The sequence below is a fragment of the Pleurodeles waltl genome, chromosome 8 (genome assembly GCF_031143425.1).
Source record: "Pleurodeles waltl isolate 20211129_DDA chromosome 8, aPleWal1.hap1.20221129, whole genome shotgun sequence".
Lineage (NCBI taxonomy): Eukaryota > Metazoa > Chordata > Amphibia > Caudata > Salamandridae > Pleurodeles > Pleurodeles waltl.
The window spans coordinates 507,279,151-507,423,329 of record NC_090447.1 but is presented as its reverse complement, the minus strand read 5'-3'; positions in this window follow the sequence as shown (position 1 = coordinate 507,423,329).

Sequence of the window (144,179 nt, the reverse complement as noted above, 5' to 3'; positions counted from 1 at the left end):
CAGAGACCATAGGTAGATGTTTTCCAAATTTGTGTTACAAAATTGTTTTGCATGAAGCCCAACATGCCAATGCCAATTCAAGGTTAGTTGAGGGGTTCACTAATCGGACGCAAATAGACAAATGAGTGGATCAATGCTTTGCTGAATAACACACTGATGATACTCTGCTAAAGGATAACCTAAGTTGACGTCGTGTTATTTTCTAATGTTTGTGATCTTTGTTTTGATGAAATCTTATTCGATTTGCCATATTATGACTATGCTGATGTGTTTCATGGTTTTGAGACTAATAAACTTGCTAGCAGAATTGTAATCAATACGGAATAAACATCATAAAATCGTACTAAACTGGTGTGGTTATTCATGACTAAAAAGTCATGGTGGTTTTTTAGTCTAATTGATTACATTATTGACTTGTTGATTGACATGTTGATTAGTTATCTCGTCCTAAGGTGTCTTCAATCAGGGTCAAAAGATTAATTGGCCTAAAACGAGTCCCAGAGTGAATAAATTAACTAGATTGGAACACGTTAACATTATCCACAACCTTTCGGAGGAAACAATTTTACAGGATAAAAATTGATCATTGAGAAGGATTAGGCCTACCCTAGAATACAGAGGTTAAAATAGACCCTAAAATGTGGACACCAAGGCACAATAGTTAAGGTACAGAAACTACATATCATGTACCAGCCCGTAAGTTTTGGTGACAAAAGCTTGATGCAGGACAAACCTGGAAAATGTGGCCACACCATAACGTTAGCACACTAATCACTTTCCTACCTTTTTTACTCTGTCAGATTCTACTTTGCACCTTTAGACTTAGAGGTTTAAATTCAGAACCCTCCAGTGAGATGAGCTGTAGCCAGACAGGACTCCAGGAAGTCAGATATCTTCACCACAATGTCTGCTGAAGCTCTTTTTCTTTCAACAAAAAACAAGATCTGGACAAACTGGATGTATTGGTCTCAGAGGATGTGCGTTTCTCAAGTAAGCTTGTCTCTTTTTCTGGTTCTCCAGAAACCATAATTTTCCTAGATCACAGGTTTCCCAACAATATGAATAAAGCGAGCAGGCAGGTTGATTCCTTGCCTGGTCAATAAAGAAGCAATCTAGTAATAACATGATAAAAGCCATTTTTGATGAACAGCAGGCCAGAATGGTCACACACCCTAAAGAGATCGAAAAGAGTGTTCCTTTCACATTATCGCAAATTATATATAGAAAAGACGCAAGTAGATAACTCACAAATAACACAATACTTGGATACAGTAACTTTACCAAGATTAGACCAAACAACTCAGAGTATATTAATATCACCAATTACAATTCAAGAAGTTATTAAAATAATAAGGGGCGCTCCCAATGGTAAAGCTCCAGGCGAAGACGGCCTCCTGGCAGAAATTTATAAAATTCTAGAAGAACAAATTGTCAAAATATTACTAGACTTATTTAATGCAATACTAGGAGGAGAGGACATTTCTTCTGAATTTTTGGGAGCAATAGTGATTAGCTTTATCAAAAAAGATAAGCCGCTAGAATATCCTGGTTCATATCGTCCAATCAGCCTATTAGACCAGGACTATAAATTATTTACCAACATTTTGGCAGTTCGCACAGCTCAGGTGGCACAAGCATTGGTACATGAGGACCAGTGTGGATTCATACTGAGTAAGCTATTGTCCACTAATACTAATTTTTTAGCACAGGCAATAGATTATTTATCACATAGTTCCCATCCAGCGGCAATCATAATGCTTGATGCCGAAAAGGCATTCGATTCAGTTCAATGGCAAGTGTTATTCTTGGTGCTCGCAAGGTTTGGCTTTCCAGCGAAATATATTCAGACAATACGGACACTTTATATCGGGCCCAAGCCAAAATTCCAGTCAATACTCAAATAGCAGGGTCAGTGCAAATTTCACGTGGTACGTGACAGGGCTGCCCCCTCTCGCTCAGTGTTGTTTCCACTCTTTATAGAGCCTCTGGCTGCTGCGATTCGACAAGACTCATACATCCAGGCGCCTCTGCCTTTGGCCCCCAAAGTAAAGCTATTTGCCGATGATATGATCTTGTATCTTCAAGCAGATCAGTACAATATCAATAGAACGTTCGCAAAAATCAAGGCCTTATTCAGAGCTAGCGGGGTATAAAATCAGCCAATCTAAATCAGAGGCCTTGTTGTATGATGTTGCGACATCGATCCTGCCGAAAGATATCCGGGTTGTAGCTCCTTTGTCTCACCCTATTAGATATTTAGGTATCTACGTGTCCGGGAGCCCGGCTGATCTGTTCCAGTTGAATCATATGAATGCTCTCAAAAAGATTCAAGGACTACATTTTAGGTGGCAGGAAACTATGATGACCATTATAGGAAGGATAGCAGAGGTTAAAATGATGATCCTGTCTCTATTACGTTTTGTGTTTTCAAGTGTAATCCTGAGATCACCTAAAACGTTTTTCGAGAAGTTAGACGCATTAATCGGACAATTCATATGGAATTGTAAGAAACCTCGTCTTCGGCTGGCTAAGTTAACCTTGGCAGTGGAAGATGGGGGACTAGCTCTTCCCAACATTACAACTTATTATGAAGCAGCTCTATTGGATTGGGCGTCAAGAGCAGCACAAAAAACAAAACTCAATTTCTATCTTAATCAGATGATGACAGAAACCAATATTCATCTTACACACTTCCTAAAATTCCCTCGCCTACCAAAAAGGGCTAGATATAAAATACCAAGTATGATTCAGTTCGTCATATTACAGATACGGGCTAAGTATCAAATTGATAAGACTTATTTGACACTGCGAGTAAGGGACGTTTGGATGTTAGGAGTAGAAATAAGCCAGAGAAACCTCCAGCAATGGGAAGGGTTTGGCTTTAAAACTTTAGCGGACTTTTACCTAGCAGATTACTTCAAAACTTGGGCGCAGTGTGTAATGTGCGCAAGCGATATTCCAGAACACTTAAAATTCTCATATTGCCAAATGCAGCATGCCCTATACGCAACGAGACAACCACTGAATAGCGTTAATGAAGCTATTGCTCAGGCTTTCTACAATAATCAAAAAGGTATCAGCAAATGGTATTAACTACTTCAGGATGCAGGGTCAACTACGGCAACTTCAGAACATTTGATCCGAATAGCAAATATGACAGGATGCAAGATAGTGGTACAACACTGGAGAAAGCATAACGAGATGTCATATAAAGCACTAAGAGGGGCAAACTTTAAGAGGATAGCTTTTTTCTCTAAATGGTTGCTTTATTATACTCCCGCTAGGCTAAGAGAAATGCACCCAGAGGCATCAGGTCAATGTCCACGTTGTCAAACATTTAAGGGGGACTGGCTACATATGTACTTCTCATGTCCATTTCTGGCAAATTACTGGGAGCAGATCTTCCAGAGGTTGAGCTCTTGGATTGCCTATGAAATTGCCCTAGCCCAGTGGTGGCACTTTGGGGCATTACGCAAATCACAAATCTTCCCACTTCTTCCAGGCAAATGATATTTGTGGGTACTGTAATAGCTTTATCACTTATTCTTTAGGCGTGGAAATCTCCACTATCTGCGACCTACGCACTATGGGAAGCGAAAATGGAGTCTACTAGGGTTAAAGAAAAGCTGTATGCCCAGTAGATAGGAGCAATGGAAAGATATCAAGGGATATGGGTAAAAATGAATATTTGTCGGTAGATCAGGTGGGGAGGGGGCAGACAAGGGAGTAGGTCTGAGTATTTATTCATGGACATTGTCCTCTAAAGCTCTGTTGTAAGGTTGGATGAATTTATGCAGTGTTAATACCACCTGCTGAATTAAAAAAAAAAAAAAAAGTTTCCCTGGCTATAAAAACCTTTCTTATCTTTCTTATGGTCATTATTCAAGCCCTGGTACCTAGAGGGTATACTTTAAGATACCAGGGCATTCTCTAAGATACCAGGATATTCTCCTCAACCACACTCCAGCATACCTTCCACCTGCCATTAGTCTGCTGGTTTTTGATAGGAAAGGTGCCTTCCTCATCCTTATCTATAGTGACGATTGGCACTTCTAAGTGTGCTGCAAAATGCAGCACACATAGAAGTACCAAAGAGTAATTTTGGAATTATTGTTTATGTGCAAGAAGGGACAATCATCCATGACATTTTGCTCTTTTTATGTGTGCCACAGAATGCAGTAGATATAGAAAAAGGCAAAAAACTATGGGGGGGGGCATTCCTCATCATTTTGCCTTGCTAACGCCACCGCAGGGGTGGCATTAGTTTTTGGTGCTGCAACAGATTTACGATTCCCCGTAAATCTAGGGCAGCATCAAATGCAATGGGTGTTGAGGTGGAAAACCCACTGCGACACCCATTGCATGCCCTTTTGGTGCACAAAACTGCATTAGAGGGGCCCATATTTACAAGGTAGCATATTGCTACAAAAAGTGGTGTTACACCTACTTGTAAATATGGAGCAGTGGTTAGCGCCACCGGAGCGTCATGAAAAGTGACACTCCGGTGGTGCTAGGGGCTCTTTAGTCTGCCCCTTAGATTACTGTGTCATAACAAGTGACATTGTAACATTGTATAAAAACGTCCGATATAAAACATCACAACATACAAAAAAGAATTATGCAAGCATTTGTATAATGAGGTAATCCTTCATTTGTTTAATAATTTAATACTTCATGAAAGGATTATAAAATTACATTGTTATATGAAGGCTTACACAATTGATGTGTTGTTTCGTTTTGTACGATCAAATAAAATGTAACACACTCACGTGTTATGTATGGCTCAGTAATCTTCATCTTGCTTTCCACTCCAGATGTGCAACAGGGACAGGCATTTCTATATAGGAGTGTAAGAGGACAGACTTTAGAGATACTAAGGGGCATTTTAATAATGCCCTAGCGCCACCTTGTGCCACATTATTGTCATTATTTTTTATGTTAATGTGGCACAACGAGGACAAAATCCTACACCATATTTACATGCATTGCACCACTCTGTAAACCTTTGCGCTACATTATGCCTCCACCAGGCATAATATATGCAAAGTGGGGGTTCCCCCGTTAGGGGAGCCGGAAAAATGGTGTAAGGAAATCTATGAGACTTCCTTGTGCCTCTTTCTACAGCACTTTTAACGCCTGCTCAAGAGCAGGCATTAAAAGGGGGCTTCCATTCTTTAAAATGGGGCCCTCTGTACTCTGCAGGAGTAGCGCCAATATTTTGGTGCTACTCCTGCAGAGTACATCAATAGCGTCATGAGAAATGATGATATTGCCCCCTACCCTGCACTATGGTGTGCCATATTTTAAGTATGGTGCACACATGGTGGCGGTAGGGGGTGCTAAGGGGTGAAGGGAAGTGGCGCTGCACTCGGTGTAGCGCCACTTTTCTTAAATCTGCCCCTCAGAATTGAAAATAATAATAATCTTTGTGTTAGGAACAGGTAAAGGACAAGTATATACAGTAAAAAGCAGACCTATGCTCAGAAAAGAGTGCAAAATCAACATAAAAACATGTATACATTCAATTTGCAACGCATCATTGAGTTTCAGCTGGAAAAACAATGACCAAGAGACCTTTGGATAGCGGCCATGACAACTCAGAAAATACATTTAAATTGGTCCAAAACACCTGTTAAGCTACGTGCAACTCAAAATATTGACATTTCAACACAGTTGAATAAATCTACGGGTCATCATCAGGACAGGTATATAATAAAAAACATGCTTGATCATAAAGATCCTTGTACTAGTAGACAGAAAAGCTTGCATGTAGGCAAAGTCACAGTGAAGAAAAATGAAATTGAATAAAATAAGATGTTCTGAGCATTGGTCCAATTTATGTATTGTAAATAAACTGGGCAAAAGTTAGAGTGCAAGGTAATAGCTGCTACGTTCATTCTCAAAACTGTATGGTGTACTTTCTAATACAAAGATGTAAGAAATTGGGTTATTGTTTGAGGAGGGTGGAAGCCTCACTCAGGCAACCACAGTCCTTGTTAGCGTTAACCACAGAAGTCACTAATTTAACCTGTGCCTAGCCCTCTGGTAGCTTTGCACAGAAGCAGTCATGCTTTTCCGCATACGGAAGATCTTGGCAGGAGGAAGATCCTTTGCCTACCTGGCAACAAAATGCTGGAACACCTTCCCTCTTCACCAGAGGCAGTCACCATCATTACCTCAATTCAGGAAGGACCTTAAGACCTGGCTCGTCGACTGAAGCATAGAGGAGCAACCCCCACAAGGCCTTGAGACCCTTACGGGTAAGTAGTGTGCTCTACAAATTTCTGATTGATTGATTGATTGATTGAGACTTGACCTAAAGGCAATGTGTTACGTATTTATGCAGTACACAAACAATAATAAAGTGAAAACACAACACAAGAAAAATCCTAAATCAATGTAGAAAAATTGAGCATATTTTAATTAAATAAAATTGTACCAGGTGACAAAATCCAATCAGTAGAACCAGAGATATTCCAGTAGTGAAAATAGCACTTAAAAGCACACAGCACAACTCGCAGTCATCTGGTCATTCGAGACTAGGGGAAAGCCACCAGTTGAGGCCAACTGTGATTGAGCGTGGGATGGATACAGGGGCCAGCTTAATTCAACTGAAAAATTACCTTCTCAAGTCTGGTGTGAAGAGTTCTGTTTGCCATGTGTTTTGCTTTACTGCATACTAAGAAGAAATACACTAATACTGAAAGGAATTTCTGGCATGCAATTCTCTCAGTCCGAGAAACACATTTATCAAGGCACTCTGTAAGGTTTAAATAGAAAGGTCAATGGTGTACAACCTGAGTGCACATTTGAAGAAAATCACCACAGTGAAATTAAAGTGTACTGCTTCACTTTAAACTGAGAGGAAACACGAATGAAAGGAATTCCAACAATGCAAAGTTCCGAGTCTGAGTAATAAATTTATTAAAGTACTGTTTAAGGTTGGAAAAGAGGAGTTATGTAGGTCCAATGCAGAAACACAAATACACCTCCAAAAATATTCACGGCAATAGAATAATAATGTTCATAAAACCAAACAATAAAAATACACTACTTTGATCATGGATTATATATCTGCATATACAGTGATTATATATTCATGCACAATGCAAAGATAGAAACAATAATTGTTCATGGTCACAAGGAGCTCAGACTTCAAGATTTTTGCCCTTTCTTTCAGGAGGAGCTCTGATGCTAGACAAGGATCAAAGTTCTGGGATCAGGACTCAGTTTACCAAAGGCCAGCAGCAGGGCTCAGGGAGATCCATTTGCCGCAGGTCAGCTGGGTAGTAGAAGGGATGCCTCTGCAGCTTGTTTTGTCCCTGTAGCTCACACAAGAGGTCACCACCTGTCCCTTTTAGTCACTCTGGGTACCAATGCATGGCCACTGCACATACCCACACACACCCTTAAACAATTATCACACAAGGTCCTACACAAGAATGCAAGCACTGGGGTAGGGGGTCACCCACCCATTGCACACCATGGCACACACAGATGCAATAATCATGCCTTTACACCCCTGCAGGACCCCTACCCAATGTCACCGGACAGGAGGGTCCACACATGTCCACTTCACCCACAGAAGAGGCCCACAGTGATGACAGCAGCTCTGTCCAACTGGATCTAGATGACCAGCCCGGCCCTTCTGGGACCTCGGGACAGTTGGTTCCCCTCACACTGGCACAAAACACAACAGAGCCTCCCCCCTCTGGAAACACCAGCACAGCACCCACCCAGCTGGCCCATACCTCTGTCCCCAGGACACGTCAAGCAGCAGTGTGTCCACCACTACAGGGAACCCAGGCTAATCCACCAACCCAACAACAGCAGGGAACTGGGTACAGTGGCAGTGGGCACAAGGTTCAGGGGACAGAGGCACAGGAACACAGGGGAACTGGGAGGGCTGCTGTGCGACAGGGGGAGGACAGGCCCAGGGAATCCACTCTCCACGAGGACCTCTCCAACATCATGGGAGCCTACCACCATTCCCAGGAGACGATGGCAACGGTACTGGCCAAGTTTCAGGAGACCCAGCAGCTGCAGGAGGAACAGTATTTGGGGTTCAGGGAGGAACTCAAAGCCATCAATTCCACCCTGGGCACCATTGGAGGGGTGCTGAAGGAACTCGTCAACACCAGGAGGGACACTGTGGCACAACAAGGGGCCCCTGACACTAGCCTGGATGATGAACTGCCCAACACCTCCGCCGGCGCTAGTGGACAGGAGGCCCCGCCACAGGACCACGACACCAGCATCACACCCCCTGCAGATGGAGAACCACCCCACAAGCGGTCCCTGAGATCCAGGACAAAGACAGAGAACAATGCCAAGACCCCCGCCAAGAAATGAGAGCACCCTGATTGTCATCCTTCTGTCCCACTTTGTCACACTGTCCATCCTTCAACTGCCCCAGCTCCACTTCCTATGCCCCTCTGGACAATGCACCTGTGAGACTAATAGACTGGACTCTGCCATGGACATTCCTCCACCATCACCCCTGACCATTTTACAACCCCCTCTGCTATTTAGCACTTAAATAAAGACCCTTAAATCACAAAACTATCTGGAGTCAGTCTGTGCTTTCGAAAATGTGCATTTGCAATAACTGAGCAAAAATGATATGTCCATTGTATTGTCAACATACCTATGTCACACAGCTCTAGTCCATGAGGAAACAAAGCAGATGTCACACAGTGGGACCCACATCTGTAAAAACGAAAGGGAAAGTGACAACTCAGGCTCCATACACTGGGTGAAAGTGACAGACAGATGAGAGGTAGAAAACAAGTGTATCAGATGTAGCAGGCAGTGATGTCTTCTTACCTGTGTCTCACTGGAAGTATTGATGAATCACTGTTTCTGTTTTTGATATCCTCTTCTTCTGCTTCCTCGTCTTCACTGCCCACAGGCTCCACAGCTGCCACAAGACCTCCATCTGGACCATCCTCCTGCAGAAAAGGCACCTGTTGTCGTGAAGCATACAGCAGGCCACGATGATCTGGAACACCTTCTTTGGTGAGTAGAATAGGGAACCACCTGTCATATGGAGGGACCTGAACCTGGCCTTCAGGAGGCCGAGGGTCCTCTCTATAACCCTCCTAGTTCACCCATGGGCCTCATTGTAGCGTTCCTCTGCCCTTGTCCTGGGATTTCTCACAGGGGTAAGTAGCCAAGACAGGTTGGGGTAGCCAGAGTCACCTGCAAATGTTGAGGGACAACTGTAAGACACACACTAACCCTTAGGGACAACCCCAGACCCAGACACCTAGTCGCACTGTATAGGGTCCATGTCCTCACCTAATAGCCTCACACGGTGCCTCTGGAGTTGCCCCATCACATAAGGGATGCTGCTATTCCTCAGAATGTAAGCGTCATGCACTGAGCCAGGAAACTTGGCGTTCACATGGGAGATGTACTTGTCGGCCAAACACACCATCTGCACATTCATAGAATGGTAACCCTTCCGGTTTCTGTACACTTGTTCACTCCTGAGGGGGGGACCAAGGCCACATGTGTCCCATCAATAGCACCTATGATGTTGGGGATATGTCGCAGGGCATAGAAGTCACCGTTCACTGTTGGCAAATCCTCCACCTGTGGGAAAACGATGTAGCTGCGCATGTCTTTCAACAGGACAGACAACACTCTGGACAACACGTTGGGAAACATAGGCTGGGACATCCCTGATGCTATGGCCACTGTCGTCTGAAAAGACCCACTTGCCAGGAAATGGAGTACTGACAGCACCTGCACTACAGGGGGGATACCTGTGGGATGGCGGATAGCTGACATCAGGTCCGGCTCCAACTAGGCACACAGTTCCAGGATTGTGGCACTGTCCAGTCTGTAGGTGACAATTACATGTCGCTCTTCCATTGTCAAGAGGTCCAACAGCGGTCTGTACACCGGAGGATGCCACCATCTCCTCACCTGCCCCAGCAGACGTGCCCTACGGACGAGAACAGCGAGCAGAGGGTCAGCCAACACTGAGGTACGAAAACACTACTTTATTGCAAAAATTTTTCAATCCGCTATGTTCCTGTCGTAATGTGTATTCAAGGCCTAGATATGTGTGACACATTTAAAATGAATGCCATGTGGCCCCCTGAAATGGCGGCTGCCTGACCTGTAATGTGGGACAAGGAGATATGAGGTAACTGCGCTGGCGTTGTACACCATCCCGGTAGGCGGTCGAAGACCGCAGCGCAATCCTGCATTGGTTAACATTGGACCCTATGGGTCCCAGGAGCCAATGACGATGTACGCCGGCGATGACGGTACGCACCACCGCGGACGGGACCGCCTTTTTCTGTCTGTTCACTCACTTGATACCTAATCTTCGACAGGAGAGGACCTACACTGCAAGTGCTGCTGTGACCTGTGTCTGGAAGAAACAATGGCTCCTGTGTCTGGGGAAAGGGCCCCTGCCTTCACAACGGAGGAGTTGGAGAAACTAGTGGATGGGGTCCTCCCCCAGTACACGCAACTCTACGGTACTCCAGACAAACAGGTAAGTACACTGTGAGCATGCTGTATGGGCAATGCCTGTGTGGAGTGGTGTGGATGGAAGATAGGGGGGGAGAATGAGGCGTGCATGAAACAACGGTGAGTGCATGTGCAGCATGGCAAGGGTAGTAATGCGGGCCAATGACTGTGATGGTCCGGATGGTTATATCTTCTCCTTTTCCCCTGTACCATTCCTCTAGGTCAGCACCCACAAGAAGAAGGATATTTGGCGTGCCATCGCCAGGAAGTCCGGTCCCCGGGGGTCCACCACAGACGGAGAACCCAGTGCTGGAAAAGATGGGAGGACATTCGCCGCTGGAGCAAGAAAACGGCGGAGGCCCAGCTGGGGATGGCCTCCCAACGTGGGAAGGGGGGCCCGTCGGACCATGACCCCCCTGATGTTCTGGATCCTGGCAGTGGCATATCCGGAGTTGGATGTGCGCTTGAGGGCATCACAGCAGCCACAAGGGGATGAGTACACTCTCATTAATCTGATTCAGCGCGCATTATGAGGTGTCTGGGTGGGGGAGGTGGGCTGTGGGTTCCCCTAGGCCAGGGTGAGTTTAGTTGGCAAGGTCCCTTCGTAAGACAGGCCATGTGGCACCCCACCCCACCAGTGTTCAGAGGCAACTACACCTAGTCAGGCTCGTGTGACTTCCATGTGTGCATCAACCGGGCATAGGCCTTGTACCCCATGCCCCTGTGATTAATTAGAGAACTTTAAGTGCACGGCGTAGTGCAGAGGTCTTCTGTGTCTGTAGTGTCCGCCAACGGTAGCAGTATTGCATGCACTGAACATGTCTTTCTTCTGTCTCCCCCCCACTTTTTTTGGTCTCCCTGTTCTTGTGTGCAATAGCATCATCAGGCAGAGGAGCAGTGGCACCGGAGCAGGAGGGAGCTGCATCCCATATGGCCCTGGAGGGCGAGACAACAGAGCCTGAAGCCACCAGTGGGACCGAGGGCGAGGGGAGCTCCACGGCATGGACAGGAGCTGAGACCAGCGACACGGACTGCTCCTCTGATGGGAGCTCCCTTGCGGTGGAGGGCCCCTCTGTGTCCCCCGCATCTACAGGTACAGCTGCCACCCCCCCTACCAGCACCACCCTCCCAGCAGCCCCTCAAAGTGTGCCCCGTGGCCGCTCACCCAGGAGAGTGGGCATCTCCTTCGCCTCAGGCACCTCAGCCCCTGCCCCTGTCAGCCCTGCTGCCCTCAGTGAGGAGGCCATTGACCTCCTCAGATCCCTCACTGTTGGGCAGTCTACCATTTTGAATGCCATCCAGGGTGTAGAGAGGCAGTTGCAACAGACAAATGCATACCTGGAGGGTATTCATTCTGGTCAGGCAGCCCAACAGCTAGCTTTTCAGACTCTGGCCTCAGCACTGATGGAAGCCATTGTCCCTGTGTCCAGCCTCCCCCCTCCAACTTCCTCCACCCAGACCCAACCCCCTGTACCTCAGCCTATCCCAAGCACACCATCAGACCAGCATGCACACACCTCAACACACAAGGGAAGCTCTGGCAAACATAAGCACCACACATCCCACAGGCACTCACACAACAATCATACCCATGCAGACATACCAACAGCCACTGCCTCCACTGTGTCCCCCTCCTCCTCGTCTCCCTTCTCCCTCCCTGTCACATCTCCACTCACACCTGCATGCACTACATCTTCATCCACTACGTCCATCACCAGCACACCCATCACCACACACCGCTCATGTGCAGTCACCACCCCCACTACCATTCACACATCTCCTGTGTCCTCTCCCAGTGTGTCTGTGAGCCCACCTCCCAAGGTACACAAATGCAGGCACACACCCACCCAACAGCCATCCACCTCATGACAGCCTCCAGCCCATGCACCTTCACACAAAGTCAGCAAACGTACACCTCCTACAACCACTACCTCTTCCTCCACTCCCAAACCCCCTCCATCTACCCGTCCCAGTGTGTCTAACAATCTTTTCCTGTCCAACCTTCACCTCTTCCCCTCACCTGCCCCACCCCTTCAGTCCCCTAGGGCCCGCCTTTCCAGGTCCCAACCCAGCACCTCAGCCACCACATCAGCGGGAACAGTGGTGCCAGCAGTAACCAGCTTCTGGAGTGCGCCAAGCAGCAGGGCAGCCAGTGTGCCAAGGAGCCAGACCACGGACAGTCCCCACCTCAGAAGCATAAAAAGTTGGCCACTGCCCGGAGGGAGAAGGGTCAAACACCTGCCACCAAGGACCCTCCCAGGACTACAGTTGGGAGTGGGAAGAAAGCTGCGGCAACATCCAAGGTGGGGAAGTGGCACAGAAAGAACAGGAAGTCGCCGCCAACCTGCACGGCGGACACCGCCACCACCAGCACCGCTGCCAAGGACACCGCCGCCACCAGCACCGCTGCCAAGGACACCACCGCCACCAGCACTGCTGCCCAGGACACCGCCGCCACCAGCACCGCTGCCAAGGACACTGCCGCCACCAGCACCGCTGCCCAGGACACCGCCGCCACCGGCACCTCTGTCAAGGACACCGCCGCCACCAGCACCGCTGCCAAGGACACCACCACCAGCACCTCTGCCAAGGACACCGCCGCCACCAGCGGCGGTGCCAACACCAGAACCGCTGCCAAGGACACCCCCGCCATCCTCACCGCTGCCCAGGACACCGCCGCCACCATTACCGCTGCCCAGGACACCGCCGCCACCAGCACCGCTGCCAAGGACACTGCCACCACCAGCACCACTGCCCAGGACACCTCTGCCACCAGCACGCTCACTGAGCCACCCACCAGCACCGCAGGCCAATGAGCGCCGCAAGCACCGCCGCTACTGAGGCCGCTCTGAGCAGGATGAAGCACTCTGGGCACCAAGCCCCCTCCAGAACCAGTGGAGTATCACATCCACTACCTCTGTCCTTGGCAGGATGAAGCACTCTGGGCACAAAGCCCCCTCCAGAACCAGTGGAGACTGTTATCCACTTGAGAGACTGGGGCTTTGCACTCCCCAGGATAAAGCAGTGGGCAAACCACCCACTTGAGAGACTTGAAAGACTGTGGCTTTACACTCCCCAGGATAAAGCAGTGGACAAACCACCCACTTGAGAGACTTGAGAGACTGTGGCTTTGCACTCCCCAGGATAAAGCAGTGGGCAAACCACACACTTGAGAGACTTGAGAGACTGTGGCTTTGCACTCCCCAGGATACAGCAGTAGGCATGGAGCCCCCTCGTGGATCTGGCATCGTGCACTCATCCGGCTGAGGTGCCCCCCCTTCCCTTCCCCCTGAGGTGCCTGTTGTATTTCTATCTGATGCCCCAGCAGTGTTCTTTCCATTTTGTTCAGGCATCGAGTGTGGGCCTCGCCCATGCATTTTGGGCCCAGTGGTCCATGGACTTTAATGGTGCAATACCTGGACTTGTATTATTGGTGTATATATTTGTTCATAGTGTATATATGTTTTTGAGTACTGGATTTTAATAGATTACAATCGTTCAAATCATTTCCATTTGTCTTTGCATTCTTCCGGGGGGATTGGGGGTTTTCAAACTAAAAAAAACCTGAAAGTCACCAGTTATTGTTAACTGAAGTAACTATGAGCCATTGCAATGCACTGCTTATACCCTCACATAGTACATCACCCATGACGTGTTCTTTGACATTATTGATAACATTACTGCTGACATCTCAAATAACATCATTGATGACAGCACTGTGCATGGTGGTAGCAGGAGTTATAGGTACTTCAGGGCTTGAGTTAAGGTTACTTCAGATGACTATAACTGGTGAATTTCAAAATGTGATGTTGCAACTGGCATTGAAACCACTATAAAGTCACTTTCACCTTGGTTTTTTCAGTGAAATAAAATAGATATATGTACATATATAGTCACTGAAAAAAAGAAAGGTTAAATTAACGTTATAGTTAGGTGAATTTGTCAATTACAACATTGAAGTTATGAACTAACAAAAACACAGAAATTCACAACTATAATTTGCACTCCTGCCATGCACTCCTTATGACCTCATATATGTCATCACTGCTAATTACCTCATATATGAGGTCACTCTTGACATGTTCTATGTCATCATATGTGGGGTCATAAGCAGTGTATGGTGGGGCGCAAGTTAGAGTTAGTGCCGCTGAATATAACTGGTGAATTTCTGAGTTTTTTTTTAGTTCAAAATATTAATGCTATAATCGACAAATACACATAACTATAATGTTACTTTAACCTTTGGTTTTTTTAGTGAATTGCAAAGATTTTTAAAAACCAAAACAGATTCCTTTATCACACCTAACTATAACGTTACTTTAACCTTTATTTTTTTAAATACATTTCTAGAATTTTTTAACTTTTGTGTGGGAGGAAGCACAAGTGCATCTCCTCCCAGGCTGTTTTTGGCCCCAGGGATCGCAATCTCTGAGTTCCAGTGTTCTTTTGAGGAAGCATGGATGGACCCCTGCCTGGGCCGATTTTTGCCTCGGGATCCATCCCCTGGGGCCCTGCATTATTTTTACATGGAGGGGAACGTGGTCCACAACCCAGGCCTATCTTGGCACTGGGGACCCCACCCCCAGAAGCTGGTGTAATTTTAATAGGTAGAGGGGCACACGGTCCCCTAACTGGAGCGATTTTGGCCCTGGGACCCCATCCCCCAGGGCCTGGAGTCATTATTAATGAGAGAGGGACACACCGCCCCGGGCTGCTTTTGGAACATGGAACCCTATCCTCAGGGACAGTTCTAAAGTCCGCTTCCAGAAGGGGAGAGAATTTTTTGAAGCTCCTGGCCGCTGGGAGCAGACTTAGGCCCTCATTATGACATTGGCGGTGAATCCCAGTTACTGCCACGCTGACTGCTGACAACATACCGTGGCGGCAGCGGATATCCGTTTACCATATTATGTCAAACACACACCAATCCATCACTTTTCAGCCACAGACACAAGTCCACCACACCAAAGGTCAGTGATAAACTGGCGGTATCCAAAACTACACCATTACGCCAACAGAACAACACCCACCACATTATGACCCACGAATCACCACAGCGGACATTTGATGGCGGTGTTCAAACAACACACACCTGACAACAATACACACACCACACCCACACCACCATAAAACACACACCCCATTACCCACAACCCTTTACGACTACAAACCATTGGCACGAGGCAGACACCACGAACACAGACAAGACCAGAGCCACACACCACCATCACCTATACACCACCCACACACACCCCACATCACACGCCCCAACACATCACCCTACACACCCTCACCCACACAACTCACACAACACCCATGGCACCACAAAGACACTCCCGATTCTCAGAGGAGGAGCTAAGGGTCAATGTGGAGGAAATCATCAGGGTAGAGCCACAGCTATTTGGAGCACAGGTGCAGCAGATAACCATTGCTAGGAAGATGGAGATATGGCGGAGGATTGTGGACAGTCTCAACGCTGTGGGACAGCACCCAAGAACAAGGGACGACATCAGGAAGAGGTGGAACGACCTACATGGAAGGTACGTTCCATAGCAGCAAGACACCAGCTCGCTATACAGAGGACTGGCGGTGGACCCCCAACCTCCTCCCCCACAACTAACATGGGAGGAGCACATCTTGGCAATCATGCATCCTGAGGGCCTGGCAGGAGTAGGAGGAGGACTGGACACTGGTAAATCAACTCTAAACTACTATCACCCCCACCTGCGTACCATCACATACCATCATCCTCACCCTCAGTCCCATCACTCCACCACCTCCCACACATCCCACCATCACATCCCACCCATCCCAATGGCAAGCCCTGCATGCCATACCAATGCATGGACATCACTCACAGCCCTGCATGGACACCTATCACCAAAGCATGCACACCAGAGAGAATCAGCTAGCCCACCACATACCAACCTACTCAAGTTAAAGCTGCCAGGGCAAATACAAACAAATAGGGCAACCCACTTATGCACAATATGTCACACACAGAAACAATAACACATAATTTACATCCCCACAGGTATCCCAGCCAATGTCAGCGGAGAAGAGGTACCAGCACTATCCAGTCCCCCAACTGAAGAGGCCCACAGTGATGACAGCAACTCTGGTCACCTGGATCTGGGTAACCAACCTGGCCCATCAGGGACCTCTGGACAGTTGGTTACCCAGACCCAGTCACACACCACCACAGAGCCTCCTCCCTTAGGAAACACCACCAGAGCACCCACCTAGCATACACACACACCTCTGTCCCCAGGAAACATCAATCAGCAGTGTGTCCAACACTACAGGGACCCCTGGGCACACCTCATACCCAAGGCAATCAGGGACCTGGGGTTAGTGGCAGTGGGCACACGGTTCAGGGGACAGAGGCACAGGACAACAGGGAAACTGGGAGGACTGCTGTACTCCAGAGGGAGGACTGGCCCAGGGAACCAACTCTCCAGGAGGCATTTGCAGAGATCCTGGGAGCCTACCAAGATTCCCAGGATGCGCTGGGCCAGATCCTGGACAACGTGCAGGAGAACAGGCGGTTGCAGGAGGGACAGTACCAGGGGATCAGGGAGGACTTGCAGGCCATCAACACCACCCTGGTCTCCATTGCAGGGGTGCAGGCAGACATGGCAAACATTATGAAGGAGGCAGCCTCACAACAGCGGGCCCCTGCCACTAGCCAGACATCTAAACTGCCTACCACCTCTGCTGCCGCTAGTGGACAGAAGGCCCCGCCACAGGACCAACAGGCCACCAGCAACCCTCACCCTGCAGAAGGTGAACCACCCCACAAACGTTCCCTGCGATCCAGGCAGAAGCCAGAGACACTTGCCAAGACCCCCTCCAGGAAATGGGCCTCTCCTGATTTTCACCTTTGTGTCCCAGTCAGTCACCCTGTCCACCTTGAACTGCCATTGCTCCCCTTCCTATGTCCCCTTGGGCAATGCACCTGTGCTACAAACAGACTGGAATAATACCCTGGACTTGTCTCCCTCATCACCCCATCCCAATACACTTGTCCCTCTTCTTCTTAGCTCTTCAATAAACGTCCTTTGAGAAAAATACAAATGTGGAGTATGTAAACATTTTTAAGTGTGTATTTGTCTAACAGGTACAAACATTGCATTTCAACTGTACATTAATGTTCACATAGGAAAGACCTGTAGTTTCCTGCAGTGATCACACCAGTAGCGATAGGGGGGGGCACCAACATCTGCAAAATGAAGTCCCAAAGGGTACAGTGAGTGGGCATAGAAGTGGGAAATAACAACATGCCAGTGCCAAAGATAATCCAAATAATGACAATGAAATGTGAAGCTACACTGTCTTACCTGTGTGTCATTGGAAGTATTGTCGTATCACTGCTGTTCTGTTGTCCTCATCCTTATCCTCTGCCTCCTCACTGTCCACAGGGTCCACTGCTGCCACACGGGCAACTCCAGCCTCCTCCTCCTGCAGAAAAGGCACATGGCATCTCAAGGCAAGGTTGTGCAACATGCAGCATGCCACGATTATCTGGCAGACCTTCTTGGGTGAGCAGCACAGGGATCCACCTGTTAGATGGAGGCACCTGAGCCTGGCCTTCAGGAGGCCAAAGGTTAGTTCGATTGTCCTTCTTCTTCGGCCATGTGCCTCACTGTAACGTTTTCTGCCCTTGTCCTGGCATTCCTCACAGGGGTCAGTAGCCATGATAGGTTGGGGTAACCAGAGTTACCTACAAATATTGCGGGACAACATTTAGCCACACACTATCCTATATGGCCCACACCACCAACATATACTGGGTGGGAACCAGGCCTCACCTATGAGCCATACCACCCTGTGCCTCTGTAGTCGGCCCATCACATTTGGGATGCTGCTATTCCTCAGGATAAAGGCATCATGCACAGACCCATGATACTTTGCATTGACATGGGAGATGTACTGGTCCGCCAAGCACACCATCTGGACATTCATGGAGTGGAAACCCTTTCGAATTTCTGAACACCTGTTCATTTCGACAGGGGAGGGGACAAATGCAGTATGAGTCCCAACAATTGCCCCAATGATGTTGGGGATGTGTCTCATTGCATAGAAGTCAGCCTTCACTGTGGCCAAATCCTCCACTTGGGGAAAACAATGTAGCTGCACATGTGTTTAATCAGGGCAGACAACACTCTGGTCAGCACTATTGATAACATTGGCTGTGACATTCCTGCTGCCAAGCCCACTGTCACTTGGAAAGAACCAGTTGCCAAGAAATGGAGCACAGATAGGACTTGCACAAGACGGGGGATCCCAGTGGGGTGACGGATAGCAGATATCAGGCCAGGCTCCAATTGTGCACACAGCTCTGTGATTGTGGCCCTGTCAAGTCTATAGGCGAGGATAATGTGCCTGTCCTCCAGTGTTGCCAAGTCCACCAGTGGTCTGTACACAGGAGTATGTCACCATCTCCTATTCATCCGCAGCGGTTGCAGTCTAAGGGACAAAAGAATGAGGAGCCGGTCACAAACTGAACATTGGAGCCATAATAGTACAATGCATGATGTTAAATTGTAATGGTTAAGTGGGATTGTCCTGTATGTCCAATTTTAACTGTGACACAGTTATTATCCAGGGCCTGCCCCCCCCCCCCGAAATGGCATCACCTGTCTTGTGTGAAGGGACAGGTGGAAGTGAGTTAATTCCGCTGATGTTGTGCGTCGTTGCGGTAGGCGGTCGGGAACCGCCGTGCAACTCCTCATTGGTTAACATTGGGCCCTATGGGGTACAGTGGCCAATGGTGATGTACGTCGGTGGTGACAGACGTGGCTGCCATTTTCTATCTGATCATTCACTTGCTACCTGACCTTCAACAGGAGAGGGCCTACACTGCATGTGCTGCTGTGACCTGTGTCTGGAACCTACCATGGCTCATGTGACTGGGGAAAGGGCCTCTGCCTTCACCTCAGCAGAGTTGGAGTGACTGGTGGATGGGGTCCTACCCCAGTACGGACTGCTGTATGGGCATCCAGACCAACAGGTGAGTACACTGTGGGCACGATGCATGTGGCATGAATGCATGAGGTGGTATGCATGAAGGCCTTGTGTAGGGGGGTGGGTGTATGTCCCCTGGGTGGCATACAGGTTGTGTGCTGGGCCCTGTGTGTGTAAATGGTGATGTGAAGGGCTATGGTGAGCCATATGTGTAACAGGCAAGACGTTCTGACTGATACTATTTCCTGCTTGTATTGCCTCTGCAGGTCAGCGCCCATCAAAAAAAGGGTATGTGGCGTGCCATCGCCAAGGAAGTGTGGACCTTGGGGGTCTACGGCAGGCAGAGCACCCACTGTTGGAAACGGTGGGAGGTCGGGAGACGCTGGGCACGGAAGACGGCAGAGGCCCAGCTGGAGATGGCCTCCCAATGAGGAAGGGCTGCCCATTGAACCCTGACCCCCCTGATGGCCCACATACTGGTGTAGGCCTATTCGGAGCTGGATGGGCGATTGAGGGCATCACAGCAGGCACAAGAGGGTGAGTACAGTGCTCATCATTACAACTTATGCATGGTAGGGTGGTATCTGGGTGGGGGATGTGTGTCAGTGGGTACCCCTAAGCCAGGCCTGACATTGCAGCATAGGTCCCCTGGTGGTAAGGGTCCTGAAGGGATTGTCCTGCTACCTAGCTCGTAGGCATCCAATACTGGTCAGGGCTGCGTGGGTCCCAGGTGTGCTGCATTTGGCGGTGTGTGCCCCTCCCCATGCCTTGGTGGCTAGCAATATCACTGGTAGTACAATGCATAATGCATAGGGCTGATCCCTGTGAGTGAGTGTGCTGTGAATGCCAACAGTGGTGTTGGTGCAGCCATTGACCAAGTGTATCCTTTGTCTCCCCCCCTTTTTGTTTTGTTACCCTGTCCTTATGTGCATTAGCATCATCTGGCGGAGAAGCAGAGGCACAGGGGAACGAGGGAGCTGCATCCCACAGGACCCAGGAGGCAGAGTCCACCGACGGTGAGGGCACCAGTGGGACGGAGGGGAGCACCACGGCGGAGACTGGAGGGGACAGTTCGGACACAGATACCTCCTCCGATGGAAGCTCCCTGGTGGTGACCACCCCAGCTACAGGTACAGCCACCACCCCCATATCAGCACCTCCCTCCCAGCAGCCCCTCTGCGATTTTCCAGTGCCCGCTAACCCAGGAGAGTGGGCATCTCCTTTGCCCCAGGCACCTCAGGCCCTGCCCTAGTAAGCCCTGATGCCCGGAGTGAGGAGGCTATTGACCTCCTGCGATCCATCTCTGTAGGGCAGTCAACCATTGTGAATGCCATCCAGGGGCTGGCAGCCCAGATGCAAAAGACTAATGCATTCTTGGAGGGCATTCACACTGACTTGGCGGCCCAACAGAGATCAACGAGGCTCTGGCTTCCTCTCTCATGGCAGCCATTGTCTCTGTTTCCCCCCTCCCCCCTCCAACATCCTCTACCCAATCCCATTCCCCTCAACCCCAATCTATCCCAAGCACACAGGCAGACGAGCATGCACACAAGACAACACACAAGAGTGGCACAGGCAAACACAAGCACCACACATCATTCCACAGGCACTCCACAAACACTATCCAGATTCAGACATACCAACATCCACAATTTCCACTGTCTCCCCCTCCTCCTCCTCCTCAACCTCCCTCCCAGTTCCATCTACCCTCACACCTGGATGCACTACATCCTCATCCACTACCAGCATCACCACCACACCCAGCAGAACACACATCTCACTGGCAGACACCTTCAATACAGCCATGCACACGTCCCCTGTGTCCTCTCCCACTGTGTCTCTCACCCCCCTCCCAAGGTACACAAACACAAGCACTCAGACACCCAATAGCCATCCACCTCACAACAGCATCCAGCCCATGCACCTGCACCCAAACACAGCAGACATCTCCTACAACCACTCCCTCTTGCTCCAGTCCCAAACCTTCTCCCTCTTTCCACCCCAATGTCCCTAAGAAGCTTTTCCTCTCCACCATTGACCTCTTCCCTACCCGCCCCATCCTTCACGTCTGGCCAGGGTGGCAAAAACCCAGGCAAGCACCTCACCCACCCAGTCCATGGGTCCAGTAGACTCCACACCCACTCATGGTGGGAAAGGATCCAGGGCACATGTCCAGAGGTTGAAGGAGCCTGCACAAGGCAGCCACAAGGAAAGGGTGTCTGCCCCAGCTGTGGGCCGGAAGACCAAGGAGCCAGCTCCAGCTGCTGCCAGGAAGGGCAAGGAACCAGTCCCTGCTGCTGCCAGAAAGGGCAAGGAGCAAGCCACAGCTGTTGCCAGGAAGGGCAAGGAGCCAGCCCCAGATGCTGCCAGGAAGGGTAAGGAGCCTGGGGCAGGGACTCAGACTGAACCCCCACCACCATCCATGGTTGTGCTGCGTCCAAGGCTGCAGGGGATGGGCTGGAGCCTCCCCCCACCACCACCAGCAGCAGCACCACCACCACCAGTGGGCAGCCATCCAAGGCTGCAGGGGATGGCCTTGAGCCTCCCCCCACCACCAGCAGCAGCACCACCACCAGTGGGCAGCCGTCGGAGGCTGCAGGGGATGGGCTGGAGCCTCCCCCCACCACCACCAGCAGTAGCAGCACCAATGGGCAGCCATCCAAGGCTGCAGGGGATGGGCAGGAGCCTTCCCCCACCACAACCAGCAGCACCACTACCACCACTGAGCAGCTGTCACTGCCGGCGGACGGTATGTAGTCCTGAGTCCATGGGCTGCTGTGCGGCCTGCCCCCTGCAAATCCAGTGGGTATGACAGCCACCTGAGAGACTGTGACCTTGCACTCCCCAGGATCAAGAGCACAGGGCACGATGCCCCCTCCAGAACCAGTGGGTAAGAAACCCACCAACCCCAGGCTCCCCAGGATCAAGAGCACAGGGCACGATGCCCCCTCCAGAACCAGTGGGTAAGACACCCACCAACCCCAGCCTCCCCAGGATCAAGAGCACAGGGCACAATGCCCTCTCCAGAACTAGTGGGTAAGACACCCACCAACCCCAGCCTCACCAGGATCAAGAGCACAGGGTATGTTGCCCCCTCCAGAGCATGTGGGCAAGTCACCCACTTGAGAGACTGTGGCCTTGCACTCCCAAGGACAGAGCAATGGGCATGGTGCCCCCTCCAGAACCAGTGGTCTTCTGTCATCTGCCGACTGAGGTGCCCCCTGTTCCCGTCCCCCTGAGGTGCCTGCCTATTTTCCAACTGATGCCCCTGCAGTGTTCTCTTTGTGTTGCTGCAGGTGACAGGTGGGCCTTCGACTTTGGCCTGTAGCCCTGTGGCCCATGCACAATGAGGACTGGGCAGTGTCCCTTGAACTGCACATATGTATATAACAGTTGCATTGCATTTTTGTATTTCTACTGTGTTGTTCTTATTGGTGTTCGTGGTGGAACAGGACATAGAAGATCATTGGAAATATTTGCAGCTTGGGCTCCATGGTGGCGTGGTTGTTCCCTGTGTCTCCAAAGGTGAGTCCTATCCTTTCTTAGTTCTGTTTCCACCAGGCTTTTGATGTTGTTGGTACCGCCCCAGAAAAGGTGCGGTTTCCTGGGTCGCAATATGGTGGATGTAACATTGACTTCCACCTGGCTGTAGGCGGCTACCACTGTGGTGCTGTTGTTGGTGGTGGTCAGTGTGGCAAAGTGGCTGTCTATCTGAGTTCTCACCACCATGGACATAATTTGGCTCTACTTACTGCCAGCCTGTTGGCGGTATTACCACCACTTCATCACCGTTCGTCAGGGTTGTAATGAGGGCCTTAGTGTTTGTTCCTGCATGTCGGGAGCATTGAAAATGCTTCTGCCGAGCAAGAGTAATCACAAGTTTCACTGCCCACGCCAGTGTGTGTTGGAAACAGCTATGTTCCGGGGTGGATATAGCTTTTCAGCTGGCTCCAAGGGTGGGGGACACGGGGAAATTAATGGCTCAGGGAGGGGGCTGCATGGGCTCTTCCCTTAAAGTAATTTTCCCCAGGTTGGGATTCCCGGAGTCTATTGAGACTCGAGAAAAGGGGCCATTTGGCCCCCCTTTTTTCACATTTTGGCCCTAGGGTGTGCTGTACAAGGCCTTAAGAGTCTCAGGGAGGAGAGCTGCATAGCCCTCTCCCCATAGAAAGACATTGCAGCCCTGGCTTGGGATTCCGAGGGCCTTGGGAGACACAGGAGGGAGGCAGCGTGGTCACCCTCTTCATATAAAGACATTTCAGCCCCAGTGGTGGGGTTCCGGAGGCTCCGGAGGGCCGAGCACCCCACTCCCCATATAAACTACTTTTGGTCTCGGGGATGGGCCTCTGCAGGCTTAGGGAGGGGGGTCACGAAATGAGCCACAGGAGTAATTAGCCCTGGGTGTAGGCTGTCTGAGGCATAAAGTATTTAAATGCAGCCCAGACACCATTTTCATTTTTTTTATCCTGCAACAGTCTTGATCCATCTTGGCCTTTTTTGCCTTTTTGAGGTCCCTCTGGGTCCCTCAATGGGGCCTTGCACATCAGCATATCCCTACCTTCCCTCCATATATCTTTACTTTTTTCTAACTTCAGGACAGGGGACTAAGTTCCTGAGTCATGTCATGGCTGCCAGCAACATTTTTCTCATCTTGCTGGCAGCTAATCAGCTTACTTGCTCTCACAGGAATATGACTCCCACAGGAGCGAGATGGCCCAAGGGAAATAAAGCTCCCTAGGCCAATCAGAAAGCTCTAGTTCGCTTGAGACTATTGCGAGCCCAACTGCCAACGGATACAATTATTTCTTACCCTTAATTTCTCAAGGACTACTGAACGGATTAACGTTAAGGCCCTCATTATGACCCTGGCGGTCGGCGGAGAAGTGGCGGTATTACCGCCAACAGGCTGGCGGAAAAAAATATGGAATTATGACCATGGCGGTTACCGCCATGATCATCCGCCACTTCTCCGTTCCGACCGCCTGGGCGGAGACAACTGCTGGGCTGGAGACGTGGGTCTCCAGCCCGGCGGCCGTCACAAGACCGCCGGCGGTATCACGACCCGGCTGACCGCCATGGATTTCATGGGGTTGGGAACCGCCATGAAATCCATGGCGGTAAGCACTATCAGTGCCAGGGAATTCCCTCCCTGGCACTGATAGGGGTCTCCCACATCCCCCACCCCGAGTCCTCCCCCCACACCCTCACCCCCTGCCACCCCCCAAAGGTGGCAGGACCCCCCTCCCCACCTCTACCCCCAACATTGCTACACAGACACACACCGTACACGCATGCATACACCACCAACATACATACCCGCACTGTGAGAAAGTAGCCTCTTTCTAGCCTTGTTCACCCCACTTTTGGCCTGTTTGTGAGTGTATGTCAGGGTGTTTTCACTGTCTCACTGGGATCCTGCTAGCCAGGGCCCAGTGCTCATAGGGAAAACCCTATGTTTTCAGTATGTTTGTTATGTGTCACTGGGACCCTGCTAGCCAGAACCCCAGTGCTCATAAGTTTGTGGCCTATATGTATGTGTTCCCTGTGTGATGCCTAACTGTCTCACTGAGGCTCTGCTAACTAGAACCTCAGTGGTTATGCTCTCTCTGTACAAATTGTCACTAACAGGCTAGTGCCCAATTTCACCAATTTACATTGGCATACTGGAACACCCTTATAATTCCCTAGTATATGGTACTAAGGTACCCAGGGTATTGGGGCTCCAGGAGATCCCTATGGGCTGCAGCATTTCTTTTGCCACCCATAGGGAGCTCTGACAATTCTTACACAGGCCTGCCACTGCAGCCTGAGTGAAATAACGTCCACGTTATTTCACAGCCATTTACCACTGCACTTAAGTAACTTATAAGTCACCTATATGTCTAACCTTTACCTGGTAAAGGTTGGGTGCTAAGTTACTTAGTGTGTGGGCACCCTGGCACTAGCCAAGGTGCCCCCACATTGTTCAGGGCCAATTCCCTGGACTTTGTGAGTGCGGGGACACCATTACACACGTGCACTACACATAGGTCACTACCTATGTGTAACTTCACAATGGTAACTCCGAATATGGCCATGTAACATGTCTAAGATCATGGAATTGACCCCCCAATGCCATCCTGGTATTGGGGAGACAATCCCATGATTCCCCGGGTCTCTAGCACAGACCCGGGTACTGCCAAACTGCCTTTTCAGGGGTTTCACTGCAGCTGCTGCTGCTGCCAACCCCTCAGACAGGTTTCTGCCCTCCTGGGGTCCTGCCAGGCTTGGCCCAGGAAGGCAGAACAAAGGACTTCCTCAGAGAGAGGGTGTTACACCCTCTCCCTTTGGAAAAAGGTGTTAAGGCAGGAGAGGAGTAGCCTCCCCCAGCCTCTGGAAATGCTTTCATGGGCACAGATGGTGCCCATTTCTGCATAAGCCAGTCTACACCGGTTCAGGGATCCCCCAGCCCTGCTCTGGTGCGAAACTGGACAAAGGAAAGGGGAGTGACCACTCCCCTGACCTGCACCTCCCCTGGGAGGTGCCCAGAGCTCCTCCAGTGTGCTCCAGACCTCTGCCATCTTGGAAACAGAGGTGCTGCTGGCACACTGGACTGCTCTGAGTGGCCAGGGCCAGCAGGTGACGTCAGAGACTCCTTCTGATAGGCTCTTACCTGTGTTGCTAGCCTATCCTCTCACCTAGGTAGCCAAACCTCCTTTTCTGGCTATTTAGGGTCTCTGCTTTGGGGAATTCTTTAGATAACGAATGCAAGAGCTCATCAGAGTTCCTCTGCATCTCTCTCTTCACCTTCTGCCAAGGAATCGACTGCTGACCGCGCTGGAAGCCTGCAAAACTGCAACAAAGTAGCAACAACGACTACTGCGACCTTGTAACGCTGATCCTGCCGCCTTCTCAACTGTTTTCCTGGTGGTGCATGCTGTGGGGGTAGTCTGCCTCCTCTCTGCACTAGAAGCTCCGAAGAAATCTCCCGTGGGTCGACGGAATCTTCCCCCTGCAACCACAGGCACCAAAGAACTGCATCACCGGTCCTCTGGGCCTCCTCTCAGCACAACGAGCGAGGTCCCTTGAACTCAGCAACTCTGTCCAAGTGACTCCCACAGTCCAGTGACTCTTCAGTCCAAGTTTGGTGGCGGTAAGTCCTTGCCTCCCCACGCTAGACTGCATTGCTGGGAACCACGTGTTTTGCAGCTACTCCGGCTCCTGTGCACTCTTTGAGGATTTCCTTTGTGCAAAGCCAAGCCTGGGTCCCCGGCACTCTAACCTGCATTGCACGACCTCCTGAGTTGTCCTCCGGCTTCGTGGGACCCTCTTGTGCAACTTCGGGTGAGCTCCAGTTCACTCCACTTCGTAGTGCCTGTTCTGGCACTTCTGCGGGTGCTGCTTGCTTCGGAGTGGGCTCTTTGTCTTGCTGGATGCCCCCTGTGTCCCCTCACGCAATTGGCGACATCCTGGTCCCTCCTGGGCCACAGCAGCATCCAAAAACCCTAACCGCAACCCTTGCAGCTAGCAAGGCTTGTTTGCTGTCTTTCTGCACCGAAACACTTCTGCATGACTCTTCACGACGTGTGACATCCATCCTCCAAAGGGGAAGTTTCTAGCCCTCTTCGTTCTTGCAGAATCCACAGCTTCTACGATCCGGTGGCAGCTTCTTTGCACCCACAGCTGGCATTTCCTGGGCATCTGCCCACTCCCGACTTGATCGTGACTCTTGGACTTGGTCCCCTTGTTCCACAGGTGCTCTCGTCAGGAAATCCATCATTGTTGCATTGCTGGTGTTGTTGTTTCTGGCAGAAATCCCCTATCACGACTTCTGTGCTCTTTGGGGAACTTAAGTGCACTTTGCACCCACTTTTCAGGGTCTTGGGGTGGGCTATTTTTCTAACCCTCACTGTTTTCTTACAGTCCCAGCGACCCTCTACGAGCTCACATAGGTTTGGGGTCCATTCGTGGTTCGCATTCCACTTCTAGAGTATATGGTTTGTGTTGCCCCTATCCCTATGTGCTCCCATTGCATTCTATTGTGACTATACATTGTTTGCACTGTTTTCTATTTGCTATTACTGCATATTTTGGTATTGTGTACATATATCTTGTGTATATTTGCTATCCTCATACTGAGGGTACTCACTGAGATACTTTGGCATATTGTCATAAAAATAAAGTACCTTTATTTTTAGTATATCTGTGTATTGTGTTTTCTTATGATATTGTGCATATGACACTACTGGTACTGTAGGAGCTTCACTCGTCTCCTAGTTCAGCCTAAGCTGCTCTGCTAAGCTACATTTTTCTAGAAGCCTAAGCTGCTAGACACCCCTCTACGCTAATAAGGGATAACTGGACCTGGTGCAAGGTGTAAGTACCCCTTGGTACTCACTACAAGCCAGGCCAGCCTCCTACACGCACACATACCAACAAACATGCCTACAGACACGTCATACACGCACACCCACATACAGACATACATGCACACATCCATACAAAGATACATACAGACAGACATGCACACATTTCCGAACACACTACACCCCCGCATGCATTCACGCACTCACACCCCCTCTCCATACTCACACGCACACCTCCATGCACGCAAACAACACCCCCCCACCCCCCTCCCCTAACGGATGATCAACTTACCTGGTCCGTTGATCCTCCGGAGGGGGATGGGATCCATGGGGGCTGCTCCGCCACCAGGCCCCCCCTGCACCAGAACACCGCTACGCCGAATCACTGAACGTGATTTGTGGGCGGTGGAGTTGGAGCAACCTCCACTTCCCCGCCGACCACCAGTATGGCTGCTGGGGGCTCTCCGTCCGAAAAAGGTAACTATAACATGTGCCCTATCATAATTATAACTCGCACCCCCGCAATGCACAGTTTTTTCATCAAAAATTTGACTGCAAATATTACATTGACATTATCAATGATGTTATCAAAGATGTCACCAATGCCATAATTTGTTTGGGTAATAAGCAGTGCATGGCGAGGGCGCAAGGTATAGTTACCTTTGGGCACAAGTTATAGTTACTTGAACAGGTGAATTTCTATGGTTTGCTATGTTTAAAATGTGAACCTAACTATAACATCCCATTTTCCAGCAATGTTTTTTTTAACGTAAATTAATTTTCATTACTGTACATTAATTGAACAACCACCGCACATGGCCTTTGGCCGTGCATGGCCGTTGTTGGCCACAGGGCCTGGCCTGTGGCTAGACCTTGCAGCCAACCCCCCTAACCACCCAACATCACACTGCACATGGCCCTTTGACCGTGCTCAGCGGGAGTTGGCCATGACCTGTCTCTCTGGGTGTGAGAATAGGTGTGAGGGGGTGTATCTGGGGAATGTCTGTCTGGGTGTGATAGTGGGTACATCAGTGTCTTACTGGGTGTGTGAGAAAACAGGGCTGATTGCAGAGGCCCCCTATTTTTTTCCCCATTTTTCACTTTTTGCTGGTGTTTCCCTAACCCTAAAGGTGCCCTGAGTACTGCTAACAAGTCCAGGGCCTGTGCTCTGTGTAAAATGAGCATGCAAATTAGGTTAATTATAATTGGTTATGTCAACCTACCTATAAGTCCCTAGTATATGGTAGGAATGTAGGCTTAGGGACCCCAGCATAGGTAGTGCACTCATAGGTTCACTGCTGAGGTGCCCAGTGTTTTTAAAGGCAGGCCTGTCTTGCTGGCTGCTTTTAAACTAAAGTTATATGAAAATCCAACTTTGGAATTAATAGTACTTCCAAAGTCTTAAACTACAATATTTTTACATACAAGTCACCCCTAAGGTGTGCCCTATCTGCCCCTAGGATTGTGTGCCATGTGACTATGAGTAGGGACTCTATTTACGTTGTTTTATAAGCCATGGTGAGGTAAAATAGCACAATTCGTTTTTCCCTCACTGTAGTGAATGGCCTCCATAGGCTAAAATGTGGAGACTTTATTTTAATTAACAAAGTCCTGTTAAGTGTCAGATACATTGAGCTTGGTATCTAATTAATTGTTATAAAAAATCCCACAACTTACAATTGTTGGATTTAATATAACTAGTTCAGGTAAAGAGTTTTAAAACTTTACCTGGAAGTTGCCAACTTCAGCTCTGTAGTGCCCTTCTCTGATTGGCCAGCCTCTGGAAGCCTGGCCAGGTTGCCTTGATGAGGTGTGAAGTGGCCTGGGCTGAACACAATGGATGTGCTGCGGGAGGCGATCTGCCTCAGCAGAAGGGGAAACAGGATGGGGGGAAGAGCAGCAAAACTGGTCTTCAAAGGCAGTGAAGGATATTTGAAGCTACTCAGCCCCTTCCTCACATCCTGCAACCCCAAACAATTCGGTTCCCTCTTGATTAGATAAGGATAGGGCAGTAGAGGGGTATGTTTAGGATTTTTAGCCACACCAGAGGGTAGGCTCAGACAGATCTAACCTTCAAAAATCACTTTCAGCCATGTTGGATTTTTGGAGAATGTTGCTCCCAGGGATTGATTTTGCCACACTTTCTGGGAAGTGGTCATCAAAGGGGGAGGGAGCCTGCCTGTAAGTGGATACCCAGGACCCCCCTGCTTTCCACCCAGGAACAAGGATAAATATGGCAGAGCTGCACCTACACCTCCGAGCCCTACAAGGAACAACATCAGAAGAAGATCCATGACCTGCACCTGGACACTTCACTCTGAAGGACTGTACCAGCTGCACACTTGGGCTTCATCACAAGAAGGACTTTGCCTGTCTTCAAATGGTTCAAGGAGGGACTCCCTGTTTGCTACAGGTGACAAATAGCTAGCCAGAGTCCCCTGCATAAAATCCTGAAGAAACTGTCCAGCTGACCACTGTCCAGTGGCCTTTTTGGAGTTTGAGTCAGGTGCATTCTGGGAGTTGGAGTCCGCACCCCCAAGGAGCAACTCAGAGCTTCTGGAACCTTGTGGTGAGTTGTGGACTCCTAAAGGACCTTCAAAGACCTTCTGGAAGAAGATCCAGAAGTTTGGAGAAGATTGGTGAACTTTTTGGAAAAAGTGCCATAGAGGGACCGACCCGCCTTGGTGAGTCTAGCCGGCTTGCCTCAACCGTGACCTGGCGTGACCTGCAGGTACGTCCCGCTGAAGAAAACCTTCAAAAAAGTGACCAAACATAGAAAGTTGACCAGGACTTCTAGCGCAATGTCTCCAAAGAGGGCTCCAGGGACGTTGGATCAAGATTCAGGTTTGGCCCAGTCAAAGGATTTTCGCCTCCAAAAGTGGTCTATGTCTGAATGTAGAAATCTTCACCGGGTCTCCTCTGAGGTGTATCTGAGGAAGGGGTCCAGGGAGATCGGATTGGACTGGTGACTTCTTCCCACTGAAGAAAATCTTCAAGAAAACCACTAAGTCCGAAGGTAAACTTTAGACCGAGGCCTACCACTTGCTGTAGCTGAGCAGGGCTCCATCGCGGACAGCCTTAAACTTTGTCTTTGACCCGGTCAAGGTGTGAACAGATGACCAGATTGGTGCTATTTAGTTCAATGAGCTAAAAAACACGAATTCTTCAAAAATTCATATCTCTGGTTCCCCATTATCCGATTGTATTCGTTTTGGTGTCATTTTAAGGATAGAGATATAATCTATTTTTTTAAATTGGTGTTGGATTTTTATTGTGTTCTGTGTTTTATTTACTTACTGTTTTGTGATTTTTAAATGCTTTTCACACTTGTCTCTTAAGTTAAGCCTTGTTGCTCGTTACCAAGTTATCAAGGGTTAAGCTGGGTTTAATTTATTGAGGCCTAACTGGACCTAAGTGGAGGTTATTGGCCTATTGCTAAGTGCAGGTTCCTACCTGCCCTTACCAATAATCCACTTTCCATAAGAGTGCGTCAGTTTCTGGGTGGGACTGTGAGTGGGTGGGTGAGGGTTTCAGTGAGGCTGTGAATGGATGTCTGAGAGTCTGAGTGGGTCTGTGAGTGGGTGTGTGAATGTCTGAGTGGGTCCTTGAGTAGATGTGTAAGGGTCTGAGTAGGTGTGTGAGTGGGTAACTGAGTGCCTTACTGGGTCTTTGAGTGGGTGTATGAGGGAGAGTGCATCTCTCTGTGGGTGCATTAATGTCTGAGTGGGTCTGTGAGTGGGTGTGTGAGAGTGTAAGTGGGTTCGTGAGAGGGTGTATTAACCCCTTCGCTGCCAGGCCTTTTCCCCCTCAGGTGCCAAGTCTTTTTTTGGCTATTTGGGGCAGTTCGCGCTTAGGCCCTCATAACTTTTTGTCCACATAAGCTAGCCGAGCCAAATTTGCGTCCTTTTTTTCCAACATCCTAGGGATTCTAGAGGTACCCAGACTTTGTGGGTTCCCCAGAAGGAGGCCAAGAAATTAGCCAAAATACAGTGAAGATTTCGTTTTTTTCAAAACAATGGGAAAAAGGGGCTGCAGAAGAAGGCTTGTGATTTTTTCCCTGAAAAGGGCATCAACAAAGGGTTTGCAGTGCTAAAATCACCAGCTTCCCAGCTTTCAGGAACAGGCAGACTTGAATCAGAAAACCCAATTTTTCAACACAAGTTTGGCATTTTACTGGGACATACCCCATTTTTACGATTTTCTGTGCTTTCAGCCTCCTTCCAGTCAGTGACAGAAATGGGCATGAAACCAATGCTGGATCCCAGAAACCGCAACATTTCTGAAAAGTAAACAAAAATCTGAATTCAGCAAGGGGTAATTTGTGTAGATCCTACAAGGGTTTCCTACAGAAAATAACAACTGAAAAAGAAAAATATTGAAATTGAGGTGAAAAAAACATCAATTTTTCTCTACGTTTTACTCTGTAACTTTTTCCTGCAATGTCAGATTTTCGAAAGCAATATACCGTTACGTCTGCTGGACTCTTCTGGTTGAGGGGATATATAGGGCTTGTAGGTTCATCAAGAACTCTAGGTACCCAAAGCCAATAAATGACCTGCACCCTGCAGTGGGTTTTCATTCTATACCGGGTATACAGCAATTCATTTGCTGAAATATAATGAGTAAAAAATAGCTATCAAGAAAACCTTTGTATTTCCAAAATGGGCACAAGATAAGGTGTTGAGAAGCAGTTGTTATTTGCACATCTCTGAATTCCGGGGTGCCCATACTAGCATGTGAATTACAGGGCATTTCTCAAATAGACGTCTTTTTTACACACTGTCTTACATTTGGAAGGGAAAAATGTAGAGAAAGACAAGGGGCAATAACACTTGTTTTGCTATTCTATGTTCCCCCAAGACTCCCGATAAAAATGATACCTCACTTGTGTGGGTAGACCTAGCGCCCGCGACAGGATATGCCCCAAAACACAACGTGGACACATTACAGAAAACAGAGGTGTTTTTTGCAAAGTGCCTACCTGTAGATTTTGGCCTCTAGCTCAGCCGGCACCTAGGGAAACCTACCAAACCTGTGCATTTCTGAAAACTAGAGACCTAGGGGAATCCAAGATGGGGTGACTTGTGGGGCTCGGACCAGGTTCTGTTACCCAGAATCCTTTGCAAACCTCAAAATTTGGCTAAAAAAACACATGTTCCTCACATTTCTGTGGCAGAAAGTTCTGGAATCTGAGAGGAGCCACAAATTTCCTTCCACTCAGCATTCCCCCAAGTCTCCGGATAAAAATTATACCTCACTTGTGTGGGTAGGCCTAGCGCCCGCGACAGGAAACGCCCCAAAGCGCAACGTGGACACATCCAATTTTTTGAAAGAAAACAGAGGTGTTTTTTGCAAAGACCCTACCTGTAGATTTTGGCCTCTAGCTCAGCCGGCACCTGGGGAAACCTACCGAACCTGTGCATTTCTGAAAACTAGAGACCTAGGGGAATCCAAGATGGGGTGACTTGTGGGGCTAGGACCAGGTTCTGTTACCCAGAATCCTTTGCAAACCTCAAAATTTGGCTAAAAAAACACATGTTCCTCACATTTCTGTGGCAGAGAGTTCTGGAATCTGAGAGGAGCCACAAATTTCCTTCCACCCAGCGTTCCCCCAAGTCTCCCGATAAAAATGATACCTCACTTGTGTGCGTAGGCCTAGCGCCCGTGACAGGAAACGCCCCAAAGCGCAACGTGGACACATCCAATTTTTTGAAAGAAAACAGAGGTGTTTTTTACGAAGTGCCTACCTGTAGATTTTGGCCTCTAGCTCAGCCGGCACCTAGGGAAACCTACCAAACCTGTGCATTTCTGAAAACTAGAGACCTAGGGGAATCAAAGATGGAGTGACTTGTGGGGCTCGGACCAGGTTCTGTTACCCAGAATCCTTTGTAAACCTCAAAATGTGGCTAAAAAAACACATGTTCCTCACATTTCTGTGGCAGAAAGTTCTGGAATCTGAGAGGAGCCACAAATTTCCTTCCACCCAGCGTTCCCCCAAGTCTCTCGATAAAAATGATACCTCACTTGTGTGGGTAGGCCTAGCGCCCGCGACAGGAAACGCCCCAAAGTGCAACGTGGACACATCCAATTTTTTAAAAGAAAACAGAGGTGTTTTTGCGAAGTGCCTACCTGTAGATTTTGGCCTCAAGCTCAGCCGGCACCTAGGGAAACCTACCAAACCTGTGCATTTTTTAAAACTAGAGACCTAGGGGAATCCAAGATGGGGTGACTTGTGGGGCTCTGACCAGGTTCTGTTACTCAGAATCCTTTGCAAACCTCACAATTTGGCTAAAAAAACACATGTTCCTCACATTTCTGTGGCAGAAAGTTCTGGAATCTGGGAGGAGCCACAAATTTCCTTCCACCCAGCGTTCCCCCAAGTCTCCCGATAAAAATGATACCTCACTTGTGTGGGTAGGCCTAGCGCCCGTGACAGGAAACGCCCCAAAACACAACGTGGACACATCAAATTTCTTCATAGAAAACAGTGCCTACCTGTAGATTTTGGCCTCTAGCTCAGCCGGCCCCAGGGGGGGCAGAAATGGCCTAAAATAAATGTGTCCCCCAAACCCCAACCCCGCCGCCACCCCCCCCCGGGAGCGACCCTTGCCTATCGGGTTGCTCCCCCTGCGTGACACTGGCACCCAAAAAAAATCCCCGGTGCCTAGTGGTTTCTGATTGACCTAAAATCGGCCAATCTGCCCCCAAGGGGGGCAGAAATGGTCTAAATACAATTTGCCCCTCAGGGGAGTGACCCTTGCCTAATGGGTCACTCCCCATCTCTAAAAAAACAAACAAACAAAAAAAAATCCACAAAAAAACTATTTGCCCTGGCGCCTAGAGGTTTGTGCCCCCCCTGGGAGCAGATCGGCCTAATACCAATAGGCCGATCCGCCCCCAGGGGGGGCAGAAATGGGCTGAAATAAATTTGCCCCCCCAACCCCCCTGGGGAGCGACCCTTGCGTACAAGGTCACTCCCCTTGCGTGAAGGCGCAAAAAAAAATCCCTGGTGCCTAGTGGTTTCTGCCCCCCTTGGGGGCAGATTGACCTACAATCGGCCGATCTTCCCCCAAAGTGGGCAGAAATGGCCTAAATACAATTTGCCCCTCCAGGGGAGCGACCCTGGCCTAAGGGGACGCTCCCCATCTGTAAAACACAACAACAAAAATCCCTGGTGCCTAGTGGTTTCTGCCCCCATGGGGGGCAGAAATGGCCTAAAATAAATTTGCCCCCCAGGGGAACGACCCTTGCCTAAGGGGTCGCTCCCCTTACGTGAAAAACAAACAAACAAAAAAAACTCCCTGGTGTCTAGTGGTTTCTGCCCCCCTTGGGGGAAGATTGGCCTCATAAAAATAGGCCAATCTGCCCCCAAGGAGGGCAGAAATGGCCTAAATATAATTTGCCCCATATGGGAGCGACCTCTGCCTAAGGTGTTGCTCCCCTCACCTAAAACACTAAAGAAAACAACAACAAAAAAGTATCCCTGGTGTCTAGAGGTTTCTGCCCCCTCCAGGGGCAGATCGGCCTAATAATAGGCCGATCTGCCCCCAGGGGGACAGAAAAGGCCTTAAAAAAAATGCCCCCCTGGGTGCCACCCTTGCCCAAGGGGTCGCTCCCTTTTTGTCACTTTCCCCCCCAAAAAAATATCCCTAGTGTCTAGTGGGCGTTTCAAAAGCCGGATTGCAAGCAATCCGGCTTTTGAAACGCTTGGAGAGACTTCAAAGGGAAGGAAATACATTTCCTTCCCTCTGAAGCCTCTCCTTGCCTCCCCCACGTGATCGAAAGAGAAATGCTGAGCATTTCTCTTTCGATCGCGCTGGAAGCTCTGCTTCCAGCGCGATGGGGGAGGTTGTGTGATTGTCGCGCGCGCTGACGTCACGGGGGGGTGGGAGGGGTCAGAGGTTGAAGGGAAAGGGATTCCCCTTTCAGCCCTGACCTGGGGGGGTGGGGGGGCGGCCCTCGGGGGAGCGCTAGCGCTTCTCCCGAGGGCAGCATTCAGGACGTAATGGTTACGTCCGTGGCGGGGAAGGGGTTAATGACTAAGTGGTGCTCTGAGTGGGTGTATAATTGTTGGAGTGGGGCTGTGAATGGGTGTCTGAGTGTCTGAAAGGGCCACACAGTCCATGTATTAATGTGTGAGTGAGTGTATGAATCTATATTTTTTTCTGCAGGGTTTGCGACTCCGTCTGGCCGTTACATGGGGGCCACACTGAATGCCACAACAGAGTCGAGACGCCCCGATTGTGACCAAAAAAAAGGTTTTCAAACCTTTTTAAAGTCGTAAGGGATCTTCAAATACTCATTAATGAACCTCATGGGGTCAGAGTACCTCTACCCTGACCAATTTTATTATTTTAAGCCCCTATTTTAAATCCCTGGGACAGTTTTCCAGTTCATAAAATGGCAGCCGCAACTTTCTGCACGAGTTAAAGCCAGCAAATCACACTGCTCCTTCTGACATGGAGAGTCGCAAAGCTTTGTGCAGGAGTCACAACGGATCCACGTCCCTAAATACACAAATTTGTTTTCCACTTAATAACTAATCAAAAAATGAAGGGATACTGTTCCTAACAGAAAAGATTCTAGAAGGCTACACACTCACTCAGGTCAAGGACTTAAGGGAAGTCATTTATTTAAATGACTTTTTGATAACACCTAGATGGTTTTAGTTATTCACTTCTCCCTTCACTTAAATTTAGTTCTGCATATTTGACCTCATATTTTAGGACACTCTTACACTTATAGGCTTCACAATACAGCACCTAATAAGAGGATCTCCGCCAAAGTGACCCTTCGTGGGGCCTGTAGGACATTGCAGCACCGGTACTACGAGGAGCAGACCGATGATGAAGCATGACATCCTTTTTGGGATGCTGATTACTCCACATATTATATAATTGATGACATATTCTATGTCATCTTTCATACTGTCACTGCAACATTTGCAATAACATTATTGATGAGACAGCTGTGCATGGTGAGGGCACGAGTTATAGTTACCTTAAGGTGCAAGTTTTAGTTACTTGAAAGAACTATAACTATTTCTATGCTATGATTTTGTACGAGTAAATTCAGAACCTAACTATAACTCTGTCAGCGAGACCGGATCCTCGGGGTTTGCGCCTGTTCCCAATATGTCCACCTCTTGGCAGCTCCAAACTCTACTAGCCGTTATAGCACAGAGTTAAAGAATGGCCAAGCGGGGATGGGGTTTAGGTTGGGAACAGTGGGAAAGAGACCTGTGGAAGCAAGAGTTAAGAACACAATAGCAAGGTTATTCACATCAATCTTCATGAACTTTGTTTTAACTCTTTATGCTCTAATAACATGAGAGATTAAGAACTTTTCAATACCATGACCTTTTTATAATCATATACTCTGAACATTGAACTTTCTCAAGTTAATCCTTTAAATAGCAATTACATCACAACAAGAGTCAATGAATACATTTGTTCCCAAAGAATTAACTGCTATATGAATGATACTGTAGAATTGGCAAACTGACTCAACTTGCTCTGTCTAGAAAGATCACACTCTGTTTGATCTAAATTACAAGATTCAATTGCCCGGAAGTGATTGCGCTCCTTATTGCCAGACCGCGCATCAAGACTCAAGTACCTGAAATGATCGCGCACTCTGCCGCTCTGAACTGCAAGGGTTAATTGCCAAGAATGAATCGCGCACACTGTTGGCGATTCAACCATCAAGATTCAAATGCCTGGAAATGATTGTGCACTCTGTCGATCTGAGCTACAAGGGTTAATTGCCAAGAATGAATCGCGCACACTGTTGCCGATTCAACCATCAAGATTCAAATGTCTGGAAATGATTGCGCACTTTTCCGATCTGAACTACAAGGTTTAATTGCCAAGAATGAATCGCCCACACTGTTGCTGATTCAACCATCAAGATTCAAATGTCTGGAAATGATCGCGCACTGTGCAGATCCAAACTACAAGCGTTAATTGCCAAGAATGAATGGCGCACTCTGTTGCCGATTCAACCATCAAGATTCAAATGCCTGAAAATGACCGCGCACACTGCCGATCTGAACTGCAAGAGTTAATTGCCAAGAATGAATTGCGCACACTGTTGCCGATTCAACCATCAAAATTCAAATGCCTGGAAATGATTGCGCACTCTGCCTATCCGAACTGCAAGGGTTAATTGCCAAGAATGAATCGCGCACACTGTTGCCGATTCAACCATCAAGATTCAAATGCCTGAAAATGATTGCACACTCTGCTGATCCAAACTACATGGGTTAATTGCCAAGAATGAATCGCGCACACTGTTGCCGATTCAACTATCAAGATTCAAATGCCTGGAATTTATCGTGCACTCTGCCGATCCGAACTGCAAGGGTTAATTGCCAAGAGTAAATCGAACACGCGGTAAATCACAAAGCCAAAAACTCAAATGTTTCTAGAAAACGGAGTCGAGGTGTATCCCGAACTCCACCTTACCGCCCTGCTTGAAGATCAGCAAGCAAATGAGGACAGGGCCAAGAAATGTCCAAGTAGGCCTCTGGAACAGGAGCCCTGGAAAATGCTGCTGCTCTGCACCGGGACCTCTGAATAGTGTGCACGTGGACCTGGGCTGGGTTCCTTAAATAGACCCAAACCCCGCCCACATGCCACACCCTAGCCAGGCTGCAAGAAAGGCTTTGCAAATGAAGAAGCTTGAAAATGAACAATACATTACAAACATCATTAATGACATTTCAAGATAAATACCTGTATTGCAAAAAGTTAGTATGCAATATCAGCACAAAATGCATGAATTATTACATTGCACAAGGTTTGCCATTCTGCATTATGCTGCCCATAGAGCACGTACTGTCCTGGTGTTGACAAACATCCCTGTAACCTATGTTTTTTTTAGTGAATATATACACTCTACCTATTGGCAATTGGAAGTAGGTAGTTATAGTTAGGACAATGTTTCCATTGAAAAAGCATATTTTGACTTTCTATATCTTTGTCGCCGTTTGACAAATCTTCACGCAATTTTCTAAATAAAAAGTGTTCCCAAGAATCCTGTTGTTAATGGGAAGTTTCAGAGTGAACTGTCAAGCGAGGGCTGAAAAAAATGGGGGTCAAAATAATTCCCATAAGGATTTTAGACAAAATTGCAGCCCGAACCGCTGGACAGAATTACACCAAATTTGTCAGAAAGATAGCTCTTGGTCCAGAAAGAGTGCTTTTTGTTATTTGGTGTAAATCAGTTCAGTACTGTTTGAAATATTAAAAGAAACCTAAATACAGATATCCAGAGGCACAAAGGGTTCGTGAATAATAATGAGCTTGTGCAGGGAATCACAGAGCTCTGATTGGCTGCCAACACTTCAACCAGGAAGGGATTCGGCTTCAGCCGAGTCCCACAAAAAATTATTTTTAAAAAGGGGGCAGTTTAGGGTCAACCTGACCCCTTAGCTCTGGTGCTGGGGTCCCAGAGGGCCCCCCGGGGCAAAAAAAGCATTTTAAAAACATCTTTGCAGCAAATTTGTGGTGGATCCGCAAATTTGCAGCAAACATTTACGAAAAAGACAAGCATGGGCTCCTATGCTTGTTTTTAAGAAGCCACCGGGTGGGCCAGGACCCAGGTGAATCTTTAAATAAAGGAAGGGGAAGCACAGGGCCCCACTCCTACGGTTGATGCCCCAGGGAATGCCACCTCCCCGGAGCTTATTTATAATGAATGCGGGGGCTCGTGCAGCCTTCCCACAGCCCCTGTGACTGCCATCTCCCCAGGGCTTTGATGACATATAATGCAGGGGGTGTGGCCCCCAGTAGCCCAGGGAGCACCACCTCCCTGGACCTTTGATGAAATACAATGCAGGGTGCTGTGTCTCCCCCCCACCCAAGCCCCAAGGACTGCCCCCTCCCAAGGGCTGTAATAAAATTTAATGCATGGGCCCGTGTTGTCCACCCACAGCCCCAAGGACCACGACCTCCCTGTGCCTATAATCAAATGCAATACAGAGGGTGCGCAGCCGCTCTGCGGCCCGAGACCTGCCACCTCCCTGGGGCTGTAATCAAATACAATGTGGGGGGGCTGCTTGGCCCCCTAGCAGCCCTGCGGACAGCCTGTTCCCCTGGACTGTAATCAAATACAATGCGGGGTCCCATGCGGCCCAACACACAGCCCCAGGGGCCACTACCTCCCTGGTGCTGTAATCAAATACATGCAGGGGAAGCATGCTGCCCACACAGCCACAGGAACCACCACTTCCCCGGGACTATTTTAGTTTGGAGGGGGCCATGCAGCCCCTTCGTGGAGCCAATGATGGCCCTGGGAAGCACCACCCCAAGGGCAGGCTCCTGCTATGTCCTGGGGTGCCCATCCCTTTGACAGCTCCCACCAAGTCAGAGCAAACACTTCACTGTCAAACAGCTCTCACTTCTAGAAAGTGATGTTTTTATCTGTTTACCCACACACAAAAATGCTTGCAAGGAAACAGATTAAAACATTGCTCCTGAAGGACGTCGGGAGCTGGCTAGGACTGCAGGGGCCTTCAGGCTCCCCCACGGAGGTGTCACTCTCTATCTCGTTTCGATCCCATCAAGGGATGAAAAAGAGAGAGAGAGATAGTTAGTGCAATGGTCTCTCTATAAAATGACTTCAAAGAGTGCACAGTGAGGAGTCACCTCTGGCATAGTGGTTAATGTTTCAAAAATGCACACTAAAGGTTGATGGTTCTAATCTAGACAGGTCTGTGGTCATTTCATGCTTCAGTTTTTTTCAACTATAAATATTTAAGTTACATAGGGGGTCATTCTGACCCTGGCGGCCGGTGGCCGCCAGGGCCACCGACCACGGGAGCACCGCCAACAGGCTGGCGGTGCTCCCGAGGGCATTTGCGCGGTCAGAAAGGGTAAACCGGCGGTCTCCCGCCGGTTTACCACTGCCCGTTGGAATCCTCCAAGGCGGCGCAGCTTGCTGCGCCGCCGAGGGGATTCTGACACCCCCTACCGCCATCCTGTTCCTGGCGGTTCGCCCGCCAGGAACAGGATGGCGGTAGGGGGTGTCGCGGGGCCCCTGGGGGCCCCTGCAGTGCCCATGCCAATGGCATGGGCACTGCAGGGGCCCCTGTAAGAGGGCCCTGCTTGTATTTCACTGTCTGCTTAGCAGACAGTGAAATATGCGACGGGTGCAGTAGCACCCGTCGCACCTTCCTACTCCGCCGGCTCGATTACGAGCCGGCTTCATCGTGGGAAGGACGGTTTCCCCTGGGCTGGCGGGCGGCCTTTTGGAGGCCGCCCGCCAGCCCAGGGGAAACCTCAAAATACCCACTGCGGTCTTCCGACCGCGGTACGGTATTTTGGCGGCTTCCGCCGGGCGCGCGGTGACCGCGCCCGGCGGGAGTCAGAATGACCCCCATAGTGTAAGGTGATCTCACTCTTTTTAATTGGAAAAAAATATTTTTCTTTTCAATTTGTCCAGAAGTACCTCACTCTAGATACATCTTCATCAAAGCCTAAATCGCTCTCTCTCTCAATCTCTCACTTTCTCTCTCCCTCAGAGTTGGGTGGTTAGGGTGGTTGGTTGCAGGCCCGGAAGCCAACTACACTGTGCACAACCTTCAGCCATGTGCGGCGCAAGATTGGGTGGTTATAAGGGATTGACCACAGAGCCTGACCACAGGCCAGACCCTGTGGCCAACCAGCGCCGGCCATGCGTGACGGTGGTTGGATTAACATAGAGTAATGAAAATTACTATGGGCCTGATTCTAAGGCCCATATTTATACTTTTTGACGCTGAACTGCGCTAACGCAGTTTAGCGTCAAAAAGTTTTGCGCCGTCTAACGCCATTCTGAAGCGCCATGCGGGCGCCGTATTTATGGAATGGCGTTAGACGGCGCAATCAGACCGGCGCTGCCTGGTTTGCGTGGGAAAAAACCACGTAGACCAGACAGCGCCGGCGTAGGGGGAAAATGGCGCATGGGCGTCTTAAAATGGGGCAAGTCAGGTTACGTCGAAAAAATCGTCTTAACCCGACTTGCGCCATTTTTTAACGACGCCCATCCCCCATCAACATGACTCCTATCATTGTAAAGATAGGAGTCATGCCCCCTTGCCCAATGGCCATGCCCAGGGGACTTCTGTCCCCTGGGCATGGTCATTGGGCATAGTGGCATGTAGGGGGGCACAAATAAGGCCCCCCTATGCCACCAAAAAAAAATATAAAAAATAAAAAATTATACTTACCTGAACTTACCTGAATGTCCCTGGGGTGGGTCCCTCCATCCTTGGGGGTCCTCCTGGGGTGGGCAAGGGTGGCAGGGGGGGTCCCTGGGGGCATGGGAGGGCACCTGTGGGCTCATTTTGAGCCCACAGGCCCCTTAACGCCTGCCCTGAGCAGGCGTTAAAAAGTGGCGCAAATGCGCCGTTTTTTGCCACGCCAACTCCCGGGCGTCTCTTTTGCCGGGAGTATAAATACCACGTAAAGGCCTGGGAGTCATTTTTTAGACGGGAACGCCTCCCTTGCATATCATTAACGCAAGGAAGGGGTTCACGCTAAAAAATGACGCACATTCCGGGAACTTTGGCGCTATTCGCCTCTAACGCCATAGTATAAATATGGCGTTAGTTGGCGTTAGTTTTGCGTCGAAATTGCGTAAAAAAAAACGACGCAATTTTGGCGCAAACGGATTATAAATATGGCCCTAAATTTGGAGGACGGTGTTAAACCGTCCCAAAAGTGGCGGATATACCACCTACCGTATTACGAGTTCCATAGGATATAATGGACTCGTAATACGGTAGGTGGTATATCCGCCACTTTTGGGACGGTTTAACACCGTCCTCCAAAGTTAGAATCAGGCCCTATATGTTAAAAAAAAACATAGAAATTCACTGAAAAAAACAAAGGTTACAGGGACATTAAAGTTAGGAAATAGAATTTAAAAAACATAGAAATTCACTGGACAAAACCTGAGAAATTGTTCTGGCACTGCCACTCACCGGAAATGTAGGTTGTCTGCAAGGGCGATGACTGTTCCCCCATCCTCCTGAGACACCTCTCGGTGCTGCTGATTGTACCAGCAGTCTTGACAGGTGTCACAAAAGGGAAGGGGATTTGGAGGAGAGAGAAATAGAACACCGCAATCCTTCTCACCAGGTCCAGCCAGGTGTCAGCATTTTCGGATAATGGAAGATTGTCAGTGTAACCTTTTGGGAGAATGCTTCTCTGAGATGCTTTTCTGGGATGGACAGAAAGAAGCAGAATATTAGCGCAGCAATGGGCCACAGAAAGACAGTCAACTCAAACAACATACATTAGAATATGCACAGATCACTTTTGTAATAAATACATCCCATGCAGTAATCTCAGTGCATTAACCTGGTAATCTCAGCAACTGCTATTGGCTCTCACTTCTTTTGGATTACTGTGCAAAAAATAAAGGATTCTGAATGTCCCAAAACTGTTTAGGTAGTTCACCAAGTCGTTTGTGTTGATCTGACACTTTCTAAAAAAATGGCATAATAATCCACTCCACAAATAAGTAATACATTACAATATAGTGAAATAACAAACATCAGGTATTCTCAGTACAGGGTTGCAAAAAACTACTTGCATACACAGAAATCAATAAACTATCGGAAGTCGTGGTGCCACACTTCCCACCCACAAAACAAATCTTATCAAGGTCACTGAGCTAATAATGTAAAGTTATCCATATCAAGGCCCCCATGCTTTAAAAGAGGCTTTCAAAGTAGAAAGTCACAAAAGAAATATTGCATGCGTTAAGTTTCAAAGTCTTCACCAACATGAAACACAGGATAAATCCCAAAAAACAACTCCCAGGAAGAGGGCTTCCACTTAGCTGACAGAGACAGTTTCTGCTCAGCTGGATCCCTGGTGAAACATCTGCTTAAGGGAAGTCGGAGGGGAGCAGGAGGGGTTAGAGAGAATTCCAGAGCTCTGAAGGCCTTCCCAGAAAGACAGGAAAGAAAGCAAAGCAAAGTCATGCACTGAGGCAAGAATATTTATAGCCCTCACAATTCATGCTTGAAAGCCCGAAGCAGCTGCTCCCTGAAGGCTTCGGGCGTGGGCTTGCCTGTTAACCGGTAAACATCAAGTGTTCAAGGCAGGAGGTACTTGACAAAACCACATGGCCGGAACAAAATAAACAAACATTGGTAGTAGCAAATATGTAAATATGCAAATGCAGCCTTGTCACACAGTGCAACAAGCATTGGCAAAACCAAGTAAATTTAGAACAAGTATTAGCAACAACCAGCATGTATTCACAGTTGTACAGCAAGAATACAGACAGCCTAGTTGCGCAATATTCACATGGTTAAAACAATGTACCTGAGTATCCTGGCAGATCAGGCACAGTTATTGGGGTGGTTTCAGGGCCCTGACAGAAATTCACTAACAAAGCAAAGGTTACAGGGACATTATAGTTAGGTTCACAATTTACACACACAAAACCATAGAAATTCAGCTGTTATAGTTAGAGTTATTTCAAGTAATTAGAACTAGTGCCCTAAGGTAACTATAACTCGCACCCTCACCATGCACAGTTTTCTCATAAATAATTTTAATGCAAATGTTACAGTAATATTATGATGTCAAAGAAGATATCATGATTGATATAATATGTTGAGTAATTAGCAGTGCATGGCGAGGGTGTGAGTTATAGTCACAGAACTAAGGGGTCAGGGGGCCTGTACTCTGCCAAGTGGTGCCCATCCAGTTCCTGGGACCCTCAAAGGAGAAGCTGGCAGCCTAAGATTAAGAAATCCACACAGAGGACGCCTTGCAGGGAAAAGATTAACGCGAATCCGATCTGCATCGGAAAAATCAACGCGCCGCAGGCTTCGTGACTGAAAATCGACGCTCGCCTGCAACGCGACTAAAGAATCGACTCACGGAGCGGGAGAAACGATGCGCAGCATCGCTGATGGAGGCTGGTGAGATCGCAAACTGTGCTGCGTGGTTTTTGAATCATCGTGTGGCTGGATTTCCGGCGCAAGTACCGCTGGATGTGTAAAAACAATGCCAAGCTTGCCCGTACCCGAGAGTGCTGACCGGATCAACGCTGGAGAGAAGAAACGAAACACGCTGACCGAACGAAAGGAGAAACGATGCAAGGTCTCGCTCGTGAGTGAAACCGAAGCATTGCAAGCCCTTTTCGACACACCCTCGCCCGTGCTGGGTTATTTTTGATGCATCCAAGGTACATTTTCACGCTAACAGTGTTAGTGTGTGTTTGAAACTACATGAAGACTCTTTTTGCTTTTTAATTGATAACTTGACTTGTGTATTGTGGATTTTGTTGTTGTTTTGGTCTTGTTTTGTTTAGATAAATGTTTCCTATTTTTCTAAACCTGTGTTGTGTAGTGTTTTCATTAATTTACTATGTGTGTTGGTACAAATACTTTACACCTAGCACTCTGAAGTTAAGCCTACTGCTCGTGCCAAGCTACCATGGGGGTAAGCAGGGGTTAGCTGAGGGTTATTCTCTTTTACCCTGACTAGAGTGAGGGTCCTTGCTTGAACGGGGGGTAACATGACTGTCAACCAAAGACCCCATTTCTAACATATATATATGTATATATATATATATATATATATATATATATATATATTATTTTTTTCAATTTACAGTCCTGCCACACACAGTACAGTAGGACGTCAATACTTCATGGGCTACAACTCCTTAATTTTGCCTCGCACACCTTTAGCAACCTTCGGCAATGATGCGTTTTGGCCTCACATGGCCTTGTTCACATTACAGGAAGTGGAGGTCATTGCACATTAATATGTGATAGCGTTTCTGTGTTATTCAATGAACATCAAAGAAATACCATGTCACCACTATTACCTAATCCCAAAAAGTGCAATATTGGTCAGATATCTTCCCAAAACATTATCTTTCCATTCTGAAACAGTTCATAACTGTTAATTCATAACGTGCTTAGAGCAAACATCCAAATATTATGTTACTAGAAACTGAGGCCTGTGAAAGAAAGTTTTAAATAAATAACAACAATTATATATTTAATAAATGAAACAATAAACAATTAAGCCCAAGTGGGCAAACAGAATTTTTCTCTCCATTACTCCTGTACTGTTCTAGGCTGATATGTTTTACCTCCTAAGTTAGTATGCCACTTCTTGATTGTTTTAATTATCATCACACTTGTCACTGCTAAACTACAATCATGCCTAAGTGGGAAAACATAGGGGGTTATTACAACTTTGGAGGAGGTGTTAATCCGTCCCAAAAGTGACGGTAAAGTGACGGATATACCACCAGCTGTATTACGAGTTCCATAGGATATATAGGACTCGTAATATGGCTGGTGGTATATCCGTCACTTTACCGTCACTTTTGGGACAGATTAACACCTCCTCCAATGTTGTTATAACCCCCATGATGTTCTTCATTTTCCTCTATGTACCTATAAGATAATGAATTGGACCTCCGTGCATGTATTACTTGCTTTTGTGCAAATTTGACCATTCCCTGTTACTACTCCTAGGCCAGGGAGCTTGAACATAATTTATTAATACAAACAGGCATGATTCCCAAATAATAAATGTGAATATAATTTCATCCATATTTAACCTGTTAGGGGCCTTAGCATCCAGCTTTAATACAGAAGTGATTTTTTTTCTGGAGTTCCTTCTCTGTCTCCTCCTCTTACATTTTTTGCCCCTCCATCTTTCACATAATATTTTAGTCCAGATACTTCACCTGCATGCATTTTGGCAGAGTGCCAAGCGACCTGATAGGCCTGATCTTTGTGCCTCATAGCTCTCACATGCTGCAGAATTCTTTTGTGGACTTGATTATTTGTACTCCCCCATGTTGCTGGCCACGAGGACATTCCAATAGATATATTGCAAAACCAGTTCTGAATTTGTATGCTCCTTTGACATTAACTGAGGCCCCCGCTAAGGATGACTTGTACTGTGTCTTATATGTTCCAAATTCACATGCTTTGCAACTTGAACATTTAGGAAAACCTTTACTCTTTTGTAGCCATTTTCCACTGGTAACTGTGGGGTAGGATTTAACAAGATCATACCTCATTGATTTTGCTCTCCTGAAGGTACAGCCCACCTTTACAGGCATAAATGAACCAACGATAGTGCCAATGTCTGTTGAGGATTTTTCTGATAGCTCCCTGCTGGATACAGTACTGGGTGATGAATCTCATCTTTGTGGCCTCTTTTCTTTGTTCTTCCTTTTTTTGGAACAAAACTTGCCCTCTACTCATCTTTTTCACCTTCTCACAAGATCTTTCAATCACCTTCTCCGCATACCCTTTTTCTCTAAATCTCTGTGTAATCTCACACACTGTGTTCATAAATTCTCCATCTTCACTACAATTCCTTCTTGCGTGTAATGTTTCGCCATAAGGAATACTCATCTTCAAATTCACTGGATGGAAGCTGTCCACGTACAGGACAGTATTACCCGCCAATGGCTTTCGCTGTATTCTGGTTTGGCGTTTATGATTGTGCTCATAAACTTCTAGATCCAAGAAAACCAAATTCTTTTTACTAATGGTACTGGTAAATTGCAAATTTAAGTTGTTCAGATTAATTCTGTCAACAAAGGACTTGGCACTCTCCCTAGACCCCCTCCAAATAACAAAAAAGTCATAGATGAACCGGGCCCAGAAAACTAGTTGCTACCCCATTCATTAGAGAAATCGGCTCTGAGCACTTGCTCCTCCCACCTGTCCATATGTAAATTAGCATAGCTGGGGGTGAAGCAGATGCCCATTGCCATTCCCCTTCTCTATCTGTAGACCTGATCATTAAACTATATAAAACAAAATCTATATATATACATATATGTTATGCATTGGCTGGTTCTAACAATGTTATTGTGCTAAAGCAACACACAGCATAGTACAAAGGACCAAAACAGCCAAATAGATCTTAAAAGCAAATGCAGTGTATTAGCGCACATATATATTGCCAATAAAATAGTTCGCAAAGATTGTATCTGAAAATATTCAACATTCCAATGACTGCTAGTCCTATTTATATTGGGATGCCATAACAATTGCTGCATAGTAATTGAGCCATGTATTGAAAGTTATTATATTTGCTAATTATCATGAACCAATTTTTCACAATATTTATATTATAGAAAAGAGCACACATATAGTAACTATAACTTTTATACAAATTTTTAAATTTATAAGTTGAAGCCACGCTCCCTGAGTTTTTAAAATTACATTTCAATCAATTGAATCTGGGGGCTAAGGGACACCTAATAATGACTTGAGGTATTGAAACACTCCAAAGTCTTGAAGTAGTTAGCTCTGATTCCAGGGACACCTAGTAATGACTTGTGGTACTACAGCTCTGTGAAGTTTTAAAGCCTTCAGGTTAGACTCTAAAACAACACCTTGTTAGCACCTGAATTACTGCAGTTTTTGCAAAACTTAAGACTTCTACACCTAGCTCAAGAGCAACATCTACTAAGCAGATCTGACTCCAGTGATAGAACTAGTAACCACTTGAAGTGTTACAGCTTTCTGAAAAACTTCTGACTTTTACACCTGAATAAAGAGGAACATCCAGTATCAAGTCGCCAAACACACCTTTTCTAAAATAATTCATAGTACAAATGCACATAGATATACTTACATTTGAGCAAAATAAATGTCCTTTCTTTTTATATTTTTTGCATTATTTTGCATTACTAATCAAAAATACAGTGTGCTAAGAATAATTTTATGAGCACTTGCTCATATCTGTGACTGCCAGTACCTATTTATATTACAGTGTAATATTAGGATTTGGTTGTAATATATTGTATGGCTGTGCAGACTTACTGTGTAATACACTTGAAAACACTGTCTTGGGACCAGTCAGACTAATTTGTAAAACCTTAATCTCAACTCTAGGTAGCTATGCCTTTGAGCAGCAAGGCTTAAACAAAGGAACTAGTGGAAAGCATTTAACACTACCAAACAATCAAATATGAAAGCAACACGACACAAAAGAAATCCAAAACCAATTTGTAACCAGTTCATAAAAATAGATGATATGTTTATGAATTTTTAGAGTGAAAGTTAAGCAAAATCCACTGCAGGGTTTTGATGAAACAGATTTGTAAAGAAAACTTAAATCTCAGTTTAACCGCAAACAAGAACTGGCAACCATAATGTTTGTAGTTTTTAAAACGTTTGGAAGAGTTTAGTTTGACTCCTCTGGCCGAGTAGAAGGTCTAGGGGGTCAATAAGGAGTATTTGAACAGAAACCTGGCCACTAAAGCATTTCCCAGCCCAGTTCTACACTTTACAGTATGACTGCTGTTGACTTCAGTGGAGTAGTCCTGATGCTGTGGATACAGGAGAAGTGAGATGCTCCAGGATGCTCTGGGTGCTGTGTGGTCGACGGGGGTGCCTTGCAGTTACTTCTCAGTCCATGGGTCGGGTGGGGTAACTTTGGGCACAGAGGTCGGGTCCCTGAAAGTCCTCTTTGAGACAGTAGAAGGCCAGATGTGACTGGGCTACTGGTCTCTGTCCACAGCAGTCCCAGTGATATTCTTTGGTGGAGGCTGGTGTCCCTCTTGGGTGACCAATCTGGACTCAGATGACACTCCTGGGTCTGGCTGACCCAGGTGCAACTTTTGGCCAAAGAGTATTGGTCTCTTGGGTCACCCAATGGCATACAGGGGAGATTCTTCTGAGGTGGGCTACTTCAGCTTGTTGGTTCTGGTGCTGGTTCCAGTGGGTCAGCTGACTGATGCTTGAAGTCACTTCTTTGGTCTGGGGCTGATGGAGCAACTTTTCCTCAAGCCAGAAAACACAGACACAGTCCTCTCTTTGCTAGCCCAAGGTGTGGCAGCAGCAGTCCAGCAGATGGGGCATGCTAAACAAAGGGGGGGGAGAAGGAGGGTTAAACGGAAGGATCTATCCTCCTTGAAGCTTCAGTAAACGTATTTAGACACCAAACCCAGAGGGGAAAAAATTCCACAGAAAAAAAGTTTTTTTGTTAGAAAAACCCTCACCCACCAGGGTTACCCGTTGGTGGAATGCTTCATCATTGGGTTTCTTCCCGTTCTGCTGCAGACGAGGCATGCTGCGTCCAACGGAATACGTGGGAGCACTATTGATATCAGCGATGCAAATGCTAGCAAAGGATAGGAGTGGTTGGGTCTTGGTAAATTAAAAATACCCCCCCTCTGGATGATATTACTAGTTTAATACATCTCGCGGGGGTGGTATGATTAAAAAGTTGTGTCAGAACGGGAAGAAATCCAATGATGAAGCATGCCACCAAGGTGTAACCCTGGTGAGTGAGGGTTTTTTTAACAAAAAAACTTTCTCTGTGGAAGTTTTCCCCCTCTGGGTCAGCAGATGGGGCAGCCTGTCTTCGCCAAGTCCAGGGGTCAGCAGGGCAGTCTTTTGTTGGTCCTCTTTACAGTTCTGGCGTGATCTGAAGTTCAGAGTGCCAGGAGTGCGGGGTGTCATATTTTTTTCTGTAGAAAGTTGGCTCTGTATATACTATTTCAAAGTAAGAATTAGTGTGCACAGAGTCCAAGGGTTCCCCTTAGAGGTAAGATAGTGGCAAAAGTAGATAATTGTAATGATCTATTTTGTGGTAGTGAGCAGTAGGCTTATCAGAGGGTAGTGTTAAGCATGTGTTGTACACCCAAAGTCAATAAATGAGGAACACACACTCAAACACTTACTCCAGGCCAACAGGTTTTTATATTGAAAAATATATTTTCTTAGTTTATTTTAAGAACCACAGGTCCAAGATTTACAATTAATACTTTAAATGTAAAGTACTTCACTTAGATACTTTAGGAACTTTGAATGAAAACAATATCATGTACAGTCTTTGTAAAAATGGCAATAAGCTATTTTCAAAGTGGACACAGTGCAAAAATCAACAGTTCCTGGTGGAGGTAAGTAAAGGTTAGATTAGGAGGTAAGTAAAACACTTACAAGTCTCAGTCCTGGGGCATAAGCAGCCCACCATTGGGGGTTCAAGGCAACCCCAAAGTTACCACACCAGCAGCTCAGGGCCGGTCAGGTGCAGAGGTCAAAGAGGTGCCCAAAACACATAGGCACCTATGGAGAACAGGGGTGCTCCAGTTCCAGTCTGCCAGCAGGTAAGTTCCTGCGTCCTCGGGGGGCAGACCAGGTGGGTTTTGTAGAGCACTGGGGGACACACAAGTAGGCACACAAAACACACCCTCAGCGGCACACGGGCAGCCGGGTGCAGTGTACAAAGCAGGCGTCGGGTTTCAGATAGAAAACAATGAAGGGACCTAGGGGTCAATCTAGTGGTGCAGGCAGGCACAGGGGGTGCTTCTCGGGACAGCCACCACCTGGCCAAGGCAGAGGGTTGCCTGGGGGTCACTCCTGCATCGAAGTTCGGTTCCTTCAGGTCCTGGGGGCTGTGGGTGCAGTGTTGGTTCCAGGCGTCGGGTCCCTTGTTACAGGCAGTCGCGGTCAGGGGGAGGCTCTGGATTCTCTCTGCAGTCGTCGCTGTGGGGGCTCAGGGGGGTCGTCTCTGGTTACTCACGGGCTCGCAGTCTCTGGGGAGTCCTCCCTGAGGTGCTAATTTTCTTCAGGTCGAGCCGGGGGCGTCGGGTGCAGAGTGTAGAGTCTCACGCTTCCGGTGGGAAACGTGAAGTCCTTGGAAGTTGCTTCTTTGTTTCAAAGAAGTAGCTGGTTTTGAACAGGGCCGTTGTTCACAGGAGTTTCTTGGTTCTGTAGTCCAGGGCAGTCCTCTGAGGCTTCAGAGGTCGCTGGTCCCTGTCGGATGCTTCGCTGGAGCAGGTGCTGACCTACAAGGCCTTCTCTGCAGGCTTTTAGGTCAGCAGTCCTTCTTCTTTCTTCAGGTTGCATGAATCTGATTTTTTGGGATCTGGGGAGCCCCTAAATACTGAATTTAGGGGTGTGTTTAGGTCTGGGAGGGCAGTAGCCAATGGCTACTGTCCTTGAGGGTGGCTACACCCTCTTTGTGCCTCCTCCCTGTGGGAAGGAGGGAACATCCCTAATACTATTGGGAGAATCCTCTAAGCTCAAGATGGAGGATTTCTCAAGGCAGGGGTCACCACAGCTCAGGGCACCTTAGGGGCTGTCCTGACTGGTGGGTGACTCCTCCTTGTTTTTCTCATTATCTCCTCCAGCCTTGCCGCCAAAAGTGGGGGCAGTGGCCGGAGGGGCGGGCACTAGCTGGGATGCCCTAGGGAGCTGTAACAAAAGGGGTGAGCCTTTGAGGCACACCGCCAGGGGTTACAGTTCCTGCAGGGGGAGGTGAGAAGCACCTTCACCCAGTACAGGCTTTGTTCCTGGCCACAGAGTGACAAAGGCACTCTCCCCATGTGGCCAGCAACATGTCTGGTGTGTGGCAGGCTGGCAGAAACTGGTCAGCCTACACTAGAAGTCGGGTAGGTATTCAGGGGACATCTCTAAGATGCCCTCTGGGTGTATGTTACAATACATTGCACACTGGCATCAGTGTGCATTTATTGTGCTGAGAAGTCTGATACCAAACTTCCCAATTTTCAGAGTAGCCATTATGGAACTGTGGAGTTCGTGTTTGACAAACTCCCAGACCAGATACTCTTATGGCTACCCTGTACTTACAATGTCTAAGGTTTTGCTTAAACACTGTAGGGGCATAGTGCTCATGCACATATGCCCTCACCTGTGGTATAGTGGACCCTGCCTTAGGGTTGTAAGGCCTGCTAGAGGGGTGACTTACCTATGCCACAAGCAGTGTGAGGTTGGCATGGCATTCTGAGGGGAGTGCCATGTCCACTTAGTCATTTTCTCCCCACCAGCACACATAAGCTGTGATGCAGTGTGTATGTGCTGAGTGAGGGGTCCCTAGGGTGGCATAAGACATGCTGCAGCCCTTAGAGACCTTCCCGTGTCAGGGTCCTTGGTACCAGGGGTACCAGGGTTGTGTCAATTTTGGAGACAAAGGTATAGTTTAGGGGAAGAACACTGGTGCTGGGGCCTGGTTAGCAGGGTCCCAGGCACTTTCAAATCACAACTTAGCATCAGCAAAGGCAAAAAGTTAGGGGGTAGCCATGCCAAGGAGGCATTTCCTTACATATACATAGAAAGTGCTCTGTGGGATGATGTGGTAACTGGTCAATGAGCTACCATGTCCCCTCCCTCTTGGTGATGTGTTTCCAGCTATTAGAGGCATCTAGCAATAGCAGAGTGCACTACTTTGCCCACTCTCAAGATGTTGGGACCCTTCCTCAGCTGTTAAGAGCTTAGTAGCCCACCCTAGAGGTGTCTCTACCTGTGGGGTATATGCCCACAGGAAAAAACAGTTCAGGCACTGGTATCCCCTCTGTTCCTGCCGTCAGTCTGTCTACCTGAACAAAGGCCAGCCCCTCAAGAGTGTGATCTTCATTCGCCCATTCAAGGATGCTTTGCCTTCGAAGATCACCTTCTATGCTAAAACCCTGAGTGGCTTCCTGTGATGGGGAAGTAACACCTTGCCCAGTAGCATGCTGCTATTGCTCCTAAGCCTAGGAGTCAATCATGCTACTCCCCAGGATGGCAGAAAGCTGTCTGGTAGCCAGTGACAGTGTGAGACCACTGGACAAACTGGATTCCAGAGTGGCAACTTTCTAAAAGTTACATTTCTTTAATATTGACATTAACTTTGACTCGGGCATCAAGTTAGGTTTAAGGCCACAATTAGTTTTATACTTTACAGTACCCATCTTACAGTACCCATTTAGAAGTTAGCTGGACTAAGTGGTCAGCCGGTAACCCTGTGTTAATTAGTGGGGCTACTATCTCTCACAGCAAAACAACAATTTAAGAAGAGTTGCTGTCAGGACATATATATAAGTTACTTAATAGTATACAGCTCCCTGCCTTCAGGCTTGATATGCCTTCCTTAGGGGAGACTTACATATATTGTTAAAGGAAGTGGGATCATTGCTATTGGTTTGACTGGCAAAGTTGAACTAGCAGTGTTATTATTGCCTTTGTAGTCTGCAGTGGCAGGCTGGATACCATTTTGTAATTTATCACAAACAGGGTGGGATAATCAGTGCTGCAACCCTGGTGGACACCCTGCCTTTCATGCCCTGTGTATCCCTGGTTCCATATACTAGTGACTTATAAGTAAGTCAGGACCTGATTTGGATTTCAGTCGATTTGTTACTCCGTCACAACTGTTCCGTCCACATAAAATGTGAATCTCATAGAAAATAATAGGATTTATATTTGGGCAGAAGGGATACTCCTAACCGTTGTGGTGGAGTAACCCTTCCACTGAAATCTAAATCAGGCCCTGAGACTCTGCCAATTGGGGGTAGCCAATTCAACAAGCACTTTGTAAGGGGTTGGAACACTGGCACAGGTCTGATTAGCAGGTCTCAGTCCACTCTCAGAGTCGAAAAACCAACAGCTAGTAGTAGTCCAAATGGGAGAAAAATGTGGGGGGACCTGCAAAAAACAGGTTTCCTTACAGATGTCATCACAAATGAGGCATAGTGTTCACTGCTTTTATTGAAAGTTGCAATAATGACTACTCATCACAAGCCAGCATTGACGTATATATTTATTCTGTAGAAAACATGCACAAATCATTAGACTAGCAATAGTGTGTATGTTTATGCAATTTTCTAGGTTAAAGCCATAACCGCACTGCTTTGTGAAGAATCTTTGAAGAAGTTGCATTTGATTCAAGAGGTAGATTTAGTAATGACACAAGGTAATGAAGCTTTGAGAAAGACATTTTAAGCTTTATCCGACTCAAGCACAACATTTAGCAACAACTTGAGTAACAACAGCTTTTTGAAGTCTTCAAACAGTTAGATCTCACTTGAAATGAACATCTAGTAACCACCTAAAATACTGCAATTTTGTGAAAGACTTGTTAAGCAGCTGAATCTGAATTAAGAAGGACACCTTATAACAGCTTGCAGGATTGCAGCTTTGTTGAAACTTTAGTCAGTTTGATCTGACTTGTGAGGTTCTTTTATTAACTACTAGAAAGTACTGCACATTTGTGAAACACTTTTCAGACTATTGCCTTTGACTTATGAAGACGTCCATTAACAACTGTGGGATACCACAGCTTTGTGAAGATTTCAAACTGACTTCTGACTAGAGACCGGCATCTAGTAATTCCCTGAAGTACTGCAGTTTATTGAAAGACTTTTAAATCAGTTGCATCTAACTTGAGAGAGGCATTTAGTAACAACGCGAGATACTGCAGCAGTGTGAAAGGCTTTTATGCCATTCCTTATGATTTTAAAGGCACATCTAATAACGTCTTGAGGGACTATAGTCTTCTTAAAGACTTCAGGCTGTTGTTTTTGACACTAGAGGGACAGTGAGAGATGACTCGAAGTACTGCAACGATGCCAAAGGCCAAAACTATAGGCTTTGTCAATGCTACCTTTGTAAAAGATACCATATTTTAGTTATGTGATTTAGAGCAAAATGAGGAAGTGAGAGCCACCCAAAATCACAATGTCAAAGGTGAAAACTAAGATTAGCATGATGGTCTTCTCATCCAAGACAATGTTTTGACAAAAAAAGTCATATTCTCCCTCACATAGCTATTCTTTAATCTTGTGTTTTTTTTCAGTTACACTTCTGGTATTGCACATCCGATTCTTGTACAACTGCATGATTTGAATGATTCCTTGTATCCACAATGTACTCCTTGGACCTATGTTGGTCGCCCCTAAATGGAAACATTTGAATGAAAATTTGGAAAGAACTAAGAAATTTTCATTTGTTGAAGGCCCCCCAAATTTAATTTACTTTGCTATTCTGCTTTATTGTCTTTTGAAACAGGAAAAATAGCACCAGAATATCAAGTGGATCAATCCCAGCAGGCACGGCACAGCATTGAACTGCAAAGTGAACAACCTTCTACAGAGCAATGTGTGATAAGTACATTCTTACAAATCTGCGTCCGGTAGTAAGCTACGCCCTTCAAATGAGAACCAGTGAACCCAAGACACACTCTTACTGATCTGCTCATAATGCTCCAATAGGAAACTTTTATTTGCAGTCAGTGCTAGACAATGTTTTCTACGTATGGTTTCTTAGTTACGTACCTGGATCACTGCTCCTTTTGCACATCAGCATCTGCAAACTTCCTAATATTCCTTGATAGATGTTCCTACGAACAGTGATCTCTCTAGCTTCCTTTCTTGATACACGGGCAGTGCAAATTCCTGCTCTTAACAGGAACTCTACAGCATGGACTGGATGTGTTGTTTTGAGTGGAACTGAGGGGCAGATTTACTAAGGTTTTCCATTTTTCTTGTCAACACAAGTTGTTGCAAGGCAACACAAGTCCTTATCTGGGATTTATAAAGCCAATTTGCATGGTTTGGTAAATACAAAGTAAAGCAACACAATGCTTAAAGGTGCCTTACGTTTCTTTGCGACGGATAGGCATTACATGCGTGGGGGCATGGGCATTCTAATGCATTCACTGATGTAGTTTGATGCAAATCCAGACTTAGACAGGCTTGTAAACTTGAGTTAGTCTCAAAATGGTGAGCCTACCCGACAAAGGCATTAACAAGGAGAAATATCTTTATTTCTCCTTGCTAATTCCTCTTTTCATGTGTGCTGAATTTTTGTAGCACAAATAGAAAGAGGAATATGCATCTAAAATTGTTTTTGTACAGGAAGGTGTCCGTCCCTTCACAAAAACAATCCTGCCCATAACACAAACACCCTTGCACTATGGTGCAAAGGTGCCTGTATTGGAGCTAGGCAACACACAGCGCCAGCTCAAGAAGAGAGAGCAGGAATGTTACATACCTTTGTAAATATAGAGCATTTCTGCCCTCTCCCTTTGATGCAACGCAGTGTAGCAATATACCTTGATGCTTTGCATAAAAGAATGGTAAATATACCACTGAATCTCTACGCATTACCATCGCAATTAGCCTTTGACATGCACATGGTACATAGCACATGAATGGGAGACTTTTTGAAATGGGAGGCTTTTGAAACTTTATTGAAAAAATGTAAGCAGAACTTCTTCATTCCAAATGTTTTTCATAGATGTAATCTACAGTCCTTGTGTTAAAGTTATGCATTTTGTGTAACATTGTGAAACTCCATATGTAAACTGACTGTATGTAGCTGATAACTGCTCTCATGTAAAGCATTCTCATATGTAGGAGCTGTTGTCCGGGGCGACTCCTTTGCAATGGTGAAGGAGCGTCGCGCCACTGGCTGAGCCAGCAGCAGAAAAATAAAAAAATGTTTTAATATTGTTTTATTTTTCAGCTGCTTGCTCAGCCAGCAGGTGCAGGGAGGGGTGGGGCTGGGCCATTGGAGGGTGGAGGAGAGGGAGTGGAGTCAGTGCACTAAGTGAGCATGTCAGTTTGGCCAGCTGTTTTAGGCTGGCCGAACTGGCATCCATACCTAGATTTCTCCAACCCGGCTGTGTTACACAGCTGAGTTGGAGAAACCGCACAGACCCCAGTGCACTGTCTGAGCACACAGACCAATCCACTCAGACCAATTCTGGTGCTGCTCCCATGCTAGGTATAGCATGGGAGTAGCACCAGGATTGCTGGGGAGCCTGTGCTGGTGTCCCAGGGACTGCTGGGACACCAACACCATCGAGGGAAGAAGATTGAGGTGGGCAGCGGCAGCAGCTATGAAACAGGTGTTTTTTTAAATTATTTTATTTCTCTCCTTGCCCCCCAGATCTCCCCTGCCCCTCCCCTTGAGATTTGTGGCGGTCACTGGCTATTGTGCTCAAATATAATTTTTGTGTAATGTTGTGAAACTCTTTCTATGGAAACTGCTTGCATGCGGGTTGTAACTATTCTCATGTAATGCATTCCTATGTCCAGAAGGTGTTGTTCACAAGATCGCAAACTGTAAATAAATAATCAGTGGCGTAACCAAAATTGAGGGAGCCCCCCTGCAAAGTACATGGAGGGGCTCCCCTCCAAACTCACTCAGGAGCTCTCAGGTCAGTGCACTGTGCTAAGGGATCCCCTGCAGCTCGAGCAAACCCCCCCCCCCCCTCCCCCTCCCCCCCTCACACACACACTCTGGGGTCCAAGGGCCTTTGTTGCGCCACTGAAAGTAATTTCTGATGGACCACTCTATGCACGACCATTCAGAGGGGCTGACATACACAGCATGCAATGCACGACAATAGTCTGTGAGAGAATATGTGAGGCACCCAATGGTACTGTCTCAAACAATGCGTTTGGTTAGACCTTGTGACGTTGGAATTTGTAACTATAACATTGTGAAACAAAATAGGGAAGGGTTTTGTCTTGAACACATTTTCTGATTATCATAATATAATAAAGTTGGACTGGGGTAAGAGCATCAGAAATATTGAAGGCATTTGCCTTCAACGCCCTGGGGTCAAATTGAAGTATCAACTGTAAGCTCTCTTGTATAAATTGAAAGACCTTTAGGGCACGATGTTGAATATGGTGAAAAATATTGTAGAAACAGCCAACGCCTTACCGATGTTATCAGCATTCTTCCCCCTCAATCTTTTAAGCAAGTCCCCTGTTTTTGGAGACGAATCAGTGGTAAACATTGTTTTTGTGTGATATTCCAGCAAAACTCTCCGGCAGCAAAAAGACTGCCAGAGACAGCAGATACATTTCTGTAAACAAATGGAAGGTGTGCGGTATTACTTATGGACCCCAGGAAATGTGTGGAGGTGTTTAAAAAGCTACAGAGAGAGAAAATGTACCGGTAACGTGATTACCAGACATTATTCCCTTTCTTGAGTGCTACTTGCATATTTAGATCGACCCCGAGCTCCCTTGGTGTATCTATTTCGAACTGGTTAAAGGAACCACCATTGCAGTAAGCGTTTAATTATACAATGCTGGAATTCACAGAAATATAAGCTCAGACACTGCATTTCGTTAGTGAAAGCTACTCTATGGTAGTTACAAGAGACAGACTGTCAGTTGATTCAATTTTTTTGTATCTTGTCACAATATCGAAGTGTCTAAATGGACTACAGGAAATCAATGAACTAATTTATAAAACTGTCTTTGGAGGATGATAGATATCTAACCCGTGCAAAGTCACATGATAGTGGACACCAAGAAATCCATGCATTTACATTTGGAACTTAACGAAGTTAAAGCTGGCTATCTGCTGAAGACATAAAACAGCAAGGCGTGTATTTACCATGAAAAGGGTAGCAGGGATAAGATTACGTTCCTTGGTTTAAAAGCAGTGCATTTACAACTATCGCTGATAGTTGCAGATGTCCTGCCCTCTTCCAGGCTCAGTTGGTCCGGGTCAGTTAAGGGCACTTAGTGCTATTTCCTGGCCTGTGGACACAAGCTTCTCAGGCCTCTGGGGCAATGATTATTTGTAATGCCATGTTCACCTGACATTCTAGCATCCATGACTCATGCTCTTCTGTACTTTCTTCTGGGTAATTCGGTATTGCACATGTTCTTTCAGAGATTGATAACGCAGATTTATACTATCAGTTGCATTACTAGACAGTAACTGCAGTGGCGGTCGGCAGCTTTAGGAGGGAGGGGGGCGGGAGGGACACACACACACACACACACACACACACACACACTCATTCTTTCACACACAGACACGCACGCACATCCATTAACAACACTCATACCATTAAAACATGCACGCACGCACGCACCAAACATTCATTTTTAAAGATCACACACACTCATTCTTTCACACACACAGGCACGCACGCACATCCATTAACAACACTCATAACATTCAAACATGCACGCGCACCAAACATTCAATTTAAAACATCACACACATACACACACACACTTACCTTCAGCCTCCAGGTCCTAGGAGGGTTGGGACTGCTGCCTTCCCTTATTGGCTGACCTTAGGTCAGCCAATGAGGGAAGTGTAGGAGGCTGGACTGGCTTGTAGTGAGTACCAAGGGGTACTTACACCTTGCACCAGGCCCAGTTATCCCTTATTAGTGTATAGGGTGTTTAGCAGCATAGGCTGATAGATAATGGTAGCTTAGCAGAGCAGCTTAGGCTGAACTAGGAGACGAGTGAAGCTCCTACAGTACCACTAGTGTCATATGCACAATATCATAAGAAAACACAATACACAGATATACTAAAAATAAAGGTACTTTATTTTTATGACAATATGCCAAAAGTATCTCAGTGAGTACCCTCAGTATGAGGATGGCAAATATACACAAGATATATGTACACAATACCAAAATATGCAGTAATAGTATTAGAAAACAGTGCAAACAATGTATAGTTACAATAGGATGCAATGGAGACACATAGGGATAGGGGCAACACAAACCATATACTCCAAAAGTGGAATGCGAACCACGAATGGACCCCAAACCTATGTGACCTTGTAGAGGGTCGCTGGGACTATTAGAAAATAGTAAGGGTTAGAAAAATAGCCCACCCCAAGACCCTGATAAGTGAGTGCAAAGTGCACTAAAGTTCCCCAAAGGACATAGAAGTCGTGATAGGGGAATTCTGCAGGAAAGACACAAATCAGCAATGCAACAACGATGGATTTCCAGTCGAGGGTACCTGTGGAACAAGGGGACCAAGTCCAAAAGTCACAAGCAAGTCGGAGATGGGCAGATGCAAAGGGAATGCCAGCTGTGGGTGCAAAGAAGCTGCTACTGGACAGTAGAAGCTGGAGATTCTGCAGGAACGACAAGGGCTAGGAACTTCCCCTTTGGAGGACGGACCCCCACGCCGTGGAAAGTTGTGCAGAAGTATTTTCCTGAAGAAAGACCACCAACAAGCCTTGCTAGCTGCAAATCGTGAGGTTAGGGTTTTTGGATGCTGCTGTGGCCCAGGAGGGACCAGGATGTTGCCAATTGCGTCTGGGGACAGAGGGGGCGTCGAGCAAGACAAGGAGCCCTCTCAGAAGTAGGCAGCACCGGCAGAAGTGCTAGAACAGGCACTACGAAGTGGAGTGAAATGGTGCTCACCCGAAGTCGCACAAAGGAGTCCCACGTCGCCGGAGGACAACTTAGGAGGTTGTGTAATGCAGGTTAGAGTGCTGTGGACCCAGGCTGGACTGTGCACAAAGGATTTCCGCCGGAAGTGCACGGAGGCCGGAGTAGCTGCAAAAGTCGCGGTTCCCAGCAATGCAGTCTGGCGTGGGGAGGCAAGGTCTTACCTCCACCAAACTTGGACTGAAGAGTCACTGGACTGTGGGAGTCACTTGGACAGAGTTGCTGGATTCAAGGGACCTCACTCGTCGTGCTGAGAGGAGACCCAGGGTACCGGTGATGCAGTTCTTTGGTGCCTGCGGTTGCAGGGGGACGATTCCGTCGACCCACTGGAGATTTCTTCGGAGCTTCTAGTGCAGAGAGGAGGCAGACTACCCCCACAGCATGCACCACCAGGAAAACAGTCGAGAAGGTGGCAGGATCAGCGTTACAGAGTTGCAGTAGTCGTCTTCGCTACTTTGTTGCAGTTTTGCAGGCTTCCAGCGCGGTCAGCAGTCGATTCCTTGGCAGAAGGTGAAGAGAGAGATGCAGAGGAACTCGGATGAGCTCTTGCATTCGTTATCTAAGGAAATCCCCAAAGCAGAGACCCTAAATAGCCAGAAAAGAGGGTTTGGCTACTTAGGAGAGAAGATAGGCTACCAACACCTGAAGGAGCCTATCAGAAGGAGTCTCTGACGTCACCTGATGGCACTGGCCACTCAGAGCAGTCCAGTGTGCCAGCAGCACCTCTGTTTCCAAGATGGCAGAGGTCTGGAGCACACAGGAGGAGCTCTGGGCACCTCCCAGGGGAGGTACAGGTCAGGGGAGTGGTCACTCCCCTTTCCTTTGTCCAGTTTCGCGCCAGAGCAGGGCTAAGGGGTCCCTGAACCGGTGTAGACTGGCTTATGCAGAAATGGGCACCATGTGTGCCCATGAAAGCATTTCCAGAGGCTGGGGGAGGCTACTCCTCCCCTGCCTTCACACCATTTTCCAAAGGGAGAGGGTGTAACACCCTCTCTCAGAGGAAGTCCTTTGTTCTGCCAACCTGGGCCAGGCCTGGCTGGACCCCAGGAGGGCAGAAGCCTGTCTGAGGGGCTGGCAGCAGCAGCAGCTGCAGTGAAACCCCGGGAAAGGCAGTTTGGCAGTACCAGGGTCTGTGCTACAGACCACTGGGATCATGGGATTGTGCCAACTAAGCCAGGATGGCATAGAGGGGGCAATTCCATGATCATAGACATGTTACATGGCCATATTCGGAGTTACCATTGTGAAGCTACATATAGGTAGTGACCTATATGTAGTGCACGCGTGTAATGGTGTCCCCGCACTCACAAAGTCCGGGAAATTGGCCCTGAACAATGTGGGGGCACCTTGGCTAGTGCCAGGGTGCCCACACACTAAGTAACTTAGCACCCAACCTTTACCAGGTAAAGGTTAGACATATAGGTCACTTATAAGTTACTTAAGTGCAGTGTAAAATGGCTGTGAAATAACGTGGACGTTATTTCACTCAGGCTGCAGTGGCAGGCCTGTGTAAGAATTGTCAGAGCTCCCTATGGGTGGCAAAAGAAATGCTGCAGCCCATAGGGATCTCCTGGAACCCCAATACCCTGGGTACCTCAGTACCATATACTAGGGAATTATAAGGGTGTTCCAGTAAGCCAATGTAAATTGGTAAAATTGGTCACTAGCCTGTTAGTGACAATTTGAAAGAAATGAGAGAGCATAACCACTGAGGTTCTGGATAGCAGAGCCTCAGTGAGACAGTTAGTCATATCACAGGTAACACATTCAGGCACACTTATGAGCACTGGGGCCCTGGCTGGCAGGGTCCCAGTGACACATACAACTAAAACAACATATATACAGTGAAAAATGGGGGTAACATGCCAGGCAAGATGGTACTTTCCTACACAACCCCCCCCCAAACGAAGGACAATAAGACTAGCCATGACCTGATGAGTCTTCATTGTCTAAGTGGAAATATCTGGAGAGTCCATCTGCATTGGAGTGGCTACTCCCAGGTCTATGTTCCACTGTATAGTCCATTCCCTGTAGGGATATGGACCACCTCAACAATTTAGGATTTTCACCTTTCATTTGTTTTAGCCAAAGTAGAGGTTTGTGGTCTGTCTGAACAATGAAGTGAGTGCCAAACAGGTATGGCCTCAACTTCTTCAGTGCCCAGACCACAGCAAAGGCCTCCCTCTCAATGGCAGACCAACGCTTTTCTCTAGGGGTCAACCTTCTACTAATAAAAGCAACAGGTTGATTCTGGCCCTCAGAATTAAGTTGTGATAGGACTGCCCCTACTCCTAATTCAGATGCATCAGTTTGGACATAGAATTTTTTAGAGTAACAAGGGCTTTTCAGGACAGGTGCAGAGCACATGGCCTGCTTCAGCTCCTCAAAAGCTTTCTGACAGTTTGCTGTCCATAATACCTTTTTAGGCATTTTCTTGGATGTGAGGTCATTAAGAGGGGCTGCAATGGAGCCATAGTTCTTAATGAACCTCCTGTAATACCCAGTGAGGCCTAGGAAGGCTCTCACCTGAGTCTGAGTAGTAGGGGGAACCCAATCTATAATAGTTTGGATTTTCCCCTGAAGTGGTGCAATCTGTTCCCCACCAACAAGGTGTCCCAGATAAACCACCTTCCCCTGCCCTATCTGGCACTTTGAAGCCTTGATAGTGAGGCCTGCCTTTTGCAGGGCCTCTAAAACTTTCCATAGGTGGACCAGGTGATCATCCCAACTGGAGCTAAAGACAGCTATATCGTCCAAATATGCTGCACTAAAAGTTTCCATCCCTTGCAGGACTGTGTTCACCAACCTCTGAAAAGTGGCAGGTGCATTTTTCAATCCAAAAGGCATTACTGTGAATTGGTAATGGCCTCCAATGGTTGAAAATGCAGTTTTAGGTTTAGCATCTTCTGATAATTTGATCAGCCAATACCCTGCAGTCAAATCAAAAGTGCTTAGATACTTGGCAGATGCCAGTGTATCTATGAGCTCATCTGCCCTGCGTATAGGGTGAGCATCAGTTTTGGTTACCTGGTTGAGACCTCTGTAGTCTACACAAAACCGCATTTCTTTCTTTCCATCCTTGGAATGAGGTTTTGGTACAAGTACCACAGGAGAAGCCCATGGACTTTCAGAGTGCTCAACCACTCCCAGTTCTAACATTTTCTGCACCTCTTGCTTTATGCAGTCTCTGACATGGTCAGGCTGCCTATAGATCTTACTTTTGACAGGCAAGCTGTCACCAGTATCTATAGTGTGCTCACACCAAGAAGTGGTACCTGGCACAGTAGAGAAGAGTTCAGAAAACTGACTCAGGAGATTTATGCAATGGTCTTTCTGCTCAGCAGTAAGACAATCAGCCAAAACTACACCTTCCACTAGAGCATCTTGTTCTGTGGAAGAGAAGAGATCAGGTAGAGGATCACTGTCTTCTTCCTGTCCCTCATCAGTTGCCATGAGCAGGGTGAGATCAGCCCTGTCATAGTAGGGTTTAAGGCGATTGACAAGGAGCACCCTAAGGGGACTCCTGGCAGTGCCTAAGTCAACTAAGTAGGTGACTTCACCCTTTTTCTCAACAATTGTGTGTGGTCCACTCCATTTATCTTGGAGTGCTCTTGGGGCCACAGGCTCCAAGACCCACACTTTCTGCCCTGGTTTGTACTGAACCAAAACAGCCTTCTGGTCATGCCATTGCTTTTGGAGCTCTTGGCTGGCCTGAAGGTTTTTACTGGCCTTTTTCATGTACTCATCCATCCTTGATCTGAGGCCAAGTACATAATCCACAATATCTTGCTTTGGAGCTTTTAAAAGTTGTTCCCAACCCTCCTTGACAAGTGTTAGTGGACCCCTAACAGGGTGTCCAAAGAGGAGTTCAAAGGGGCTGAAGCCCACTCCTTTCTGGGGTACCTCCTTGTAGGCAAAAAGGAGGCATGGTAAAAGGATATCCCATCTCCTGCGGAGTTTTTCAGGGAGTCCCATAATCATGCCTTTGAGAGTTTTGTTAAATCTCTCCACCAGTCCATTTGTTTGTGGATGATAGGGTGTAGTGAACTTGTAAGTCACACCACACTCCTTCCACATGGCCTTTAAGTAAGCAGACATGAAATTGCTTCCCCTGTCTGATACCACCTCTTTTGGGAAGCCCACCCTGGAAAATATTCCCAGGAGGGCCTTTGCCACTGCAGGTGCTGTAGTGGTCCTTAGAGGAATTGCTTCAGGATATCTTGTGGCATGGTCCACTACCACCAAGATAAACCTATTGCCTGAAGCAGTAGGAAGGTCAAGGGGGGCAACTATGTCAACCCCTACCCTTTCAAAGGGAACCCCAACCACAGGCAGTGGGATAAGGGGTGCCTTTGGAGTGCCACCTGTCTTGCCACTGGCTTGACAGGTTTCACAGGACTTACAAAATTCCTTTGTGTCCTCTGACATTCTAGGCCAATGATACAAGGGAACAAGTCTGTCCCAAGTTTTCATTTGTCCCAAATGTCCAGCTAGGGGAATGTCGTGGGCTAGAGTTAGGAGGAATCACTAACCTCCTGGCAGTTCCAGGTTTAGGATCCCTTGCTTCAGTGTACAAGAGGTTGTCCTCCCAGTAAACTCTGTGAGAGTCACTGACATCCCCATTAGCTTGTTTGACAGCTTGCTGTCTTAGACCCTCTAGTGTGGGACAGGTCTGCTGTGCCACACTCAGTTCCTCCCTGGCAGGCCCCCCTTCACCCAAAAGCTCAGCAGTGTCTGCTTCCAGCTCCTCTGGTGTAGGTTCTGCACAGGGTGGAAATTCTTCTTCCTCAGAAGTAGAATCCACTGTAGAGGGAGGGATAGTAGGAAGTGCTTTACGTCTACTAGCCCTAGCTTTAGGGAGCACTTGGTCCATTGTTCCAGGATCCAAGTCACCCTGTCCTTTTTGCTTTTTGGCCTGAGCCCTGGTTAAAGCAAAAATATGCCCTGGGATGCCCAGCATTGCTGCATGGGCCTCCAACTCCACATCTGACCAAGCTGATATCTCTAAATCATTTCCTAGTAGACAGTCTACAGGTAAATCTGAGGCTACCACAACTTTCTTTGGACCAGTAACCCCCCCCCAGTTGAGATTTACAACAGCCATGGGGTGGCTAAGTGTGTTGTTGTGAGCATCGGTTACTTGGTACTGGTGACCAAGTAGGTGTTGTTCAGGGTGGACCAGTTTCTCTATCACCATTGTGACACTGGCACCTGTGTCCCTGTAGGCCTGAACCTCAACACCATTTATTAGGGGTAGCTGCTTGTACTTATCCATATTAAGGGGACAAGCAACTAAGGTGGCTAAATCAATAGCCCCCTCAGAGACTAACACAGCCTCTGTGGTCTCCCTAACAAGACCAACCCCAACTAAGTTACCAAAAGTGAGCCCAGCTACTCCCTTGGATTGGCTATTAGTAGGTTTGCTCCCACCACCACTGCTATTAGTAGGGACACTAGGTGTAGCAGTAGGGGTTGTAGTGGTAGGAGGCTAGGTGCTTTTCTTTGGACAACTGGGATCTGTTGTCCAATGGCCTTTTATTTTACATAAATAGCACCATAGTTTCTTTTCTTTGTTTTGATTAGAAGAGGATTTGGGCCCACCACCCCCGCCAGAGTGTTTTTGTGGGCCTGATGAAGACTCATTTTTAGATTTGTCCCCACCTTTGTCAGAAGACTTACCATCCTTCTTCTTGTTGCCATCTTTGTCACCCCCTGTATGAACTTTTCTGTTCACCCTTGTTCTGACCCATTTGTCTGCCTTCTTTCCCAATTCTTGGGGAGAGGTCAGATCAGAGTCCACCAGGTACTGGTGCAACAAATCAGACACACAATTATTAAGAATATGCTCTCTCAGGGTCAAGTTATACAGGCTGTCATAATCAGTAACTTTACTGCCATGTAACCACCCCTCCAAGGCCTTCACTGAATGGTCAATGAAATCAACCCAGTCTTGTGAAGACTCCTTTTTGGTCTCTCTGAACTTTATCCTGTATTGTTCAGTGGTTAAGCCATAACCATCCAGGAGTGCATTCTTAAGAACTGTAAAATTATTGGCATCACTTTCTTTCACAGTAAGGAGCCTATCCCTACCTTTTCCACTAAATGATAGCCATAGGATAGCAGCCCACTGCCTTTGAGGGACATCCTGTACAACACAGGCCCTCTCAAGTGCAGCAAACCACTTGTTAATGTCATCCCCCTCCTTATAAGGGGGAACTATCTTATGCAGATTCCTGGAATCATGCTCTTTTGCAGGATGACTATGGGGAATACTGCTGCTGCCACCATGGGTTTCTAAACCCAACTTCTGTCTTTCCTTCTTTAGTTCTAAGGACTGTCTATCCAAATCCAGCTGTTGCTTCTTAAGCTTCAGTATGGTTTGTTCCACTCTCAACTTATTGAGTTCCCTTTCTAACATTCTGTCATCAGGGTTGGTGGGAGGGACATGTCTTGAAACAGAGGTATGATGAGAATTGACAGAAGGAGACCTATCCCTAACAGAAGGCACCCTAACAGCTTGGTTAACAGAAACATCACTTCTACTGTGGTGAGAAGGAATACTCTTGTTAAGATGTGAGACAACACTACCTGTATGGTGTGACTCAACCTCTGTACCAACTATGCTAGGCTGTCTAGTATTGGGCAGGCTAGGAAGTTTCTTTCCTGAATCTTTTCCTAGGGGAGTCCCTGGATCAGATTGGGAACCATTAGCTACTTTTTCAACAGATGGGGCCCTTTTGGCCTTATCTTGTTCTCTAAGCATGTTAAGCAATAATTCCAAAGAAGTATTCTTCCCTACACTCAAACCTCTCTCTATGCAGAGACTCCTTGCTCCTTTCCAGCTAAGGTGATCATATGCAAGTTTGGACAGATCAACATTTTGGCCTGTGCCAGACATTTTTAGAGAGAGTTAAAGTGATAGAAAAAGAGAAAAAAGTTTTCAGAACTTTTAGAAAGACAGCAAAAAAAAAAACTTTTTAAAATTTTAGGAACTTTTTAGAAAGTTTAGAGGTACTTTCCAGCACTTTAGAAAAGAGGTGAGAAAAGAAATGCAAAACTTTTTGGTTAGGTGTACATACACTGAACTTGTTTTGTATATTTTTTTCTTATGAAAAGTACAATGACAAAAGTGGTAAGTAGTCTCAAAGCACTTATCCCACCGCTGCACAACCAATGTAGGAGGCTGGACTGGCTTGTAGTGAGTACCAAGGGGTACTTACACCTTGCACCAGGCCCAGTTATCCCTTATTAGTGTATAGGGTATCTAGCAGCATAGGCTGATAGAAAATGGTAGCTTAGCAGAGCAGCTTAGGCTGAACTAGGAGACGAGTGAAGCTCCTATAGTACCACTAGTGTCATATGCACAATATCATAAGAAAACACAATACACAGATATACTAAAAATAAAGGTACTTTATTTTTATGACAATATGCCAAAAGTATCTCAGTGAGTACCCTCAGTATGAGGATAGCAAATATACACAAGATATATGTACACAATACCAAAATATGCAGTAATAGTATTAGAAAACAGTGCAAACAATGTATAGTTACAATAGGATGCAATGGAGACACATAGGGATAGGGGCAACACAAACCATATACTCCAAAAGTGGAATGCGAACCACGAATGGACCCCAAACCTATGTGACCTTGTAGAGGGTCGCTGGGACTATTAGAAAATAGTAAGGGTTAGAAAAATAGCCCACCCCAAGACCCTGAAAAGTGAGTGCAAAGTGCACTAAAGTTCCCCAAAGGACATAGAAGTCGTGATAGGGGAATTCTGCAGGAAAGACACAAATCAGCAATGCAACAACAATGGATTTCCAGTCGAGGGTATCTGTGGAACAAGGGGACCAAGTCCAAAAGTCACAAGCAAGTCGGAGATGGGCAGATGCCCAGGAAATGCCAGCTGTGGGTGCAAAGAAGCTGCTACTGGACAGTAGAAGCTGAAGATTCTGCAGGAACGACAAGGGCTAGGAACTTCCCCTTTGGAGGACGGATTCCTTACGCCGTGGAGAGTTGTGCTGATGTGTTTTCCTGAAGAAAGACCACCAAAAAGCCTTGCTAGCTGCAAATCAGGCGGTTAGGGTTTTTGGATGCTGCTGTGGCCCAGGAGGGACCAGGATGTCGCCAATAGCTTCTGGGGACAGAGGAGGCATCGAGCAAGACAAGGAGCCCTCTCAGAAGTAGGCAGCACCCACAGAAGTGCCAGAACAGGCACTACAAAGTGGAGTGAAACGGTGCTCACCCGAAGTCACACAAAGGAGTCCCACGTCGCCGGAGGACAACTTAGGAGGTCGTGCAATGCAGGTTAGAGTGCCGTGGACCCAGGCTGGACTGTGCACAAAGGATTTCCGCCGGAAGTGCACGGATGCCGGAGTAGTTGCAAAAGTCGCGGTTCCCAGCAATGCAGTCTGGCGTATTGAGGCAAGGTCTTACCTCCACCAAACTTGGACTGAAGAGTCACTGGACTGTGGGAGTCACTTGGACAGAGTTGCTGGATTCAAGGGACCTCGCTCGTCGTGCTGAGAGGAGGCCCAGGGTACCGGTGATGCAGTTCTTTGGTGCCTGCGGTTGCAGGGGGACGATTCCGTCGACCCACGGGAGATTTCTTCAGAGCTTCTAGTGCAGAGAGGAGGCAGACTACCCCCACAGCATGCACCACCAGGAAAACAGTCGAGAAGGTGGCAGGATCAGCGTTACAGAGTTGCAGTAGTCGTCTTCGCTACTTTGTTGCAGTTTTGCAGGCTTCCAGCGCGGTCAGCAGTCGATTCCTTGGCAGAAGGTGAAGAGAGAGATGCAGAGGAACTCGGATGAGCTCTTGCATTCGTTATCTAAGGAAATCCCCAAAGCAGAGACCCTAAATAGCCAGAAAAGAGGGTTTGGCTACTTAGGAGAGAAGATAGGATAGCAACACCTGAAGGAGCCTATCAGAAGGAGTCTCTGACGTCACCTGATGGCACTGGCCACTCAGAGCAGTCCAGTGTGCCAGCAGCACCTCTGTTTCCAAGATGGCAGAGGTCTGGAGCACACAGGAGGAGCTCTGGGCACCTCCCAGGGGAGGTACAGGTCAGGGGAGTGGTCACTCCCCTTTCCTTTGTCCAGTTTCGCGCCAGAGCAGGGCTAAGGGGTACCTGAACCGGTGTAGACTGGCTTATGCAGAAATGGGCACCATGTGTGCCCATGAAAGCATTTCCAGAGGCTGGGGGAGGCTACTCCTCCCCTGCCTTCACACCATTTTCCAAAGGGAGAGGGTGTAACACCCTCTCTCAGAGGAAGTCCTTTGTTCTGCCATCCTGGGCCAGGCCTGGCTGGACCCCAGGAGGGCAGAAGCCTGTCTGAGGGGCTGGCAGCAGCAGCAGCTGCAGTGAAACCCCGGGAAAGGCAGTTTGGCAGTACCAGGGTCTGTGCTACAGACCACTGGGATCATGGGATTGTGCCAACTATGCCAGGATGGCATAGAGGGGGCAATTCCATGATCATAGACATGTTACATGGCCATATTCGGAGTTACCATTGTGAAGCTACATATAGGTAGTGACCTATATGTAGTGCACGTGTGTAATGGTGTCCCCGCACTCACAAAGTCCGGGGAATTGGCCCTGAACAATGTGGGGGCACCTTGGCTAGTGCCAGGGTGCCCACACACTAAGTAACTTAGCACCCAACCTTTACCAGGTAAAGGTTAGACATATAGGTGACTTATAAGTTACTTAAGTGCAGTGTAAAATGGCTGTGAAATAACGTGGACGTTATTTCACTCAGGCTGCAGTGGCAGGCCTGTGTAAGAATTGTCAGAGCTCCCTATGGGTGGCAAAAGAAATGCTGCAGCCCATAGGGATCTCCTGGAACCCCAATACCCTGGGTACCTCAGTACCATATACTAGGGAATTATAAGGGTGTTCCAGCAAGCCAATGTAAATTGGTAAAATTGGTCACTAGCCTGTTAGTGACAATTTGAAAGAAATGAGAGAGCATAACCACTGAGGTTCTGGATAGCAGAGCCTCAGTGAGACAGTTAGTCATAACACAGGTAACACATTCAGGCACACTTATGAGCACTGGGGCCCTGGCTGGCAGGGTCCCAGTGACACATACAACTAAAACAACATATATACAGTGAAAAATGGGGGTAACATGCCAGGCAAGATGGTACTTTCCTACAGGAAGGCAGCAGTCTCAGCCTCGTCACAGAGTGGGATGGGGTCAGTGAGACTGCTGACCCCTCCCCACTCTGTGATGAAGTGTTACTGATTGACACTCGTCCTGGGCACTTCAGGGCTTAAACTGAATTGCCCAGGGAGAGTGTCAATTGGTGACGCTTTCCTCGTCACCCACGGGAGGGCTTCGAGGCACCTTTGCTGAGCCGAGGAGGTCACGCCCATAGGAGCTGTGACCTCCTCATCCCAGCAAAGTTCAGCTCAGGCAGCCAGGAGTGTGCGTAAATCGTGCATGTCTGCTCCTGGCTGCCTGAGCTGAACATGGAGAGTGTCTGTCAGGCTGACCTTTGTTCAGTCTGACAGACACTCATTAAGAGGGGCAAAAGGTGGGGGGGCGTGGCCCCTCCGCCCTAAAGGACGGGCCGCCACTAGGTAACTGTAACAATATTTTATGTTCTCATAAGACAATATTTCATTTGTACTTGGAACTCGGGCCTAAAGAATGGTGAGCTAAGGTATGAAATACTCTGCGACTCAATTGTAATAAAATTCTATTTAACTTCTTCTCACTTCTATTCATCTTCCTGACAAACAAAATGGCTGCATAAACGTTTATGGGATCATTCCCTTCTCAAACCTGTATCACCCTTCAAACAGTGTTCATTCCACATAGACCTTAAAGGGGTCATCATTTTAAACTCCTGGCTTTACCTGTATTTTTAAGTCAACTGGTTGACAGATATGCTAAATTCTATTTGGACTACTTACTGGTAGTCTTAACTACTCCCCTTACATATTCTTTGTACCGTTACTTACTCAATGCAGTTGTGAGAAGACTCCTCATAGGCATCACCACTCTGGAGCACTTCCTGAAAAACAAAAATATCTCCATATCCTTTAACTATAAAAGGGTAACAGCGCTCATAAGTCTCCTGTTATAACAGGCCTCCATCGAACACTCGCCATCAAAAGGGGAGGAAGAGAAGGATCAAAAGTATTGTATTGAAGAATGTGGGCCAAGAGTAATAAAGATACTGAAAAGTAATCCAGGCATTACCACTTCATGATGTTCTTCGTCCCCTTACTTACTTGATGCAGACATACCCAATGTTAGAAGTGGGGTCTTTGGTTGACAGTCAGGTTACCCCCTGTTCAAGCAAGGACCCTCACTCTAGTCAGGGTAAAAGAGAATCACCCTCAGCTAACCCCTGCTTACCTCCTTGGTAGCTTGGCAGAGCAGTAGGCTTAACTTCAGAGTGCTAGGTGTAAAGTATTTGTACCAACACACACAGTAACTTAATGAAAACACTACAAAATGACACAACACAGGTTTAGAAAAATAGGAAATATTTATCTAAACAAAACAAGACCAAAATGACAAAAATACACAATACACAAGTCAAGTTATCAATTAAAAATCAAAAAGTGTCTTTAAGCAGTTTTAAACACACACTAACACTGTAAGAGTGAAAATATACCTTGGGTGCATCAAAAATAACCCCGCAAAGGCGAGTGCGCGTCAAAAAGGGCCTGCGATGCGTTGATTTCACTCACAAGCGAGACCTTGCGTCGTTTCTCCTTTAGTCGGGTCGGGCGCGTTGTTTCTTCTCTCCGCAGGAGAGCGATGAGTCGATCCGGTCAGCACTCTCGAGTCCGGGCAGGCCTTGCATTGTTTTTACACGCCCAGCGGTGTTTGCGTGGGAAATCCAGCCGCTCGATGATCTGAAAACCTCGCAGCGCCAGTTGCGATCTCCCAGCTTCTGCCAGCGATGCTGTGTGTCGTTTCTCCAGCTCCGGGCATTGATGCTTTGGTCGCATTTCCGGTGCGTGTCGGTTTTCAGTCACGGAGCCGGCAGCGCGTTGTTTCTTTAGCCGCAGATCGGTGTGCCGTTGATCTTTTCCCAGCATGGTGCTCTGTGCATGGATTTCCTCCTCTTAGGCTGCCAGCTTCTCCTTTCAGGGTCCCAGGAACTGGATGGGCACCAGAGGGCAGAGTAGGAGTCTCGCCAGAGACTCCAGGTGCTGGCCTAGAGAAGTCTTTGCTGTCCCTGAGACTTCAAACAACAGGAGGCAAGCTCTAAATCAAGCTCTTGGAGATTTCTTCTCAAGATGGAAGGCACACAAAGTCCAGTCTTTGCCCTCTTACTCTGGCAGAAGCATCAACTGCAGGATAGCTCCACAAAGCACAGTCACAGGCAGGGAAGCTCTTCTTCCTCAGCTCTTCAGCTCTTCTCCAGCAGAGGTTCCTCTTGGTTTCCAGAAGTGTTCTAAAGTCTGTGGTTTTGGGTGCTTTTCTTATACCCATTTTCTCCTTTGAAGTAGGCCTACTTGAAAGTAAAGTCTCTTTTGAATGTGAAATCCCGCCTTGCCCAGGCCAGGCCCCAGACACTCACCAGAGGGTTGAAGACTGCATTGTGTGAGGACAGGCACAGCCCTTTCAGGTGTGAGTGACCACTCCTCCCCTCCCTCCTAGCACAGTTGGCTCATCAGGAAATGCAGACTACTCACCGGCTCCCTTTGTGTCACTGTCTAGTGTGAGGTGCAACCAGCCCAACTGTCAAACTGACCCAGACAGGGAATCCACAAACAGGCAGAGTCACAGAAATGGTATAAGCAAGAAAATGTTCACTTTCTAAAAGTGGCATTATCAAACACACAATCTTAAAATCAACTTTACGAAAAGGTGTATTTTTAAATTGTGAACTCAGAGACCCCAAACTCCACATGTCCATCCCCTCCCAAAGGGAATCTAAACTTTAATCAGATTTAAAGGTAGCCACCATGTTAACCTATGAGAGGGACAGGCATTGCAATAGTGAAAAACGAATTTAGCAATATTTCAAGGTCAGGACATATAAAACACATTACTGTATGTCCTACCTTAACCATACACTGCACCCTGCCCTTGGGACTACCTAGGGCCTACCTTAGGGGTGCCTTACATATAAGAAAAGGGCCTGGCAAGTGGCTACACTTGCCAAGTTGAATTTACAGATAAAACTGCACACACAGACACTGCAGTGGCAGGTCTGAGACATGATTACAGAGCTACTAATGTGGGTGGCACAACCAGTGCTGCAGGCCCACTAGTAACATTTGATTTACAGACCCTGGGCACCTCTAGTACACTTTACAAGGGACTTACTAGTAAATCAAATTTGCCAATCATGGATAAACCAATCAGCCATACAATTTTCACAGAGCATATGCACTTTAGCACTGGTTAGCAGTGGTGAAGTGCTCAGAGTTCAAAAGCCAACAGCAACAGGTCAGACAAAATAGGAGGCAGGAGGCAAAAAGATTGGGGATGATCCTGCATAAGGAAAAAATTCCAACACCCAAGCATGCAAGAACGAATACATTTGACAAATTCATGGCACACAAATCTTGAAATAAAACAGGAAACATGATCTCTCAAACAATTGCTGCTCTAAGTAGGTTTATAAGTCAGAACAGCTTTACCAAACTTCAATTCAGAACCCCTACCCAAATTAAGCCTATAATGAGCAGCAAAGGTAGACTGAGAAACTCAGGTTGCTGCAGCACAAATGTCAGTTCAGAGACACCACCCTATTCTACCTATGAGGGAGGCAGCCATCCTTCTTGTTGAAGGAGCTTGAACAGAAACTGATGGCTCAACAATAGCTTTTGAATAGGAAATTGAGATTACCTCGTAAATCCAATGAGGCAAGGTTTAAAGAGAAGAGTTTTTCCCTTCATTAGTTTAACCAAATTTAACAAAAAGTGAATCATAGTTTCTGAAGTCCGCTCACCTGGACAAATAAATTCTGACGCCCTTACCACCAAAAGAGATGCACTTCCAGAGGAAGAAGAAATAATAACCTCCTGGGACTTGTGAAGCATGGAATTCACCTTAGGAACAAATTGTGGGCCTAATTTTAAAAAATAATACGATACTCTAAAATTCTAAGGTAGGGGTGGATTACAAATTAAGGCAGAAATGTCACATAGTGTTCTGGCAGTATAATTGTCCACCAGAAAAAACCTTTACTGTCAAAAAGTTTGAAGACTACTCTGCTGGAGTTTCAAAGGGAGCACTGTGCAATGTATTTAAAAACTAGGAAATTGTGAGTTGGGAAGAGATTCCTTACTTTGCACTTTGACAATTTAAAGCCCCAAAGAGCCTTGCTACCAAACTTTCAACCTCAGAAAAAGAATCCCAAGGAAATGGGAAGAATTTAGGGCCAGATGTGTCAAGAAAGGCGTTTGCGAATCGCAAATAGCGATTTTTAAGAAATCGCTATTTCGAGTCGCAATATGTGATGTAACATATTTGCGAATCAGAATTAGCGATTTCTTAAAAATTGCTAATTGTGGTTTGCGAGGCCCAAATACCGAATCGCAATTTGCGAGAACACAATTTGCGATTCGGTAATTGAAAATCGCAAATTGCGAGAACGCACACCTAGCAGAGCCTGATGACATCACAAGCAGGAAGTGAGTCATCCCAGGCAGTTTGCAGGTGCCACACCCAAAGGAGCACTGAGAGAGAGACAGCCCAGCCACAGTGAGCAAGTCTGTGAACAAGGCAGGACTGCACAACCACCATGGACACCTCTGCACAGGGAAAAGAGAAGGGAGAGAGGAAAAGGAAACTCACGTTTAGTGAGCAGGAACTTGAGGTGCTCACTGAGGAGTTGGTGAAGAGCCATGACTGTCTGTTTGGAGAAAGCTCACTCCAGGTCCCTGAGAGTGAAAAGAGCAGACTCTGGGCAGACATTCAGACCAAAATCTGCGCTGTGGGAGTTGCGCAGTGCTCTGTGGAGGAGATAAAGAAGAAGTGGTACGACCTGCGTTCCTGTGCCAAGGAGAGGGTGGCAAGACGACTGCAGGAGGCAAGGAGCACAGGAGGCGGACCACCCACCGAGACACCCTCCACCCCGATGGAAGACCTGGTGGAGTCGACACTCCTCCCAGAAGCTGTCAGTGGGGTCGCTGACATCGACACAACCGGCACACCAAGCACCAGTAAAGGTAACTGCAATACTGATATGTAACCCCATATGTGTATGTACAAATGACCCTTAGGAATTAGCAAGTAGTGCAAAGCATTGTGAGAAGTAGTCCATTGCACATCTTAGAAGCGGCACAACAATGCCTTATGGGAGTGGTAGTCCACAACCCAGAGCTGAAAGTAGCACATAGAATGTAATTAGGCCGAGCGACACCCAGAAGAACACAACACCCACAACATAGTGATATGATGTAACTGTACATTTATTACCATTGTGTGACCTTTGGTGATACATACATAACTGACATGCTGCACAATGTCGTTGCAGGTGGCCCAGGCCCAGCAGCATCTGCAAGTGCTGTTGTGGGGGATACTGAAACCCACCCAGCATCTGACTCAAACACCAGTGAGTCACAGAATATAGCGCCTATCAGACGCAGGGCTAGGGCTGTACAGCTACACGAATTGAGCCAGGACTCTGACGACATGCGGGATGACGGCCACACACCTTCCCCAGATGACAGATGCACTGTTATGCAGGAGTCCCAGCCCCAGCGTAGCACAACACCCCGCAGGAGGCCTACGTATGCAGGCGCACAGCATATTGAAGCAGGAGAGGGGCCATCAGTCTTCGGTGGCCTGGAATCTGCTATGTTGAAACAGCAGCGCCTGCAAAACAGGACAATCTCAGCTTTACAAAGGCAGATGCAGGCACACAATTCCAACATGGGGGGGCTGCATCGGCAGTTGGAGTGCCTCAATTCCATCCTCCCAAAACTGCATGAGGGACAGATCCAAGCTTCTGAGAACACCAGGGAGCTGACAAGTGCAGCGAGGGAACTGTGTACAGAGCTGCGGCACAACAGACTCAGCCACCGCAGACAGGAGAGGAGTTTTTTGGGGATGTTTGGTGGTTTCTGTCTCTCGGTCAATCGCCTTGCAACTTCAACAGCCCTCATATCGCGGCGTGCTGTGGCCGCACAGGTGGAGGCAGCGCACAGCAGTAGGGATATGGCACAGGGACTGGTGCAGATCACAAATGCGCTTGACAATATGCTGGGTAACCGCTCCGCCACACCCAGTGAACTGGGACTGGGTGCCACTGAGGACACATCTAGCCTCAGCAGCGTAGCAGTGCCCACCACTGATGCTAGGCGTCGCAGTGCCAGGCACAGCACTGCCACTGAGGCCGAAAACAGAGGTACCAGTGAGGCCACTGCGCACTCAAGTGGCTTGCGTGGCCGTAGAAAGTGACAGTAATGGCCACAGCGGACTGTTTTCTCATTGTGTGATACAGTAAACTATGATTGAATAGTGAGATACTGTTATCTGCTTTTTTTAAAGTTACATAATCTTATTTGTGCTGCTAGTGAAACTTATGTTACCTGACGTTAAGGTAATAAATATTCTAACTACAAGTACACGTCAGTGGAGTTGTGTTGTTATTACTTACATCTGAAATGGTTGTGCGTGATGTCAGCATGCCTTTGCCTGCCCTCTCCTGCACTGGCCCTGTCTGCTGGCTGTAGGGGGGTATGGGATCATCATCCTCATCAGAGTCTGAATCAGATATTTCCACAGGTATGCTCCTGGTGGTAGCTATATTGTGCAAGATCGCACAAGTAGCCACTATTCTACATGTTGTCTCCGGGCTGTACTGTAGTGCCCCTCCACTTTTGTGGAGGCACCGGAAGCGACTTTTCAGCAGCCCAAAGGTGCGCTCCACCACATTGCGAGATACCGTGTGTGCTGCATTGTATCTCCGTTCTGCAGGTGTTGTAGGATTGAGGTAGGGCGTCATAATGTAGGTGCGCACTACGTACACACTGTCTCCTGGAAGGAACAGAGGGTATGATGAGTAAGTGAGCCATCTGACGTCACAACGCCATCAATGCGCCAGGGTACAGAGGGTCAATACCTAGTAGATATCCTTCACCAAACTCCCCAGCTAGCAGTCTTGTGTGAATCCCGCTGTGGCGAAAGATGTATGAATCATGTGTGCTCCCTGGGTACCTGGCCACAAGATCAGTTATGATCTAGGAGGCATTGCATATCACCTGTATATTCATGGAATGTTGGTATTTACAGTTGCGGTACACATACACTGTGGCCGATGGTGGACAGATTGCAACATGTGTCCCATCTATGGCACCTAGGACGTGGGGGAACTGTGCTATCTGGTAGAAATCTATTTTTCGTCTGCTGTATTTCCTGTGGGGTAATCTGATGTACTGGTGTATCCTACTCAGCATGGTGGTGATAAATGCATTGAAAAATCTAGAGAGGGTGCACTGTGATACTCCTCCAGCTGCTGCTATGACCCCTTGATAGCTCCCTGAGGCAAGTAGGTGCAGGGAGCATAATACCTGCACATGGGTGGGTATGCTATTGGTCCTGTGTGTTGTGCGCTGCAGTATGGGTTGGAGCTCAGCTATCAGGTCAAGTATCATGGCTGAGCTTAACCTGTACTTCCCAAAAATGTCCACCTCAGTCTGTTCAAAAAGGGCAATGCGCACTCTGAAAATGCACTCCTGTCTCCTCCTCCCTCTCTTCAAACCTGCCAAGATCCTCATTCTCCTCGCCATGACGTAGAGTGCAGCCATTGTGGAAAAGAGTCTGAGGCATTCTGGGCCTCTTCATATAGGTTGCACCTGGTTGCCACCTGGTTTCACTTAGTGGTATTTTGCATGCGCAGAAGGACATTCTGCCAAAAAAAATCACTATTTGCGATTTCTTGATGCATCGAATTGCGACTTGGTTTTGCAAGTCGCATTTTGCGTCTCACAATTTCCGACTTGAAATACTGAATCGCTAATTGCGATTCGGTATTTCATGTCCAAATTGCGAGACGCAAAATGCGACACGCAAAACCAGGTCGTAACGCAAAAAAACACTATTTTTGCGATTCCTTATTTTTGGTCTGCGAATGCCTTTCATGCATCACAGACCATGTTTTTGCATTTGCAAACGGCCAATTTTAGCCATTCGCACCGTTTGCGAATGAAATTTCATTTGATACATCTGGCCCTTAATCACTTTCCATTGTACTCTTGTTATAGCAGTGGTTCAACCCTTATCAAATCCATCATGCAAACATTTCAAAATTATCTTTGAAGAAATACTACTTTACGTACACCATTTTGAGAAATAGGTCCAATGATGAACATATGGCTTCCGCATGGATAACCTTCTATAAGCCTGAAAAGACTCTACAACCGATCGAGACAGGCCTAACTTCTTGAGCATCTCCCTCTTTCAGTCTCCAACCTATTAACCTCAACCTCTAAAGGCAATAAAGGGGTAATAAAGGATGCCGAATGATTGGATATGCAGAGAGAGGGAGTGACCAAATCTGAAAGATCAACATTTCCTTTCACAGAGGAAACCAATATCACTGAGGGCAAAAATTCAAATATGAATTACCTCCGCCCTCTCCCTCTAAAATCTCACCATCAGACGAGGCAACAAGGAAATTATGGGGGAATGTGTATAGTAGATAGTTCAGCCAACGGCATGTCAGTGCATCTGCTGCTTAATGATCTCTGAACTTCAAAAAGAAGGGAAGAAGGGCATTGAAGCAATCTGCAAACTGATCTATTCTGAGTGTGCCATGCAATTGGCAAATCATCTGAAACACTTCTCCTGTGATTCTCAAATTCTGTAAAGTGGGAAATAACCTGTTCAAAAAGTTCACTATTGAGTTGTTCTTGCCCCAAATATGAATTCTTCTTGTAGACAAAAGTCTCCACTCTGTCCAATTTATTATTTTAGGACTAAACAGGAGTATGAGTTGCATGAAGACATTGCTACTGCATTGTCTGTCCTCACTACTGCATTCTTCTGTAATATCATGGACTCGAACCTCCAAATAGCCTTCCAAATTGCTCTGAGCTCCCTCCATTTTGAAGAATAACCTCTGCCTTTGACTTGCCAAAGGCCCTGTGCCATGTTGGAACCAAGAACAGCTCCTCACCCTGGCATCTGTTTTTCTTACCACTCGGAGTTGCGGAGGTAGAGATGCCCCTCTTTCTAGGTTGCAAGGTTCCAGCCACCAATGACACTGTTCTCTCAGGGTCTGCATCACTGGTATAGGGAGATTGAAATTGTTCAAGTTTGGAAGCCAATGCTCAAAAATATTTAAGGCCAAAGGCCCCAAATGCCGATAAGCCTAAACAAAGAGACTATCTGTAAAAGAACAATACAGAAAAAGCACCCTTAGCCCACTGAACAGCAGCACAGAAGAAAACATAATTTTCAACCTACAGAAACTACCTTAAGGGGCACATGCCATGTCCCTCTGTACCTGAAGGAAATCCCGTACTGATGCCTACTACATATTTAGAACAGTTCACAATCTCTGAACTGACTTGATTCTTCTCACCATAGCAGACAAACAAGCAGTATCTGTTTGGAGCCAAGCTCCTATATAAACCAGACTCTGAAACTGCTTCAGATATGGTTTCTTGAGTTTGAAAAGAGACCTAAATTCCTGCAAAGCCTCCATCACCTGTGTTATGACCATGTGCAACATCCATGGATAATCGGAGACCATAAGTAGATTGTCTAGATAAGGATGAACCTGGTTGTTTCTCTTGTGTAAATGGCAATTATATGGCCTAAGCTGTGTTGAAGAACTATCAGAGAATCCTGTAACCAAAAAGCAGGACTCTGAACAACCAGTATGAAATGCCCACTGCAAACTTGAGAAACATCTGATGATCTACAGAAATGGAAATATGCAAAAAGGCATCTCGGAGATCCAGGAATGCTAGGAAATTTCCTTGCTACTGAAATTACATACTCTAGAGAGTTAATCTTGAAATGAATTGTCTACAGGAAGAAGTTCAAATACTTGAGGTTCATAATTAGCTGGTAATTCACTAAAGATGTTTTTCTCACAAGGAACTCTGGAGAATATCAACCCTCACTTCTGTCACAAGCTGGAACAGGAATTACAGTTCTCTTTTGCACCAACAACAGAATGTTCTCCTATAATGCCTGTCCTTTCTCTGGAATTCTGGGAAGAAAAATTAAGAGGAATGAATCCTTCAGAAGAATTCCAAGGAGTATCCCAGGAAAACAATTTTAAGAACTCAATTGTCCTCGACAAGACTCTGCCATGTGCTGAAAACGTGAGCCATTTTCCCATCAACTAACTCCTCTGCTCCTCCCTTCTTGGCATAGTTAGGAGGGCTGATTGGTCGGACACGAGTGAGATGGTAGCCGCGTAGGTGTCGGCTGTTGGCCCAGCACGCCCTGGACGCCGGTCGGGAGCTCAATGCAACGACGGGCGATGCGAGGGTGCCGAGACAGCAGACTAGCCGCGCGCTGAGCATTGATTACACCCTGTCCCCCCCCTCGCTTACTGAGACTGCTGAATACCAGGGCAGGCGTCCGGGGATTTCAGGTGATGCGGAGATGCTGCCTTGCTGAGTTTTCATCGAGTCTGGTATGGTTTGATGTCAGTGAGTAGGACCTGTATAGGTGTAACAGTGAAGCCTCCCGGCGCTTAACTAAAGTAATGTAGGGCGCGAAAGAGACTGCGGCTCCACGGATTTTGTATTTACATTAAGGCAACCGAATGATGTGATATCAATGCTGACTGGGCTCTGCTATAAGGAGGGGGTGACTGAGAGAGCGCAGCCCGGCTCCTTTGAAGGTACTGCATGGACACTGACTGGGTCACTGAGAAGTACCCTTAACTCTGTGGTAAAGGAAACTGAGTACTGGTATTGGATAATAAGACGGATCACAGAGTTAATTGGAGCCTGGCCCTGGTTCTCAAAAGTGAAAAAGGCACCTAAAAATACACAGAATATCGGAGATAAAGGGTAGCTGGCCCGTCAGACACGCGTAGGGAAAGATGGCAGTGACTGAGGTCTAGCTGGCAAACGGTCTGCTTTAGGACCGACCAAATTCAGTTGTAAAGCCGGAGGTGGGACTGCCAGAGATGTCAACGATGCATCTAGGGGGAGCCCTGCCTGATCTTAAGGGGAAGGGTAGATCACAGTCCGCCATTACGAACTTTTTGACCAGCGGTGTGCAAGAATATGACATTGATAACCCTATACCTCTCCCCAAGGATATGCCATTTTGTTTAAGAGAGGATCCTGAGGTAATAACTCATAGAGAGGAGCCCCTACAAGCTAAAGATGGGCCCTCCAGCAGTAACTTTCTCCACGATACGCTACAAGATGGTGAGGGGTGGCGACCAGATGAACCTAGGAGCTGTAAGGAGCAGATGGCGTCGACGGAGGTCTGCACTAGGGTACCCACTAATGACAGCACGCAAATGCAAACGGCGGAGTATAAACAAGGTACTCAAGACATTCAAGGCATAGCTGATAAGCCCCTTGAATCACGTCTTGGAAAGGGGGAAGGATTAACACTACCAGGCAATGATGCTATCAAAGATTCTGAACTGGAAGCTAGTAAATCCGGAAGGGGCGGAAAGATTACTGACTGGTCTAGGGCCAGAGGGGATAAATTCTATTCACTAACTGAGGATTCTGAAGCTATCATTAGTGGCTGTAATCAGAGTGAAGCCGAGGGGAGTATATCATCAGAGTCCGAGAGTGTATCATCAGTGGTAGGGCCCAACAACAACGACACTGCAGGTGTATAAAATCATGGTCGGGCTCTACTGGCGGAGCAGATCTCTTAGGACAGAGCGCTATGGTGCTTTAAAGGAATTATTCAGGAATCAGACTTATGAGTCTGGAGAAAGATCGTAAGGTTGATACGCCTCCTGATGTCGATGCAGGCGAGAATTGCCAGAGTGCCCCAATCAATAACACGGCTAGTACAGATGCAAAAATGCTGCAGATGTTATACGATACAGGAACTGCAAACTGAGACACAGGCAGAGAGTCGGAGGGCTCGGTTGGCCACCAAGCAACTGCAGGGCACGGTTCGAAAAGTTGCGAAATCTTGCATGGAAATTAAAGAAAAACTAAATACAATGGAGAACAGAACTTCCATAGTGAAGGCAGAGGTTGAGACTCTGAAAGAGCAGGCGGGACACACGCAGGACAATTAACTGATATCATGATGTGGAAACTGGAAGATTATGAAAATCGACAGAGAAGAAATAATTTGCAACTCTTGGGTATAGAAGAAGGGGTGGATGGCAATGATATCAGAGCATACATGATTAAGCTCCTGCGGAATGCTTTTCCAGAGCTCACAAAATGGGATTGGGAGGTGGAAATTAAAGGAGTCCACAGATTTCCACTAGTTGGACGAGGGGAAGAGCATAATGCGGAATCTAAACACCCTGGAGCTATATTGATCTTTTTTGGTAACTATTTGTTAAGGCAAAATATCTTTGAAAAAGCCCACCCGGATGCCCCACAGCGTGTGGATAATGCCACCTTCTTCACCTGCCCGGATTATTACCATGTTACCGTGGAGCAAAAATGGAGGTCGCGACAGCTGATTAAGCCCTTTCAGGACAGGGGAGGGGAGGCTTTTTTGCTGGCCCCAGCACGGTTGAAGACAGTGATTAATGGGAAAATGAAAATATTTATGTCTGAGATGCAAGCAAAATAACATTTGATGGAACTGAAAGTACTGAACACATAGAAAATTGGGGAGGGACAATAAGAACTCCAATTTGTAATGATGGTGGGGGTAATCACATGTACAGGAAGTTCGGCAGTCCAGGGCGGGTCTTCGGCCGACACTAAGGGATACCATCATTCAGACCAGTGGTGCTGAGGGGATGGGGGAGGGGAGGGGGGGCAGGTGAGAGGGGTAGGAGGTGGAAGAGTGAGATTAAGAGTAGGGGAGGGGGAGGGGGGACGCAGGGGTCGGGAGGAACTGGGGGGTGGAAGAGGGGTTTGGGGGGTGGTGGTGGAGGGGTTTTCAGTTGGGTTAAAAAGAAAAATTGGTTACCTGAGAGAATGCAGAGGGTGAGTAGAAACAGAATGAGGGCTGGTCTAAAGTCTGAGGTTTTAGGCTGGAAGGTTGATGTAATGGATCTTAAATATGGTCAAAGGAACAGAGAGATTTTAAGTGAACATGGCGATTCCGGGAAAAACTTGCTTGAGGGTGCATAAATGGCGATATTTCAGATTGCATCCGTAAACATATGTGATTTGAATAACCCTTGTAAGAGAAGAAAAGTAGCAAAAGATTTGAAAACATTAAAAGCAGATATTTATTGTCTACAAGGAACCCACATAGAATATTCCGGCAAAGCTGTGTTGGAGACTCTTTGGTTGCAGCTGCTGGTATGTACTGCGCAAAATGCTAAAATAAAAGAGATAGCCATTTTAACAAGTAATAAAAGATGTAAGGCTACTCGGTGTAGGGGGGGTCAGCTAGGGAGATGGGCTGTAATAGAGTGCCAGTTGAGTAAAGAGAGTTTTACTCTATGCTCTTTATAAGGTTCAGTGCTTGACGATCCGACTGTATTAGATTTTCTTTCAGTTGAATTAGCAGTGTGGTCAGCCCCATATATTATTTGTGGGGATCTGAATTTCAATGGCTCATGGGATGGATTACAAAATTTAATGGATGTTAATGATAGCAGCTACTTGGGGCGCAAACCCAGAGTACTTCAGGCCATTCAGATTTTTCATAAGGAAGTAGGAGTGGTAGATGTATGGCTAACACTGAAGGGGCTGAATCCGGGGTATACGTACTTTTCAGCTCCACATAGGAAACTGGCCTGGCTAGATTATTTTTTTATCTCGTCTGAATTATTAGAGGGAGCAGAAATGAAACTATACCCACAGTTTATGTCAGATCATAATCCTCTACTTTTGGAGATTAAGAGAGTGAGTAGTAAGAGTTACAGGAAGTGCTGGACATTCGAGAGAGGGTTGTTTAATAATCCGGCATATTTGCGGCATATGAAAATATGGCTGAGGGAGTTCCTAGAATTTAATAGAGGATCTGCCCTGGTTTAAATTGTGTGGGACACAATGAAAGCAGGGATAAGGGGGGAAACGCTTAGTTTTAGTACAAGACGACATAAACAAGTAGCAGCTCAGATCCAAGAATTATTTATAAGGCTTCGGGAGGCAGAAAAACAACTCATCATGGCAGTTGAAGGTGGCATGGATGCTAAGGATGCTCTACAGCAGATAGCTATAGCTAAAATGTTAATAGACAATAGGTCGGCGGAAAACACGGCGGAAAGATATTTGGCAAGACGGAAGGAGTGTTGTGAATACAGTGAGAAAGTGGGTCATTTATTGGCAGTATGTACTCGCCAGAAGGCTGTTTTTGGTTCAATCTCGGAGATCAAAGACGGTCAGGGGAAGCTAGTTACAGACCATGACCAAATTAGGGAAGCTTTTTGGGAGTATTATGCGGAGTTATACTAGGCCACCCCTGCAGGTGAGGAACAGACTGATTGTGGCTTGTTAAGTGAGACAGAGTGCTGCAGGATTGCCCCTGAAGATCAGGAGGAATTAGGAAAGGAGGTCATAATGAGGAATTAGAAGAGGTGGTGCGAGGGCTACCTAGTGGGAAGGCTGTAGGGACGGATGGAATCCTGTTAGAATTATATAAATATCTTAAGACATTTCTGATGCCGATGATGGTAGAACTGTTCATTCAAGTGCAGCAAGTGGGTAATCCCCCTCCGTCCTGGGCTGCCGCCAATATAATGGTGTTCCTGAAGAAGGGTAATGACCCGCTTAGCTTGAGTGCGAAAAGACCTATTACACTTATTAACATCGATGCGAAGATCTATTCCAAAATGATTGCGACACGTTTGTCTGCTTGTATCCATAAATTAGTTACGTAGAACCAACATAGGTTTGTTCCAGGGAGGGATACAACTGACCATATCAGAAGAGTCATCACTTTGTTTGATGCAACTCATGTTGCGGAGGAACTCATGGCAATGATTCTGTTAGATGCTGAAAAAGCATTTGATAGGGTTAATTGAGAGTATATGTGGGTAACATTAGGGGCCTATGGATTGGAAACAGCTTTATTACTGCAGTTAAAGCTTTATACAAGCACCCAAGCGCTCAAATTCAAATGCTAGACGGCCTGTCAAAAGATATACAAATTGAATGCGGCACAAGACAAGGATGTCCGTGTTCACCTCTGTTATTTGCACTATATATTGATCCATTTTTACGACAATTAGAAAAGAATACAGCAATTTAGCCAGTTACCCGCAATGGTTGGGGTACCAAAATTTTTGCATATGCCGATGATGTCGCAGTTGTTACTGCTAACCCAGATTTGGCTCTTAAATAAATTGAAAAAGCTGCATATAGTTTGGGATGGTATCTGTCTACTCACTAAACAAAGATAAAACTCAGATAGTGGTAAATGAGTATGGCAAGACAACCGATATCCGAAGGGTAGATCATGCAGTTTATTTAGGGATTGATACTAGATCTAATGTGGAGCAGATAGTGCAGATTAATCTAATGCCAATCGTACAAAAAGCTAAATACAATTTTAGCAGATGGAATAATCTACATATGTCAATCATGGCGTGATGTAATATGGTTAAGATGATGTTTCTCCCCAAGGTCCTATACTTATTCCGGTCAATCCTATTGGTGTTTGAGAAATCCTGGTTTAATATGCTGGATCAACTTGTGATGAGGTTTATTTGGTCGTACTGCAAGATCAGGAGAGCTAGCAGATACATGACATTACCAAGGGAGAAGAGGGGATGGTCTTTGACAAACTTTAAACTATATCAGTTGGCAGCAGCATTTCAGTTTATTTGCCCTCTGCTTAACAGCAGAGGATCCCCGTGGGGGGAGGGTATGTCCCGGATATTTATGAACCTCTAATCGGACATTCGGCAAGTGGCGCGTTGCTGACATTAACGGAACCCAGCTATTATAAGAAAGTGCAATTTAAGGTTTTAAATGCTGCGTTTAAATGTTGGGACCCTTGGCGGAAGAGAATGTGACTCAGTAGGTTTAATCGCTACACCTTGATTGCAAATAACCCTTCCCTCCCCGAGATATTTAGAGATAACCACATGGCAAAATGGAATCAACATGGTGTTCAAAAGTTAGGAGATTTTTTTTCCAGGATCTATAATAGGCACATTTGAGAACTTGCGGGAGAATTTGGCCTGGAGCAAAGGGAATTCTTTAAATATTTACAAGTGAGGGATTTTATGCATGGGAAAACTGGGGGGACAGCGGGGTTTACAAAGTGCCCTTTGATGGAGATAATGGCAACTGGTGCAAGGATAACTAGAAGGTTAGTATATGCTAGATTGAATGAAGAGCAGCCAGAGGATCTGGAGAAGTACTGTAGGAAGTGGGAAGCCCGACTAAATATCAGAGATGCAGAATTCTATGAATCTCTCGGACTGGGGTGCAGCATTTTTATCTCAGCAGCACTCCAGGCACAACACTATAAAACAATTTTCGATTTATATTTTACCCCAGAGAAAATAGCTAAGTGGGGTAGGACAGAGGGGATACAATGTCCACGATGGCAGTGTCAGCTACTTGGTGCAGAGCTAACCCATATGTTTGCTACATGTACAAAATGAGAAGCCTTGAGAAGGGATATCGGGTAATTTTTAAGAGAAGTAGTCAAACAAGATGTGGAATTAACTCCTGAGATCGTAATATTAGAAAACTGAGGCCCAACTACATCAGATACACCTAAGTTTGTTTTTGTCTCAACGGCTGTCTATCGGCTTTGTATCACCTCTGCATGGTTGGATCGGCAACCTCCAGCATTTCAATATTGGTTAGAAAGGCTCCTCACTGTATATCAGTTTGAACACTCATTATACAAATGGAAAGGGAAGGAAGCAAGACAGAAGAGGCAAACCATCTGGGGAGCACTGGTTGAATGGATCAGATCTATACAGCCGGCATGTATGGAAGAAAATGGCGACAGAGACTAAAAGCGTATGACTTTGGATTAACATGCATATTGTATAATGTTATTTTCTTTATGTATTTATTCTCTTGGGTTACAATAAAAAAAGGAGTGTTGATTGTTCTTTGAGCCCTGTGAATTATTAGAGTTCCCCCAACACACACAGATTTGGGATGCAAACAAGCCTTGTTAAATGAAGGATCAAACTTCTTCTGCCTAGAACGATCATAAGGCTTCTTTCTCTTAGAAAATGTCTTTGACTCAAATTTGAAGAGGAGATTTTCCGCTCAGATGACTTTCGGTTACATCTTGCAGCTCTTCACCAAACTGTTTTCTCCTGAAAGTGGCATTTTCAGAATGCACATCTTCAGTGAAGCATATATTTGCCAACTCCTCAGTTAAAGCTGTCTCCTAGCAGCAACAATTCTACTTGCTGTCATAGTGGATTTCTTTAACTTTTGAAATGTTACATCAGACAAACATTTCACCAGAAATTCCAAGGTTGCCAATAAAACAGATACATCTCTCCTTCTTGAATAGATGTAAATAAGACTTGAAGATCTTTAACTAAAGACTGGAACGTGTAGACAATATGCACACCTGCCCTCAACCCCAGATTTAAACCACATTGAGGGCTTTCAAAGAGACTTCCACTCGCATATCCACTGGGTTTGGAATCACCTCTTCACCTGACAACAATCTGGCTGTTTGGCCTGTTAAGTTAGATAGTAATAGATCAACAGACAAAGGGCCTGATTCTGACCCCGGCGGTAAGGAACCGCCGGGGCCAGGGTCGGCGGGAGCACCGGCAACAGGCTGGCGGTGCCCCGCAGGGCATTCTGACCGCGGCGGTTTTGCCGCGGTCAGAAGTGGAAAACCGGTGGTCTCCCGCCGGTTTTCCGCTGCCCATTGGAATCCTCCATGGCGGCGCAGCTCGCTGCGCCGCCATGGGGATTCTGACAGCCCATGCCGCCATCCTGTTCCTGGCGGTTCTCCCGCCAGGAACAGGATGGCGGTACGGGTTGTCGTGGGGCCCCTGGGGGCCCCTGCAGTGCCCATGCCAATGGCATGGGCACTGCAGGGGCCCCCGTAAGAGGGCCCCACAAAGAATTTCACTGTCTGCATTGCAGACAGTGAAATTTGCGACGGGTGCAACTGCACCCGTCGCACCTTCCCACTCCGCCGGCTCAATTCTGAGCCGGCGTCCTCGTGGGAAGGGAGTTTTACACTGGGCTGGCGGGCGGCCTTTTGGCGGTCGCCCGCCAGCCCAGTGTAAAACAAAGAATAGCCGCAGCGGTCTTCCGACCGCGGTGCGGTATTCTGGAGGGAGGAAGTCTGGCGGGCGGCCTCCGCCGCCTGCCAGACTTAGAATGAGGCCCAAAGTCTTAGGGAAGACCATGTACCTCTTGGCCAGCGGATAGCGTCTTCTCATAAACCTGAGGACAGAGGTCTTCTCTGCATCTTTTAATTCCCTCTTTAGGAGCTCTTGAACCGCCAAGTTCATTGTAAATCTTGAACAAAACGGTCTGTTAAATTACCTGAAATGGTCAGCACTGGGAGAAGGTTGACATTCCTCTATAGGTAACTGCATATTGAAGGGGGTATATGATTTCACTCTCTTCAGTTCTTCCTTTTGAAAAAAACTTCCCTTTTGGAGATTCCGGGGGTCATTAAGAGTTTGGTGGGAGGCTGCCCGTTAAACTCCTCCCAACCTCAGACCGCGTGTGCGGCCTGAACCCCGTCGGCCCTAATAGGACTTCATCGCAGGGCCGGCAGGCGGAAACAGGGCCTTAACATTGACACCAGCTCATTATGGAGCCGGCCCCAATGTGGCGGTGCAGTGGGTGCAACAGCACCCGTCTCGCATTCCACTGTCTGTAATTCGGGTAGTGGAATGTGCGATGGGGCTGTGCATGGCGGCCCCTGCACTGCCCATGCCAAGTGCATGGGCAGTGAAGGGCCCCCAGTGCCCCCCGAAACCCCCATTCCATCAGCCTTTCCATGGTGGTGTGAACCGCCATGGAAAGGCTGGCAGATGGGGACTCCTAATTCCCAGGGCGGCGTGTCAAGAAGCGCCGACCTGGAGGATGAGAAACCACCGGGACCGCCAGGCTACTGGCTTGCAGCAGCCTGGCGGTGTCAGTGGTCTGACCATGGCAGTTCCACTGCCAGCCTGTTAGCAGTGGGGCCGCCACCGCGAGGCTGGCAGTCATGTGACCGCCTGACCACCTCAGTCTGAAACTCATCCATATCTTAGCAGGGAGACAACTAAAAAGAGGAAACTGAAGGAGAGATGCAGGACATCTAGTAAGGTTTGCTTTTGATGGGAGATGGACAGCCACTTTGACCATCATGCTGCCTAGCATAATTTCATGCTACTACTCAAAAGCGAAATGGACCCCACAAAAGGAACCCTTCCTTAAATGGCCTCTTGCAGGATCTGAAGAATCCCTTTTTCTGGAAGCAAAAGGAGCGAGGTGTCTTCGATTTTTGCAATGCTTCTTCATAGTGAGCATCAATACACTGTTCAGCAAGCAAGGGGTACTCTTTATACCTCCCTGGAGGACACAAGAGAATAAAAAGTGTCTATTATTCTTAATCCAATTATATTTTCATTTATTATTTAAACATTAGAGTCAGCCTATTACATGTGAATAATAAAATTAATGTCAGGTTACATAAATCCTCCTTCAAATTATAGAAAAAGAAAGAAAGAACAGGCAGTAAAGAGGGCAGCTCTAACCTCTCATACACCTGGGCACAGATTTAAGGAGCTCTAGGGCCACATTAGTGTCATTTTTTTACAGGCGTTAGGCTTCAAATATTGCCACACCAGATTTACAAGCTGGCGCAATACATGCATTGCACCACTTTGTAACCCCTTGCACCACATTATGCCTGCACCAGGCATAATGTATGCAAGGGGGCATTATCCTGTTAGGAGGGGCAAAACAATGCTGCAAAGAAATTTGAAAGATTTCTTTGCACCATTTTTTGCCTCATTTTTACCGCTTGCACAGAGCAGGTGTTAAAAGGAGGCACACCATTATTTATAATGGGCCTCGATGTGCTTTGCAGGACTAGCATCACCATTTCTGATGCTAATTCTGCAAATCGCCAAACTAGCGACAACATTTTTGACGCTAGTTCCCTAATTACCACCATGGTGCCCCGTATTTTAAATATGGCGCCCACATAGTGGCGTTAGGGGGGTGCTAAAGGCCGCAAGAAAAGTGGCACTGCATTGAATGCAGCGCCACTTTTCTTGAATCTGTCCCCTGGTTTTTCTGGCCATGACCACCTTTGAAATATAAAAATAAAGGGAGGACCACATTGAGTGGTTTGGAACCAAGAGAGCATAGCACACTACAGCAAAGAAGATAAATATAATCTCTTAAATACATTTCCAAATATCAAATATTTTTTATATAACAAAACTTACCTTACCCTTTCAGGATCCAATAGGAGCAGCAAAGAGACTTGAGATACATTGTGACAGGAAAAAGAAATGGGTCCTTGCACCATTTCTTCTTTTTACTCCTTTATTTTTTTTACAAAAAGTGCATGTCTTCACCCGACAAAACACTCTACAATATAACAAAGGGGAGCTCTCCTATATTCTCTAAACCTGAGAGAAAGTGCTACTTCCAAAAACTAGTGTTTCACATTCGCCAGTAATAACTGAAATGTGGCCAGTGTATCACAAAGGGACGCTCTACAGGACAGACCTCTGTGAAAAGAAACAAGGAGCGTTTCCCAATAGACACCAATTTCATTCATAAACAAGCATTTGCAATGCAACGGGTCTCGCGTTTGCTCATGTTAGAGCTGATCGCGTTGTAAACTCCTAACCCGACTTTTCATCTATCGGCAAAAGTGCTTTTATGTAAGTAACCCGAAAAAGTGAAATTAACTGTGTAAAGCGCTCAACTTCTGCCAAGCGAAATCGCGCTAGGAAAATAGAGAAAAAGTAGTCCACAATCCGACAGAAAACAGCGAGCCTCGCATGTTTTCTGTACTTGGTCGCTGCGCTCGAGGAGGGCTAACCACCGGAAAAGGCATGATGTGTACATGCCTTCCACTAATGAAAGCAAGCAGATTTTACTAGGCAAGCCCACGAACCAATGAAACACACTGACATGACGTCGACAGGGCTCCGAGCCCTTTTCTAAGAACTAAGTGTCTCGCTGCGATACGCATGTGCGAGAGCATGCAACGCAGGCTCGACCCTAAAAAAAAAGAAGCCGGCCCTCGCACAGCTTTAAAAGTAAAAGGCATTGTAGCTTTATCTTCTCCGAGGATATGCTGGTTCCATTCTGCAGGATGTTACAAAATAAATGCGGAGTGCACACCACGAAATCAACCCAGCAGGATATGCTGCTGCTGCTAGTAGAGACACGCGGACATCAGCACGCATCTCTGTTAGTCATGAAAGAAATGCTTGGGCCCATTTATTAAGGTCACCCTGTTGTGCTAATTATGAAATGAATAAAAAGAAGGCCAGCAGGCCCAAGCACCAACTGTCTGAACAAAAAAATAAAAATTCAGGCCCGTATGAGGAAGTGTACTCAAGGCAGTGCGCAAAAACAAAACGAGACAATTACGTGCTCTGCTCTCCTTTAACAGTAAAAGTGTGTGGGGTATTTTTTTAGGAAATGCTTTGAGGGGTGACTTCTGTGAGGATTATCTTCAGAAATACATTAAGGGCCTAATCATGAGTTTGGTGGTCTGACCGCAGGACCATCAAACTCGCAGGGAGGACTTCACCGCCATTGCAGTGCTGCCCACACCGAAAGTATTGCAATGTGGCGGGAACATTGTAATATGCGTTGTTGCGGGGATGACTGGCGGGAACAGTGCTACAATATTGGCCTCGCCTCTTTTAAGGGAGCCAAGGCCAATATCGCAGCACACAAGAGACAGTGTGCATTCCGAGAGTGCTGGGCAGGGGGGCCCTGCTCATGCCATGGGCATGGTCAGTGCAGGGCCCCCCCTGTGGCCCCCATCACACCCTTACCACCAGCCTTTCCTAGGCGGGGTGACCACCATGAAAAGGCTGGCAGTAAGGGGAGCTGTAATCAGCCAGGCGGCGCTGAGTTCAGCGCTGTCCTGGCTGAGTAGAACTCAGACCACCATCACCCCGTCAAGAGCAATTTTCCTGGAGTCTCCTGGCGGGTCCTCCTGCCAGGATTGTAATGTGGTGGTCGGGCTGTGAAGACTGGCGGTCCACAGTTGCAGTGGTCCGACCATCACCGAGAGGCTGGTGGTCCCGTAAAGAGGCCCTAAGTAAGTAATGGGGCGCAGAATAGGATGACAAGGTAATTTCAAGGTAACTGAAAAGGCACTAACTGAATCAACCTTAAAGTGCTGAATAATCCCTGTAATAATGTGCTTGATTATAAGCATACCAATTCTCCCTCTCCTATTTCTGATTATGTTATATTCTTCTCCCCTTGTCCTTCTCTGTCCTTTCCCTTTCCTAGCTTTTCTACTGTTTTTACTTTTCTTCTCTTAATTGTATGGTGCAATGAAGCTGTGTTCCTTTGTGCTAATTGTTGGTGTTTTGCAAATTAATACAATGAAATACAATGCAATGCAACTGACGTCATGACAATTGCTGTTGTGCATGGTGAGTGTTTTAATAATGTAAATGGTTGTTTTACAACGTACTGTAACTTTTGTTCAGTGCTCTGGTGAGTGGTAACTGTGGTGAAAAGTGGTACATTAGGTGCTGTGTTACCACTAGCTGCACTAGATGTTTTCTCACCTTTAATAACAATGGGCATACAGTCAACTGAAAATACAGTTATAATTTGCCGCCTCCCGAATGCATTAGTGGTTATTATGCAGGGACATATTCTCTTTATGAGCTGATGGTGCCCAAGTATATTTGATGCCTGAATGTAACACGCTTACCTTACATTGAACATCGTTTTTCTGTGCCACGCTTGATGAATTGTCAAATGTTTCTGTTGGTTCTGCAAGATGATCATACTAGGATACTTCAGAGGCAAGTGGAGATTAACACATTATTTACAAAGGTATCAGAGGATGCACCCATAATGTCTTGCATAAGGATTACGGTATACACATAAGTACACGTACTTTTGTAAATGCATCACATTCATATAGTAGGTAGGGGAAGGCTTCTGAATCCTGCAAGTCTGAGTCAACACACTGCATAAAGGACACTTCCACATTTGTATGAGTGAATACAAGAGTGGATAAAGTAAAGTTGGCAAAGCACACACTGTCAAACGGTCTTTGCATAGTGACATTTTTTTAAATGTATTTATTTATTCCGATTTTTGAATAAGCAGACAACAAGAACCTTCAGGCAACACAATATAGCACATACATAGTCCCACAGCGCGCAACCCCGAGGCCACTTCAACAGTTCACAAAAGGAAGATATTTAGAGGACAGTCTCCTCTCAGTTCAAGATCGTCAGCACCGTCCACTGCTCCAAGATGTTAGGCCGTGGGGGTGCAAGTCCAACCACCAATAGTAAATGCAGATGTCCGAAGGTAGAAAAACAGAACTGAAATTAGCAGAAACAGAAATAGAAAGCGGGCAGAGGCACAGGCAGCACACCACTCAAACACCACACATAGCAGCATCACACAGGGTCGGCAACTCAAGCTAAGTCCCAAATGCAGGAGCATACGGAATGAACATACCATTTCTTAGTAAGTGGTCTCCAAAAAGGAGCGCAGCGGTGCCCAAATATCTCTAGGTCTAGAGCCTTCGGGCATCAACTCCCAATATGTCGTCAGTTGTACCTGACAAAACACAGCATCGAGCAGCCACTCAGAAACCTGAGCATAGCGACCCTACGCTTGACCAACAGCAGCAACATGCCCACCAGCCTCCGCATTGCGACCAGTACTCCATCCACCCATCCAAGCAGCGCCAAAATCGGAGAGGGGGCCAACTTCAAGCTGGTGATCTCCTCAATTACATGCAGCACCGCCAGCCAAAAACTACGCACCTCCCCACAGTGCCACGACAGATGGAGAAAATCAGCATCGGGCGTGACATCGCTCACAGTTAGCATCCGCACGCAACCCCATGGCACATAAACCTCGAGACGTGTGATAGAGGCGGTGCAAGAACTTAAAATGAATGAGTCGTAACCTGTAATTCGGCGACAACTCCCTCATCTACGCACAGCACTACTTCCATACCCCATCAGGGATGGCTTCGCCAACATCCGTTTCCCACTTTACCTTAGCAGACATCGCACTTTTGCCCCGTTGTTCTTGCATACATCCACACAGTTTGGTAATGAGCTTCCTCGTCGACTGTGCACTCCATAAAACCTCCATCGCCCGGCATACCTGTGGGGTTTCCAAGAGACCAGAAAAACTTGCACAAAGCATTGCACACACACGCAGGACATATAACCGATGCAGCGCATTATCAGTCCCCTCACCAAGCGCCACCTCCGGAGAGATGAGCCACCCCTCCACAAACCAGTCCCCTAATAACAACAAGTCCTGGCCACAAAGGTAACTCCGCAGCTGCGAATCTCGGAACATCTTCTCATCTGCAATGGCAAGCACCGACATCGATGGCGCAAAGAGCTCGCGCATGGCAGATCGCTTCAATAAGGCCATCCAGGCCCCGATGTTGCACGCCACTGCATCAACTCCCTGAGTCCTAGGCTGAGACAAACTCCCCAATACGCGTACCAATCCATCCGGCCAGACCGCATCACTCTCAGGAGCAATGTGCGGCATATATCGAACGGGATGAACACAGTAGTATGCAAAATGAGCTTGCGCACAGTGATAATAGAGCTCCATGTCCGGAGCAGCAAGGCCGCCCAATTCAAACGGCAACGTCAATTTCTCCCATGCAATTCGAGGCTGGCCACCCGCCCAAACCAGCCGAATCATATCAGAGCGAAGGCGTTTCAAGAAGCCCGCTGTGAGGACGATGGTAAGATTTACAAACAAATACAAGCATTTCGGCAGCACAACCATTTTAGCGATAGCAATGTGCCCTATCAAGGACAATGGCAGCGAATGCCACACCTCAACCCTTTCCTCCAGCCAAGACATAACCTTACCATAATTAGCCATCCAGAGCATCTCCGCATCACAGCTCAACCAGACTCCCAAGTACCGTACCGGCCCACTCACCCAGTCGATTGGGTAGCAGGACGAGAAAACCGCTGTCCCATAGGAGAGAGGCAGCACAACCTACTTAGACCAGTTAATCACTATGCCAGAAATCGTGCCAAACTGAACGATCTCATCCAACAACGTATCTAAATTCTTCCCCGGTTCACGAACATACAGCAGAATGTCGTCGGCATACATAGAAATCAAGATAGGCCGCTGCTGGAACGGCAACCCCTTGGAATTATGATGTTGCCGCAGAAAGACCGCCTGGGGCTCCATCGCCACTGCAAATAATAACGGGGATAAAGGGCACCCCTGCAGTGTGCCCCCAGCCACCCGGAAGGGAGCCGATACGATACCATTTAACCGCAAGCGAGCAACAGGCTCCGTATACAGCAGCCGTATCAAATTAACAAAACTCTCACTTATACCCACTCTGCCAAAAAACGCAAAGAGGTATTTCCACGCCAACGAGTCGAAGGCCTTTGTTGCATCCAGAAACACCGCCGCCGCATCCTCTTCCGCAGTAATCGAACTGACGACCGCAAAAAACGTCCGCAAAAAACGTCTGCAAGTTATGCGCCGTGGACTGCCCCGGAACAAATCCCGACTGGTCCGGCAGCACCAGCTTTGTCATCAACAGCTGCAACCATGTTGCGATCATTTTAGCCAAGATCTTGTTGTCTATGTTAATCATAGAAAGCGGGCGATATGAATCACAACTGTACGGATCCTTACCAGGCTTAATGACTGTAACAATCAACGCCGAAGGGAAGCAGGGAGAACGCCAGTCTCCATTGCCTCAGCATAGACCTCCAGTAGTTGAGGTGCAAGTATATTGGAGCACTCCTTATAAAAAGCAGGAGTCAGACCATCCAGGCCGGGGGACTTATCCCCAGGCAGGGAATGGATCGCAGCCTTAACCTCCTCCACAGAGAAGGGCTCGTCAAAATAAGCTCTATGCGCATCATCAAACCAGAGCAAGCTGATCTCAGCGAAATAGTCCTGAATAGCCTCAGCATTCAGCGCAGCCAGTTCAGATTACAGGTCTGCAAAAAACTTAGTGAACACCTTCATGACTCCGTCTGTGCCCGTCACACACTCTCCCGCAGAACTGTCTATTTCAGTGACATAGCTACTGGCCCAAGGTTTATGGAGCAGGCTCGCCAGCATGCGCCCAGCTCTCTCCCCCTCGCCATAGCGCAGCGCCCTGGCAGACCTCCCCAAGAAGCAAATTTCCTGCATAGAGGCATCTTCATAATTAGAAATTACGCACCGCAGAGCTGCCAGCGTGGCACCAGACCAATCCAGCACCAAATGCGCCTCCAAGTCCGCTATCCGTGCCTCCAGATCAACCAGCTCCCGGCCCTGCGCTCGCACCACTCCATGCTGTTTCGAAATACATATTCCATGGATGACCACTTTAAAGGCCTCCCACAGCGTTCCAGCCCAGCTCAAGGACCAACCGTTCTCTTCAAAATAGTAGACAATGGCCTCACGGGTCTCCCTGCGGAACACCCCATCCTGGAGCACCTCTCGGGCCAAACGCCACACAAAAGCGCATCCTGGCCCAGCAGGCACCGCCAGCTCCAGCACAACCGGGGAGTGGTCTGACAGCGTCCACGCCAAGTTCTCCACCGACTGCGTCAAGAGCATCACGTCCAGCAAGCCCAGCCACCGATCGATACGTGACCAGCTATTATGGACATAGTTAACGCATGTTCCCTCTCTCTCGTCTCCATGCTTCACTCTCCAGATATCCACCAAGGCCCCATCCGTCATAATAGCCGACAGATCCCTAGCTGTAGCCACATGCTGCATCCTGGCCACACTCTCCCAATCTCGCTCCGGGTCTAAGATCACATTAAAGTCCCCCCCCAAACCACCGCACCTGCCCCCATTGATTCAACCAGCCACCAGACCTCACTAAAGAACTCCGGATCATCCGTATTAGGACCATACACAGCCACGAGTCTGCAAGGCCTGTCCAACAGCAGACCACTCAGCAGCACATATCATCCATTGGGGTCCACTATTACCCTTTGGGTTCACCATTGCAGTGCCTTGCGTAACAATATCGCCACACCTCTGGCATACCGCGAATATACCACACCATGACTTTCACCAATCCAGCCAGCCTTCAAGCGACGCATTGTAGCCGCCACTAGATGAGTCTCCTGGAGCATACATATGTCTATATTCTGGCCCCTAACGTACGCAGACATAAGGCGCACCTTACGCTCATGGTTCAAACCTCGCACATTCCAGGTAAGGCAATGAATCAATGTCACCCTCTCCTGTGTCACCCCGCATTCCTAGCGGAGCTTCGTGCCACCTCACCACCCCCACACTCCCGCCACTCAGACTCGACCAAAAGAAACAGAAGATATGAAGTAAAAAGACCAGAAGAATCAAACATTTGACCAACCCCAGCCCCCACCCATGCAGACCCCCCAACCAGGTCAAAGCCAGCAGCCACCCCCCTTAAACCCCAAAAGCCCAACACTTAACACGTGTAATAATAACAAGACTCATCCAAGGACGAAGAGCTAACCACCCAACCCTTCATCCCGACCAGGACTGGGAAGGGCGGGCAAAGGACCCTTAAAGGAACAAGAACATTGAGATGGCAAATAGTGCAGTAAACAGTGTATAAAGACGGCCAGCTTATCTGTCACTGTCAATGGCCATTCAGTCAGTGTCACTGAGAGATGCATGCTACGCTTCAGTTCCATTCGAATCCGCGGCCGCAGGGCTTTGAGGAAGCGTCTTAACGAATTTGGCTGCCACCTTTGGATCAGTGAAGAAATGCAGTTTGCCCCCATAGTGCACCTTCAGCTTCGCAGGATATATAAGAGAAAACCTACCATCCGTCTGTCTAAGGGAGCGCTTAATCAGTAGGAAAGCCTGACGCGCCGCCTGCACCCCGGGAGAGTAGCCCAAAAAAAGTTCAGTTCAGAGTTCTTATATATCACCGGATGGCGATCTCTAGCCAGGCAGAACACCGCATCCCTGTCACGGTAATTCAACAGGCAGATGATGACAGGCCGAGGCGGAGTCCCAGGCCGAGGTCCCAACGACCTATGCACTCTCTCCACCACCATTATATTCGAAAGTTTGCCAGGAAAAAGTTCAGATAGCATAGCTTCAACAAAGTCCTCCATTCTACCCATGTCCGTGGACTCCGGAAGGCCAATCAATCCAATGTTGTTGCGGTGCGAGCTGGCCTCCAGATCCTCATTCTTATTGCGCATAACTTCCAGCACTCTCTCCATACGCAACAACTGCTCACGCTCGTCCCGCCGCTGATCTTCCAGATCCAAAGTTCGCCCCTCCAACTGCTCAAATCGAAAATCATGGTCATCCACTCTTGCCTTGATACGATCCAGTTGTTCAGTTAAGTGGTCGAGCTTAGCGTCAATCCCCGTCAAACCGGTCTTCAAGTCTAGAAACATGTCTTTCACCGACAGGTCTGATGACCCTTCCACCACCAGCGCCTCTCCAGACTGGGAGGAGGAGGCTCTACCTTTCCACTGGCCCCCATCGAAGGAGATCTTTGCCTGCCGCTGTTTGGCTTTCCCCATTCTTGCAGCAGCCGAGTCCCCCCACGTAGGGAATCCTGCCAAATTTATCAAAATTTGCAGCCGGTGTACAGTGCCTCCCAGCAGCCGCTCTCCCAAGGCACAAGGCTTCCAGGGCAACCAAGCTCTCCAGAACAGGAAAAGCCCACCTTACAGCTCCACCAAGTCCAGAGCACCACAAGACCATTAGCTCACACCGGGACAACCCACCAACAGGGAAGCCGGGACCCGCAGTGTGCCACGCCACTGACAAAGCAGCTCAACTATTTAAAAAAATGCCGCCCAAAGTCTCGCACTGATGCCGCCAGTCAGCTCCTGCAGGCGAGCCACCATCCAGCAGGCCAGCCGCAGAGCCCCCCCAGCCCAGAGGTGGCAGAGCGGCTACTAGCCGAGTCACAGAGCCGCAGCCGACGCCCCCAACCCCCAGGACACAAGAAAGGGGGCCCAGCCACTCCCGCACAGCCCCCAAGGCCAGCGCCTCGCCCAAGGCCAGGCAGCCGCCACCTGCCAAGAGCCAGGCGAGCCCCCCGCAGAGCCCAAAAAAGAAAAAAAAATCCTCAAACCCGCATGAATCGCCCTCCCCACCCAGACGGCAAGCCGAGGCGCCCCAAATCCAAAGGGTAAAAAACCGGCAGGAAAAGCAGGGGCTGCGGGGGGAGTGAGGGTCGCGGGGAAAGCCCCCACGGAGAGCTTTCACCTCTTCAGCGGGCGTCGGCGCCTCCACCAACATCGGCTCTCTCGGCACAAGTCCTCCCAGCCCCACCGAAAGGGCTGCGGCCGCGCGCCTCCGTCTGCCCAGCCAGACGCAGCCAGGCCCTCCTCCTCCTACAGCGATCGGCGTGACTAAGGGCACACCCGCACCACCGGGCACAACAGCCGGCTGCACCAAAACCTCAAAGGGGCCGCCCAGCAAGAAAATCTGTAAAATGCCACCTCAATAAGGATAAATGTGAAACCGAGGCCCGTTGCCCAGCAGAGCCTCATGAAGTGCCAGCCATCTTGCTGGCAGGCTAGCTCCACCCCCGCATGGTAACATTAATAAACAATCAATTTAAGCATTTAAAGTGATGACGCAGAAAAAGAGGGTCCAACATATATTCACATATTTTGTGTAATCAAAAGCATATAATGTAGTGTGATTTTAGTAAAGAAAATAATGTACGAGGGAAATTGTGCCCTCGGGGTAGTTCGCCATCATTGTAAACGAGCTTTATTAATCATGAAGAATTGAAAATTGTAGTAATCCGTCATAATTGCAAATGTATGCCACGATTTCTTATTTGAAACTGTTTTGCTTAGCTTAAATTTAGTAGAGGCTTTGGCCTAGTTGCCTGGTCTCAAATTCTAACTGCGTGGCTTTTCCTTGAACTAATGAAACATATATTATTGCTTGAAGTTGAATTTTTCCAGCAGAGATGACTAATACACTTATCTCCAAGGTTTCGTACTAGGCCGGTTCCATCCCCTTTGATACAAGGTCAGTCTCTGCAGGTGCGGACAATGAAGGTACAGATAGTAAAATAATTGGCAAACCATGTTACAACTTGTGTTCCAAGGCTCCAAGGACAATGTATACATAAATGAGTGCTAGTAGAAAGACAATTTTCATAGGACAATTTGAAGCCAACCTATGAACCTTCCAATGGAAGACCCTGCAGAATTTGGAATGTTCCTTATTTAAACCCACTGGACAAAGAGAAGTCAGCCATTTTTCTTGATGCCAGTTTGAAGCCAGATGCCAGACTCCATTTTGGACGACACCCTGATGCCCTTTTCTATATTCGAGAGAAAGAGACTTTGAGAATTCTCACCCTAGAGACTTTAACTTTGATTTGCACCATCTTGCCCATGAAATAACTTTGCCCCATTCTCCTTGCCGCTGTAAGGAAGCTTCCCCTTAACTTTGCCCCTTTGAAACTTGCCCCATGCTGACGAACTGGTACCTGAGGGTCGAAGACTTTTCTTGAATGCTGTTTGTATTTGGTAAATATGAAAGGATAAATGTATTATGCATTGTGGTTTTCCTTTTAGGTACCAACTGCTATTTTGATAGGGTCCAAGCTAGAAGTTTTACAAATTTGTGTTGACTAAATTCGTTTTGCATGAAGCCCCACATGCCAATGCTAATTAGAGGTTAGTCGAGGTATTCTTCGATGCACCATGTTAATTTGAAATCTTGTTATGCTGACCAATGTATGAAATTAGTCAAATACAGTTAGTCATATTAGTTATTTGCATTGCCATAACTGAATGTATCATTATCCAGATTTTGCGTAGATTGCGTTTCGTCTGCCGCTATGGACAGCCAGTAATGTTCATATACATTTATCATTTGGTTTTGAGACTTATATACATCGTGCTAGCTTTGTTAATATAGGGAAATAAAATCACTAACTTTTAATAAACTGGTGTGGTTATTCATGACTGAAAGGTCATGGTGCACCGAAGTACCAATTGTTATTGATTTCTGATGTGCTATATTGATCTATTAATTGAATATTGATTACCGACTACAATAGTTATTGATTATTGATCTGAGTGACCCGACTATTCTAGGATGAGGAGAGCCCGACTCGGCTAAAAGATTCACCGACCTCCAACGTGTACAGGTACAGGTAATTTATAAGGGCTGGACGCGTTATCAGTAGATGGTAGCAGAGATTTATGGTTTAGCCCTTTGGGACCCCATCCGAGCAATAGACGGAGTTAAGTTAGAATTTTCTTTGATAAAACAAGTTGGAGGGATGAGGATGCCCTAAGTCCCCAATGACTTTCCCGGAATCTCGGAGCTTGCGAATGCAGGACATAGAGGTGTGAGAATGTTTTCGGCATTTCTAGTGACGGTATGAGAGAAGTTAGGGTTTTGCGCTTGCACAGCTTATTGCCGCAGATTAATTGAGAGGTTTGTGAGGATTTTAGGGGGTTATTAAAGGAGTGTTACTCCAAAGTGTGAGAGTAGGGAAGTCGTCGAACTTCATATGTGTGTAGCGCTTCGTGCAGAAAAATTGTCCACGTGGTTGTTGATGTTGAGACGGGCCCTGCGAGGTCTAGAGACTCCGTAGTATGTTGAAAAGTGTATGAGACACTTGTTTGATGTTGTGATCTGGTCGGTTTAATAGGTTGATCGGGTGTGGTCAACAAGTCGGTATGAATTTTGAGGAATGAAAGAAAAATTTCGACTTTGAGATTTGACGAATTCTAAAGTGCACTAGAATAGCTCATTGATCAGTTGAGAGTAAAGTTTGTGGGTCAAATTTTGCTTGCGAAAGCAGGAAACCGAGAAAGATGGAATAACTGCCAAGGCTAGTGAAAAATCCCTAAGGTTTCTGAAGCGAATGTATTACCCTCCCTGTAGTAAACCGACAGATCTGTTTTATTCTTTTGGTTAGCGCTTGCGTTATATTGCAGAAATTAGTTTGTGAGTGGAGTCGAATGAAAGAGGACAAGCCGCGCGACTTTGTCAGCTGCAGTGTGTGAGTGTGACGTCACTAGGAGCCGTGCTGGGATAGGTCGGTTGGTGAGAAGGGTCGCGCACGGATTGGACACAGTCCGTGAAGCGCAATTGGAAAGGGAAAGGCAAGCGAAGAGTATTCCGGGAATTAAAGTCACTTATTGATTGAATATTTTAGAAAAACAAAAGACGGAAAGATTAAATTTTTCAAAGCATTTAAGAGTGCCATGAGGGGAGATGTTTACATTAAAGCAAATGTAGGAGAAGAAACACCGCCTGAGGGTACACCAGCTTACATTGTTATTGAAGAAAGGGGCGTAGCACCATGTCTTTGGCTAAAGCAATGGTGCAAATTAATAGAGAAGCATGGAAGTATAGCGTTCCCTATCCATGGGTCGTTTAATCTAAGGGTTTTAGAGAATCTAAGATTTGCGTTGTACGACATGAAAGTACCTCCAAGACCAGCACAGTTTGAGGCACTAGCAATTTGGGAGCTAATAGCTAGAAACCAACAACAAAAGAAATTTGAGACAAGAATAAGAAAAGTAGAAAAGACACTAGTGGATGCTAGATGGGACACCACACAAAAGATTTGGAGATCAGATGTATTGCAGGGGATTAAATTGTTTCCAGCAATTACTGAGGAAGCGGAGACGGAAGGAAGGAAAGCTACCTATAAGACAAACAGGAGTCAGTCCAGAGAGAGAGAGAGCAACAGAAACTCGAAAAGGTCAGACGAGTCAGACGATGAGGAGTTCATTATACAATTGCTGAATGATCGCCCGCCACCATATGTGGAAAGCTAAAAAGGCTCAAGCTTTGGTACTGCCCCTCCAGAACCAATACAGGGTAATGTAACACCGAATTTGAGGATATCTCAAAGGCAGAGCAGTTCCGATATGCCTTTCTCACCACAAATACCACAGGTCCAGAGTATATATCCTGATTTGCCTAAATTGCAACCTGGTGATGATTATCAGCCATAGGTTCAAAGGCACTGCTGTGTCGAGCATAACATGGGAATGACTTCTGATTCAATGGCACAGGGAGGACAGAATTATCAAAAACCAACATTGATTCAAGCCGAATCAACACCGTTTTTGATGCCCCAAAAGCAGGCACAAGAAGTGCTGAGGTATACTCGAGTAACAGAAAGCCAGTTAGGTATGCCAGCAGTGATGAACCATAATGTGGGGATTAATATGCCACAGAGTTCGGGGAACAGACAGAATCCAGATGTGATATCTCTGCCTATCACTGTAGGTCCACCAGTACCACTGTACATACAAGCAAACGCAAAAGGTATGCGAACAAGGGGTAGTAATAACACAGAGTGGGACAGGGAGAAGATGCATAGAAACTACTCCAGAAACAACTCCAATAGCAGCACTGCCAAATGGATCTGGGTCCTTGTCGGAATTGAGTCCAATCCCAATTTGTGCTCCGTCAACCGTGGTAAGGTCACATCCACCACTATTAGTACCGTTAACCTCAGAGACTGAAACATTACAGAAACCATCAGTAGCAGTTGATGTAACTGCTACACTGATGGGACTAAACGCGCAGCAGTTAACACAATGGTTCAACAGCCTGAACTCCCCACAGAGTACATCTAGCGGGAAGGGAGAAGAATACCTGAATAAAATAAGATTGGGTATGGAGGCAGATGAACTGGTAGAGGGAACAATGGGCTTGAACAGATTAGAATCATACACAGAGGAAGAACTGAGATACATGTGCCCGAGGATTACAAGAGAAGTAAGCAGCATACATAAGAAGTTACAAGAGATTGCAGACAGAAATGAGATCGATATAGGTAAGACTAAACACTTGAGCAGAAGTTACAGGCTAGACTTTGAGACAAAAGACTTTGAACACATGAGATCCGCAGGGATGAAAACACACCTTAAAGAGATACTGCAGAGCGCACAGGTTTGGAGATGTTTAGACAAGTGGGAAAGCAGGTGGGTTAAGAAAAAGGACAAAAAGAAAGAAAATACCCCAGAGCGGAATGAGAAGGCACAACAGAATGATGACCTGATAACCATGTTACCAATGAGAGAGACAGCAGGGGGAAAACTTGTACATGTACCATGGCACCGCTGCGATATTCAATCCTTTACGGATGACTTTCCCAAATTGAGAGAGAAGCCGATTGAGTGGTATCAACAAACAGATAGATTTGTGAAACTCGCAAAATGTCTCTGGGAAGACCTAAATACATTATTTGAAATTGTGGTCCTGGCAGATTTGTGGGAAGATTGTAAAAGGGCTGTAGGTTGGCCGACGAGTGAGCCAGAGAGAGATAGGGACACAGGTGCGCCATCACCTACGGTAATGAGTTTGTACCACAAGGTGATCGAGCACTTGAAAACCAAGGTTGCGTCGCAAAATGTGGATTGGCAGAGGATTGACAGAACAGCCCAAGAGGTTAAAGAATCTATACATGCGTACTATGAGAGATTGTTGAAAGCGTTTAAAAATTACAGTGGCACGGAAACGATTGAGGTAAAGGACATGCTTCATTTTGTGTTCCGGTTTGTGGAAGGGTTGAGACCCGAAATCAGCCAGATGATTAAAATGCATTTGATTTGTTGGCAGTCAAAGTCGATCGATGAAGTGTTGAATTATGCAAAATACTGCAGTGATGAGATTGAGACAAAGCAGAAAAGATTGAAAGAAAAGGTGATGGTGATGCAGCTTAGAGCAGCTCAGACAGGTTTGCAGGGTTTGCAAGGTTTTCAACAACAGATGCCGCAGCAGCAACAACAGGGAAATGCTATGTTTCAGCCGCAGATAAGAGGCAGAGGCCGAGGAGGTTTTGTGAATAATGGTCCTGATTTAAATACTGTTATGATTCCAAATGGTATACAGGCAATGAAGAAGGTGATGCCGTGTCACACGTGCGGAATTGTCGGGCATTGGAAACGGGAGTGCCCAATGATGGTGCAGGAAGGTGTAGGTCAGCAAAACAATGATGTCAATGCATTCCAGACTATGAGAGGACCGAAACTGAGAGGTCCGAATCCAAATTTCCAAAACAACATAAACCAGATGCAGGGTTTACAACCCATGCAATCGCAACAGGTGCAAATGCCTTGTGTGCAAATGGCACAATTGCAGCCAATGCAACAGCAGTTTCCTATGGTACCTAATCAGCAAATGCAAATACCCTTAGCACCAATGAATCAGCAACAAGCAATGCTTCCTCAACAGGTCACGGGTCAAGGAATGAATCAAAGTGACACAGTACACCAATTCCCATTACATAGTGAGAGTGGAATAAACGATGCATGGGAGAGTGAAACTTCAGATGAGGAGGGAAATTGTATGCTTGCAGCATCTTTGGAAGTTGATCAAAAGGGTCCGTATGTGGAGGGAAGAGTTATGGGTCACCGCGTTTCATTCTTGGTTGACACAGGAGCTACACGTTCCACTGTTAGGAGCATTGAAGTACCAGATTTGCCACTTTCAGGGAGAACAGTTCAAGTGGTGGGAGTAGCAAATAGGTACCTGATGAACCCAATCACAGATCCAGTTCAAGTCAGAATTGGTAACTATCAAGGGTCACATAAATTTGTGGTGTGTGACTCAAGCCCGATATCACTATTAGGAAGAGACTTATTGTGCAAATTGGGGTGTTCGACTATGTGTTCAAACGATGGAATTAAAATTCAAACAAACAGTGATGGGGAAGAAGAGGACAGTGTAGGAGGGGATGAAGCGGAAACTGTCGATGAAGAGTATCCCCTGATTACTTTTTATCCAATGCTCACTGAAGCAGATTTTCCTGCTGAGTTACAGGAAACAGTCGGAAAGGAAGTGTGGGATATGACAGGGAAAGAAGTGGGATTGGTCAAAGGAGTAGAACCAGTGAAAGTGACTGTAAAACCCATGTAACCTTTCCCCAGACCCCAAAGTACCATATGGCGCAAGACACTCTCATGAAAGTTGCCCAACTCATTGATGAGTTTGTAAAACAGGGAGTACTGAAGGGAGTGTTAAGCAGTCCATGCAATTCACCAATCATGGGACTAATAAAACCAAGTGGAAAGGTCTGAATTGTTCAGGATTTGAGGAAAATAAATGACATAATAATCAAATGTTGCCCCGTAGTACCAAATCCAGCTGTGATAATGTTTCAAGTTCCCTGTGATGCTGAATGGTTCTCAGTTATTGACTTGTCACAAGCATTCTTTTCTGTGCCTCTTCAAGAGGACAGCCAATTTCTCTTTTGTTTCAAATTCCTAGACAGAGTCTACAGTTGGTGTCGAATTCCTCAAGGGTTTTCGGAGTCACCATCAATTTTCATTCAGATTCTAAAGAAAGATTTGGAATCGTTGGAATTACCGTTTGAGTCAACCCTAATACAGTACATTGACGATTTGCTGATCGCATCCAAGACAGAAAGTGACTGTACAGCTGACACCATTGCCCTATTGAACCATTTGGGAAGGAACGGACACAAAGTGTCTCCTTCAAAATTACAGTTCTGCCAGAAGAAAGTGAAATATTTGGGTCACCAAATAGAGAAAGGGTCACGAAGAATTATGAAAGAAAGAATAACAAGTGTACTTCAAATGAGTCCCCCTAAGACGAGGAGGGAGGTGAGAAAGTTTTTGGGAATGGTGAGGTACTGTCGCCAATGGATTCCCAATTTCTCAACTCCAGCAAAACCTTTACTGAAACTGACCCAGAAAGATGCGTTGGATGAAATAGAGCTGAAAGGAGATGAGATGGATGCTTTTATTGAATTGAAAGAATGCATGTGCAGGGCTCCAGCTTAAGGTATGCCTGATTACACAAAGCCTTTCACATTGTTTTGTCATGAACGTGATGCATGTTCCTTGTCTGTCTTGACCCAAGCCCATGGTGGTGTAAACAGACCAGTGGCATATTTTTCAGCTACTTTGGATCCGGTCGCAGCAGCACTGCCAGGGTGCTTGCGTGCCGTAGCTGCAGTTGGTATCAGCCTAACTCAAAGTGAAGGAATAGTGATGGGACACCCTTTAACAGTCATGGTCCCTCACTCAGTCGAGATACTTTTGACGCGTTCCCGAACACAGCACATGACTGGTGCTAGACTCACAAGGTATGAAACAATAATTCTGGGATCACCTAATGTGCAGCTGAAACGGTGCACTACGTTGAATCCAGCAACCTTGTTTCCCAGTGAAAATGCCGAAATTGAGAACGCTGAAGACATCGAGCACGACTGTCTTCAGGTGACTGAATTTTGCACCAAACCAAGACCTGATATCAAAGATACCCGATTGGAAGAAAATGATCAAGTTATTTTTGTTGATGGTTCATGTTTGAGAGACTGACTGGGAATATTGAAAGCGGGATATGCTGTATGTACGGTAACAGGTGTTCTGGAAGCATCTTGGCTTCAAGGAGTTTACTCTGCACAAGTGGCAGAACTGGTAGCCCTTACTAGAGCTTGCCAACTCTCCGCATTGATGAAAGTCACCATTTACACTGACAGTCAGTACGGATTTGGAATAGTGCATGACTTTGGACAATTGTGGTCACAGAGAGGCTTCATGACCTCTTCAGGATCACCAGTGAAAAATGGTGAAAGAATAAGAGAATTGTTACATGCCATCCAGTTACCAGGAGAAGTAGCAGTGGTAAAATGCAGTGCACACTCGTAGGGACAAGACTATGTTTCTCTGGGAAATGGATATGCGGATCAAGTCGCAAGGTTTTGCGCATTGAACTATATATTGCTCAGGGATGAATGGAACTTGATAAATGAGCCAGAACTTGAACCAAGCGAAATCTTTGCTCTAAAAGTTGTAGATACAATGGACGAATTGAAATCCTTACAGAATGATGTCAGTGAGGATGAGAAACTCTCATGGACCAAATTGCAGTGTGTAAAGAGACTAGACGAATTATGGGTTTCAAGTGAAGGGAAATTTGTTCTGCCAAACAGTCTTTTGACACAGTTAGCCAGATTTTACCATGGACAAGCCCACCTTGGGAGGGATGCCATGATTAGACTATTTAAAACTGATTGGTTTAACCCCAAATTCCGTCAAGTTGCTGAAGCAGTTTGCCATCGTTGCGTCATTTGCCAACAGATGAATGCAGGGAAGGGAACTGTAGTAAATTTGAGCCACATTGGAAGAGCAGGGGGTCCCTTCAGCAGGATGCAAATGGACTTAATTGAGATGCCTGTGCATGGAGGCTTGAAGTATGCGTTGGTGGTTGTGTGCATTTTTAGCCACTGGATTGAAGCATACCCCACACGCAGAAATGACAGCCTCACAGTGGCAAAACTACTCTTGAGAGAGCTAATACCACGTTTCGGATTCCCGATCTCCTTAGAATCAGATAGGGGAAGTCACTTCAATAACGAAGTAATAAAATTGCTTTGTGCAGCGTTGAACATTGAGCAAAAGTTGCTTTGTAGCTACTGCCCTGAAGCATCAGGTCTAGTGGAGCAAATGAATGGCACGTTGAAATCAAGGATGGCGAAAATATGTGCATCAACAAACTTAAAATGGCCTGACGCATTGCCCTTGGTGCTAATGTCAATGAGAAACACCCCTGAGAGAAAGACTGGATTGTCCCCGCACGAGATCCTCATGGGCAGAGGCATGAGACTTCCAGCAGTTCCTGCAAATGCTCTTTTGAATATTACAGATGATATGGTGTTAGACTACTGCAAAGGTCTAGCTGATGTGGTCCGCTCTTTCTCTCACCAGGTGGAAGCAACCACCTTGCCACCGATCCAAGGTCCAGGACACGCCCTGAAAGCAGGTGACTGGGTCGTGATAATGAAGCACGTGAGGAAGTCGTGTTTGGAACCCCGTTGGAAAGGACCTTTCCAAGTGATTCTGACAACTACCACCGCTGTGAAGTGTGCGGGAGTTCCCAACTGGATTCACGCCAGTCACACGAAAAGGGTGACGTGTCCCACAGAAGAGGAAGTTGAAGCGCTGAAATCACCTGTGTCTGATAATAATGTGCCAAGCGCCGAGACAGAGCGAAGAGGAACCAGAAGTGAACAGGTAGAAATAGAGGAAGGAGAAATATTTCCTGAGGTGGAAGCAACCGATTCATTTGGGGAAGACCAAGGAGGAGCCTCAGAGAGTGACGAAGGTCCTGAAGGTGACAAAGAGCCTGAAATAGCTGAAGGCGGCAAAGGGCCTGAAGCAGGTAACAGTAGCAAAGAGCTCGAGACAGGTGAAGGAGCAGGAGAGCCTGATCAGAGGAGGGCTTTCCCAGAAGCAGACGATAAGGAAAAGAAAAGGAAAACCTGATTGACTTCCCAGAGGGAGAAGACAAGACAGGACAGAACGAAGCTGTTCAAACTCCGTCGAAAGAGGTTGCAGGTCCATCAAGTGGACACAGTGCAAAAAGAAGACAAAGCATATCGCCAGTAAAATTAGGAATAAGAGAAACATTAAACGACAGTGAAGGGCCGAGGGTGAAAGAGAAAAGAAAGGAAGTGTCTGTTGCAATAGCAGCACCAAGTGAAGAGAAAGACTTGGCCAAGGAAGAAAGTACCAGCGAGAAAGAGTTAAAGAGAGATGCAAAATTGAAAAGAAAAAGAATACCGAGCAAAAGATATTCTGGTCCGGAGTGGGCATACATAGCCACTAACGATTGGTCAGACGAATTCGTATCCCTCAGTCTCGAGAACGAAGAAGCAGAACTTCACTTTGGCACATGAGGAGTAAAACTCCATGAACTTTACTGAATAAAGACATAGATAACCTGATTGACTTTTCAACCGGCTAAGACATTGCTAACTTGATTGACTTTGAAACCGATTTTGAGACAAACGCTGCTACCCGATAAGAGACTAAGCTGCTAAAAGAAAACCGTGTGAACATTGAACTCGTTCAGCCTTGTATATATCTGCAAATCCACTTAGATAAAGTGTCTTCAACTTTCTGATTCTATACAGATCATGACAGGCTACACTACACAGGGGCATAAATTGAAGTGTTGTAAATACATGTGTATAAGTCTAATAACTGCATGTGTATTAATCATTGTAGCAATAGTTCTTGTAATGCATGGGAAGAACGAGAGTGAGACGAATGATGCTTCTACTTCTAAACCTACTATTATTAATGAACTAACAGCTCTGAACAGACTCGAACAAGACGAGAGACATTTGCATGATAAAAAGGAACTTTCGCCTAACGTTTTCTATCGCTTGCTGAGTGAGTATGTTGAGACCATGGATGCGAAAGATTGTTATGTGTGTACACAAATACATACCTCAGTAGTGGAAGGGGTGACGTATCACAGCATGCCTCTTACGTACGGAATTACATGTAGTATAATAATGTCCAGATTTTATGGTCAACAGTACATTCATTATTTTTACTCTAATTATGATGTTACATTTGCATATGTCCCCATAATCGAGTACCTGAGTAAAATAGCTAGAGATTATTATTTCAAGTTAATGAGAGACTTCTTTGAGCCGTTGTCGCCTGTTCACACAGCTCACGCACATAGAGAGAACCTTACATGCTTGCTTTCACCGGTAGAGATAAACTTCTTAGACCGCACTGACGATAGGAGGAAAGAAATGAAGGAGGAATTAGAAAGGGAATTACACAAAAGAACATCTGTAGATAATTATGCTTTTGCCACAATAAAAACACAAGGAAAAATAGCTTTAGATACATTGCACGTAGGGAGATTCTGTATACATAGACATAAATCATATTATGACACAGTTTTTGTGGGAACGAGTGAATGTAAACACACGTTTTTGTTTCAACCTAAGTGGACGTTCATGCTGAATGGACAAGACCCAGTTATTCCAGGGATATACTATATTTGTGGACTTAACGCCTATTATCGTCTTCCTAAAGGATGGTATGGGAGATGTTATTTGGGAATAGTGTTCCCAAATATTTACCAGCTGGACGACTTAAAGAAATTTCCAAAGCTGTCTGAATCACATCATGTTCAGAAAAGAGAGACAGCTTCTGGTGTGGTAGGAGATATATTTGGAGCTGTGATTCCTTCAGTAGGAGCCATATTGAATTCAATCAAAATGTGAAAGTTGTCTACTATTGTGGATAACATGTTGACAAAATTTTCAGGAGCTATAATCCTGATGGATGCTGAACTCGCTGCAGAAAGAGCTATGACTCTTCAAAATCGGCTTGCCTTAGACATTCTTTTAGCAAAGGATGGCGGCGTTTGCAAAATGCTTGGTACACGTCACTGTTGTACATAAATACCAGACAGCAGTGGAAAAATTAGAACGATGCTTACAAATTTAACTAATGAAAATATAGATTTAAAGGAATTGAAGGAACCAGGAGTCTGGGAGAAAGCTGGAAAAGGATTTGCTTCTGTGGGAAATTGGCGCAGTGACGTTTGGAATGGATTGTTACTAAAAATAGTGAAGGGAATAATAATAATATTAATTTGCCTATTAGGCTCTTGGGGAATATGGAAAGCTATCAAAATATTGAAAACAAGGCGCAGAAGGAAAAGAGAAGAAAAAGAACAAGCAAAAATGGTAGAAATATATAGAGAAAAATCTAAAGGGATTAAAAGAAAAAGGGAATTGACTGAAGTGCCAAATTACTACACAGAATTTTAATGGAATAAAATTTGTGGGTAGATTTGATGTGATGACATAATTAGTCATCAGAGGAGGGATTGATGACGCAGAAAAAGAGGGTCCAACATATATTCACATATTTTGTGTAATCAAAAGCATATAATGTAGTGTGATTTTAGTAAAGAAAATAATGTACGAGGGAAATTGTGCCCTCAGGGTAGTTCGCCATCATTGTAAACGAGCTTTATTAATCATGAAGAATTGAAAATTGTAGTAATCCATCATAATTGCAAATGTGTGCCACGATTTCTTATTTGAAACTGTTTTGCCTAGCTTAAATTTAGTAGAGGCTTTGGCCTAGTTGCCTGGTCTCAAATTCTAACTGCGTGGCTTTTCCTTGAACTAATGAAACATATATTCTTGCTTGAAGTTGTATTTTTCCAGAAGAGATGACTAATACACTTATCTCCAAGGTTTCGTACTAGGCCGGTTCCATCCCCTTTGATACAAGGTCAGTCTCTGCAGGTGCGGACAATGAAGGTACAGATAGTAAAATAATTGGCAAACCATGTTACAACTTGTGTTCCAAGGCTCCAAGGACAATGTATGCATAAATGAGTGCTAGTGAAAAGACAATTTTCATTGGACAATTTGAAGCCAACCTATGAACCCTCCAATGGAAGACCCTGCAGAATGTGGAATGTTCCTTATTTAAACCCACTGTACAAAGAGAAGTCAGCCATTTTCCTTGATACCAGTTTGAAGCCAGATGCCAGACTCCATTTTGGACGACACCCTGATGCCCTTTTCTCTATTCGAGAAAAAGAGACTTTGAGAATTCTCACCCTAGAGACTTTAACTTTGATTTGCCCAATCTTGCCCATGAAGTAACTTTGCCCCATTCTCCTTGCCGCGGCAAGGAAGCTTGCCCTTAACTTTTCCCCTTTGAAACTTGCCCCATGCTGATCGAACTGGTACCTGAGGGACGAAGACTTTTCTTGAATGCTGTTTGTATTTGGTAAATATGAAAGGATAAATGTATTATGCATTGTGGTTTTCCTTTTAGGTACCAACTGCTATTTTGATAGGGTCCAAGCTAGAAGTTTTACAAATTTGTGTTGACTAAATTCGTTTTGCATGAAGCCCCACATGCCAATGCTAATTAGAGGTTAGTCGAGGTATTCATTCGATGCACCATGTTAATTTGAAATCTTGTTATGCTGACCAATGTATGAAATTAGTCAAATACAGTTAGTCATATTAGTTTATTTGCATTGCCATAACTGAATGTATCATTATCCAGATTTTGTGTAGATTGCGTTTCTTCCGCCGCTATGGACAGCCAGTAATGTTCATATACATATATCATTTGGTTTTGAGACTTATATACATTGTGCTAGCTTTGTTAATATAGGGAAATAAATTCACTAACTTTTAATAAACTGGTGTGGTTATTCATGACTGAAAGGTCATGGTGCGCCGAAGTACCAATTGTTATTGATTTCTGATGTGCTATATTGATCTATTAATTGAATATTGATTACCGACTACAATAGTTATTGATTATTGATCTGAGTGACCCGACTATTCTAGGATGAGGAGAGCCCGACTCGGCTAAAAGATTCACCGACCTCCAACGTGTACAGGTACAGGTAATTTATAAGGGCTGGACGCGTTATTAAAAGTCAACCAGTGGCAGTACTCCACGTATGAAGTCGATGGAGCTTCAAGGCAGCGGACTTTAAAGCACCTGCTTGGTTTCTAAGGCGAGAATCTTAAAGGTATATTAACCTGTGTCTGACAAGAATAGACTGCCCAATAGAGGTCCCAGAGCAGAGATGGGACAGGTCATATGTCCAGAGACAAGCGACAGAGTCAACATATTGTGAAATACTCCTCTTTCATCCTACAAAATGACCTACATCACATGAAGTTCCACTATTTATTGAAAACTTGGATGTTTATTCAATGTGCCATAGTTCAGCACATTACGCTATTTTTCTGTGCACTGGCAGAAATGTTGGTGGTCGAGCACTTAAAAAAATAAACATAACAGAAAACCCCATTTATGGTCTGCGTCTTCTCATCTAATTTCTGTACATAACCAACCCTGGTCTGCGTATGCTCAACTGCACTTTGCACATCGCCCAGGGTCTCGGGATGGTTTCCCAGGTTTTGCACACCGTCTTCTAGGCACCTTCAGTATTCACTGGACTCGGGAGAACACTTCTGCACCTGTGGAGGGCGTTGACTCGCATCACAGCTCTTAAGATAGAAGAAAGACATGCACAGTGAAGGAAATAGTTCTTAGTGGATACACTCCAGGGAAGCCACTTAGAGGAGAAATCTGCTTTCCGATCATAGGCTATGGGCAAGAAAGGCTCGAAAGTTGCTTAATACTATGTAAATCCCCAGTGCCCAGAAAACTGTTAATGTGAGAGACAAGGAGTAGTGAGCACTGCACAACCATGGAAAGTCTAACCGGAGTCTGATAACGCAGTGATTTCAAATTCTGTCATCCACGACAGGAAGTTAAAGTGGCCTACAAGGCTAACTGCAGATGTATTGCAGGGATGTCGATCTCTGGTTCGACCTTTGATCTGGAGCTAAAAACTCATTTAGCTTTTAATATTCTTCACCACTAGTGCCCCGGCCCACCCACTGCCTCATGTTTCCCTTCTGTCCGCATTTGCAACCAGTCATTGTTCTTTGTAAATGCCTGTGCTCAACCTAGGTACCAAGTTGCCTCATGTCATGCACGGCACCCTCTGTCCTAGTTTTAACGACCAGCTTGATTTCAGCATTATAATTCCGGATTCACTATCCCAGCATGCAATGTGCTGCTGGCTCTACAGAAGCAAGGGTTGATCTTTTTTTATATGATTACAAATAAATAAACAGTAGTTAAATAAACATTTACTTTTTAATTTTTAGTGTTTTGGTATATTTGTAGGTGACATACATTAACACAACTGGGTCCATGTAATTTCTGTGATTTACAAAATATGTGTTTGCAGGTAACCTAAGAGAATTCTTTCAGTGGCTCAGCTTGAGGGTTGGCTCTAAGAGCCAATTCTTTGGTGCCCGAATAAATTCCCTGGCTTGACGGCATCTAGCCGCTATCCTTTTATTAGGATAGTACCAGTATTTCTTAATAAGCCTGTTGTAAATTTAGTGGGACAGTACCAGCACTGATAAAAAACAGATGACAAACCTTTGTATATTGAACGTGAAAGTTCAAAGAAGAGCAGAATAAATGCTCTGTGGAAAGTCTCAAAGCCAAAACGAATCTAATCATTTTTAGGGGCATTTTTATACTCTGTTTGCGCCAAATGTGCGTCAAAAAGTTTGACGCACATTCGGCGCAAACCTTGCCTCATATTTAACCTTTGACGCCCAAGTCTGCGGACGTCAAAATTCCTCCGTGTGAGTCATTTTTGGGATGCGGGAAACTGCCTTGCATTAATGACATGCAAGGTAGGCGTTCCCACCCAAAAAATTACTTTAGGGCTTGTGCGCCCTATTTATGCTCCTGCGTCCTTTTGACGCACAGGAGAGGGTGGGCCTTAAAAAATGGCGCACAGCCTGATGTGCGCCGTTTTTTAACACCTGGGTCAGGGTAGGCGTTAAGGTATCTGTGGGCTCACTTCCATGGTCTCTGACCATGGAAGGAGTCCAGAGGTGCCCTTCCCTGCCCCCAGGGACACTCCCTGCCACCCTCGCCCACCCCTGGAGGACACCCATGGATGGGGGGGACCCATCCCAGGTAAGTACAGGTAAGTTGAGGTAAGTATTTATTTTTATTTTTTTAAAGTGGCATAGAGGGGCCTAATTTGGCCCCCCTACATGCCACTATGCCCAATGGCCATGCCCAGGGGAGACAAGTCCCCTGGGCATGGCCATTGGGCAAGGGGGCATGACTCCTGTCTTTGCTAAGACAGGAGTCATTTCACTGGGGGTTGTGCATAGAAAAATGGCACAAGTCTGGTTTGAGGCATGATTTTTGCCTCAAACCTGACTTGCACTATTTTTTGACTCACAACCCCCATTTTCCCCACGCCGGCTAACGCCATTCCTTAAATAAGGCGCCCGCATGGCGCGTAGGAATGGTGTTAGCCTGCGGTAAAATCTTTGACGCAAACCAGCACCAGCGCTGGTTTGCGTCAAAAAGTATAAATATGTGCCTTAATGGTCCAGTCATGAAAACCAGACTATAGAAAAGGAAGCGTCCCCGCCCCGTCCGTTTCACACTCCTTTCAGAAACCTTAGTGAAATAAAATTGGCGTTCCCATCAATGCCATTAAGCCTCTGTACTGGGTAATGTCCCCTATAGACCAAACTCAGAAAAGGTCATATTATGTGTCCCTGGCTGTGATCAGGTGTAAAAGGTGACAATTATTTTTTCAACATGACAAAAGCTTGGAGAGCTTGACACTTGTCACTCAACCTTTGGGGAGCAGAGTATTCCTCAGGCACTGTCAAAGCAGGTGCTGCAACAGAGGGAGCTTTTTATCTGTGCAAATATATTGCCCGTCTACATTCTTCTCTTCCACCTGCACTGTGACACTCTTGTTTCCATTAATAAAGGGTATATGCGAGTCCTGAGCAACACCTCTGCAACACAGCGCATGCCATCTGATGCAAAAAGCACTGGCAAAGCCGGTAGGTCTCGCATTTGACTCTTAATGGTTTTGACAGTGGCTTTTTAACCTTGATGCACAGCATCCCTCATGGGCTGGCTACGTTTTTTTTTTTTAAAAAGCCTTTGACTTGGCGGCCTTCATCATTTTCTAGGCATGTGCACCACTCATGTGCACGCCTACAAAATGACTCAGGTGCTTTTTAGGTTGAGCACAGGAGCGTGCAAGCTCTGCTTTTCTGACATGTTGGTATCTATTTGGGCTTTTAACCATGCCCACCTAAAGCCCATCACTTTCACTCGTTTGTGGGCTTGCCTTTCAAAAATCCTTTGATGACGATGATAAATGCTTTATGTTTGTCCCTCCTTGGTAAGGGTTTGTTACTTCCTTGGGGACTGACCCTGTTACATGGATAATTGCACATTTGCCGATATGTTTGACTGCGAGCGAACTTCTTTTTCCATTTGTGTCTCTCCTTCAAGCTCACGCTCATGACGGCCATGGTGCTCTGAATTGTTTTGCTTATGTCAACTGTTTTACTTTTCATTTTCACTTTATCTGGGAAGAAAAGTCCAGTTAGGAATTGTCAATGCTAATAGCTCTAACTCAAGCAAACTCAAGACCCATTGCATTGCAAATGCTTGTGTTATTTCTTTGGTGCTCTCTTTTTCCTTTGGATGTTTTAGGCTGGTAGATGGCTTATTTTATTGCAGAATTCCGTTCCTCCTATCTCCTCCGATGTTACTGACATTTGTTTTTGGTTTTATTCCAGTGCAGATGTCGCTTACCTCTGGCTCCTAAATTAAGCTTATTTTACAAAACAAACACCCAGTTGATTAGCTCACTGCTCAGGAAAGCCACAATATGCCCCTTCTGGTAGAATGTAGCTAAACCTAAAGCAATGATGTGAAACTTGCTTAGCCTCGCATTGCATCTCGAGTCTCTCTCTCCAGGGCCCCTCCCTGCCAGATCTACCAACATCGCACACAGGGCATTGCTTATCTCCTTTATTGGGACCATTAACCTTCTCAGGCTGCTCTGCTCCTTGAATACAAGAAAAAGCAATGAGCTACAATCAATATTCACTTATATCTAGTATAGAACAAAGCTGTAACTAATTTTTTTTAAAAAAAATATATTTATTACAAATGTATGTCAAACAACGGCATAAATCAATATTCAAATATACAATTATACAAAAATAAACATGGAAAGACAAAAAAATATTTCCATAAATATTTACACCTATACATGAATTAATAAACGGAGACAACCTAACACATCAGACAAAACAATTAAGATAATCAGACCATGACACTACATAAACATACACATACATTATCTTACAGTACAGTGGAATACAAATTAAAAATATACAATTTATTTTTCTGAAGCTGAAAAGATATTCACATAAATGTCATATTATTATTCAATTCCTAATTATGTCTCCATCTTCTTTGATAAATGAGAGATTTCTATTTTAACCCCATAACTTCAGGGTTCATACAAAAACCAAACAATAGTAGGAACAAAGCCTACGCGCGTTTCGGCGGAGACCACCAAATTTGAAAAGCCGCCTTCCTCAGGGCCGTTCCTTTTCCATACTTAATACATAATATCGTAGATTGAATAAATTCTCATCTTTCCCTTTGAATAAATCCCGGCGATGATGTTGCTGAGTTTCTGCAATTATAGTGCAGACAAGGTTCAGTTATCTAATTTCTACTTCAATTCGCAAATAAATCCCAAATAATCTTTTAGGTAAGAAATTTCTCTGGGGGATTCCTCCAAAATGTTCTCACAACTCCTCTGTCTTCAAATTTCACTGATTCTTCCAAAACCCAAATCGCAGGTGTCCGATGTAAAGGGATGCCTGCGATTTGGGTTTTGGAAGAATCCCCCAGAGAAATTTCTTAACTAAAAGATTATTTGGGACTTATTTGCGAATTGAAGTAGAAATTAGAAAACTGAACCTTGTCTGCACTATAATTGCGGAAACTCAGCAACATCATCGCCGGGATTTATTCAAAGGGAAAGATGAGAATTTATTCAATCTACGATATTATGTATTAAGTATGGAAAAGGAACGGCCCTGGGGAAGGCGGCTTTTCAAATTTGGTGGTCTCCGCCGAAACGCGCGTAGGCTTTGTTCCTACTATTGTTTGGTTTTTGTATGAACCCTGAAGTTATGGGGTTAAAATAGAAATCTCTCTTTTATCAAAGAAGATGGAGACATAATTAGGAATTGAATAATAATATGACATTTATGTGAATATCTTTTCAGCTTCAGAAAAATAAATTGTATATTTTTTATTTGTATTGTACTGTAAGATAATGTATGTGTATGTTTATGTAGTGTCATGGTCTGATTATCTTAATTGTTTTGTCTGATGTGTTAGGTTGTCTCCGTTTATTAATTCATGTATAGGTGTAAATATTTATGGAAATATTTTTTTGTCTTTCCATGTTTATTTTTGTATAATTGTATATTTGAATATTGATTTATGCATTGTTGTGTGACATACATTTGTAATAAATATATATATATATTTTTTTAAAAATTGTTACAGCTTTGTTCTATACTAGATATAAGTGAATATTGATTGTAGCTCATTGCTTTTTCTTGTATTCAAGTATTATTCCCTGGATGGGCTACTTATCAAACCAGGGACCCTCGATAGTCTTTTTTCCTTGCTCTGCTCCTTGAAACGCCAGGCAAGAATGCTTGCAATACTTTTCATTCTGTTAAAATAAAAATAAAATAGTTTTCCAGCCTTATTTTCCAATTTCTGTCCAGACGTTTACACAATGCAAGGTATTGCAGTCATCTGGTCTCTTCTCAAGGGCTTGTGATTTCTGATGCTCTATCGGCTTTTTACAGCACCGCTTGTTGTAAATTTACCCAACCACTACATACATTTAACATGGTTGATTCTCCATTAGTATGTTCCAAATTATATTTATGGTGCCTTGCTGCTAGCTGGCACTCTGTGCAATGTCATGCTCTGTTTTTTATTTCTATGCCCAGATTTATTTTAGAATTAAACACACACTTACACCTATAGCATTGTTTTTGCATGGTATTTATATGATTTATGTGCTATATAATTTATGTGCCTTACTGGCCTTCTTATATATAACTGTCAGAAGTACTATCCCTGCCTACATTTCACTCATTTTGACTTGCTTTACTGGCTCTTGTCAAACGCAACACCACAGAATTCAATGCCACACAATTCCACACCACATAATTCCATATCAAACCACATAATTCCACTCTACAACACACAATTCCACTCCACACCACATACATCCAATACACACCACAAAATTCCACATCAGGCAATTAAATTACATTTTTACACCACATAATTCCCCTTCACACCACTCCACAACACATACCATTCCATATAATTACACTTCCTGACACAGAATCACTCTCAACATAATTCCACTGCACACAATACACATAATTCCTATCCACATAATTCCAATACACATTGCTCGACTCAATGCCACACAATTCAAGCACACACAATTCAAAGCAAAACAATTTCACGCCACACAATTCCACTCAAACCCACATAATTCCACTTCACACCACACAATTGCAAGCCACACAGTATAATTCAACATCATTACACATAGTTCCAATAGAAGCCACTCCACGTAAATCCATACCAGACAACATAATTACACTCCGGCTCTATTAAATGTCAACACTCCGAATAGCAAGGTTGCATACTCTTGAATCCACCCCGGCGTCTTTAATCCACTGCCAGACACTCTGTGCCCCTTTAGCTCTCTTTTATGAGTTCCTGCTTTCTTCCTTTGTGAGTTTTCAATCTTTCACTTCCTTTGTCTTTCCCCTTTGTGTGTTTTTCCCTCTCTTGCTTGCAGAAAATGTCTGCCCACTGGCAACCACCAGGTGCTGCCCCTCGTTCACCAAGTCCGTGCATCTCCAGTGTCTTAAGGTGTCATTCTGATGAGTTATTTAGTGTGTGTGTGTGTGTGTGTGTGTGTGTGAGAGAGTTTATGTGTGTGTGGGTGTGTGTTTGTGTGTATGTGTGCATATATATATATATATATACGATATATTTTTATAAAAAAAAAAAATATATATATACATATATATATATATATATATATATACTCAATAATTAATTCCCATGCCGAAGACAACTCTTTTTAAATATTTTACAATGACAAAATAATCCATTTTCGGCATGCATAGCTAAGGTAAATGCATGTTAACAGCTTCTCAGAAAAGGTGTGCATGCAAGCTGAAGGTTCCTGCTGTTACCTTTTTATACAGCAGTACATCCAACATCTCAGGATGTAGAGCTTTTTAGAAATCAAGGGGCAGATTTATGAAGAGTGGCTCTGCACCAAGTGCAGCGCTACTTTCTTGCACCCCTTAGCACCTACACGACCACCACAATGTGTGTGCTGTATTTAAAATACAGCACACCATGGCGGTAGACAGCGTTACTATTGTCAGCATTTTTTACGCTAGTACAGCGCTTTGCAGTATTAGCATCAAAAATGTTGACGCTAATCCTGCAAAGCACTCAGAGTCCGATTGAAAACAGCGAGAGCCTCCCTTTAACGCCTGCTCTTAGTAGGCATTAAAAATGCCGATAAAAATGATGCAAAGAAATCCATTAGATTTCCTTACACCATTTTTTTGGCACCCCCAGTGCCGGAATGCCCCCCTTGCATACATTATGCCTGGCGTAGGCATAATGTGGCGCAAGGGGTTACAAAGTGGCGCAATGCATGCATTGAGCCACTTTGTAAATATGGCGTGGCGATTTTGGCCTTTCAACGCCACATTAGTGTAAAATATTGATGCTAACGTGGCGTTGGAATGGCGCAAGGCCCTCTTAAATCTGGGCCTAAATGGTTCAAAGAGGAGGAATTAGATGATTTAAAAGCAAGGAAAAGAAACTTAGATTTGGTTTGCATGTGGAAAAGGTGCACAACAGTGTTTAAAGAATGTTTTACAATCGATAAAAGTTTAGCTTCGAACTCCTTTTATGAAGCAATTCATAATAGTGAATAATATTAAACCAATGTTTCGAAATGCCCGTCATTAAGCTCTTAAGTATAAACTGATCATTAGCAGCAAATTGGAATTACTGCTGGCATTCAGCAATTCAAATTGTGGCGATGAAACACTTCTGTTTCATAATTTTCAGTGGTTCTTTTCCCCACCACACATATTTCTTAGCTTTGCACCTGGACCTGATGTTTCAGCTACAAAAAAAAATGTGTCTCTAATAACGCTTTCTTGGAGCAACATTGGCACATATTTATGAAAAATGTCGCAGAACTGCGTTAGCGCAGTTGTACTTCAAAACTTTTAGCGTGAGCTAACGCCATTCCTCAGTCATCTGTGCTCCATATTAATAAAATGACGCATGATGGAGCTAAGGAATCGCTAGAGTCATGAAAAATGACGCCAGCCGAGGCTGGACAGTGGTAGAACAAATGGCACTACACAGATTAGCGCCAAAGTATGTGCCTCTAGTCAGCCTAGCATAATTGTTTCATGAACAAGCAGCCAAAAATGACTCCTGACTAAGTATGACAGGAGTCATTACCACAACTCCAATGCCCCCTACTGGGTACCAGGGTCCCCAAGACAACCTCAACATACCCAGTGCCAGTGTGAGTCGCCCCCGCTGGCACATAATAGTCAAAAAAATATATACACTTACCTAAACTTACGTGGGATGGGCTCCCTCCATCTGTAGTGTCCCTGTGGTGTGGGAGGGTCTGATGCTGGGTGTTGGGGTGGGAATCTATGTGCCCAAAAAAGGGACACCATGGTGTTTCCCTAAGGAAATGTGCCTAACTGCACTTTAATGCCTGGTCTGACCAGGTGTAAAATGTTGACGCTAATCGGCCTTAGCGTCATTTTTTGGGTACGCTCTCTAGGTGTGCAAGGTTTTAGAGTAGGGAGTTAAATATGGCGCTAGGGGATTAGCGTCATTTTTAGGAAGGAAGGGCCAGATGAAGCAAAATGCTAATTTGCGACTTGCAAATTGCGAGTCCCTGCGACTCGCAATTTGCAACTCGCAAATTGGTATGCAGTACGGTGTCTCAGACACCGACTGCGACTCGCTATGGGGTGGCAATGACCCACCTCATTATTATTCATGAGGTGGGTCGCTAATTGCGGCCCCATAGCGAGTCTAGGCACTCGCAAACATGGAGGCCTGCTGTCGTCAGCAGACCTCCATGTTTGTGACTGCTTTAAATAAAGCAGTTTTTTTTTTTTTTTTAACTGTAGCCCGTTTTCCTTAAAGGAAAACGAGCTGTACTTAAAAAAAAAAACGAAACCTTTAGTTTAGGTTTTTTTTCAGGGCAGGTAGTGGTCCCTTGGACCACTACCTACCCTGAAAAAATATTTGTGGGTCCATTCGCAAAGAGGAAGGGGTCCCATGGGGACCCCTTCCAATTTGCGAGTGGGTTACCATCCACTTGAAGTGGATGGTAACTGCGATACCATTTGCGACCGCATATGCGGTCGCAAATGGTATTGCATGCCTCTCCGAATCGCAAATAGGAAGGGAACACCCCTTCCTATTTGCGATTCTGAAATGCATATTGCGAGTCGGTCCCGACTCGCAATATGGATTTCTGCATAGCAAAGAGGCATTTGCGCCTCGCAAACGGCGATTTTCGCTGCTTGCGACGCGCAAATCCTTTGCTACATCTGGCCCGAAATGCCTACATTGCATTTCATTGTTGAAATAGACGCAAGGTGGGTTGGCACTCCTTAAAAATGGCGCTAACTCCGATATTTTGATGCTAGATAGGGCTAGCGCCAAAATATAAATATGGAGTTTCTTTAGCGCTACTTTAGCGTAAAAAAATGATGCTATGGTGGCACACACATTTCATAAATATAGGCCATAGATTTAAAGTACATTGTATTTTTTATTTGGACTGAGTCACACTGGCAATCGTGAAGCAACCACTAACCTCTGAACTTGACAGAGGAAGTTAACTTCCTAATTTTCACCTTTCTTATATCCGAACGATTTCTTATAGCACAATGTAGAGTTGGCCTAAGATAACCAGAAATAAAATGTTAACAATATTATTATTACTGAGAAGCAGCAAAGGCAAATATCATGATATTCCATTCTTGCTGCATTGTTAAGTCCTGCTCATGTATGCTTCTAAGGTAATGCTGCAAACGTGTTTTATAGCTCTACCTCATTTCGGAGAAAAATAAAAAAGGTGAATAACATCATAAAGACTTCAGTCTGGTGAAATTCCATTATGATAAATCTCTAAAATGAAGAAAATCATTTTCCTTTAAAAATTTGAATACGAAAGCAAAAAGGACTGGGAGATGAGAAAATGAAACAAGAAAACAGGTAAGGTTGAAAGGAACCACAGTAAAAGTGAGAAGGATGCAGTTCTTGGGACAGAGGAAAATCATTTTCTGCAAAAAATGGAAAACGAAAAAAATCCCTTAATAAGAAGACACAGGGATGAGACAATGACTCACGAAAACGGATAAGGAGAAAGGAGGTCAGAATAAAGGTAAGGAGCTTCTAGGTTTGGGGGGTAGATGGGATACAGTGACGGGAAAGAAGTGGTTTCCAACGTATTGAGTTATATATGTGATATTTGGGAGTAAAAGAGGTTAAGGACTATTATTAAAATGGAGGGCACCCACTAAGACGAATATCACATCCTGGAAAATCAATCCATGTGGCTAACTTTTGAGGAAACAGGTTTGTGGAGAATGTTTCTCTAGATGAGATGTTATTTTCCTTGCACATTCTTCTGGCGAATCACTTACGATCAATTTTTGACATCGTTTTCAATTTGTTATCACTTAATAAAAGGCATCTTGTTTTCTGATATGTTGATCTTGCAAAATTATTCATTATTGTTCAAATTTGTAATCGCTGAACATTTGCTAAAGTATGCACAAGCATTACTTGCACACCAACAATTGAAAACGCATTTCTTTCATCTGCTTTCTATGAAAATTATGCTAGCTCAGAAAAGTAGGGCACATCATAAATTCATTGTGCAAATGCAAATAAATATTGCATTTTGCTTCAGTACATTAGCAGAGCTCTCAAATTTCCAAGTCCCACGCAGGAGTAGTGCATCTAGTCCAGGTGCTTTGTTTTACATTCTTATTCCTTTTGTCCCATATATAAGTTTATAAATTCAGGAATATATGTAGGAATCTCAATACTAGTTTCTTTACAAATGTGTTTTTTTGTTCGCGGATACATATGCTCTAGGCCTGAATTATTGGTTTTCTTTATTTGGGTGCGAGTACACCTGGGTATAAGGCCATTCAAACAAACAGTGCTTCATTACAGTAACTAAATATGTGATCAGGTCACACAAAGCACTGCTCTCAAGTCAGAATAGAATGATGAGGTTTGATCAAACTATATTTCTTTTGAGGATAGAGCGGATTGGGATCTGAGAGACAGAATAATTAGGGGGGGGGGGTAAAGTAGATGATGTGCAGTCATGTCAGAAGATATTCTGCAGTAAGAATGCTGGACTCTAGCTTTACCAATCCAAGATGATTAGTTGCTGGTACACAGCTGACGATCTGTGTTGGGACAGAAATGTCCCTTATGTGGTCCTATAGAGCGTGCACTCTTACTTGTTGTTTTTCACAGTTACTCACAGCAGGTTTGCCGTTTTTCTCTCAGTGAGCCTGACAATGAAGCAAGCTCAGTGTGGGGGCTCGCTGTTATATAGCCTTGAAGCCGATAATGTGTATCTACGGTATGTTGGACTCCCAAAGTGGGCTTTTCTTTTAGATTGCTTGAGCGAGTGATTACTGCCTCCGCATATTGGGCCTGCAGTGCTGACTGTGGGTCATAGTGAAAGGATTAACCTTCTTACTGGCTCTTGAGGGATTTCCTGATTCCCTTAAAGGACGCTTAATGAGACTTGTGCTTAAGTCCCTATACCTCTTGCCCCTCCAATGTTCCGATAACTGTCTCAACAAGACCTAGAGATTGCCTCAGTCTTGTAACTAGGCCTGCAGATTATTCGAAAAGTAGCTAGGTGAGCAGCAGACCACACAAAACCTATTTGTTCAGTTCTGGAGATATTAGCTGTGTGGTTCTCCTTTCATGATTGATTCTTTATTTTCTATTTACATCATTGGAAATCTAGGCTTCTTCTGTCAAGGGAAATAGCTGTATACACACTGTGGTTCTTGAGATAAAAAGCCATTAGCTTTTGATCACTCTGGCTTGTGAAAACTTTAACTATGGTCAGTGGTTACAAATATGTCATGTTATTAACTTTACATATTCGGCCAGGCTCAGTATTTGTGCCTCTGCACCACCTTCAGTCTCTCAATTTTGTGGACTTTCCTTGTGTGCCTCTTGGGCACCTGATATTCCAACATTGCCCCTTTCACATCTCCTTTTGTTATGGAACTGCCTTTTCAGGTTCTGGGTGGGCTTTTCTGACCATTTTGGTCAGCAGGCTTTGGCTGAGGCCTGGGCTGTCTATGTGAGGCAAGCAGAGACCCTGTTCTACACTGCAACTCTTTAAGTCATGTGCTACTTTCCTCACCACTCAATAAAACGTTATCCCCTTTCAGTCCCTTTGAAGTCAACCATGAATTTATCATTTGACTGCTGAGCCTCATCTGAAGAGAACTGAGTGCGCACATGTGCAAATGATTGTCAGGATGTGTTTTTCTGAGTGTGGCGTTGGAGTTCTGGTATTCACAAGCACCATATGTGTCACTAACTGGCAGATTATTCTGGTAAGAGGGTAATACTTAGCACCTAAGAGCTATAGAGACATTCAAAAATTCATCTATGCCTAGGAATGTGCTACAGAGGTCTGGTTTTCTATAGTCATCTTTATTTCATATGGAGAATTACATTGTGCTTAAAAGTAAAGCACTGACAGGATGTATTAATGTGTATTTAGGTGCATTACTAAGTACTTTGTAACTAACCTTTACTACCTGCCTAAGTAGACTTTGGACTGGTCTGCCGCACTATCTTGAGAGTTAAGTGCTAAATGGGTGTAATTGGCATTCTGTTTGAGGTCCAGGAGTGAGGTGGACACAGAACGCTAGTGGCAAATCACTCCAATTGTTACAGTTGGAGCTCAGTAACCCCTTATTGCACTTGAATCTCTCAACCCAGGTCTCACAACCTAGTAACTGAGTGTTATTGGGGAGCCACCCATGTTCAGGCCCCGTACATAAATACAGATTCTTATAACAGTCTAGATGAATTCTCATTTAAATATATCAGGGACCAAGGAATTTTGAAGTATGTAAAGTAAGATTTCTGTAGTACTCTTTTAGGTAATCTTAAGAAAGCTGGACTCCAGCTTTGCAGACCCCCTCTACACATATACAGTTAGTACAAACAAAAAGGACTGTGCCCTCTTTGCATTTTTACTAATAGGGAGTTATCTGTTTCAGGAGTCAACATACATGGGCATTTAAGAGCAAGTAAAAAAGAGCTTCTCTAGTACTACTTCTCAAGCGCAAATATACTTTAGTGAATTAGCCCAGCTACTTATTTTTGGTTTCTAAAAAAATAAAAATATACTAATTTCCCATCAAAAAGATACCAAAATAAAAAGTGTTTATATAACATTTCCAATTAAAATCACAATTAAAAATATATTCATAAACCATCACAGTAACCAATCGATGTTTCTTCTTAAGAATATTCTTATGGATACACTTAGAATTGAATATCCTTCAATAATACAGTACAATCATTGACATCTCAACACAGTGAAAATTAATGGGGCCTTATACTCAAATGTGGGTGTATGAATAAGAGTGACTTACTCTTGTAGTACTCCAGGCGTATATCCACAACTGAGTGGACCTGAACATCCAATTTTGGACAGAGGTCCTAGAGAATGAGAGGTAAAGGGAGGTCGCTGTTATGCATCCTCCCTGGCTACACAGTAAACCACGAAAAGGCAAAAGTGACGAAGCTTTACACAGAAACTCACATTATGGGTAAATATCCCTGTGTAAGGAGTGTCTTGCCTTGCTCTATGTCTCCCAATATGATTTGGACCAAGGGATTCACAATAAAGTGACAGGAGTGGCCTCACATACCCACCAGGGTGTCATGCTTCATCATTTACCTCATTCACCAGAGAAAATTCTAGTGGTGAAAGGTCTTCTTGTTTTTCTTGTGAGTCTCACTGTTAAGCGTGGTCCCTTTTATGGTTTACTGTACTCCAGGCTTACACATTCATTTCACGAGGCTTAACCTGGGTTTACTCCTGCAATTGAGGAGTACTACAAGAGTGTACCAGGGCAAAATCTTTGTCATTTGAGCTCTATGTTTAGTCCTCGAAATGGGAAGTGCTTCACAACTGAACAAAAGACGGTCAAAGATTTTCATTCAGCGTGCCAAATTAAGAAAGGCCTCTAATGACTTGTTCTAGTAGGTCTCACAAGGGGTATGGAAAGCGCTATACAAGTAGCTATACATTAAAAGTGCCAACTAATGCACCTCTCTTCTGCAAAGTTCCAACTAATGTGCAACTCATCTCTTGAATGAGGGCTGGCTGCTCATGAGCAAAGCCCACGTTCCAGGGCTCACCACAAGTGCATTCATCTGCTTAAATTTTCGGGACATGCACATTCATTGACAATTATGCAGCGAGACAAAAACTCTCATCATTCCATTCTGGCCAGACTTGAGAAGCCTAAATTCTTTTACCACTTGTAACTTCGTCTAAGTGAAAAGATACCACCTAGAGTCGAGTATATGTTTCCTTAGCCACCTGGGGGCATATTTATGAGCCCCTAGCGTCACCTTTTCGTGACGCTCCCGTAGCATTATCCTTGCGCAATATTGCCAAAGTTAAGCCACCTTGTAAATACAATCCCTTCCCATGCAGTCCCTTGCGTGGAAGGGTGTGAAGTGGGTGTTGCTGTGGGCGTGCCACAGTAACACCCTTTGCAATTTGACACTGCCTCAAATTTACAAGTTTTTGTAAACCTGAGGCAGCGCCAAAATCTAACGTCACCTCAAAGGTGGCATTACCAAGGCGCAACGAGGAGGAATACTTTTATTCCTCCTTGTTTTTTTATTTTTTCTATGTGTGCTGCATTCTGCAGCATTCATAGAAAGAGCAAAATGCCAGACATGAATGTCTATGTTTATGTGCTGGAGGTTGTCCCTTCCTGCACATAAGCAATAATTTGGATATGAAACTTTGGCACTTCTGTGTGTGCTGCATTAGTGATTGTTTATGTGCAGGAAGCGACACCTTCCGTCACATAAACAATCAGACCCCTCAATGGAGACATCCTTACACCATAAGCCTGCGTTGGTGCTGGCAGCTAAATTTAGTGCCAACGCAGGGGACAACTTAGGGGTGAGCCCTATTCAATTAAATATGGCACTTCCGTGCGTTGTGAAAATGACGGAGATCTTGATGCAGCGTCGCGCTCCGTCATGTTCCTATAACTATGGGCCTTGGATTTTGTATCCCACTCACATAACGTCCTTTGCGCTCTTTAGTACCTCTTTCTAAATGGCTCTTGTAAGTAACATTAAACAGCTTTGACATGTTCGCATGAGGTTAAGGGTGCAGGGCCAACACATTCAAGCACATTGATACCAGTCAAAGAGAAAATAATATAATAAAATTGCTATTTTATGATTACGTCCGAGAATACATGCCCAGCTTTCTTTTTGGCCTTGTGACAACCCTGTGTCCAATCTGCTCTGCCAATTTAGTGAAGAGTAATGGCCCATTTCAGGGCAGTCGTAATAAAACTGAGTCCAGTCGAAATCAATTCATCTGGTGACCTCCAGGTCAGAATCAATCATGTTTTGTGTAATGCTTTTTTTACAGGCATCAGTTCTATGTTCTGTCCTTAAGGAGAACAAAACGTTCAGGCAGATGATGTCAGACGAACGAGGAGGCGTGATTTTGAAAATTCTTATTTTTAGGTTTACAACCACAGAATATAATTGAAATAGTATAACTGCCCTGGGCATAGTTAGCTTCACGCCCGCGGATTATTGTGGATATTTCTGCTGAAATAAACGCCAGCTTGGTAGACATGAACCCCTTCGGAAATCAAGGAAGTAGTTTACTCATATTCAAGCCCAACTGATGAGGATACTATAAGATTAATTCGATGACTAATGGGATTGAGGCATAACACAGATGGAAGTGGATCCTCCCAAGCTACCTTGGATGATATCTGTTCGATTCAAGGTTGTAACTAGATTGGTTACCAGGAAGGAATAGATGACCACACAGAGGGGTAAGGTGTGAGTGGTAGACGACGGTGTCCTGAGGAGATCTCATAAGTAACTTGGGGTCGAAATGTGGACAAATTTTCCCATATGGTAAAGAACTTTGTTTGGAAGAAAGTAGGACCCCAGTAGGCTACCCCAGCATTTATTATTCTGACAATACTATTGAGAAATTTACGTTTTATTATTGGAGCGTTTGTCTGGATTCCTGTATTTATACGTGAGCTTTTGTATTTATATGTGAGCTCTACGTGAACTTTTGATTCACTTTTGCATACCTTACATATTGATCATGATATATGTTGAAAAGTGAAACTAATATGCATATGATGAAATTGATTTAAGAATCCAGCATTGTTCATTTGATAATCATATTTTGGAGTATCGATTTAGAGTTAGGTTGATTTTCAATTAAATTGAATACTGTAATTTACTCCAAGTAATCACAGAGGTCCTAGACCGATTGGCATATAGCTCTCATTAAATTAGTGCCACGCAACAATTGTTATCTATTGACCATATTGAAAATAAGCACAAAAGTTGTATGTTCTAACAATGCATGTGGAACTAACATATGCAGTGACTGAAGTGTGCGTTGGTAAATAACATACCCGCTTAAATATGTTTAAACTGAAGGATCCACTTCAGAAACACCACAATTTATTTTGGAAGAAAAGGGGTATATTTATGAGAGGCTTGCACCGCCGTTAGTGGTGCAAAGCTCTCAACAATATCTGAGACCATGAAAAGCAGCTTTGTGGGTCTTTCAATGGCCTCATAGATATGGAGTGAGATAAGGCAGCTCAAATTGCTGTGTTGCTTTTCTCTGTACAACAGAGGCGTTCCATGGGCATTGTGGTGGATGTTCTCATGCAACACCCCATGGATTTTGGACCTTGTAAACCCGGGGATGCACCAAAACCTTACAGGACATATTTATCGGGATTTGGCCTAGGACAGAGCAGCAAGTCATCGGGTTGCACTGCCCTATGTCAAAGTGAAAGGGCAGGAATACACCATATTTATGCAATACAGGCCCTCATTCTGACCTTGGCGGGCGGCGGAGGCCGCCCGCCAAAGTCCCGCCGTCAGATTACCGTTCCGCGGTCGAAAGACCGCGGCGGTAATTCTGACTTTCCCGCTGGGCTGGCGGGCGGTCGCCTTCAGACCGCCCGCCAGCCCAGCGGGAAAGAGGCTTCCACGATGAAGCCGGCTCGGAATCGAGCCGGCGGAGTGGAAGCTGTGCGACGGGTGCAGTTGCACCCGTCGCGTATTTCACTGTCTGCGCAGCAGACAGTGAAATACTTGTAGGGGCCCTCTTACGGGGGCCCCTGCAATGCCCATGCCAGTGGCATGGGCACTGCAGGGGCCCCCAGGGGCCCGCGACCCCCCCTACCGCCATCCGGATCCCGGCGGTCCGACCGCCGGGATCTGGATGGCGGTAGGGGGGGTCGGAATCCCCGCGGCGGTGCAGCAAGCTGCGCCGCCGCAGAGGATTCAATGGGGCGGCGGTACACTGGCGGGACCCCGCCAGTGGTGCCGGTCCGACCGCGGCTTTACCGCCGCGGTCGGAATCCCCATTGGAGCACCGCCGGCCTGTCGGCGGTGCTCCCGCGGTCCTCCGCCCTGGCGGTCAAAGACCGCCAGGGTCAGAATGACCACCACAGTGTGTTCCTGTCCTTTCCCCCTTCACTGGTGCAGTTTTGGCAGCCTTGTGCAAATGCAGACACTCTTGCACCATGGTGCAAGGCTTCGTTTGTTTCATGCAGGATTGTTTTGGTGCAGGAATGGACATCTTCCTGCACAACAACAATCCAGAGAGGCAATATCTTTATTCTTCCTCATTTGTTCCTCTTCCTATTTGTGTGCTGTGTCCTGCATTCTGCAGCACACATAGAAAGAGGCGTAAGCCTCCCAGGATTGTTTTTGAGCAGAAAGGTGCTCCTTCCCACACAAAAATAATCCTGCCTACAACACAGGCAATCTTGTGGTGCCTCTGTTGATGCTAAGCTGCAGAAATGGTGCCAGCATAGGGGTAAAGGACAGGAATGCACCATATACAATAGATACGGTTCATTCCTGCTCATTCACGTTGATGTAGGGCAGCACATCATCGTGAATTAATGGTGGCGCCCACTCAGCTGTCGCCCATTTTCTGCTAGAGCAAGCTCACAGGGTCCCAGCATAATGCCCACCAGTGGGTGTCCCTCCCAGACTTGTGGTGGCTAAGGTGATGAACTACAGAGACAAAGAAGCCCTGTTACAGGCCACTAGAATGTCCAAGCCACTGCACTACGATGCCACCAGGGTGTTCATATTCCCGGATTATACCCTATCTGTACAGCACCGCAAAGTCTCGTTCCTTGGAGTGAAATGCAAACTGCAGTAAGTGGGCCAGTGCTACTCGCTCTTTTTTTCTGGCAAAGTTTAAATCAAAGCTGGGGCAGAAGATACATCTTCACAGAACCGACAGATGCCTAATGAGGCCTCAGCAACATCCTCGCTGTCCCAAATGCACTGCCAGGCCTGGAATTCTCAATGTAGGCAGCGCAAAGCAATAATCCATGGGGCGCCCACATTAGAACAAGTGAAGGAGGACCAAGCCCTAGCTCTGACAACAGTGGTCACACTATGTACAGAACGACATTCACCACCTTCCTCCTCTCTGGAAGACAAGATGCTGGATACTTCCTCCACACTTACCACTAGAAGTATGACCTCAGAGCTGCTACGGGTGGGAACACCACAACCAACCGACGACCTCCTGTAATCACAGTCTGCAAGACAGAACACATCCTCTCATAGAGGACACCCTTTTGGGACACAATTATTGCATTAGATAACAATGGGCTCTCCTTACAGACGCAACCACCTTCCCCCACAAAGACTGACCCAGTGTTGGAAGTGTTGAGATCACAATGGTTTTCCCCCCTTGCCTGGCTCTGGGGTGAGTTCACTGCATACCAGGGCACAATCTGGAAAGCCCTGTTTATGGGAAATACATTTGACCAAATGTTCTCAATTGGCACTGGGTAGGGAATTGGGGGTATTGTTTCTACAACCTGTTGAGTCTTGTGATAGATATGCTGTTGTTTTCTGTTCCAGGTCTAATGTTGCTTACTATGCAATGCAAAACTGTCATAACGCAAAATGTGCACATACATGCGAAGGTTGCTTCCCACAAAACACTGACTTGGCGAGGCTTAAAATAATTATCTGGAATGTCCGGGGTAGGAGCACTTCCCGAAAGAGACATGCTGTGCAGCAATACATAAGGAGGCAGGGAGCACAGACTGCACTACAGGAAACGCATGTTTTGCGTGCAGAAGGCACTCACCTTCAGAGACATTGGAGGGGTCAGTGCTTTGGCATCACATATTCAGGCTTTGCCAATGGAAACCATTTCTGGATCCGACAGAGAGTATCCTTCCAACTTCTGGCCAAGATATTGACCCAGAGGGCAGATATGTCCTTGTAGAGGACCAGCTAGATAGGAGAAGGGTTTTTCTAAGCAGCATCTATGCCCCCAACACAGCCCAACCTTCTTTTTTCTCACAAATATCCACAGTCTTACCGAAGTGGGCCCCCCTACCATGGATACTGGGCAGTGATTTGAATTGTGTGATCGACCCACACTTAGGGGCGGATTCAAGTCCTCCTTGTGCCAATTATTGCCACATTAGCATTATTTTCTTATGCTAATGTGGCAATATTCTGGCAAAAATGTTACTTTGTAACCCCTTGTGCCACATTATGCCTGCACCAGGCATTATGTATGCAAGGGGGGCGTTTCCCCATTAGAGAGGCTGAAAAAATGGCACTAAGAAACTTTGCAACATTTTTTGCAGCGTTTTTAATGCCTTTTCAGAGCAGGTGTTAAAAAGGGGCACATCATTGGTTACAATGGGCCCCTGTGTACTGTTCAGGGTTGGCACCAACATTTTGGTGCTAACCCTGAACAGTACATCAATAGCGTCACATTTTTTAAGCTATTGCCCCCTACCCTGAGCTATAGTGCGTGGTATTTTAAATATGTCGCACACATGATAGCAGTAGGGGGGACACTAAGGAGTGCAACAAAAGTGGCACTGCACTGGGTGCAGTGCCACTTTTCTTAAATCTTCTCCTTAACTCTATCAGACCCACCCCTCTTACATTCACTGGTAACCACTGCTGTGCAGTTTTTCCAGTGCCTCCAGCATCGATCCTGTCTGGACTGTTGGAGATCAATGTATCGCCTAACCACAGAATTCTCATATTACTCCTGCCCTCATGACGTACATGTTCACCTTGATCAAATATTATGCGACCCGGCCACTAAATTGCTTGTGATAGAGGTGGAATATTTGGGGAACACTTTTTCGGATCATAACCCCCTGCAGCTACAATTAGAGTGGAACCCCCAAGACCTCTGGTCCCTACATGGAAACTCCAACCGGCTCTACTGGAGGACCAGGTATTTCATGCGACGACAGATGAGACCCCTACCAACTGTCTATCTGACACCCGGGGCATCTCAAAATATAAATCAATAAACTGGAAGGCCATGAAAGTGGTGCACAGGGGGCATTATATTTGGGTGGTGGTGGGCACAAGGGGAGCATTACAAAGACACCTGTCTCAGCTTGAGACCTCCCTAAGTGCGATAGAGACTGAGGCCAGAAGCAATCCTGCAACACATGCAGCTCTGACTACAGCATTCACCAAGCACATGCAGCTATTAGAGCAATTGTAATGCTTAGATTTTCGTGCATACCAAGTCAAAATGCATGCTGAAGAGGACAAGTGATGATACTTTTTAGCATGACTTTGATGCAGTGCAGACCCTCCTCGCGCCTATCACTGGAATTAGGGTCTTCCCTGCTGACATCACTGTGCACCAGATGGACATAGATGCAGCGTTCACCACGCACTATCACGCCTTATATGATCCCCCATTTGTGGACCAGCAGGACGACATCTGCTGTTTCTTGACTTTGGTGGATCTCGCAACCCTCACGCCCCTAGAAAGGGATGACCTTAACAAACCCTTTTCAATACGGGAAATACAAGGTGCCATCAGGGGTGCAGCGACCCTCAAAACCCCAGGAATGGATGAGCTCATATAGAGTTTTATAAAGATTATGAAAGTCACTTAGCCCCCCAAACTACTAGAGCTATACCAAGCAGCAAATGAGGAGGGCCACCTCCCGCCATCTCTCCAAGAATCCATATTAATCTCCTTCTTAAGCCAGGGAATGACACCCAGGAGCTAACCTCCTATCGACCACTATCAATGCTGGGTTGTGACTATAAGATCTTGAATAAAGTTCTGGTGGGCCAATTATATGAAAACATGACGCTCCTAGTGCACCCTGATCAGAACAGGTTCATACCCGGGAGGTTCACCACATTAAACATAGTGCGACTGCACAGTGTGATGGAACTCTCTTTGGTCCAGTGGCCATTTGCCATGTGCCTGGTCCTGGAGTAAATATTTGATACGGTGTGTTGGGACTACTTATTCTCAACACTGACCGCTTTTGGTACCATGGGTGACTTCAGGAATTGATACACCTTTAAACACAGAACCAGCAGTAAGAGTAAAGAATGGCCATTGTATCTCTACTTATTTTAGGGTGAGCAAGGAGACGTGTCAAGGCTGTCTACTGTCCCTACTATTATTTGCTCTACTATGGAGCAACTAGCTCAGAGCCTGTGACAACAAGGATGAAAGTTGGGCATCCTGATAGAAGTGGAACAGCATGCAGTCTTGCTCTGTGCGGATGACGTGCTGATTTATGTCTGGGACATAATGGTGACATTGCACCAATCCAGGCCACTCTGTGGGAATTCCAGGCAGCATCTGGCCTAGGCATGAACTGAGCTAAGTCTTGCCTGTACCCCTTAAGCTCAAACTGTCTTCCACATTATTTTACGGTAGAAGAACACCTACTCCGATGGGAACTCCACACCTTTTGTTACCTGGGGATCAACAGCTACCATGACACAGAGGATTTAATTGATGGGATTTTTCACGAAAAATCGCATCTCTGCGACCCCAGATGGGGAAACTGCCCCTCACAGTACAAGGCTGGGTGTCCTTGGCTAAAATGATCATACTACCCCGATTACTTTATCAGTTCCATAATTTACCAGTGCGAATCCCGAGATCCACTTTTCATGCTGTACATTCAGTGTTAGGGAGCTTCATCTGGAATAAGGGAAGGTGCCAAGTAGCACTCCATAAATTACACCTGCCAGTCAGAAAGGGAGGCTTGGGGGCACCAGACTTTGAGCATTATTATTTGGTGGCACAATTGCAGTTTCCTGTGTGTTGGCTGGCAAGGCAACACACAACTGAATTGGGGTGTCTCGTCGAGGCCCAAGCACGAGAGGCAATTTACCAGCTCTTCTTTCTACTGCATGGCTCCTGTATGGAACAAGGGGGTTATTGAGAATTGCACACAAATGATTTTATCTCAATTTATGGCTCATGCCGCACATGCTGGTAATCCCTATACACTCCATATTCACTTTCAGTGGTATGTTGGGGAGGTGGGAATAGACACTTGGAAGGAAGCAGGGGTGGGCACACGGGGCTCATTATTTTAAGAAGGTGCCCTTATACCTTTTGAACAGTTGCAGGACAAAAATGGATTACCGGGGGCATTTCTTGGCCCATAGACATTTACTGGAAAGGCTTTGGTGCATTACAGACAGAGAGCCGGCCCAAATTCCCCTGATCCATACCCTCCACATTATGGGTGGTAGGAGGAAACTCATCACCTGGCTTGCCTGCACCCTTGCACTTAGGGTACAAGACAAGCTAGCTGTGCTCCTTAGAGAGTTCGAAAGGGACTTGGGAAGGGATCTAACCAACAAAGAGTGGAAAACAAAGCTCTTGCACTGCAGGAAAGTCTCCCGGAAGGCAAAGCTCCAAAATATACAGTTTAACATCTTACGTAGCTCCTATATCATGCCTGCCTCCCTTTCCAGCATGTTTATGTCATCGTCAGCATGTGCTCGATGTCAGCAGCTAGAAGTAGGCATGATACATATGTTCTGGGAGTGCGCTGAGTCCAGGGCACTATGGGCTGCAGTGTGCGCTGTGCTTGAGACAGTAACCGACTAGCTGGAGGTGTGTAAAAGTGAAGGGGCATTGTTGGGACTATTCTGACACCTGAAGGCAGTGAAGGCCACGAGCCGCTTTATAGATCTGGCATTACTAATACCACATAAACTAATTACCATGCACTCGTCCTTACCTGGACCAGATCATTGGTGTGCGGGGACGCTAAAATGGGGACGTGCTAAGACAGTGGCACTGCAGCAAGAAGAAGCATGCGGCCTGCACAAGTACCCAATAGGGCAGACTGGGAGGTGCTGATCCAAGCATATCAAGAGGGAGTGGGTGGTTGATACCACACACGCGACTAGCTTGACACTCAGCTCTACCCGCATTAACCCAAACAGTATCATCTCCTAGCTGTGCTTAGGAGTTAGAGTGCACCCACTTCAGGCTTAAAACTGACCTGACCTGGAAGAGGGGAATTATTCAAATGATGTTTTATTCATACTGGCAAAGAGCATCACAAGACCAGTTACTGTAGGCCACCTAGCGTTAAAATTGTATTAGAATGAACCTCGTGCTCCTGAGCCTACAAGGATGTTTGCTAGGCTCCTACATTCTCTTTATTGATTGTAGATCGATGAGTTATAATGGATATGACGTATGTACTTGTCTTACTGAACAAAATGCTAATAAAATGGTTATAAAATGTGTTGCTATGTGTGATTTCTGTGTTTAACAGGAGTGGTTGTCTCGCTCGATGGTCAGTGCTCACTCCACCCACCTGCTGCCCAGCGTCCTGTGTATCACCTGTCATTTAGAACAGAATGCCAGTGTGTGTTTACCTGACTAGCCCGAGGGGTTAGGTGTGGACTTTCCGTTCTGATGTAATGTGCAGTTCTGTCGCTGGTAAACGCTCCCTCGCACTCCACTGCTCCCTCTCCTTTAAGACCCCTCACGTCAATGGAGCCTCTCTTTTCTGTCCATAGCCAGAGTATGGCGGTGGGTCCCTTAAAGTTGTTAAGGACATCGTAGAAAGATCAAGATATCTCGCTATTCACCTGCCTCTTCAGGTCATTTCACTAATGTCTGCCTTTTTCTGTGATTTTACATGTTTTTGGTAAATAAAAACGTACAACTGTTATCTGTGCCCAGCTGTGCTTTATGCCGTAATTGTCAATAAAGCATTTTCTTTGTTGATGTATTGTATTTATATGATCATGTGATATATTTAGGTAAAAACTTAAGTAAAACGCGTTTGCTATGGACTATAAAAACTGTTACAAATATAATATGATGATAGACGTTCATAAGCGAGACGGCTATACGTGTAGGGTGACCAGACGTCCTGGATTTCCCCGGACAGCCACGGTTTTTAGAGGACTTTCCCGGTGTCCCGACGCTTCTCTTAGTTTTAAACAAATGTCCCGGTTTTTGGGACAAAGGTCAGATCATGTAGGGAAGCATAAGTAAAGTATGAAATAATTCAAGTAATTTATCTGTTACTGTCAGGCAACACAGTCCACTGTCTGCTCCCAGCAGAGAGGAGTGGGGAGCAGAGAGAAGTGGTTGGGGGCTGGTTGGGGGAGCAGGGAGGGAGGTCAAGCCATAGCTAATTTTATATATGGAGTCTTGTAAATGTGTGCGTGTTCATGTGTGTGTTGGCACACATTCACAAATCTAGGCAAACAAAAAAAAAAAAAAAAGGGACAGGCCATATATAAAAGTGAGAGTAAAGTCTTTAGTCCTTCTTTTAGGTCTGACCTGTCCCGGTTTTTGCGCTTCAAAATCTGGTCACCATATATACATGGCTTCTTTCAAACAGGATCTTTATTGGTGAATATTCCCAGCACCTTCCTTTGAAGACTACTGCAGAAAACTATCTGTTGTCTCCCAGTGCTTAATTTGAGTTGGTGGGGCTAGCAGCAAATGATGCACTGGACACTCCACTGAGAAACCAACAGTTGGTTCCTGGCAGCTTTTTGAACTGTTTGTGGGCTGGGAAAAACTCAGATAAGAAATACTGAAAAATCCAAAGGGTGATGTTTACAGTGAGGACTCTCTCACCTCTGTTATTTTAATGAAGATGCACGGTTGAGGGGGTTGCCTGTGGGAGGAAGTGAAAGGCAGGCAGGAGGAGAGAGGACTTGGAGCACAGTGTTGTGAATCTTCTTAGGTGAAATAAAGGAACTCCAGCAGCGTATCAATAGGTAAATTCGATTTATTCCAATACATAAAAACCCCGGCCGCAGCACACAAACCGGTACCTTCCTTGCCTCCGGTCCGCTCTCCAACCGTCTCCCCACCCCCCTCAACATTCCTTCCTCACATTCCCTTGTTTTCCGGCTCGCGCCTAGCTAGCGCGAGCCCGACAACATGGAACTTCATAAAGATAAAACATGCACAACATAAACGATACAACACACAGCCGGATGTACCCCTGTGTCCTTCCTTCTCCACTGTCATACATTAACACAGAACCCGGAGGTCATATCTGCTAACAAACAGTACATCTTCCAATGAAGTTCAATGTCAATTTTCAAAATAAAAAAAACAAAACATTGAAATTAGGCTGCTTACTTGTTGAGATTCTGGAGGGCTGTGTCATTACTACCTACAATCTCTTGGTGGTCATATTGATACAATTATCAACCGCATTAGGTGACAAACAATAAATCATACACTGGATTCGACCATATTGGTTTACAAAATAAAAATAAAAATATCATAATTAGACCATATACAGCATGAAGTACATACATTAAAAATTCATCAACAAGAAAGGCAAAATTTGGAATACACGTGCAGAAAACATTCCATTTATCAGAACCTAAAAACAGTTCATACCGCAGTTTCAGAAACCCGTGTTTGTATATCAAAGGTAAGTGCACTCCATAAAGTGCACGTGCAGAAGCATTTCGTAAAACAGACACAAAATTCATAATAAAATGACATCCACAGTAAGGGGGACAGCTTAGAATCCAACTGGATCTGTTCAGCTCAAATACAGTATCCCTGGTAAAAAAAAGTGACACAAAGAAACACACATTAGGTGTTGGTAAAAGGTGTAAAAACAAAAGCTTGGGTCTCGCCTGTCTGAAATTCCTAGTTAAAAGGAGGGGCAGAATATATTCATAAAATAAATTGCTAAATCTAGGGCAAATCATAACAATGTGCAGGGTGTTGGGAAGAGGAGTTGTCACCAGCTGGGGTTTCTTCATGAGGTTGGGGGAACGTCGCCCCTCTGCCCGCTGCGAACTACGGTGTTTTAAAAATAAAATGGCAATTAAATTATTTCATTACCATTTGAGTTTTAACCAAGGCATGCCACCAGCCTGCCCCTGAGTCAAGAAGGCATGTCCTCTGCTGCCGATCGGTAGTGTTCGTGGCCAGACACTTCAAAGTGTGCCTGCCACTTTGGTCTGCTGGCTTGTGCTGTCCAAAGTGACATGCACACTTTGAAGCTCTTCACCCAGCTGCCTTGGACAGCTGGGTGCAGACCAAGCACAAACTTCTAGGGCCTGAAGGAGCATTAGGCCAATCCGCTCCATCCAATCCTGGCACTGCTCTCATGCTTGTTGACAGTATGAGAGCAGCATCTGGATTGGTAAGGGGGGTTCTTTGTTCCACAGTCTTTAGAAGAACAGTGAGAGGGATGTAGAGCCTGTGGATAAGTACAATTTAGTTTTATTTGATGAATTTAAAATGTGCAGTGCATGTACTTTATTTTGTGTTTGTTTTATTTTGAAGGGAGTGGTTGTTTTTATCTGGGCTTTTGAGGGAGGGTTTTTTTAGTATGGGCTTTTGAAGGGAGAGAAAATGTGTTTTTGTGTTTTTAGAGGTGGTAGGGCACTTCACTCGCCCCACCACATTCTAAGATCACCAGCCGCTTCAGGTTGTCACAAGCACACGCTTGCAACTCATAGTCTTTTATCCAAATCCCCTTTGAAAACGCCAAATAGTTCAACAGATTTAACCTTAAATATGTCAGTAGCCTGCGGTAGAAAGTACAAATGTCCAGCCTCAGATGCAGTTTCATTCCGTTCACCGATTTGATCAGAATAAATGGACGCATTGAATGCTTGATCAAAGCAGAAAACTTTTTACTCCGGTGCCACCCGCTGTTGAAAGTCCTGCTTTAGCTAAGTGATATCCCCTTTCACTATGTGGCCAGAATTGAAAAAAAGTTCAGGTCTGCCTAGATCTTTAAGATTAGTCTGGATGTATCCCAACCAAGGAGTTTGTGACACGTTATCCATACCCATGCAATCCCACACAATTGATTGGTTGAGGTTTAATTTGTCATTCAGTCAGACAGAACACCATAATAAAAGGGGACAAAGGTGTTTGGAATCTAATATGTACCTCATCCCTAGTTCTTTGTGTGCAATCTCAGTGGGATACCTTGAGAAACATTTAAAGGACCTCTCGTAACCATATTTTCTACCACCTGGATCAGTGCGATAGACACATATCCCCAGATTTCACATCCGAAAATTGCTATGGTGACACATATACCTCTACAAACATTTACCATTGGCTTAATTGATTTCTGCCCCAACTGTCTCGAGAAGTGGCCAATGCTGTAGATGGTCTTTTAAAAATCCTGATATTTTTGTTAAGCAGTAGTTGCCAGTGAAGACAGGAGTTGAGTAAAATACCCAGATAAGTGAAGTTTTCAACCGTGCTAATATATTGCCCCCTTATCAGACATTTTTGAGATTTGGTGTTTCTAATGCCCACCATCATAACATAAGATTTTTTAAATGTGTTATAAGATCAAGACTGTCCATAACGCTGACAAAAAGGTCAAGGAGTTGCTGCAAACCCCTGGCATGCGTGCAACTAGGACGGCAGCGTCTGCATATAAAAGGGTAGGCAGCAAACAATCTCCAACGCTCTGAACATCCATCCCATGTTTAATTAAAAAAGATTCCAGGTGATTCATATAAAGGATGAAGAGAAAGAGGGGAAAGGATGCAGCCCTAATGAGCTCTTCTTTTCAAACCAAAGTGTTGTGTGCATTCCTTATTTGGGCCATACTTTACCAATGTAGTAAGGCCATTGTGTCAATCGCACGGAAAAGCAACATGAGATGGGCTCAACCCCCAAAGACCCCAACTGGCCCATAGCCTGACTCTGTGAACTCTATCGAATGCCTGGCTGAACTCCATGAAGGCCAAGTGTATTGCACCCCCATTTGCCCTAATATACTCAGGCCCATATTTATACTTTTTTAGCGCCGCCTTTGCGCCGCTTTTTGACGCAAAAACGGCGCAAACTTACAAAATACAATTGTATTTTGCAAGCTTGCGCCACTTTTGCGTTAAAAAATTATGCAAATGCAGCACAAAAAAAGTAGAAAAATGGGCCTTAGTGATTAGAAAAGATATGTCAAGATTTTCCTTAGCAGTGCCCCAACCAGACCTTAACCCATATTGGATATCAGATAAAATATTATGATCTTTTACTGAAATAGTGAGGCCTTCGAAAAGGCCCCAACTCTAATTTTATCCTCCAAGCCCACCAAAGACGGGCTTGGTGGGCACAATCACAGATTGACACCAGCTGAGCTGTAGCAAACCTCGAATGGCTGTGTGAATATCTTGTGTCAGTAACGGTGCCCACAGATCAACTAGGGACTAATACAGATTCCCGGGCACCCCGTTGGGTCCGGGAGCCTGGCCTACAGGTAAGAACATGATAGCTTTTCTGACTTCCTCGTACCCAAAGGCAATCCTAGGGTCTGCCTGGATGCAAGGTGTCAGTTGCGCTGTGCCCTCAATGCCAAACATGGCTGCAAAGTGATCCATTGAAGCCTGAGATCGGATGGTTAAGGCCTGGTCTGACAACTCCTCTGAATGGAACAAAGGATGGTTTACTACCCTCCAGAAGGCTGCACTATCCCGGGAAACACAAGCCACCAAAAGGTTATCCCACATCTCCTTTTTTAGGTTACCTTTCCATTCATTTTGCACCATTCGATATGCGGCCATGGCCTTTTTCACCTCATTTTGATTACGTGGTTGCTTTTGCAGTCACCATCAACTCTCTATGGTCCGATGAGCACTTCTTATCAAACCACTTGTGAGGGGGTGAGATGTGGCACAGCCCCTGACAAGGTGAGAGCAGCCTTTATGTACCCACAAAGGCTAGCGAAAGCTGTCAAAATGCTTGCATCAGTAGCTTTCTCATGTAGGGAAATTATGAATTGAGATCGACAGGTGGACAGCAAGTTATGATTAAAATCAGCGGGTATGACTTTACTCATTTTAACCTTCGACCCTGATCTTTTAGACTGATTCCTTATATAAACTACCAGTTTGTGCAGGCGTCTGGCACCACCGGAAAGTGGCCAAAAGGGGTTTATGGTTGCTATGTGTGTCCAAACGTAGGTGCCCTCTCTGCTGGGTTAGCTTCCCCTGTGTTACGCAGGTTAAATAGGTTGTAATGGAAAACAGGTTATTTAACATATTCGCCTGTACAGTGTGTATGAGGTGCACTTGATCGCTTCTAAGAAATGCACCATCATAGTCCCCATAAAGATAGCAATCCATGCAAGGCTGCACATTAAAATTGCCCATTAACATAAACACCGTAAAACCGGGAGTCCGATGAATTAAAACATCTAAAAGGGTTCTGAGGTCCCTAACAACATCATATCCTCACTGACAGGTTGAATTCTAAATGTTCACAGCCAACACGCAAAGTCAGTTTAAAAAAAGTCAGGAGAAAGTCAAGAATGTAAGGCAAATTGGTTG